Source organism: Cryptomeria japonica, chromosome 9 (genome assembly GCF_030272615.1).
Source record: "Cryptomeria japonica chromosome 9, Sugi_1.0, whole genome shotgun sequence".
In the NCBI taxonomy this organism is placed as follows: domain Eukaryota; kingdom Viridiplantae; phylum Streptophyta; class Pinopsida; order Cupressales; family Cupressaceae; genus Cryptomeria; species Cryptomeria japonica.
Genome location: NC_081413.1, coordinates 615,555,279 through 615,699,457, shown reverse-complemented (window position 1 = coordinate 615,699,457; position 144,179 = coordinate 615,555,279). Strand labels below are relative to the sequence as shown.

Sequence of the window (144,179 nt, the reverse complement as noted above, 5' to 3'; positions counted from 1 at the left end):
GGTGGACGAGGTAGGGGAGGTGATGGATGAGGAGGTGGTGGAGGAGGAAATGATGGAGGAGGAGGAGGTGGGGGTGGTGGATTTGGAGGTGGTGGTGGGTGTTGAGGTGGAGGTGGATGGTTACTGTGGAGAGGGAGAGGCGGGAAACCATTGTGACTATCACAGGGGCCTTTGATGCAAGGAGGAGTCAGATTAGGTGGTAGGGATATGGGGGAGGGAGAGGCACCTATGGATACGGGAGAGGGAGCCACTGGTGTAGGAGAGGGAGCTACAGGTGGAGGAGAGGATCCGATGGGGATGGGAGGAGGATATCTTCAGGATCAAATGATAGTATTTTTGTAGACTCAGCTAGAGGATATGGAGGCAGAGGTTGCAACTAGAGATGTTCAGTTATTTGCACGGGAGTCAGAGTTGTCTGTAGTGTTGCGGGAGAGAGATGATGCGGTGGAGAGATTGATGGAGCTGCAGGAGAGAGTATGAGTTGAGGTAGGAGCACAGGGTCCTACTAGGGAGGTGATGAGGCAGTTCGGATGGGTTCAGGATCCCAATAGATTTTTGTGGTTTTAGGCTCTGGTCTGACCGTACAAGGTATGAACCCTAAAATTGAGGGTTTGTAGGGTTTTCAAAGGCTTGCACCGGTAGTGAGTAGGCAATTTGGGGTTTTTCCATGAAATGGACTCTTCAAGGATCCTCCTTGTTCATACAAGTCTGTCCCAACCCCATGAACTCCTCCAAATTCATAAATGGTGCTTTTTCTTTCTCCTCTGCATTATTCAACACTTCTTCACCTCTTCTCCTCTAACCGGGTTGCTCTTGGACTCGCCTAGGAAGAGGTGTCAGACATGATCAAACACTTGTCCAACACTTGAAATTGTATATTTACACTATACAGAAGGTTTCCAACCATACCCCAACTAGCTGTGATGGCAGCACGTGTGCGATTCATGAGGCAACCATATTTACAAAGAAAAGACTATTTACAAGCCAAAACTGGCTATTTGTGAATCAAATCACTTCAACGGTAGTAAAAACTAATTAAAATGCTTGAAAATGAAAAGCCTACTCTAAAACACACTATTGAATCTCAATCCATCATTGGATTCATGGATTCAATCCATTAAGCTTTCACAAGAATGCAAAATTGACAAAAACAATGTAAAAGTGTAGTCCAAAATCTTGTGTTTTTATTATTGCTTTCAAAATCCAAGTACACCAACCTTGAAAAACATGTAGGAGGGGGTTTATATATTTTTTCAACGTGTGGAATCCTTCCATGGCATTGAGCAATCCCTAAATCCACCACTAACCAATTTCAAGACAAAAGTTGTCATGACAATTTTCAAAAGTTGTCATGACAACTTTTTGCAACTTTTGCAACTTTGTGTTTTTTACACTTTTGATCTCTCCAACCTAAGAGACCTATATCCATTCATCACATATGACATCTTAAATATGTCTAAGGCTTACTTAACCCCCTCTAAGGCTTTTGTCAACTTTTGACACTTTTGACCAACAAAAAGGTCGAAACTACTCAAAACACACTATCTACACAAAAATGCAAACCTAGATAAAATGAACTCCACCTAGACCTACATTTCCAAAATAATCACTCTTGGACCCTCTTGGATTCCTTATTCACCATTGACTTGGCTAAGGTCAGTACAAGCCAAAATTTGCAAAAACAAGGAAATTAGGACCTAGGTGCTCCTGCACAATTCTCCCTAACAAAAAGAGATCATGTCACCTCTTGAGGAATCAGTGCTGGATCAATGCCAAGATTCTGGAACTCTGACTCCATCAACCATGTAGCCTCAACTTCATATGTTTTCTGCCACTTAATGAGGTGCTCCCAATAGGCTTGATGCCTAGTATTCTTAGCAATTTTTGAACTTAACACCTTCTCGGCCTTAGGATTAGGCTTGGCCAGTAACTGAAGGTTATTTATATCATCTGAAACCTCTATAGGACTGAATTCCACACCTTGGACTAGCCCCTTGTATGCTACCAAGTCTTCTATATTAAAAACTGGTGACAAGCCTATGTCACTAGGAAGATCCACCTTGTATGCATTTTCATCATCCTTAGCTAAAATGGCACATGGACCTATCCTCCTCATCTACAACTTGTTTGGCATACCTTTTTGTAGCCTTTCTTTGTTCAAGTGTACCATAACAAGATCCCCCACTTGAAATTGTAGATTTCTCCTCTTTTCGTCAACTTTTTGTTTGATTTTGCTTGTGTTCTCCTTCAAAGCTTGCCTAACTAATTCATGGACCTCCTTCATGGACTGAGCAAAGTCCTCTGCATATCCACTTTTTATTTCTGCACTTCCTAAATCTCTCAACTCAAAAATACCTCTTGGGTGCACTCCATAGACTATTTCAAAAGGGCTCTTTCCAGTAATCCTATTTATGGTGTCATTGTATGCATATTCAGATTGAGCAAGTACTTGATCCCATGTTTTCCCATACTCCTTGATAGGGCACTTCAATAAGTTTCCCAAACTTCTATTTACCACCTCGGTCTGCCCATCTGTTTGAGGATGGTAGGCTGATCCAAAAGAGAGGTTTGTGCCAAGCTTTTGCCATAATGTTTTCCAAAAATGACTCATAAATTTGGAGTCCCTATCTGAAACTATACTCAATGGTAAACCATGTATCCTTACTATTTCCTTAAAGAACAACTGAGCTATGTGGCATTCATCATGAGTGGTCTTACAAGGCACAAAGTGAGCCATTTTGCTAAATCTGTCCACAATGACATAAATATTGTCATATCCTTGCTTAGTCTTTGGCAAACCTACCACAAAATCCATGCTAATGCATTCCAAAGGTCTACTTGGAATGGGAAGAGGTTGATACAAACCAACATTTGTTGAAGTACCCTTAGCTTTTTGATAAACTATGCAAGTCTCCACATACCTCTTCACATCTTAATTCATCCTTGGCCAATAATAGAATCTTTGAACCAATTCTTGAGTCTTATTGACTCAAAAATGGCCACTAAGGCTGCCATTGTGTTTCTTTTGTATTAGATTTTCCCTTATTGAGCCTTTAGGCACACAAAGTTGTCCACCTTTGAACAATAGCCCATTTTGCAAAGTGAAATCTGAGTATTCACTATGGAAATGATTTTGATACTCCTTGCATACTTGGTAGGAACTTGAGAAGTCTTCATCCTCTACATACAAATCTTTAAAACTATCCACACCTATGTTTCTCAACTGAATTTCTTGGACTGTCAAGAGCCTCCTACTTAGTGCATCAGCTACGCAGTTTTGCTGCTCTTTCTTGTGCTTAATGGTTATCTGTGTACACCAAGAAAACTCAATGCTTGGTTATCTGTGTACACCACAAATTCTTTAGGTAGGAGATAGTGTCTCCATTTTCTCAATGCTTGCACCAAAGCATACAACTCAAGATCATAAGAGGAGTATTTCCTCTTGGCATCACTTAGTTTCTCACTATGGAAGGCTACTGGTCTTCCCTCTCGACATAGGACAACACCTACTGCAACATTATTGGCATCACACTCTACAATAAATAGTTTCTCAAAACTAGGCAATTCTAGTATCGGTTGGGTAGCTATTTTCTCCTTCAAGGTTTCAAAACCTTTGTTTGCTGCTTCATTCCACTGAAACTTTATCTTCATACCACCTCTAATGGTTTCTAGCATTGGGGCACGTATTGCACTAAGCTGCCTAATAAACTTCCTATAGTATTGGGCTAATCCATGGAAGCTTCTCACCTCTATTGTTGATCTAGGAGTGGGTTAATTTACAATGGCTTCAACTTTGCTTGGGTCCATCTTGAGGTTTCCTTGAGATAACACAAACACAAGGTAAACTAATTCCTGCTTAACAAACTCACATTTCTCCAAATTCATGGTTAGCTTTTCATCATATAATCTTTGTAAAACATCTTGCAAATGACTCATATGTGCTACTCTATCCTTACTAAAAATGAGAATATCATCAAGATATACTACCACAAATTTACATATGAATTCCTTCATCACCTCATTCATGAGTCTCATGAAGGTGCTTGGAGCATTGGATAAGCCGAATGGCATTACAAGCCACTCATAAAGACCTTCAGTAGTCTTAAATGCAGTCTTCCATTCATCACCCTCCTTAATTCTTATTTGATGATAGCCACTCTTAAGGTCAATCTTAGTAAAGTACTTGGATTCCCCTAAACTATCCATTAGGTCTTCTATTCTAGGAATAGGGAACCTATATCTGATGGTGATCCTATTTACGGCTCTAAAATCTGTACACAATCTCCAAGTACCAAATTTTTTTGGTGCCAACACGGTAGGGATAGCACAAGTGCTAATATTCTCCCTAATTAGGCCTTGGTCTAATAGCTCTTGGATTTGCTTGGTAATTTCAACATTTTGTTGAGGAGTCATTTTATAGGCTGCCTTACTAGGCAAGGATGCCCCGGGAATGAAATCTATTTGATGGCTTATGGTCCTTTTAGGAGGTAAGGTGGCCGGCTGTCCTTCACTTACTATACCCTTGAATTTATTCAATAATTCTTGCACCTCTATTGGTAAATCTTGTTGTTCTTTCTTGTCTTCTTTGGGCTTCATCACAAGTGCAAACCCTATGCCTTCACCTTCCTCAAGTGTCTTCAAGAACTGCTTTTCGGTCACCAAAAGAACATGAGGACCTGTTGCCTTTTTTTCACCTTCCTCAAGGATAGACTGAATCTTGAAAGTGACTCCATCCTTTTTGAATGAATATGCATTCTTGGCTCCATCATGGATAGCTTGTCTATCAAATTTCCATGATCTTCCTAAGAGAAGATGGCATGCATCTATGGGTAGGACATCACATAACACCTTGTCCTTATACCTTCCAATGGTGAAATCCACCAATGCTTGCTCATTAACAAGACCATGTTGTCCTTTGTTTAACCAAGTGACTCTATAGGGGTTGTTGTGAGGTGTCCTCTGTAATTTGAGCTTGCTCACTACCTCTTCTGACACAATATTGTCTGTAGACCCTGAATCAATGATCACTTTGCACACTTTATCCAGAATCTTGCATTTGATCCTAAACAAGGACCTTCTTTGGCTAGGCTCTTCTCTGACCGATTATTTGATCAAAGTTCTCCTTATCATCAAGTTGTCACCTACTTCTAACTCTAAGGCAACTTTTGAAGTCTTGCTTCTTGAAGACTCTTCTTGGAGGTAGCTCACTCTTCTTTCACCACCATGTGATGATATTCCCTTATCCGGACACCTATATGTCGGATGACCAAGTTGGTTACAATGATAACATTTCATTGTTGCAAAGTATGAGGCACCTCTACCTTGGTCACTAGACCTTCCTCTAGAACCACTGTTTGATCCCCTACCTCTATTTAATCCTCCTCTATTGCTGCCACTATCTTGTTGTTCAGTGAGTTTAGACTCTCCTTGTGTTCTTTGTTCAGATCTTCTACCACCAAAGCCTCCTCTATGGCCTCTATTGTCTTTTCCTTTGCCTCTGCCCCTATTTTTTGCTTGAGTCATGTCTCCTTTTCAGTTTTTCCTCCACCTTAAGGGCAAGTTGAAAAGTTTGATGGACTGTTTTTGGGCTCATTAAACTGATTTCCTCTTGGATGTTCCACCGTAGGCCATTTAGGTACCTAGAAACCTTGCGACTCTCCTCTTCTACCACATGAGATCTAAGGCTAAGTTTGTGAAACTCTTCAGTGTAGCTACTGACATCAAGATCCTTCTGCCTTAGGTTTTGCCTCTTCCTATGAATTTGCACTTCATAGTTATCAGGGAGATAGACTTATTTGATTTTAACTAACATCCCTTTCCAAGAAGAGATGGGTGCTTTGCCCATTTTCTTCTCTCATCTTGCACAAACTGCCACCATGTGAGTGCAGGGCCTCTCATCCTGGACTTGGCTACTCTAACTCTTTGGGCTTCCGTTATGCATTCATAGTCAAAGTGATTCTCCATACCTTCTATCCATTCTAGGACCACTTCTGCCTCCATGTTACCAGTGAACAATGGCAATCCTTCCAGTGACTTGCCACTCAAGGCCTTCAATGCCCTCAAGAAAGGTTCTTGCTCTAAGATCGGATCAGGTTCAGGTATCTTGTCTACCTCTGCCACTTCTTTACCCTTTCCTTCTACTCCTTCCACTTTTACATACACTTCTTCTGCCTTGGTCTCAATATCACCAAGCTTGCTTTCCAATCCTTCCATGGCATTGAGCAATCCCTAAATCCACCACTAACCAATTTCAGGACAAAAGTTGTCATGACAACTTTTTGCAACTTTTGCAACTTTGTGTTTTTTACACTTTTGATCTCTCCAACCTAAGAGACCTATACCTAGTCATCACATATGACATCTTAAACATGTCTAAGGCTTACTTAACCCCCTCTAAGGCTTTTGTCAACTTTTGACACTTTTGACCCAAAAAAGGTCAAAACTACCTAAAACACACTATCTACACAAAAATCCAAACCTAGATAAAATGAACTCCACCTAGACCTACATTGCCAAAATACTCACTCTTGGACCCTCCTGGAGTCCTTATTCACCACTAACTTGGCTATGGTTAGTACAAGCCAAAATTTGCAAAAACAAGGAAATTAGGACCTAGGTGCTCTTGCACCAGATTCTCAATATGTTCTTGTTCTATGCTTCGGCTTGACCATTTCCTTGTGGGTAATAGGGAGTGGAAAAGCAGTGTTGGATGTGAAATTTCTCACAGAGCTCACGGACATCCTGATTTTTGAAAGGAAGGTCATTATATGTGATGATGGACATGGCTACACCATACCGGCATATGATGTAATTAAGGATGAATGAGGCGATCTGCTTGCCGGTGACTTGGGTAAGTGGAACAGCTTCGATCCACTTTGTGAAGTATTCGGTGGCGATAATAATGAATTTGTGGCCGTTGGATGAAGATGGATGAATTTTACCCACAAGGTCTAGTCCCCATTGACAAAAGGGCCATGGTATTGTGATTGGTTGCAATTCCTATGCGGGTGCATGTATCAGGTCTCCATGAACTTGGCATTTCTTGTATTTTATGACAAAATAGTAGGAGTTTTTTTCTATGGACGACCAATAGTATCCAGCGCGCATGATCTTCTTTTCTAAGGAAGGACCACTTGAGTGAGTCCCACAAATTCCTTCATGTACCTCTTCCAAGGCCTTTGTTATCTCATCCTATTCCAGACATCGAAGGAGAGTACCATCAAGACTACGTCGGTATAGGGTTTCAACAATGATGGTATATCGAGTGGTTTGGTGAATGAAGGTTTTGCGTTGGTTATTCGATTGGTTAGGAGGAAGTGTGTGATCACAAAGGTAGGTGTAGAACTCACTGTACCATGGAGATTTAGAACTGACAAGGCAACATATCATCTCGGATTCGGGGATATCATAAGCGGGAATCCAAAGTTATTCTACCAAGAACTCGTAGCGTGTGGAATTATGTGGAAGATCTAGGAGAGATGCAATGGTAGCCATAACATTAGCAGCTCAATCCTTATCTCTGGGTATCTTCTCAAAGGTGATAGTCATAAATGATGCCTTTAAACTATCCACCATTTACTTGTATGGCATGAGTTTATCATCCTTGTTCTGATATCCGTCTGTGACTTGTCGGACGACCAGTTGGGAGTCGCCATATATCTGTAACTCTTTCAATTTCTATTGTATGGCTAGTTCAAGTCCTGTGGTCAAGGCCTCATATTTTGCTATGTTGTTTGTACATGGAAAAGTTAGCCTATAAGACTTCGGGATGATGTCCCCTTGAGGTGTGATAAACAAAATGCCTGCCCCCGAGCCATGCCTAGTATATGAACCATCAAAGCATAGTTTCCATGGTTGTGTTGCTATGATCATGAATATCTCTTCATCCAAAAAATTGGAAATAATAGGATGGTCGCCTATGAGAGGTGCATTGGCCAACTGATCTGCAATAACTTGTCCCTTGATAGCATTACGGTCCACATACTTGATGTCAAATTCACTTAGAATCATCACCCATTTGGCCAAGCGGCATGTCAATGCTGCTTTGTTGAGTAAGTACTTTAGTGGATAGATCTTTGCAATGAGTTGTACTTTATGTGTTAATAGAGAGTGCCTCAGTTTAGTGGCTACCAAGATTACTGCTAAGCAAGCTCCCTCAATAGGTGTGTAATTGAGTTCATGGCCGACCAGTGTGCAAGAAATGTAGTATACAACACACTCTTTCCCTTCTGCATTATGTTGAGTCAGCAGTATTCCCAATGTCATATTTGTTGCTAAAATATAGAGCAATAGAGGTCTACTTGGATCTGGTGGGATCAGTAATGATGTATTCATGAGATAGCCCTTAAGCACCTGGAATGCTTGCTGGCGTCTGGCATCCCATTGAAAGCGGATGTTTTTCTGTAATAGGTGTGTAAAGAGGTGACACTTATCTACCAGTTGTGCAATGAATCTTTAGATGGATTGTAGCCTCCCTTGTAATGTCCTTAGTTGACTGATGTTCCTTGGAGGTGGTATGTCCATGATTGCTTTGACCTTTGTCGGGTCAACCTCAATTCCTTTGCTTGAGACAATGTATCCTAGAAGCTTGCTTGAGGTTACTCCCAAGACACATTTCTTTGGGTTGAGGTGAACATGATATTGTTCTAGTCTGTCAAAGATTTTCTCTAATATTTCCAGATGACCTTCCCTTGTTAATGATTTTGCCAATAAGTCATCCACATAATCCTCCATTATGGTATGCATCATATCATGAAAGATGGTGATCATTTCTCTTTGATAGGTCGCCCCTACATTCTTTAGACCAAAAGGCATTACATTCCAATAGTATGTTCCCCATGGACATGTGAAGGTCATCTTATGTTGATCCTCTGGCACGGTCTTTATTTGGTTGTACCTTGAAAAGCCATCCATGAGAGAAAGCATGACATGTCTTGCTGTTAGGTCCATGATCATGTCAATGTTGGGTAGGGGGAATTCATCTTTAGGACATGCCTTGTTTAGATCTCTGAAGTCAACATAGATACGGATGCCCCCATTTGGTTTGCCGAAAGGAACAATGTTGGAGATCCAATATGCATAATCAATTGGTCTAATATAACCAACATCAAGGAGTTTCTTAATTTTTTCTTTGACTAGTACCACAATCTGGGGGTGCATCATGTGAAGCTTCTGTTTGATAGGCTTAGCTCCTTTTGCTACGGTGAGTTGATGCATGACTAAATCAAGATCAAGACCAGGCATGTTTGCATATGACCATGCAAAGTTGATATGACGCTTCTGGAAGAATTCAACAAACTTAGGTTGTTCCTCAGGAGTTAAAAGAGATTATAGATGTATGTGGTGAGGAGTTTCAGGAGTCCCCACGTTGAATTCTTTTGTTTCCTCAATAAGGATTGCTAATCGTTCCTGATTTGTATTAGAGGGGAGAATGTCAAACCTTTCATCTGTAGGCTCCTCAGGGAGGTTTTCACCGTTGGATACGCTCTTTCTTTTTACTTTTTTGGGATCAAACAGGCCACAGTGTGGTTTTCACTTGAAGATCCATGTTTTATCATAATATTTTTGTAGCTGAAAGGTTTGGCATCCGCCTCGAAGTATGTTGCGCTATTAAGTTTAATGGCGAATCCAGCTTTGTGATCCCCACTTGGTATGTTATCCCGTAGTTCCCAAAAGTCAATGATCACCTCATCGTTTTGGAATTGGTCAAGGCATGGGGGATTAGGTTGGTTCCATTCGATGAGTTCAGGATGGATAATGGGCATTACCTCATTGATCAGGTTAAGTTCATAAGATGTGTTAGTGAGGGTTAAGACGGTGTGGTGAAGGTCGTTGATGGTACTCTCCCTGTCAGAATCAGGTGTAGGATGTGACATAGGGTCTGTGGAAGGTGTTTCCGGTTCAGGAACCCAAGAGGTTTTAATCTGTGCTTCTCCGTAAACAAGGATTTCTTTGTGAGGTGGAGATGGTAATGTGTCTTCCTCATCTGAAGTATTGAGTTGTATAGAATCAAATTCCCACTCATGTTAGTCGGTCTCTGAGTCGCTGTCTAGTATCCGATTACTATACCATACCGGGATATCCTTTGAGTTAAACACGACAGGTGTGACCAATTGATGTACCTTTGGAGATGGAATGATTGGTGCTGCGGGGAGGATTATTGGTATTAGTGAATCCGATACTAGGAGTATCAACATTGTTGAATCTATTGCTTCGGATGGAATTATCGGTGTTGTCGATACTGTTGGGGGTTCTGACACTACTAATGGTGTTGTTGATGCGGTTGTTGTTGTTGATGGAGTGGTTGGTTTGATTGGTGGGATGATTGGTGTGGATGGTATTGATGGGATTCTCAACCTTATTGGGATAGCTGGCGCGGTTCTTGGTGTTGTTGATATAATCAAGGGTGGTCTCTTTAGAGTATTAGGTTGATATAGAGGTTTGTCAGGTTTTCCTTTGAATTTGAGCTTAGGAAGAGTCTCCTTTTGAAAGCCTAATCCAGTGCTATCTTTAGGCTTTAATTTCAGTTGCAGCGACTCATGTCATCCTTGCTTGCAAGGTCCCAAAGCACTCTGACCATCATAATCCATTCTTTGCATAATGAGAAGGCCTTTGCCATATTGATATGTGGGAAGCTTAGCTTGTGGGATTTCCATGGTGATAGGGTCTTTATAGATCCTTTCTGCTAAGTCCTCATCTTTGGTCTCTTCTTCTTGACTCTTTCCAAGGATAAAAGGCATCAAAGTGCATGTTGGCTTGACCAGCGGTGCTTGAAGTAACCTTTGAGGCTTACCATGAGTTCTAGGGGAAGTGGGTAGTTGCCCAACACAAAAGAGTTGGCTTAGATTGTACTCCCCAGAACCTTCCTCTGCCATTTTCAACTTTAGCTTCTCTTGCTTGGGTATAGTGGTGTTTGAATTGGAAAGAAAGGCTGGACTTACATATGATGTGGATGGGATAACTTTTCTGTTATTGGGAACGGTAATCTCTGGTTGATGGTTGATATTGTTACAATATGCAAATGGATTTGCATCGCCCAGGACTATAATTTATACACCGTTATGAGGGAACTTGATACATTGGTGATAGGTGGATGGAACGGCTTGCATGGCATGTATCCAAGGTCTTCTAACAACAAATTATATGGTAGAGGAAGGTCTAGAACTTGACATATGATGTGCTTCACTATTGGGCCCACTCAGCTTGGTAACACAACTGCTCCTTTTGAAGAACGCTTTGCATCATCATAGGATTTTATGGTTATCTTTTTGCGGGCGTCTACTTATTCAACTGCATATCCCAATGTTGTTACCAATTGTAATGCACAGATATTTAGGCCTGCTCCATTTTCGATCAAGACTGGCTTGATCCTATGTTGGTTGATAAATCCTTCAATATGGAGTGAGGCGTTATGAGGTTGTTGGAAGGATGTATTGTCACTTTCAGAGAAAGTGAGACATGGTGATGACCTCAGACTACCAACCATAGCTTGAAATTGATCTGTATTTAGATTGGCGGGGACTGACGCTTCTTGGAGAGCTTGATCCAAGATTGTTTTATGAGACGGGGATAGGCACAAAAGATCTAAAATGGATATAAGTGTGGGCATCTTATCTAATTGTTCCACAAGGTTATACTGCTTTGGGATGGAGGTGGTGCCTTATGGAGCTGCTTTAATGGTGATCTTGCTACGACGCATAACAACATTGCAGGTAGGGCTTGGATCTTTGATGGTATTGGTTGCAATTTGTTCATTGGCATCATAGAGGTGATTCACAGTGTAATTATAAGCGGCTCGCGTATAATCATTGGTATCTGTGTTTTGTCTTGAAGGGGAAGGACCCTTTTGATCTTGTGATGGAAGCGGATTCTTGAACATGAGATGATTCATTATTTGAGATTTTTGGGTCATGTCCTTCAATTTAAATCTCTCCTCAGTCAATAAGATCCTGAACAAGATCTTTCAATATATGACAGTTACTTGTTTTATGCCCTTTCCCTTGATGGAATTCACAATGTTCATTATCCCTCCACCATGGAGGTTTGACCTAAAGTTCATAATTAGATGTCTTTGGTAAGGTCACTATATTTGAGGAGACCAATTTAGGTAACATTGTTTCAATAGGTTTCCCTAAGGGAGTGTATGTACGTTTTGGTTTTTATAATTTGGTTGTTGTTGTCTCGGTTGCTCTTGTGGTACATTGCGTCCTTGATTTGGCGGGGGGGGGGGGGGGGGGTAACCATGTTGTTCTTAGGAGGGGAGTTTTGCCCCGCAAATCGGACCATAGGTTGTGCACTCTTGATAGTCCTTGCATCTACAACCCCATCATTGATGATATTTTTGTTTGTATTCCAGAAGTTAGGTTTATCACTGCTGAAGCGCGGGCGAGGGGCATTTTTTGGTTCATTGTATATCTTGATAAGCCCTTTTTTGATGAGGGATCATTCACATTTTAATCCCCGAGTGATCATGTCATTAAAAGACTTTGTGCCTTTCATGTCTAGATGGAATTCCATTTCTTCATTCAAGTTGGAAATAAATATTTCCACTAGCTCTCATTCAGGCAACTGAAGAGAACGTCTGCTAGACATTTGTCGCCATCGTTGCAGGAAAGCTGAAAAGAGCTCCCCTGGTTTTTTCTTGGTGTTACACAGATCTGCCATGGTGACATCACGTTCTATGTTTTGTGAATCATGTGCAATGAATTTTTGGACCAGTTCTTCAAATGTCCTAATGTCTCTTTTTTGTTGGGAAAACCATTGCGTGGTTGTCCCTCCCAAACTTTGAGGAAAGAGGCACATTAGATATGTGTCTTCATATGCCACTTCTAGGAAAGCTGAGTGAAATTCCCTGACATGATCTTGAGGGTCTCCTTTTCCTTGATACTTTTCAAACTTAGGTGTTTCAAACCCTCGTGGAAAAGGTGGCATATGTAGATTCCTATCGAAGGGATAGGGACAAATATCATTAAGTGAAAACTGGGTAGTTTTCACACCACTATGAAGTTGTTGGGCTAGATTCTTGACTTGTTGCCTCAACATGTCAATGTCATTAGGAGGAGGAGGAGGTGGAGGATTTCCTTGATGAAGGTCATATCTGAAGTTATCTCAACCTCTTCCACCCTCATTATGACTATGGTGTTCTGATGCTTGCCCTAATTGTGCAGTATCAAAATCAGAGGGTAGTTTGGCTCCCTCTTGGGCAAGTCTTAAAAAGTGAGCATCAACATTGTTCTTGAGGATTTCATTGAAAAGTTGATTGAAGAGAGGGTTGTGTTGTGCCCTTTCTATTGCTTGAGGAGTGGGAGTACTAGGATTTTCATCATTTGCGTTTCCTCCAAGGGCTTCTTGGAATTCATTGAGATTTTCCTCCTCTTCCTCTTCAATTTCTTGTTGTCTAGTCCTTGATCTGGTTTGAGCCATTTTGTTTGAAAGTTGTTGTTGAATTTTGGTGAAAATGATTATGAGTTGGTGATGGAATGAGAAATAAATTTTTGGTGAAGTGTTTCGCATATGGATCTCTAGCACTAAAGGTTTGATGTTACCAAAGTCCTTCTAAGAATTGCTTGTTGTGTTTGTTGACAATGTTTGATATGATAAGGTATAGAGAGGTCTGAGATGTGTTACAGACCAAGCTATCTAGTAATGAGAGGATGCACTCATAGACTAGTTTTAAGCTGCGTAGAAATGCCTCTTAGGATGAGTTTATCCTAGATGCAGAGACACTCTAAAGAGTGATGTGTTGTTTTGATTCAAGCAATATCTAAAAAGAACTTAGGACAAGACCTCTTTATGCTTCGAGAGTTGAACTGGATTGATGATGTATGAATGTGAGAATGGATGGAATGTTTAAACTTCAATAAAAAATATGTGTTACAGATGGGACAAATTCTTCCTCTTCTCTTTCAGGGGTTGGTGGTTCTTCCCGAGCTATGTTATATGTGATGCAAATGTCTGGAAAGAAGGCAGGATTTATTCTGCCTCCCTTATTTTTATGATAACTCAAAGCTCTATATTGAGTAAAAGCTCTGCGATTCAAAGACTCTTGATCAAACTTGTTGGATTTTCCTTGAAGATATAAATGCATGTGACGTAAGAAGGCTCTATGTGAGACAAAGATTTGTCTATTAAGATAGAAAAATTTCCTTCTTTTGATGAAAGCCTTTGAGCTTAATGGTCTTTTCTTCAAATTGATATGTTGATGAAGATTCTTCCTTCTCAAAATGTGAAGGATGGTCATATAGTGTGATACTTTGTTTTGATTTTTGCCAAATGTTGGTGTTGAAAATTTTGTGTTGGATGAATACTTGTTTTTTAATTGATTTTTGATTTTCTTTGACAAGAAAACAGAGCAAGCACACAAACACAATAATGTTGCCTCAAAAGGCACAAATAAGTGTGGGTCTAAATCAGCCCAATCTTTGAACTCTTTGACCCCTTTTCAAATGTTTTTTGTGTATGTTTTTTTCCAAAAGCCTGAAGTCAGCTCAATTTATCACTGGTCTGACACAAAATGAAGACACTTCAAACACATTTTATCCCTAAGGTCAAATGGTCAGTTGCGATAATTTCAGCCCACATCTTGATATTTCTTCAACTTTGGTACTACATACCTTATGATTCTCGTCGTAGCAGGTAAGGATGTGATATACTAAGTCTTGCACGAGCATAACAAATAGATGATCCCTATGATGGGGGAGTCACCACTTTTATCAAGCTACAAGTAGCCTTTCAAAAAGATATGTTTATACTCAAGGAAATATGTATGGTGAGTATCTTGGGAGCAAAACCATCTATGCTCTTGCACAAAATTTATCACAAATATTCTCAATCAATAGAACGGGTGGGTTTCTACATAAAAAGGTGTCTAGTAATTTTGATGTTTTTGGACATAAGTTCATTCTGCAGTGACTCACTTAAGAGCCTTGTAACTTGTGGTGGGGCCCATTTGTCCTTTCGGCAAGTTATACTGTAGGAACAACTATACCCAAGGCTACAACTTTCGCTCACACTTGATTTCTATAGCGGCTCAAAAGATTTACCATGTGAGGTCGTTCCCAAGAGTGATGTGTCTCTTGGCAGACCTCTCTTAAAAAGATAAAATTTTGAGTGTTACTAACACTTTTCTCTTGCACCTAAGACCACGAAAGCCAAGGGAGAGGATAGTGTGTGTTAGAAGTAGGACCACTCCACAAACTTTTTGCACAAGTGTGCCAATCACCAAAAACACTTGTTCCTTTTAACTGATTTTCATTGCAATGTGATCTAACTATTTGGAGATGTTGCTCCAACCAAAATGGTGTTCTTTTTAACTTCAATGGCAAAATGTTTTGTAATCTAGGAATTGGAAATCCTGGTCAACTGAATTAAGAGCGCGTTTTTCTTGAAATAAATCGATTTGAGAAAAACTTTGACAAATTGGGGATTTTTTTTAACTTGCACAAAATGAAGTGTTGATTGTGAATTTTAGTTTGATGTAAGAAAAAAAATTTACCTTGTTGATTTTAAGCACCAAAAGAAATTGTTCCTAACTTTGCAAAAAAAGATTTTTGTGTGTTTGTTTTTGTGATTATTTTTAACTTTGAACAAGTGTGATTCTTTTGTAGAGCTCCAAACGAAAGATGTGGTTCTTTTTAAAACTCCAAATGAAAGTGTAGTTGATTTTAACCAAAAAGGAAAATGAATTTATTTTATCCCAACTTGAAAGAACAAAGTTAGCAATATGAACAAATTTATTTCCTAAGCTAAAATTGCTAAAAATCCTATTGTAGGGGTTAGTCAAAACCTGCACAAAAGATAATTAGTTAGAAAAATCCGCATGTTTTGGTGGGCTTTTACAAGCCTAAAAATTTTGGTTTTTGGTTACAAGGAATTTTCTTACAACTCTCTATTACAATAACACTACTCTGTGTGAAAACAGAATAGCTATTTAACACAAAAGCGTAACAGTAAAGACAATAGCGCTAAAAGAAATGCGAGTGCACTGAATAAAGAGACAATAGCACTAAAAGAACCACTGTCAAACAAAGTTAGCTCTGTCAAACAGCGAGTCAAACACGTTAATACTAGGAATGATAGCACTATTTTAGGGTCAATAGCGCTAGAAGATAAACGATAGCGCAAGTTTGGGAACAATAGCGCTATTAATGGGAACAATTGTGCTCAAGTATTAAATTGCGAAGGCGCTAAAGCGAGAACAAAAGCGCAAGAGTGCGATCTATGTGTCAATTAAAACATTCAAAAAGTTAGTAGTTGTCAAAATGGTTGCGTGTTCGATTCACGTCGGGTTCACCAAATGATGCTCTGCAAAAAGGATTAGAAAATCTGGCTTGATGGCAACACTCACAAAAACACAAGAAGAAAACATTAGTGTTAGCAACCAAATATTATTCTAGATAGGCATATCAAGAGAGATATTGAGCATGAAATAAAAAGCATACAAACATAGAATAGATAAACTATGCTCCTCCAAATGCTAACCAAGATGCTCATAGTTGCTCCTCCCTTGTTCCTCTCCTCTCCAAGTTCCCAAATGAGTGTAGCTCTCAGTAGTTTTTTGCACTATTTTTTGGATGTCTTATGGAGATTCAAGAGTATAAACTGAATGATCATGAAAATGTAAATGTGAACAAACTAAAATGATATATTAGGTAATTAACTAAGATTAATTTTAGCCCAAAATAACAATGTGAGATGATTGTGCTAAATACTCTCTAAAATTCATTATAAGCTAGATGCATAAAAGTTTTCAAGATCTGGATTATGAAGAAATGGGCTCTATTTATAGGAAAAATGGAGCAATGGATGGCTGAGATTGAGTAATCTCAACAAGGGTCGGGATTGAAGGGCTTAAGATCCATGTGAGGACTTTCAATCCAATCCCAGGAGACAAATGTCAACATGAGATGGGTTGAGAGGAGAGAGAATAAGCATTAAATGCTTGACATGACTTGAGGGTTAATTTTGGAGGTAAGGTTAATGTTGAGTTGAGTGAATAAATTCATTATTCAAGGAATAATGCCTTTATCCAATGGATAAACTCTTGTGCAAGAGTTAGTGAGGATAACCATGGTCAAAGCAATAAATGTTTGAAGAGACCCATGGGTTAAATGAGGGTTGAGTTAGAGGTAAAGTCTCTAACCATGGGAGCAAGTGGATTTAACCATAAATGGTTATGTAAGAGCCATTAATGGTCATGTAAGAGCCATTAGTGGTTTGGAAGACTTTAGAGGTTAGCTTGTTGAACACATAAAGCATTAAATGTTTTTCAAAGACTTTGGAGTCTTTGAGAAGTGACTCCAACTTGCTTAGGAATGTGGCAATAATTAGGGGATGGATTAAGCTAATTAGGAATGGTTAGAAAGTAGTTAGAAGGGTCTAGAAGGGGATTTAGGATTGCAAGTGGATTTGGTGGGTGAGGGAAAATAGGTTTTAAATTAAAATAAAATTAATTTATTTCGACTTGTGGTTGCAACTTGCATTTGTAGGAGAATGCAAGTGGGGGGGATTTTAATGATTTAAATAAATGTTTTATTTATTTATTTAAAAGAGAGAAGTGGATTAAATTAAATAAATAGCATTTATTCATTTAATTGATTGTGAATGTGGTTTAATGAATGAATTAAAATAAATTGAATAATTTATTTAATTAATAGGAGAATGTTTGAAGATGAATTAATTAAATTTTAATTTAATTAACTCTTGGCTAGTGAGTTTATTAATCAAATAAATAGCAAATATTCATTTAATTAAATGGACAGATTTATGTGACTACAGATTGAATTTGAATTTGGAAGAAAATGAAATTAATTTGAAATGAGAGATAAATGAAATTAAATAAATTTGAAAATTTTATTTAATTAAGAGGACATCATTAGCCAATTAAATAATTTTAAAAATTAATTAATTGTGGGACATAGTAGAAATTAAATTAAATTAAATAATTAAGATCATTTAATTAAGTTAATGATTACAATTAATTAAATAATAAGATTATTTAATTAATATTAAAGAGAGAATGGTTAATGATGAAATGACTATGGAATTAGAGGAATAAAGTCAATTTGGAAGAATGAAGATGAAATAATTAAGATTATTTAATTATCATAGAGAATAGTTAGTAAAATTGATGTTCGCAAGCGTGGGACAATTTTAGGTGTCTACATTTTGCCCCTTCTTAAGACAATGTGATTTTGAGCGTTGTTTCAAGGAAGAAATTAAAAGTTCATGCCCCAGTAGCCCAAGGGATGGAGGTAGGATGCCCCCTTGAGAGACTGTTTATGTATTAAAGGAATGAATGATCTCTTGAAAGAAAAAGAAGACTGTTATATGAAAGAGGAAAAATAATGATTAAGGGAAGAATGTTAGTTGAGAGATGATCGATATCAAATGAAAAAAATATTGATTGATCAAAATAAATAGCATGAGATTTATTAAATGATTGATTGACGGATTAATTGATTGATAAGACGATTGAATTGATAGAATGAGAGATCGATTGATTGATCATGTCTGGTTTCAGGAATGACACATCTTGTATAAGACAAGTGATAATTGTAGAAATTGATAATGTTTGAATGATAGGATAAGTTTAATCAGTTTGATTGCTAACTTAATTCATAGTTTGTTTGTTGTTGCATGATTTGTTAAGTGTAATGTGTTTATGTGTTTTTTATTTGTGTCTACTTTCACATTTGTCCTTGTAAGAGACAATTTATTGATGAATTGAAATGAGTGGTATTTTTGGGTTTTTGATTGTTTTTAAAATTTTGAGGTTTTTAGGGTTATTTGAATTTTTTGTGATTTCTTCAAGATGTTGTACAAATGTTTTTGTAATTTTTTGTGGATAGTTTATGATGTTTTTAATTTTTTTTAGGACTTTTTGAAATTTTATAGGTTTTTTTTTAACTCTTTGGACGATAATGGATGGATGATATGAGATGGAGAAAGTACTGAACCATCTTTTTCATTGAATGGTACCCTTCAAAGATGTGTTGCAATGTACTATGGTTATGAAAGTATGCTTAAAGACGTTTAGGGCAATAGATAAGGAGATGAGATGGATGATAAGATGGAAAGGGGTAAGGATTTATGCAAAGGATTAGATAGGAGGGATGGAAGGATGGAAACTAGGTGTTGGAATAATTGTGTATGAGTGGGTGGAAATGTTAGCAAGATCAACATTGGCACACACCTTGAGGGATGGTGGAGTGATGAAGGAAAATCAGATTTTGAATTTTGAGATTTTGATGGAGGAGTGGTTATGGACTTTGGGAAATAAGAAACCAAAGTTGATGAAGGAAATGATGGAGGAATAGATTTGAAAGGTAGGAGATGTTTAGATGGACGATTGGAAGAAGCTTTAGGAATAGCAATTTTGGATGCCAATTTTGATTTTTCTTTGGGATGCAATGCTTTTATGGGAATCCACATTAATTATAATTTTTCTCTTTTTTGTGGTTCTTTGGAACACATTGCTTCTTTGCACAACTATGGAATCCACATGGTTTTGGATTTTTATTTTTTTCTTAATGGGCCTTTGTGGCCTTTTGGATTTTTCTTTTTGCTTTTGGATCAATTTTTTCTTTGTTTCTACTGTCGTTTAGATGGGACATGTTGATCCTTGAATGCATGTGGTTTTTTGGACTAATAGATTTTATGCTTGGCATCCAAATTGCTTCCAAGGGGAAAAGGATTCATGGCTAATTATGAACCAGTATGAAGGTCTTTTGGATGGTTTTATGTAAGTAGATGGTGGGAAGGCGCTCAAAGATGTGTGCCTTTGTTGATCTTGGTTTATTGGAGGGTAAATGGATTGTAAGCTATGGATGGTATGGATAGTGGATCGAGGGATATAAGACTTTGGTTTTGGGATACGAGGACCCAAAATAGATTTGGAGAATGAGGAATGTGCATGTTTGGGTTAAGATGGAGGGATGTGGGATTTAGAAGGGATACCAACATCTTGAGAGTGAGTTATGTAACCCACGCCATAGCAATCAGGTTTTGCTTTGATATTGAGGGGTTCTAAAATGCCTTGGTCATGTAGGCCTAACCCTTTGCCTTGATAATGCATCCTTTGACAAATATTTTTACCAATTGGATATTTATTGTTTTTGAAACAAGACGTGAGTCCATTTTCATGGGTATATGGTATGGAAGAAATGATAGGCTCATGGAGTAAACTGGATTGGATGGAGGAATGAAGGATAATGGAGGATGCGATAGGTGGGATAGCATGGACAAAACTTGCTCCTAAGTGTAGAATGCAAGAGGATTATGGATTACACATGACACTAGTTTGATAGGTTTACATCATAGTACTTGCCCAAGGTGCCTATTTGCCAAGTTTTCACTAGTGGATGAATTATTTCTCTATTTTTTTCTTTATTTTTTCCATTTTTAATTTCTTTTGATATTTTTTTTTAGGATTATGTAAAATACTTGTAGAGGTGTATGTTGTTAACTAGATCTGAAAGTAGTTATCCCTTTGGCATTGCAAGTTGATATGCACCTGACCCATAAGTTGCAATGACCACATAGGGTCCTAGCCAATTTGGCTTAAACTTGTATGGTTTTTCTCTGAGAGATAGAGATAAAGGGCACACCTAAAATTAAGGGCCCAAATAAGTGTGTGATGAGATTCAAATTAATAGAGGACTCGTATTCTTAAACTAATCACAAATTAAATGCATAGAAAGGTCTTATAATGCATAGTAGAATGGGGTACACTAAAATGAGTGCTAGGAGAGTGTGAATCGGATGCCCCAATTAAGATGTACAATTTATGATGCTACATTTAGCTCCCATTTTAGCAGTAATATGACACTATGTGCATACAAAAGCTAAAGTATAGAAAAGTAAAAATTCATATAAAAATGACATTTCCAAAGATATCGAAGAAGCCCCCAATGCAACAGTACTTGCAATACAACGTTAGGAACCACATTCCACAAAACCACTTTTTTATTCAAAATTGAAATCACCTATAATTCTTACTAAGAGTGATAAAATTTGATGGTAGCTATATAGCCCCATTATTTTTGCTTGCTTATTAGGATGTAAAAACAAGGTATCATGTATACCACTTTGAATTATGAAATATAAATGAAAATTTATTTCTGTGAGGTTTTAAATGAAATAAAAAACACTCAAAGACCATTTTGTAAGAGAGATAATTGAATCATTATTCCAATGCAACAAATGACATTCAAATTGGAGTTATCTAGGTCAAGTTATGAAAATATTAGTAAATTATGTTAGATTAGGGTTTTAGATAAACATGTTAGACTTGTATGAATATTGTTGTCATTGATGTCAAACCAATTATCTGGTTTGGACCGAACAACATATGTGGTTCATTGTTGTCAATCCTGTTATCTGGTTTGGTTTGAATGTTGTATCTAGTTGGCATATGCAATTTCTATTTTGAGAAGGTGTTGTGCATTCCGGTATTATTGTGAAGATGTGATGCAATAAGATGGAGTTGATCCGGAAGATCCCTATCTGCGAAATTTTGAATTGTGCTTACAATAGTCCCGGTATCAGCTATTTTGTCCCAATATCAACTATTTTGGTTATATCAGTTGTATCTCTTCATGTCTCATGGTTTGGTATCCTTGGTACGTGTGTAGTCTTTATTTTGGAGTTTTGGAGATGTCATAATAATGGGTCAGTATCTATGGGTTTGGATGACCCTGTCCCATTCTGATAATTAAGGAGTATGCATCGATAAAAGAATTATGCAAAAGGAAGTGTTTAAAGATCTTGCAAAGGCCAAATCGTTTGTCATGTTTATGTTCAAGGCTTTATTGGGTAACGTGTTGTGCTAGGCTGACACATTATCCCAATGTATGAGTCCTCCAACATATATATAGAGAAGCATGTGATGTGTGTTGGAATATGTGTGTGTGTGGAAAATGCTAGGTGTATGTGTGTGCATGAGTGCGTAGCACCAGTGTGAAGTATAAAGTTACAAACAACGAAGGTAGTTGGTGCAGAGTCAAAGTGTAGATAGTATTGCAGTAGTCCTTTACCCAACTTGCTGCAAGTACTTGAGGAAAGTAGTACAAAGATATTTCACTGGATCTGTTGTAAGGTTTGTGTATTGTGATATGAGCTTAATCTTATAATTGTTCTCATACATTCAGAGATGCAATCCTTTTAAGTTCATTCTTACTTGTTGTAGTGAGAATTCCGACAGTAAGCCGATTTTGTATTTTTGCAATGAGCATTCTGGTAGTGAGCCATTCTTGTAATCTGGTAGTGAGCCACCCAACAATGAGCCACCCTTTTGTAAAACATCATATAACTAGTTATATTCTCTTGAGAGTTAACACTCTCTGTGGTTTTTCCCATTTGGGTTTTCCACATATAAATTCCAGTGTTTCTCTTGTGGCTGTGTTTTTATGATTATTCTACATTTGTTATTTTATGTGTGTTGGGCATAATTGATGAGTTTGATATTTCAACAAAAGTTTTAAGTTTGGAGAAAGTTTCAAAATCTATGGGAATACTGATTCACCCTCCCTCTCAGTATTCTGGCTCCTTGAACCAATTCAACAATTGGTATCAGAACTTTGGTCCCTTGTCTGTAAGCCTAACCGCTCGAGGGAGACCCGTGTTGGTTGAATCATGGCACCTATGTGCATGACCGAAGAATTTCAGTTGGATGAAGACTTGAAGATTTGGAAAGTGTTGAATCAAAGAATGGGGAATTGAAAGAAAATGTGAAGGTAGAAAATGAGTGTGTGCAAAAGTTAAGAGAGTAAATCTAAAAATTCAAACTAAGGCATAAGGAGGTTAACAATTAGCCGAAGCGGGTGAAAGAGACCGCTAAAGATTTGATGCAAATTCTTGAGGAGAAGGATAAGTTAGAGGAGACCCTAAAAGAATCAGTCAAGCTAAAGTCTGAGGAATGTGAGAAGCTAGAGAAAGAAGTGAAGAAGTTGAAGATAGAGAATAAGATTCTTGATAGTGGAAAGCTTTTGGAAGACCTGATTAGCATGCAGAAAGCTCATTTGGACATGACCGAACTTGGTTTTCAACCCGGTGAGTGTTTGGATAAGAAGGATAAGGACAAAAGCAAAGTAGTTAAAGTTAAGAAGGAAGCAAAATATGTAGGAAAGACTCAAAATCAAATTACACTATCTATTTGGATGATGTCGTTAATCCAGCATGACTGTGTTTAGAAGTTATCTGATAATCAAAGGTATTTTGCTGACATCACTAATAAGACAGTTCTTGGTGGCAAAACCCTAAACGAAGATTTTTAGCAAGATAAGTATTAGTTTTTTGAATTCATTATTTCATTGTTAATCATTTGTGTTTTATAATATTGTGAACAATAGAAGGATAGCAAAGCAAAACAAGCACGCAATCATGGAAGGAAAAATTATCGTCAGAGAATCTAGCAGCGCGAAATTTCAGGTTTTGGAAAAGGTATTCTTGGATGAATTCAACGTGAAGAAAATCATAAACGTAGAAGCTAGTCTGAGGGATGTTGAGTTGCAAAAATTTAAGGAATTGGAGTGCAAAGGTCTAAATCTATGAACTAGATTCCCTTGGTTCGATGATGCAGAGGATATCAGGGTGATCCTTAGTTGTGTGCAAGATGACAACATCGTGTTGGACAAACTTTATCCAATCATGAAGGAGGTTATCTCAGAGATCACTAGTTTATGCAAAAATGGAGATGTTTCGGCTAAGAAGTCAATTAAGAACCGAGAAGTGGAAACCCTAACTAGTGTAAAGGGTGATTAGTGAGCATTGATCAATGACAACATCATTAATCATGTGGTGAGGTATGTTACCTACGACATTTCTTATGAAATATATTTCAGGAATAGGGAAGGTACCACTTCAACAATTGTAGTGTATATGGCACATATACTTGCAATGAAAAATAAATCATTTGACTTGTGTGAATTGTTGAGAGAATTATTGTTGGAAAATATCAAGATATCAAAAGTGTAGAATTATCCTTTCTGGTTTGGTTCATTGCTTGTATGTTTGATCATGTATCATTTGGGATCCCTTATGGCAAAAGATAATGTTATATGGGAGTCTGGTGTCCTGATTGCAAGGCAAATATTCAGATATTTGAACAATCTAGATAGTAAAGAGGAAGCTTGACGTGCATATTTCAAATCCTTTCTAGAAATGTGGCATGTTGGCCCTATATCCCTTGTTTCCGGTTTTAGAGGTTATTCCTTCAGAAAGAGGAAGAGAAGACAGTTTGTTTCTATGAGTGTTTTGGAGCCAAATAAAAGTAAGAAGGATTTGCATGAGAGAGATATTGTTGTAATTGAGGATTTGGAGTCTCATGTAACTGAAGGAGAGTTGGTTGCAGAAGATAAAGAATCATATGATGAATAAAACTTGCTAGAGTTGGTTGGTAGCTCTAGTGGAATCAAGAAAACTGGGAAGATGTGGCTGACCTCAATTGAGTCAGATAGAATTGAAGAGGTTTTGTTAAATCACTTGATCCAGAACAACATGAGCATTGAGGATATCAGTAATTTGCTTCTGGAATCTCTGAATGAAATTCTTAAGGAGAAGTTATCTGAGCAATCTATTGAGGCTAGAGTATCTGAGGAAAAAGGAATTGATGTGCAAAATCTATTGAATGAATGTGTTGATGCGTAGAAAACTCTATCAGTGTGTATTGAGGAATCGAGAGACTATATTCACAATGCCAACAGTCTCTGAGGGTACTGTATCTCTTAGCCGACAGTTGCAGTAAAGCGCAAAGCCAAAATTGATGCTATTGAAGATGAGTTGAGCACTTTAGGCAAATCTTTTGATTTTTTGGAAGACAAGGATGGTGAGAAGAGGAAAAGAATAAACTCTCTTCAAGTTGAACTCTTATTCTTGCAAAGGCAAAGAGAAGACTTTGTAAATATGTTTTGGAAAGTGAAATAGATTGTTCAGGTAAATTTGTAGCATTTTTCAGCATTTCTTGGCAGTGATGTTGAGTATGAGCAAAACCCATATGCTCTAGACAGTTTATCACATGTTGTTGATCTAATGGTGGAATATAGAATCCTTTCAGTTAGCATTAAATTGGCAATAAATTCTTGGGAAGTTCTTCTTCCAGAACTGAAGAAGAAATACAATCTTATCTTTCTAAAGAAGAGCAGTTGAAGGTTCTATTTGGTTTGGTATTTAGTTTTTGACATTGTGTATATACTCTGTTTATCTTTCTTTTCTTTTTCATCAAAGGCGTCCTTTATCCTTGACATCAAAAGGGGGAGAAAGGAATGTGGACTTTGGATATGTGAATTAAGGAGATGTATGAGTTAGGGGGAATTGAGTTATATGCATATACATTTTGGATATGTTTTGCCATCAATGACAAAGGGGGATATTGTTAGACTTGTGTGAATATTGTTGTCATTAATGTCAAACCAATTATTCAGTTTGGACCGGATAACATATGCAGTTCATTGTTGTCAATCCTGTTATCCGGTTTGGTCCAGATGTTTTATGCAATCAGTATGTGCAGTTTTTGTTTTGAGTAAGTGTTTTGCCTTTTGGTATTGTTGTGAAGATGTGATGCAATAAGATGGAATTGACATAATGGAGTGACTTACAGAAGATCCCTATCTCTGAAATTCTGAATTATGCTAACATTAGTCCTGATAACAGTTGCATGTCCTAGTATCAGCTATTTTGGTTATATCAATTGTATCTCGTCATGTCTCGTGGTTTGGTATCCTTGGTATGTGTGGAGTCTATATTTTGGAGTTTTGGAAATGTCATGATAATTAGTCAGTATCTATGGGTCTAGATGACCCTGTCCCATTCTAGTAATTAAGGTATATGCATCTGTAAAAGAATTATGAAAAAATAAGTGTGTAAAAATCTTGTGGAGGCCGATTTAGTTGTCATGTTTGTGTTCAAGGCTTTATTGGGTAACATGTTGTGCTAGGCCTACACATTATCCCGGTGTATGAGTTCTATGGCATATATATAGAAGCATGTGATGTGTGTTAGAATGTGTGTGTGCGTGTGTGGAAAATACGTGGAGTATGTATGTGTGTGAGTAGGTAGCAGCAGTGTCAAGTATAAAGTTGTGGACAACAAAGGTAATTGGTGCAGAGTCGAAGTGCAGATAGTATTGCAGTATTGCAGTAGCCCTTTACTAGACTTGTTGCAAGTACTTGAGGAAAGTAGTACTGAGATCTTTTACCAGATCTGTTGTAAGGTTTGTGTATTGTAATTTGAGCTTAATCTTAGAACTGATCTCATGCAATCATTTTCAATTCATTCTTACTTTTTGTAGTGAGCATTCCGGTAGTAAGTCGATTTTGTATTTTTGCAATGAACATTTCGATAGGATTCATTCTTGTAATCTGGTGCAGTGAGCCACCCATTTGTAAATTCATTCTTGTAATCTGGTGCAGTGAGCCACCCATTTGTAAAACATCATATAACTAGTTATATTCTCTTGAGAGTTAATACTCTTCATGGTTTTTCCACGTATAAATTCCAATGTTTCTCTTATGGCCATGTTTTTATGATTATTCTACATTTGTTGTTTTATGTGTGTTGAGTATAATTGATGAGTTTGATATTTTGGAAAAACTTTTAAGTTTGGAGAAAGTTTCAGAATATGTGGGAATATTGATTCATCCTCCCCTCTCAATATTCTGATTCCTTCAACCAATTCAACAAAACATACCTTTAAATAGTGAAAAGTATGAAAATAATCAAGAGGGAGGCCACATATATGTTCCTCCCTTAAAATGTTAACATAGCCCTATGTTTATATCTTAAGGTTAAAAGAAAATGTAACAAGGAAAAACACCTTCATCACCAAGGAGATATCTTTTAAGCAACAATGTACAAACACTCCAAGCTAGAAAGAGGACACCACTCTTTTAATAAAGGAAGAGATAGTTGTAAAATACATGTCTAGCAACAAGTGTAAAGGGATCCTTTTTTAGGGATACATGATTAACAAGGAAGGATGAAGAGATCTTTGCCCAAAAATATCTACCCGCAAGAGGAGATCTTTAACAAAAATCATATGTTTACTCAAAAGAAGGGGAAGGAGACCAAGGATACACCTTTCCTATTTCAAGGAATGGGGATACACTTTCAAAACCAAGGAGAATAAATTTTAAAAGGCAAACACTTCTAAAACAAGGAAAAGATCCTCATCAAGGATGTTTTTTTCCAATGAGAGGGATGGGATCCTCGGCAGGGGTATGCACATACACAATATAGAAGAAATCCTTATTAAATATACAATCTCAACAAAAGGTAAAACTGGATCTTGAAGGATGAAAGTATTACGATGAAGGATTGCACACTATCAAAACTAAGGAAGAGGTTCTAATGAAGAATACACACTTCTAAAACAAGGAAGAGATCATCACCATGAATATTTTTTCCAATAAAATGTAGGAGATCCTTAGTAGCAATATGTACCTCCAAAATCAAGAAGAGATCCTTATAAAAGACACAAATTCAACAAAGGGAGAGTAGGTCTGATTGAATAAACTATTCTTGTCCCCTAGTGTAGAGACAATAATAACCAGGCTATTATGTTTCTACCCAAGCATGATTGCACATGAAATTGTACCACCACGAATGACAATGAGCCCCTAATAAGTAAGCTACTAATGCCACATTGTGAGGAGAAACATAATAGCCACCAATCTTATTTAATTACATGGGAAATTGGATGAAGAAGTTGAATACTACATGTTATAATAATGTTACTGTAGACACATAAATCTGTCCACAAATTAAATGAATATTTAATATTTATTTAATACACTAATATTCTTGTATTAATTAAATTTATATTTAATTAATTCACCATTAGCCTCTTCTTCTATCCTAGTTAAATAAATTCAATAAATTTATTTAATTCCCCTCTCTTCTTATTTAAATAAATTAAATATTTATTTAAAAACCCTCATCAAACCCCTATTTAAATAAATCATTATTTATTTAAAAATGCCATCCACTTGCATTCTCCTACAAATGCAAGTTGCACTCTCTATTTTAATTAAATAAAATATTTAATTAAAAGGCCTATTTATACTCACCCACTTGCCAAATCCATTTGCTCACTAATCCCCTTCTAGATTCTTCTAACCCCCTCGTAGATTCTTCTAAGCCCTTCCAAATTAGCCTAATCCCTCTTCTAATCATTTGCACAATCCTAAACCAAAATTAACCCCCAACCCATCATCTCAACCATTTAAGACTCTTACAGAGTCATAAATGCTTCACTTCTCCAACACACTAACCCACATGGGTGTTGACCTTTTAGACGAGGCTTAACCATGGGTAAATTTTGCATGAGAGTTTACCCATTGGATAATAACCTTACCCTTGGATAATAGCTTTATCCAATAACCCAACCCACATGAGGTTACCCTCATGTCTTCTCAGGCATTAAATGCTCATTCCCTCTCCACTCAAGCCATCTCATGTTGACACTTGTCATCATGGGATTGAGTTGAAAACCATCACATGGATCATGAATCATGCAATCTTGGCCCTCCACAAACCAGATCAATTTTGACCATTCAATCTTCTATTTTTCCTATAAATAGAACCCTTCCCCTCAAGCAAAGGAGGAAGCCTTAGAGCATTGTTATTATAGTAAAATTTGCATAAATACTTAGAACTTTCTCATAGCATCACTCTTTGCATTTGCATAGCATATGTGTTCATTTTCAACCATCTTGAATCTCCATTTGGCATCCATGGTTAGTGCTAAAAGATTAGAGCTCTATTCATTTGGAACTTGGAGAGGAGGGAAACAAGGGAGAGATCAAAGACATCATGGAAGCATCTTAGGGAGGCGCTTCTCCTTTCTTGTTATTTGATTAGGCTTCTTTCATGCTTTTTCAATCTCCTTTCATATGTTTTTGGAATGTTTTTTTTGGTTCTTTGTTTTGGTTTTTAGGTTGAAACTAACATACTAACATTGAACTTTTGTTTTTGGCTATTGCCCACATTTCCATGCATCATTTTGGTGAAGCCAACGTGAATCATACACTAAGAAGTTAAAATTTTGGCTAACCTTTTGAAATTTGCAGATATTCACACATAGGTTGCGCTTTAGTGCCTTCGTCACCCAGATTAGCGCCTTTTTCACGCGTTTTAGCGCCCTGTAACTTGTCTTGATGCTTTAGATTTAGCGCTTTTGATATGATTTAGCGCTTGTGTAGCTTTCTATAGTGCTTTTAGGTTAAAATAGCATTTTTGCTCTCTATCTGGCACTTTTTTAACCTGTACCAGTTTAGCACTTTTGTAACAGACAGGGGGCTATTTTCTAACCTCAAGGAAAAAAAAATTAGGCTTTTGAGCCCACCATGTGAACTAACCTTTTGAGGGTTTTTGTTGCAGGTTTTCTAACATTTTGTGTAGGTTTTTGAAGGAGTTACATTAAATCATTTTACTTTTGTTTTGAGATAAACTTTCTTGTTTTTTTTTTCACAAAGGGATTTAAAAGGAATAATTTCTCAATTTTGTGCAACTTAAAACAAACTCCATCTTCTTTTGGTGCTTAAAATGAACCTCACATTTAATTTTTGCTACAAAGGGATTAAAAAGGAAAAATCTTTCAATTTGGTGCAACTTAAAACGAACTCCATCTTCTTTTGGTGCTTAAAACGAACCTCACATTTACTTTTTTCCACAAAGGGATTAAAAAGGAACAATCTTTCAATTTGGTGCAACTTAAAACAAACTCCATCTTCTTTTGGTACTTTCATTCACTTTAGCGATAAAGGATGTTATGTTCTCATCTTCTCCCATCTTCAATGTCTCATACTTTCCTTTCAAACTCTACAACTTATTAGCTTTAACTTGTGCATCTCCTTCATACAAGATCTCTAACTTTTTTCAGATCTCGTGTGCAATCTGAAGTCCCATCACATTAGTCATCTCTGAATCAGTCAAAGCACTCAACAATGCTTCCTTAGCTCTTATTTTATGTTCAGCTTCCTTGATTTCATCAACAATAACCGGTCCATTATGAGGAACATTGTAGACATTCTTTTTAATCTTCCAATAATCTTCTCTAATACACTTCAAGTGAACTTCCATCAGGTCCTTCCATACAGTATAATTATTTCCATCAAATCTAGGACTCTTCTTCTTCAACAAATAGGTTCCCATCTCGGATCTCCTCAAGCAGTCAAGCTTCTACCAAAGGATCTAGCTCTGATACCACTTGTTAGCAACAACAAAGAAGGAAAATTGAGAGGGGGGTGAATCAGTTTTCACTGGATTAAACAATTTAAGCACAATCTCAAATATGATCAACAACAACAAGAATAAAGATAAACACAATAACAACAACACACATAACACCAAGATTTTTGACGTGGAAAACCCGATCAAGGGAAAAACCACGGTGGGAATCCACCCACAATGAGATGATACTCTGCAATAGTATGTGTAAATATTACAATGGGGAATACACATGCATTCAGGAACACTTCCTAGAGCTTGTTGCTCAAAATACAATGACCCAGAAGGCTACAACCCCCAAGGAAGGTTCACTACCTTACAATAATGTTCAGACTACAATCCCGCAAGGATGAACTGCAAAGAATAGGATATGCTAATGCTTGATAGCAGTTTTGATTAAGCTCAATCATCTGCCCTACAACACTCTCTACTCAATACACCACACTAAAGGATGAATTCTCTTATTTGCACATACACCACTCTCTGATAATGCAGACTCAACACCACACACAAATTGCATGATATTACACCCATTCATACAATTCATCAACCTTGACTACAAGGTCGGCCAAACCCTCAACACCTAATTACAAAATTACATCCCACGACACATAAATTAACCACCGAAATAATAAAATGTCAAAGACAACATAGCATAGACCCAAATAAACTCCTCGAACGCGCACCACTACCAGAAATCTCGCCAAGATCAACCACAACACGTTACACAACCAAAAATACCGCATAACACGAAGAATATCACGAAACCCATAAGATCTTCAAGAACACACACAAATGATCAATGCAGACCACCAAAACAAATAGGACATGATTAGGAAACACCAACAAGCATGTTAGAACCATCTGCAATAGCTGCACCAACACCACTTAATCAAATCTTCATTGATCAACACGTTAATACTCAAGAACACTTATTAGTAGCAACTCGGACAAGAAAGATAGCTTGCGAAGCATCAAATCATGAACCATCTGAAATGAAGATACACACGAACATCCCAAACACTCTCTCAAATCCGCAACACAAGATGTAATCATACTGGAGCACAACGAATCAAACACCAAAACACTGCAACACTGAACACTGAAAACCAATCTCCATACCAGAATCCTCAACTTGATCAAGTCACCACATAGCATCATAAAGAATGAAGTATCTCTAGTTGATTTAGCATAACAAATAGATAAACCAACCAAATCAACTCACTACAATCACTAGATCACTAAACAACTCATTGCAACACCAAAACACAAGAATATGTTGGCATCAATGACAACAACATATCCTAGCAACAACGATGTCCAACAACGTGTATACCAAGTCGGCTCAATCATAACTTAAATGCATATACGGACCAAAAAGAATTGTCCATACGCTTCCCACATGTCGGCCAAACATCCTCGAAAACAAAAAAAATCACCAAAATTACTTCACATGATTCACACAATGAATATCCACACGTTACTGCTAATGAACATTGTTCTGGCCAAAAACCTATAAACCAGGCCTTCCAACTTACTCAATAATCACCACCAGAGGCCACAAACCTGCAATAAGGTAGATTACACATCCACAATGCTTCTTCAAGATTTGCAACATAAAGCATTCAACTAAATTGAACCGCCAACCAAAATACTGCATACTACCGGATGTCCTGTTCAAACTCACCAAACCTCACCATAACTCAATTTGTCTTTCAATATGAACAAATTAAGAACTGCGGATGGAATATCTGACATCAATTGCCATCAATGACAATATTTGATCATCTATGCAGTGTCTCTTGCGAATAGAGGGTGGGGTCTTATTTGATCCAAGTGAAATTGGATCGTGCTTTTATTTCTCCAAATTGACTGCTTATGCATTCCTACTCTCTATTTGCTTTGTCAAGCATTGGTTCTAACCATTTTCCTATAGACATTTCAGTGGATCTTTTTTGGAAGGAAAAAAACTATTTTCATTTTGGTTTGAGAAGATAGGGCTAAAGCATCCTAACATCTATGATGGGATTAAGGATTGGTGGAATAGTAATATTGATGGTACCGCTATGTATAGAATTGTTAAAAACGCAATTTTTTAAGTGCAAGGTTAAAAAGTGGAATAAAACTTCCTTTGGTCACATTTTTTAGGAGAAAGAAGTTATCCAAAGGGAATTAAAGGTGATCCAGGGTATATTCAAACAACTGGTTAAATCGATCATATTCAGCTACAAGATAATTCTCTTTTATCTCAAGTCCATAACATCATTTCTAAGGAGGGTGAATTTAGGAAACAAAGGTCTAGAGCAATTTAGTTGCAATGTGGGGATAAGAATACAAGGTTTTTTTTATTTATCTACTCTAAAGCATAGGACCTCTAACCGGATCTCTCATATTATAAAAGATTGTTGTAATGTGGATAAAGATGATGAGATAAGACTAGTGGCTTTGGAATTTTTCTCCAATCTTCTCTGAGATGAAGGTAACTATGATACTAGATGTGAAGATAGTTTCCTCAAGGTTATTTCTAATCTTATTGGGGAAGATTGTAATAGAATGTTGAGTTTAGTCCCTTCTAATGAGGAAATTAAAAAGGCGATTTTTCTTTTGAGGGTAATAAATCTCCTAATCCAAATAGTTTCCCAAAGTTCTTTCTCCAAACTTTATAAGAGATTTTGGCAAAAGATGTTTTTGATGCTATGAAGGAATTATTTGGTTGTAGATCTCTGTTGAAGGAGCTCAATTCTAATTTTATATCGCTTGTGCCTAAGGTGTATGGAGCTAAATTTTTTGATAATTAAGTTCGGACCAATTAGCTTGTGCAACTCCATGTATAAAAAACTTTCTAAGGTCCTAGATCTTGGACTTCAAAATGTTTTGCCTTGTATTATTCTCCTTAGCAAAATGATTTTGTTCCTAATCGGTAGATTATGGATCATATTGCCATCATCCATGAGAATATGCACTCTCTTGGTTCTACAAAGAAAGCATGTTTGTTTCGTAAATTGGACCTTTTGAAAGCTTATGATTGAGTTAGCTAGTGTTGAAAGCTTTTGGGTTTGATTCTAAGGTCCTTGAGATCATCTAACAATTCATCTCTTCAACTAATTTTGCGGTCATCATCAATGGAACCCCTTCTAGTTTTTTTAAGAGCTCTTGAGGTATTTATCAAGGATATCCAATAACTCATTTTGTTTTTTATTATTATGATGGAAGCTTTAAGTAGGTTTATTCAAAAATTGGTAGTTGGTGGTTTTCTTAAAGGCCTATCTCCTTCTTCTAGCTTGATTTGTACTCATCGATAATTTATTGATGATACTCTGATTATGGAAGATTCTTCTATTAGAGAGGTGAGATCCTTGAAGTCAATTTTCAAGATATTAAGCTACATATGGACAAAAGGTTAGCTATGTGAAGAGTTCTATCTTCTTTCTTAATACCCCACAACCTAGACAAAGGAGAATTGTGGATATTCTGGGTTGCACAATTGACGACCTACCGGTTACTTATTTTGTTTTTCCCCTTTGTGGAAATTTGGTTCGTAAATCTTTTTGGAACGGGTTGATTCTATGTTAAATTGGTAGGTTGGAAGGATACGCTTCTTAGCCAACTTGGTAAAGTTAAATTCATTAAATCGTCCCTCCAAAATCTTACAGTGTATGCTATGATTTTGCTTAAGATTCCTCCTAAGTTTGTGGAGAAGATTGAAAACATTCAAAAATATTCTCTTTGGTCTAGAACTAAGGATAAAAAGAGAATTCATCTTTTACCTTGGGAATAGGTTTCTAAGCCCAAAAAGTTTGGTGGTATTGGAATCAGAAGGTTAAAAGAATTCAAATTTCCCCTATTAGCTAAGCAATTGTGAAGGCTATTCTCTAATAATCTGAAATTGAATAAAATTATGCTTAGCAAATATGTTCTTCATCTTCCTAATTTGGGCCAGGTTTTGGAATCTCACTCTCACCTGTGCAATCGATTTTATGGAATTTCATGCTTAAATCAAAATTTGTGATTTCAAAGGGTTTAAGATAGCTTTTTGGAAATAGAAGGTCTATTCGCTTCTGGGATGATTGGTGGATAAGCCAGTCCCCTCTTTCTGAGATTCCTTCTCTTCAACCCTTTAGGGAGATTTGTATTAGGTATTCTGATGAAAGGGTCGGTAATTATTTCCTCAATGGTAGCTAGAAGGATCTTTCTTTAGTTGATCAAGGTCTCCTTGATCTGCAATCTTTGTTGGCTTCTTAGCATATTTCCTACAGTGGATCGTATTGTGTGGGGCCCTTCTCTCTTGGGGTTGTTCTATGTTGTTTTAACATGTTTCTCTCCTGGTGTAGCCTGTTTCTCCCCCTCCTATGTGTGCTTCTATTTGGAATTTCCTAGTTCTCAAAATTAACATTTTCTTTTGGCCTTTCATCCCAAATAAAGTCTTGACTTTGGATAATCTTTGCGAAAGAGGCTTCTCTTTGGCTAATAGATACCACCTTTCTTGTCAAGATTATAAAAGAGATTTTCATCTCTTATTGGGTTATTCTTTTGTGTGGGATGTTTCAACTCATGATCTTGTTAAATGAAATTTAAAATGGATATTCCCTTCCTCTTTAGGGTACCTTGGGGCTCAATGGTATTCCCCTTCTATTAATTTCGCTTTGTCCTTCCTTTGGTTCCTGATTGACCCTCATGTGGCCTGGAGAGTTTGGAAGGAAAGAAACATTGATATTTTTAGAGATCCTAAGATTAACTCTGTTATGGTTTTTTTTCAAAATTTGTAGGGCTATCAAGGAGAATTTCCAAATTGGAGTTTTTTATCTTTTTTCCCAAATGTTGTGGTGGTTGACTATGAATGGCAAATTGTAAAGAATTAGGGATTAGATTATGATATTTTTAAGCCTATCGAGAATCTTAAATCTCCTAGAGATAATGTATCTTTTGGCCTTTCATCCCAAATAAAGTCTTGACTTTGGATAATCTTTGCGAAAGAGGCTTCTCTTTGGCTAATAGATACCACCTTTCTTGTCAAGATTATAAAACTGCTTTTCATCTCTTATTGGGTTATTCTTTTGTGTGGGATGTTTCAACTCATGGTCTTGTTAAATGAAATTTAAAATGGATATTCCCTTCCTCTTTAGGGTACCTTGGGGCTCAATGGTATTCCCCTTCTATTAATTTCGCTTTGTCCTTCCTTTGGTTCCTGATTGACCCTCATGTGGCCTGGGGAGATTGGAAGGAAAGAAATAATGATATTTTTAGAGATCCTAAGATTAAATATGCTATAATTTTTTTCAAAATTTGTAGGGCTATCAAGGAGAATTTCCAAATTGGAGTTTTTTATCTTTTTCCCCAAATGTTGTGGTGGTTGATTATGAATGGCAAATTGTAAAGAATTAGGGATTAGATTATGATATTTTTAAGCCTATCAAGAATCTTAAATCTCCTAGAGACAATGTTGCTTGGTCTATCCCTCCTTTGGGTTGGATCAAACTTAACTTTGATGGGGCAACTAAGGAAAAGTCGAGGCCAAATGATTTTCGGGCAATGTTGAGAGATGAATTTGGTAGGCTTCTATTGATGGTGGCACTTCCCTTGGGAACCCAAACCAATCACTTTGTTGAAGTTGTTGCTTTCCATGGTATCAAACTTTCTCTTTCTCTTGGCTATAGAAAGTGTGGATTGAGGGAAACTCTCTTAATATAATCAATTGTTTGAAGGGGGTTCAGAAGCCTAGTTGGACAATTGAGACTTTGATAAACGATGCTCTAAACCTTATAAGGATTTTTGCTGAAGTTTTTATATCCCATATTTTTAGGGAGGGGAATGTTCTTGTGGATTCTTTTGCTAATATGGATTTGATGAGAGAAGAATTCATTTGGAATAGAGGTGACCCCCTTCCTCCTAATGTTCTAGACATTATAAACTTTGATATTTGTCATGGTTGGTAATAATATGTTCTTTTGGTAAGTATTGTTCATTGGTTTTATGGATTTTTGGTTAGTGGGTTGCATTAATGATGACAAATGGACGTCGTTCCACCTCACTCACTACCAATTCATGATTGCCACATGGATTATGGGCATCTTTCTTGTCTAGTTTCCCTTTCGTAAGCCTTGAAAAAATTACTTTTGGAGAGAAATCAACTATGATTAGGTGGGGTAGGCTTTTGACTGTGCAATTCTAGCTTTGTTTTACTATGGGGGGTGAAAGGAATAGACAAGACCCTATTACTTATGATGATTTCAAGCGTAATGCCAACGTTTGAAGGATTTTGATGAAGAGTGGGGTGTTACTCCTTACTTGGAATGACTCCATGGTACAAAACCAAAAGCTTTTAAGATGTTCTACAAGGGCTAGAAGAACCGAAATATCATTGTATTCGACAAGAGCATTAGTATCACTAAGGAGCTTGTGGCTAAGATAATTGGTCTTCTGATGGATGGGAGGAAGATTTTCTGGGATAGGAAATCCTCTAAAACTATGGAGAACATTTTCCTTAAGGGTAAGGAGGGGAGGAAACTAGTAAAGAAAGCTAATGGAGGTTATCAAGTGAAGTCCCTCAAACCCCTATGGGTTGCTCTAATCAAGGTTCTACTAAGGTTTTTAATGCTTGAAGGTAGATTTACTACTATTTTTTGGTACCATTTTACTCTTTTGAACCATTTCAAACACAAGTAAAAGGTTTATTTTTCCTATTATTTGTTGGCCTTTCTTGAATATGGGATTTAGGAACATAAGAAAAATGATAGAAACCTCATCCTCCATGAGGGTTTAATTGTTTTAATTCTTGAGTATGTCAAGTCCTTTTCGCCTTCCTCCAAAGGAAAAAGTAATGAGCAGGTCCCCCACTTCTCTAAAAATTTATAAGGATACAGATTATGGTTTGGGGAAGGATGTGGGGACAAAGTTTGGGGAAGGGGGTGAAGAGTCTATTGATGATGAATGGGAAACTGAGGCTAGTAACTCATTTGACCATGAGAGAGCGACCAACCCTCCATAGGATGAGAAGGGTAGGTTCACTAAAAGGAAGAGAACAATATCGATTTCACCTAGCTCTAAGGGTCAAGAGTTGGAGGCAGAGGAATCAGTAAGAATGCAGATCCTAGAGCCTATCACTAACCCAATTCAGGAGGAAATTCCTAGAAAAGATATCTCGGGGGATAATAATTCTCCTCCTTCCCCCTGCGAGCTAATTCTGGTAAGGAAGGTCATCCCTTGTTTCCAAGAGACTTGCAAAAATATTATCCCTTTCTCAGCAGTGAGCGTGAAAACTCGTAGGATTTGTTGGGGGTGGCATGTGATGTTGTAATGATTCAGTTTAGAATGTCTAAGTGGCTCTTCCTAGAGATAAACCAAGTCAACATCAATATTCACGCCTTGAAAAGTAAAATTGCAACATTTGAAAAAGGTGATGCAAATGCATGAATGCAAACCGATGAGAAGAGGATGTTGGTAATTTTGGAGAATTTTGTGAAGGATGTTACTCTCACGAAGATTGATTATGAAGGTTGCATTGGTGTGCTTGAGGCAAAAATGAAAAGAAATGATGATAATCTTGCCAACCTTGTCAACTTTAGCTACAAGACGAAAGACGGCAGTGCTGAAGGCATCAAGATGTTGGTAGACAAATGGTAGAAAGTTCGAGTCTCAAAGTCTCCTAAATAGACTTTTATTAATCTTAATAACGTAGATAACAGAAGATGGGTGTTGGATGATAAGGGTCCTTGTGCCCAAACCAAAGTGAATCTCAATAAATCCAAGGAGTAGGTGAATATTGAGCTACAGGATGTTCAAAACCTATCTCAAAACTTGGTTTAGTTTGAGCTTGAAGTTGTTGAGGCTCTAAAAATTATTGGTTAAAGCTTTGTTTGGTCTCTCTTTGTCTTGTCTAGTGGTTCTAGTTTAGTTCTTAGTCTTAAGTTTTTGTTGATGGTTGGCTACTAGTAGGCTATGTTTATCTTTATGGCAATGTTTTGTATATAGGGTTTCAGAGCCCCTTCAAAACCCAATTTTTCCTCAATCAAAAATAATTTTAACAATATGTAATGTAAGAATTATCATTAACCGTATAAATGCAAATGACACTTATTTATAATATTTACAAAGTAGCTACATAAAAATAAATGAAATAAAATGATTAGACTTCAACTTTAACCACAACTACATATATGATGCACAAACTTTATTATAAATTATTTTACCACTAAATATAATATTACAACATGTTGTTTTCAACTAAACCAATGATTAATATGATTACAATTTTTTAATGCTTATCTATCTCACATGACCAGATTCACAATTTAACAATAGCTAACCCAAGCCATAAATAAATGATGCTAAAAAGACCAAAATTTTGAAAATTAGTGTGGGCCTTTGTAAAAAATTGCAAACTCAAAATATGTTTTTTTTTTCCTTTGTTTTGATAAAGTATAGCAAGCCCTATAAACTTTTCCATGGACAAATCCATCTCTCTTTGATTTTGTAGGTGGATGATAGAATTTTTAAAAATAAAAGAGTTGAAGTTGATATTCTCTCTACAACTATTGCAACTTTGAAAATATTTCATTGTGCCAAAAGGTTGTAGCTCAATTGGTTGAACACAATTGGTGAGGATGATGGTATATGATAGAAAATCCATCCACCAAGGGTCAAACCCCTTCCTAACATAATCCATTAGTGCAAGCTGTTCATTTCAAATCACTAAAACTAGACGTTGAATCTGTTGGCATTTTTGATGTTTATGTTGTGATTGTCATTGATGGACACACACTTGTATTGAGATCCCCTTTATATGTATGAGCTCATGCTCAACCGGTATTTGTTCCAACCGGTATGTTGTACTCTAGTCTTTTGACTAGTGGTAATTTTGCAGAATGTGTTTCCCGGTCTGAAGCGGCATGTCGACCCCAAGCGGTTCGCAGATCACAAGCGGTACGAGGAAGCAAAGCAGCACAACACATTCTTACCAGTCTTCATTTTTGTCAAACCGGCAACCGGCATTTTTGTCAAATCGGCAACTGACATTTTTGTCAAACCGGCAACCAACATTTTGTATAAACCGGTAACACTCTGTGATGAGTTACCAACCGGCATTTTTGTCAAATCGGCAACTGACATTTTTGTCAAACCGGCAACCAACATTTTGTATAAACCGGTAACACTCTGTGATGAGTTACCAACCGGCATTTTGTGATGAGTTACCAATCCACTGATTGTTTGACGGTGCTGACACATTGACGGTGATTCTTGTGTCGTGTTACTAAGTATGTCTAGATTCACTGAACCTAGGAAATTGTAATGTAATCCTATTGGACCGACATGAAATCAGATTCCTTTAAAAGGACATCATGTCTAGGGTTTTAAGGTGGTTGAAAGAGCTGCGAATAGGGTTTATGTTGAGCTAGGGTTTAAGGTGGAAGAGTGGAGCGATCTTATTAGAGAAGATCGAGTTGTAACTGAGAGTGAGATAGAGAAGACTGAAGTAATGCTGGAATGCATTAGCTGTGAGCAATACTGGATCTAACCAAGCAGTTTGTGCTAGTAGATAGATCAAACACTTGATGATTACTCACGTCTTTGACAAGTTTGTAGCCCTTAACCGGGTAGGCCTCAAAGCCTTTGTAAAATCCTCTAACAAGGTGGTTCACACATGTGAATCTAAAATCCTCTAAAAAGGTAGTCTTTAATCGGACTTATCTCCTAACAGAGATTGAGATTCCTAGCAGAATCTGTTCTCGTGAAGAACATTGTAAGACCTTAACCGGTCTGGTTTCTATTCTGTAGATAGTGACTTGTGAGTTCCATCTCACCGTGGTTTTTCCCAGTTGGGTTTCCACGTCAAATATCTTGTGTTATGGTTGTATTGCTTTTGTGGGTGAATGGTTTATTCGCATTTTGGTTTGTATGTGTGATAACCGGTTTGATTGTCAGACTGCTTTACCGGTTTATCTCTAGACTGTGTAAGTGTTTTAGTGCAAGGTGTTTTGGCATACTAATTCACCCCCCCCTCTTAGTATTCATCAATTGGTATCAGAACCAACCTTTCGAAATTAGTAATAGTTTTGGCTTTACTTTCTCTCTAAGCGACCAATCTAGTAGTTTATTTAGATTTCTCGTTGATTTCTTATTTTTATTTTCTATTCCCCAAAAGTTCTTATTCACCAATTGTACCTAGATTTTTGCTTTCCAAGTGTAGAAGTTGAGGTTGCAGTATTTTTCTAATGGAGTTTCCATTCTTTAAAAAAACTATCATCAACTTTTAAAACTAAATTTTAGATGAACATACTAGGATTTTGTAAATTTAAATGGCCATAAAAAATGAAAAATAAAAATAAAAATACTTGCTTATGGATTCGGCTAACAATTTTCACGAAGAATTGCAAAAGTACATCAATCTCTTCGAAGTTCATAATTTTCAATTGTTCCACAAGGATGCAATTCCCCCTCCCCCCAAATATCCACATTTTAAGGATGGGGACTTCCACAAGACACAAAGACTTGGGAGGGGATCCCCATGCCATCCCACCACTATTGATCAAAACTTGTGGATGTTTTTGGGATGCTCCTCTCAAGGAGGGGGCATTTTCAAGACGTCTCGTAGCTTGAGGGTGGCTTGGCGTGTTCAGGGCATTCCCAAGACATCTAACAGACTTTGAGGAGAATCCGAACCACCCCCAACACTTCCAAGAGTCCCCATGGCAAGGAAATGAAAAAGTCAATCTTTTTAAAAAATCAAAAAGTTCTTTTTGATCTGTCTGCCACACCCTAATGGTCTATGGGCTCCACCCAAATCCTAAGCATCCACCTAAAACTTTTAAATAGGCATCTAATTTCTAAGCCTCGTTTCGAAATTAGTGAGGACTTGATGTTGCAAAGACAAAGTGATGAAATCATAAAAATGGCATTCACCAAAAAGGTTTGTGTGCTTTTGAAGGCCTTAATTTGCAGTGCTACCCCTTGACCTTGCTAGGGGCTCAAGCCCCAACCTCCACCCACCATTATTGATGTCCAATGTAATCATTGGAATGTTTTTGTTTAGTATTTGATTTGTAATTCTCATACTTACTCATCTTTTTGTAACTAAATTTTCAAATACTTAAGATATTTGTGTTGCTCCCCCTCCTTGGTTAACCCTCTGTCATCCCCAAATTTAGGCCCTTGACCCCATCCCCAAAACCTGTCCTCCATTTGTGGAAAATAGTAATTATCATTGCCCTTGCGACCTTCCACATCTTTTTGTGAATCGTTGCCTCTTTCCCACGCAAAGACAACTCAAGAAAATTTATGACTGCGAAAAAATTCACTCTTATGGCACCACGACATTGCAACAGCTGCTCACTTGACAATTTTTTTTTTAACACATTCCCTCAAACACAATTTTTCTTGGTGTGAGAATATTTTTCATTACTAGCGAGTTTCTGCTCCACGTTATTTGTTGAAAACCTCATTAACCCTACCCACACAACTATTAAAAAACTCCTTCAATCCATGTTTCCAAAAAGAATTTGCAGCGTTTCCTTTTGATGGTGGCACCTTTCAAAACTTCATAATCAGTTTATTTCAGACTTAAAGCCTTCCCACACTCGAACCATTTTTTTTTTCTAGAAAAACAATGAGCACATTCAAACAATAACACAATATAATATTATGAAATATAGATTACAAAGAGATTCATCTCATTATATAGAGTTTGCGGGATGTTACTTAAATTAAATGCACACCACAATACTTAAAATTAAGAATAGCTAACACATCACACACCACTAAAATCACTAAGATGACTATCACAGAAGGTCAGCCTTGTATTCTAGCAAAATCTCTTAAACTATTGTTGCATATGAAACTATGATGTGCACTATCATCCAAAACAAACGAGAGATGTTATTTATAAGTGGTTTCAGACTCTTGCAGATAAACCTTTTCACATAGACCCTAACCCGCAAAAGCTTGATGCCATATTTATTTTTATGTGTCATTAAAACTGCAATATATCTTCCCCTGTCCCCTCAATACATACAAAAGAATAGATTCATGCATGCTGGAATCCTTTTTGACATCAGATGCTCATTCACTACTGATTCCTCATTCCTTAATAGGCACTGACTTCGAGCATGCCTTAATGATGCTCATTCTCATAAAAAGTACCATCTCTGAATATTGGCTCGTTTGCTATACAGAAAACTTAGTTAAATACAATTCATCAAAAAGGAAAAATCTATAAACTACACTACCACCAAATTAATTTAATGTAAGAAATATAATCGACAAGAATACCAAGTCCAGATCATTTAACATGGAAAAAAAACACAGGAACAAATCTGAATAGTTCTCTGTTATAACAATGCTTTTGCAAAGCTCAGAGCAGCTGACGATTATTCTTTGTAATATAGGGAGCATATACATAGACTTAGAGAAACCCCTTTGACTGTCCAGAAGGGAAAACAAAAAGAAATTTACTTGGATTAGATACAAAGCTCAGGCTGTTATCCATTGAGCTCCTTGGATTTCCACGCAGTTTCTTAGTGTTCTTTTGTCAGGAAAAATGTTAGCACAAACAAGACTAAACACAATTATATGCAGTTATCAGTAGAGTTCAAGAGAATATTTTTATGTTTTTCTGGAATTAATCATCACTGCACACTTACAGGTGAAACAGGTTGCACCTGCTCTCCACCAACACTTGAAAATTTAAATGACTTCCTATGCTGTCGCGGAGAAAATGTCTGTCCACAAGAGTCTGATTCAGATTTGTCTACAGGTGTATGATTATCCTTCGCCATCTTCCCCATGGAAGCCTCTTCATTGAAGTTCTGTGTCCCATCCACAGGCGCTGAGGATTTGCTAAGAATAGCTTGAGCATCAGCAATTACAGAAGAATCATCATCCACCGCATATAAAATTTTCTGGATGGCCTCTGCCACCTATGAACACATGCCACCAATTTTTGAACCAGTCAATACTTCATTACAGGAAATAAAAATGGAAAAAGTATAATATATGAACACCTTGACATGAGGTACACAAATGCCACCATTGCCTCATCAATCCTTGATTGATGATAGTTAGGTGCCACCTTTGTTTAGTCAAGGTCACCTCTATCTTAGCCAAAATGAGTTAAAACTAATCTACTAATTGGCAGTTAAACTCTAGAGTCTAGACCTCTTAGTTAAACTGAGTTAATTCACCTCCTGATTGGGAACTCGAGTGGAACTCATGACCTCTTGGAAATGTAATCTCATTGTTTTATGAATTCAAAAAGCTTATATATTTGTGAGCGCTCTTGTGTATTGTATCTTTTTCATATCCTCTAAATTGGAATAGCTGATATTTGCACTCTACATATTCACATTGAATCTTACAAAACCCAAATCCAAGAGGCTTATTTCTGTGAGAATACATATCAATAAAAACTGAAGTTTCCCAACAAGAAGCTATCATTAAGATTTGTTGTTTTCAAAGAAATAACAACTTATTGGTATAGCATGATCAAGGACGACAACTACAAACTTCTCTCCGCTCATCATCCACCTTCAAGGTATGCAACATGATTAATAAAAAATAATCTTGTATAACCTGCATTAAAGATCAATTTTGTTTTTGCAGGTTTTTAAAGACAAATTGCAATTAGGCTTTAGTAGTTTGGCTCTTAATATTGACAATTAACATGCTTTAAAATTTAAGAACCATAGAATCATGGTATACATATTTCTCAAAGGGAATCAATAGTCTTCACATCCAGAGGAATAGTCTTTCCACGGTCCATGAAATTGATAAGAGTGTTTCTGGATGAAACTGTGTAGTGGTTTTTGCATCAAAAACTACTACACAGTTTTATCCAGAAACACATTCCATCAATTTTCATATTGTCAATTTGGATCTCTTAGAAGCAAGAACAGTCTTATGAAAGAATTCATGTCACTTCACAAGGCACATACCAGAAGCTGTTCCACCTCTTCATTTCGAATAAGGATTTCTATATCACGAAGCTTTGAAAAGTAGAAGTCCCTTTCCTTCTCAAGACTTTTCACAGATAGCTTCAACTCTGCTACCTGAAACATCTGAAAACTTCAGCAAGTTTGAAAGTTCAAATATATCTTAAATTTTCAATTCCTTACAGACATTCCCATAAAAAGTAAAACTCCGGACCCATAAATGTGCATTGAAGCCACAGAAACTGGACTATGTAAAGAACTGACTGGTGAATCTTTGCAGCAAAAAGAAATGACAATGCTTATAATCAATCATAAATGAACCCATTTATGTATTATTCCTCGAAGATTTCACATTCTAGTAAGAAATATATTTAAATCAGAATTGCTATCCAATATCTTATCAGTATTTCAAATAAATAGTAAGTTTGCTTGTACTCATATAAATTTGAGCCCAAATTCAATGTACTAGTGTCTTAAATAAACTTAGCACAATTCTAAAAAGTAACATTTATGCACATGCAGGGAGCTTTAAAAATCAATGTACATATTAAAGGAATCCTAGCAGAAAGGAACCTCCTTGATAGCCATACCTGTTCACTCAATGCTTGAATGTGTTCAGTAGAAACATACCCAGGAGGCACTGATACATGCTTCGCTTGTTTGATTCCTACAATTTACAAACACAAAGCAGTATAAAGAATCAAATGATTCCATAAAAACGTTCACTAATACATACCACCACAGAAGAGGACATTTCTTTCTCGGAGAATTATTAGGACTTCTTTCTATTTAAAATATATTGACTAACCACTTGCACCAGTCCCAGAAATATCACGTCGAATGCCTGAAGATGAGCTGGCCACAGCCGACTTTGAGATTCCTCCATTGCCCTTGTTTTGGGATGATGATTGAATTGAAGAATTTCCCTTTCTGTGTACTTCCTTTCCTCCCTTGCCTCTTCTCTCCACAGGATTATAATGGCTAAGAACAAAAACACAAAAATTTTAAGATAACAAATGTCTTCACTAGATGAAAATGCTAATGGGGATTGGCAAAATTAAGATCAAATAAGAACTATTTAATGTTTAAGCATATTCAATACCTATTCATGATTCCACCTGTTACACAGTCACAGTACCGCTTCAACCATTGGAGAAGCTCCAGATTGTCCAATGGACGACCTTTAACAAGTTTGTTAACCTCTATATGCTGCGCAAAATATATTCAAAATATTTCAAATACATGCATCATAAAACATGTCCCAGAATTCTACTATAAAATGACAATAAGATGAACAATAACTTAAAAAACTTAATAAATAGATAATTAATAGCTGACAGCCTGACAAGAAGAAAACTTTACCAAGAAAAACTATTGAAAATATCAATACTTTCCTAAAAGTACATCACACGATACTACATCCAACACTCAAGCTAGAGGATGTGCTCCTCGTCAATTCTCAGAATGTGCAAATCCAAGCATGGGAAAAGGTTAGTCACACAATACTACATCCAACACTCAAGCAAGAGGATCTGCTGCTCGTCAATTCTTAGAATGTGCAGATCCAAGCATGAACAAAGGTTAGCTAAGTATGGCAACAGGTTAGCCAAGCATCAAATCACTCCCATGATTCAATCATAAGTTATCTTGTAAAGTGACAATCGATGATCTTTCAATAATGTACATAACATACAGTATTACTTTTTAGTTTTCAGGCATTACAGACCAGAGTGTAAATCTTAGACTGCAAACATAATCTGCAGAGTGTAAACAATTATTGGTCCTCTTAAAGAGAGTTGAAATGCATCCTTTCTGAATTCTTAGAATGCCTCAAATGCTTGGGATTTCTTTTGACAAGATAGATCTAAGTCATTCTTGAGAAATTATCTATGCCATATAGAAGTGATGAATATTTTGGTCATCTAAGTGAGGTTGGGCATGTGCCCATGAGTAAAACTGCACCATATCCAACTTCTATTTGCTCCCACACTTTTCCTTTGTCAAAGTTCTTTCTCTTGCTTTCCATTCATGCAATCCCCATTAAAAGCATCTACATGCCACTATTTTAAAAAGGAAATGTACCATAGTCAAAGTCAAAATAACATAAGTTTGAGATAAGGATGATTAAGATGCCTATGACATTCTTGGCATAATTGAGCTTTTATGAGAAGATCAGAAAATGGGACATATTCCCTAGAGGACTTGACAATAAGTTTTAAGGACCTAAATCTTCTTCTTATACACCCACAGCTTAATTTTTATTATTTTCTATTATACATTTAGCCTTTTTAAACAACACTCATGTCCTCAAATTGGCTTATTGAGATTAAATTCGTTTTCAACCCCAGTACACATAAAACATCTCCAATATGAACATTTTTACCATTTAGCATCTTAATAGGAGTTTCACTCATTTGACTTGCAATGCAGTATATTGCAAGGTCACTCTTCTTGACCAGTCGTGGTGTGTGTGACCAGACTCCCCTCATCATGCTTTGTCTCAAACAAAACTAAAAAGAGCTAATCTTCTATAGAATTATTCTTCGCAACATAAATTCTTGACTTCTTTGTCATGTCAGTGCACTTCTTCATGCAATTCGTCAAAATGGAACAAATTGAAAAATTGTTGAAAACTCCTGTTTGAACAGAAGACAGGCTGAACCGTGCTTTGAAAGCTGAAAAAGCAAGTGGGATACTCCAGAACTAGATGTCCTCATTTGTAGGATCTGAAAACTCCAATTTGCTGCTTCATTTTATTATTGGAAAGGAAATTGTAGCTGTGAGGAATGCTTTTGAAATTCATAGAAAAAATTGTAGAACTCTAATAGCAGATGTTGACAAAGAGCAAGAAACAAATACATGGTATAATTCACAAAAGAACAAGAAAATGTGAATGTGGTAGAACTGGTCCATCATTTACTAATTTGCCACATTCAACGCATAGAGCTGCTCCAAGCATTTATACAAGCACATATCCCAGCTTACTAAACACTTGTAATTCATGCATGCTAGAGGGTATGGAGATACTTAAGCTACTTATCTAGTGACTAGCTTAACACATTAAGTCAACAAATTCTATAGATAAGTATATAAGTTACAACTAGATCATTGAGACCATACACCAAAATTAACTCTTCATCACCCCTCTTGATACTTGAACGGGACAATATTACAGGCTAAACATATGGATAGATGTCTCTAGATTCTATGCATATATGTAGGTATGGGGAAGATAGTTCCTAGAAGACAAACTCGTGACATAAAACCTCTATGCCTTTTTGAAGCAAGATCTATTGAATCTGCCAGTAGCAATGGTACCGAAGACAAATCTCAAGAAATCAGAGAGAAGATTCTTCAAAAACTTCTTCAGCAATAATGAAACAAGTATTCAAGAGACTTTAAACATCGTCAATGATATCAAAAACATTGATTTAATAGGCCTTCTACCCATGAGAAGTTACTATAATCTCATCAACATATCGGTAGCTTGATGATTAATTTAATTTTTCTAGCACAAGCCAATTTCCATATCAATGCAAGTAGCTCAGAAAGACTTTTAGCAAGAACACTGCCTCCCATGTTCGGCCCTTTCAAGCTGAACTTTGATGGAGCAGATAAAGGTAATTCAATGCCTTTTTCTTTTGGCATTTGAATATCAACTGATAATATAAATGAAGCCAAGGCTCTTGTTGTAGAGTGGCTGTTAGAGATTTCATTAGACCCATCAAGGTGAGGGAGACTATGATTGTTAATAAACAGGATCAAAAAAGTGTCAACTTATAGTTGGCAGATAATAAACTCAAATATTATGCTGGAAACATCACTGACCTCTTCAACTGCATCTCTCTAAAGCATTCATAGGGAGAAACAAAAAATTTGGCTAATTTTCTTGCACATAAAAGGGTTGCTCTTGGCATTAGCAACCAATATACTTGGTATGGGAATAGGTGGAATAACATGGTAGAGCTTAAAAACCCTTTTAAAAAAAAAATTTCCCTTAATAAGTTTTTACCTTTCAACTTTATTTCCCATATTCATTCTCTCTAGCATATTTATTATCTATGTGATGTGAAAAATTGAGAGGCATCTGAATTTTTTCCAAGTATTGTCACTTATATTTCACTGTGGGAGAACTTGAGGATTGTGCATCCAACATCTTCTCGTATGATATGTTCATATGTGTCAAAATTCTCAAGCAACGTGGCAGCCTGCTCCATGGATTGTTGGCTCTTTTTTAATCTATTTTCTTCTTGTATGTTGCTCAGTTCTGATGTGCGGAGCTTGAGACTTTTCATCCGTCATTTTGTTGAAATATTTATATCTTCTCTAGAACTATCTGCTTGCTGTTATGACCCTGTGCTTCTGCATTTGTATGGTGAATTATAAAGGAAAACTCCTATAATGAATATAGAGAAAAATCCCCTCTAGGAGCTCTAGGCATTGTCATAATCTTGCTTTCAACAAAAATGAGGCTTCAAACAAACACATTTGCAAGGAGTTTAATATTTGAGATGCCATTAAGTTATATTATTGAAGAGAATTTCATAATCCTTTGAATCCTTTATGATGAAAGTTCAAAACGCTTCTGTAGTGAGTCCTTTATAGTGAATTTCTCCCACCTTACTAATTCGGCCAATAAAAGTGTCCGGCTGCATCTACAGGCCTCCCCACTTTAATCCATTGTTGTATAATAGTATTTTGATGCAGTTCTGGCAGATTTCTAAGTCCCGATGAACACTTACTATCTAATGCTCCACATCAGATCTTATCTGACAATTCACAAAACTTCCACGAAAAGCAAAAAAGGTTTTCATTGAAAAGCCTTGGCATTGTGACACGTGGCCATAAGGCAATAATAAATTCAAAAGGTGCTGCACATAAGTATCAGCGATCCCCACTTCTTCTATCAATTTCAATCATAAGTTAACTGAGGTCACGTGACTTGATCACAAGCATTCCTAGAAAGGTGAAAGGCAAATATTTCATAAAGGAGCACAGACCATCCAATCTACCACCAACAAATTCATTTGATGGCCTACAAGCCACGCGGCCATTGCAACACATAAATGCTTCTCCTTGCATCCCAGCAACACGATTTTGATACTTGCAGCTTCCCCACATTACCCTAAGTAGGTCTACAACACTAGAATAGCAAAGGCAGGCCAATCACTTACAAAATTCAAAATTTCTAGAAAGACAGCGCCTAGCATTCATAGCCAACAATTATACATCACCAAGTGGGCAAGTTTCATCTACCAATGTCGTAGTAGTGCAGCATTGGGCAGTGGACATCATGAGCCAATCACCAAGGATCCTATAGCCATGTCCAACCACCAAGAAGACCAATTAAGCCATCAAAATTTGTAGAGAGATCTTTTCCTCTATGGGTTTCAATTTTCAAAAGTAAATTGAGCAGAAAATTCATTATGGATTGGGTAGCTTAGATTATAAATAACAGCCTTTGTGCCCATTCAAAGAAAATGACACTTTGTACAACTAAGCTTTTGAGCCTAATATATTGGTTGATTCTTGTGTCCTTTCTCTACTATACAAGAGAGCCTCTATGTATGTCTCTTGAAGAGTATGCATATGACATTGCAATGATAATGAACTTAATAAAAAGGACTTTTGTCCAAAGTAATTCTCAACTTGTCTTTGTTCACCGATGGGTGTTATGTATGTTTTAGAGACTTTATCTATTTGGCATAAGCCTTACGTTTTTCTTTATCTGCTTTCAACAAATCTTTATCCCTTTTCACCCCTCCCCCCTAGCACCATAGTTTTAGGCTCAGCATTAGGATAGATTGGGAGTGAACCTTCCAATCCCAAAGATTGTCTTGCAGGGACCACCCTTGTTGCAAACCCATATTTTTGCCTACAAGGCTTTCCATGTTCCTAATCCTACGTGGCACATTGGCCCTTGAAAAAGGCCTTTAGACTAAGTCAACGGTTTCCATAATCTAGTAACTTAAAGAAGACATGCAAAATTGTTGTATAGAAGAGAAATTTTAAGAAGGCCAAGGAAAAGGGGTCCACAACCCTAAAATCTTGAAGTAAGTTCAAAATTAGGGTTTCAACTAGATGACAAGGCAAGAGCAACTCCCTCTTTCTTTTTCAATACATGTGTTCTTCCCACCCATGGTGCCAGTAATATGAGGCAATGTTCAAATGGCCAATAATTTAAGGGCATACTTGGAAGTCATCAACCTATAAACTAGTGCACAACCTCAACATACATAGTCCCCACATTGGTACCTTGCACACCAACAATACCACTCAAAGATATCCATGTGTCAAACAACTCCAACCTCCAATATTTTGTTGTTCAAAGGCGCAACAAAATCATAATACCAAATTACCCCAACCTGCAAAACCACACATTAGGACTCAAACTAACATTTAGAACTATCACACAAGATGATCTATCATTGTAATAGATTCTCGACATAATCATACAAACATGTATCCTAGCATTCTTTGAATAGTTAAATGAAATAGCTAGCTTGGTTTTTCTAGCATACGCAAATTTTCAGCAAGACTTTATGGGATTCCTCAATCTAACTCTTGTTCTTGCACTATCTTGTATTATTATCATCTATAAATAATAAAAATGCATTTATTCTATATAACTCTCATATAAATGTGTGTTAATCCGTTTCTTAGTTATTTTTGTATCTAAAATATCCATCCCATACTTCTAGAACCTCCCAATTTTGGTTTGTCTCCTTGCCAACACATTATAAGCACACTAGGCGTGAATCATTTTGGTGTCACAAATCTTTCAAGATGGATTCTTTTGAAACTATGCCCCATTTAAAGTACAAGTCAACATTGAAATGTTAAGGTTTTGATGCTAAAATGTCTAACAATTGGTTGTACAATTAGAATCTTAGTTATGTGCTAGTCCCTTCTCTATAGGGAGAAAACTAATTTTGCTACATTGAAGACAATCCCATTAGTTTTAGAAATTTTGTATCTAAATGTTGACCTAGAAAACATTGAGGTTGTCAATAACTAGCCTTGCCCATGAAATCTCATTGAGCTTCAAAGTTTTCTTGGCCTTTTGTGTTAAAACTTGAACCAGAATATAGAAAACTGAAACAAGATGCATAGAATCTATCCTGGGAAAACCCTCCACTTGAGGGTGAAAAACCCAGCCACACAAAATGAATCTTTTATTATGATAGCAAGTATGATACACTAATAAGAAGTCAAGAACTAAATACGATTGTTATCATATAACAACCCACAGTAATCTGAACCTGCTCAAGAGAGCCTGAACCTTCACAGAGAGAAGACTGAAAAATGATGAAGATCGCAGCATAAATGATCTCCAACAAAAGCTCGAACATTACACAGGGTGATTATCAAACAAAAAATGAATGACGGAATGCCTTCAGCTCTACCCATGGCTGCCTTATCACCAACCTTATATAGGAATCCGTCATAACCCGCAACAAGAAAGAGAACAATCAACGCACGAAAAAGACCAGACTCTTCACGTACTCTCCCGAACTAGCCATTACTCTTCCCCACGGGAATGACAAGAGTCACGCATAAAGAAAGAGGTCGGTTGCACCACCGACGCAAGGAGGAAAGGCAACTGACGAACTCCATACAGGAATAGAAATGGCAGCCAGCACAGAATCACTCCACATCAGATAAGAACAGCTGGCAAGGCTTCTTCAGAAAATCTCTCTCGCAGCTATAAATCTTCAACATTTTAAACTTCCATCTAAAAATTTTGTTAGGCTTCTCTCACATCCTATAGCCATTTAACCAAATCTTGCATACAAAGTCAATAGTCCACTAGATGCCTTTGCATCAATGCAAGTTCAACACACTAAAAGCATCGCTCTACAATGTACCCTTGTAGGCCATGCCATATATACAATACTCCTTGAAATTTGAGACCATTGCATCCAACTATGTGCTCATTTATAATGGACATCATATGGAATTTCACTTCTATATCTTTCATATATAGTATGGGCACTCCATCTATGAAACTAAAAATTATCTGATCTTACAAGTCAAGATTACATTTAACCAAAGAAGACCATTATACATTCAAATCATAAGCAATTGTGGTTTATACAAACCAAAAGCATTGGGACTCACCAAGTCCTCACCCAAACTTGCAAATTTCAATCCAAGGAGACCCTAGCAAGTCTATGTCTTTGACTTGTAGAAAATTCAAGGCAACCCAAGCAAGTCTACGTCTTCAACTCATAACTTTGTTACATCCATGCCTAAACTTACAATTCTTTGCAACTTGTGGATCTACAAAGACTAGTGAGTCTTACTGTGAGACTTCAATATGACCTCAGCAAATTTGTGGCTTCAACTCACCAACTCTCATGCCTAGACTCATGGGTGTATAGAGACTCATGAGTCCTGATGTTAGGCTCGACAAGTCTATAAGGATAGTGGCCACACTTAAAAATCATTATAAACAACCCACTTCGATAAATAAAAACACATCAAATGTAAACCTAATAGGCCCCTAAAGACATTAAAACCACATTTCATTTACTCTTGGCCATTTTCACTTGCCCATTTGCTTTCAAATTGTTTTCCGTCTACTTCAATATCATTTTTGTCTTCAAAGGAGCTGAACATTCTTGTACAAGGAACTGATAGGGTTCAATTGATGGTGGATTTGTGCCAAGAGGAGCTGATATATGGCATCAGACTTGAGCTACACATTTCCAGCTTCCAACTTCAAGAATAGAGTCAAGGAAAGTTGAAAGTCTTCAATTTTTGTCTTGTTCTTTCTTCTTTATGTTTTATGGCTAAACTTTTCAGAATTTCAATTTTGTACATTGTCAAATTTAAAACCTAATAAAATAAAAGAAAAAAAATAATTTAAATTCTTGGATTATGTTGTTTTAATTTTTTTTATTGCATCTCGTTTTATCTTTCTTGTCTATTTCTGTAACTTTTTGGTACAAATTTTGTAGCTTTGTTGCTTGCATTTTTTAATTAACCCTTCTTTTCTCTCCATGGTGCAGCGTTTTCAATTCTTAACATATCTAAAACACAAAGGAAAAACCTTGCTTGGAAGCATGGTATGCTGGGCACAAAAAAGGGCAAGTGTTTTGCAAATATTGTGGTGTGAGGTTTCTAGAAGGGAGCATTAATAATCTTGTATATCACCAAGCCACAAAGCTAGAAGTGATGTTTCCTTATGCCCAAATGTTTAGCCTAAGGTTGTGAGAGAGATGACAATACAAATGGAGGACCTTCTTACAAAAGGAGCAAAGATTAAGACAAAACCAAACAATAGGTGCAAGTGCAACTTCAACAACTTCAATGTCTAGAAGTAGAATTGAATTGGGTTCTTCTAGCATTAGGCCTAGAGTTCATATTTTGGGATTGGGTTGTCCCACAAAATACTCATGGTTCCCAACCAACATTGAAAAGCATGAGTTGGAAGTTTAGAACAAAGACACCACATATCATGAGGAAAGCAACGGTATTTTTGGGCTTTTTGTGACATTTCCTTCAGAGCAGCAAGGTAACATGTTTATTATGACTTATTAATTATTATTTTCATATTATTATCAAGGGTTTATAATTTGCACTTTTTTTTTTAAGTTCTGATTTATTTTTTGGTGTTTTAGGTCCCCTTATTGGCAAGCAATGATCGATGAAATTAACATAGCTGATCAGGGATTCAAATCTCCTTCTATTGATGATCTTTGGGGCCCAATTTTGAGACAGAATGTCATGCCCCCAAATCAATAATCTATAATCAGCGAACCCCACCCCTCAGTCAGCAGATCCAGGCAATGAAATTGTCATACGAATGTAAGACATCACAGTTTCATGGAATCGAACTTTATGGTTCAATCCCCTAACTCATATCCGGCTTGCTAAATATTAAGAGGTGGAACAATCTTGCTCATAAACTATTAATTAATTTTAAAAAATAAGTGAATCAGTTCAGATGTGGTTAAACGTGGGTTATGAAAGGGCAGCAGTCAGTTATAGGAAAGTGTCTCTTCACAAACAGCGTGACTGTAGGGAATGGGCATGATCCTCAAGCATGGAAGATGTATAAGAGACCATTCTAACATCCAAGAGGAGGCATCGAAGGATTCAGATAGGATATTTTATATGATATTAAATATTCAGCAGTTCGTCTGGTTACTACAGTTTGGTATGAGTTTTCTGTGCATAGCATAATAAGTGTTGTAACAATTTACATATGTTTCTGCATACTTATGATTAACATTACACTTCTGTTATGATTGCTCATATAAATCACAGTAAATATTAATCTGATTTAATGATACTCTGCATTAATATATTATATGTAGAATGTATTCCTTCATATGCTCTGAATGTTTCCAGCCATGGTAGAGGAAATAAGGATTGCAAGAGGGGTACGGAGATGGTGCACTCTCCTAGGTATGCCACCTCAAGGTGGGGACCAGATAGTCCCATGAGGCCAAGGGGGTACAGAGGGTACTGCCTTTGGGCTTAGGAGAGATGGGCTTCCAGGACACCCTGTTGTAATCTCACACCTCTATCATGGTGGGTCAGCACAAGAAGTCCAATCATAGGGAGAGGGAAATGTTTGGCAAGATGAGGGGGAGCAGGAAGTAGACACCTCACTGGGTAGACCATCTCATATGGATGGCATTGGCCACATGAGGCCAAGAGGGATGGTATATACACTCTTGGGCCTAGGGTATGTTGGGCATAAGTTGAAAAGGAAAATCGCGCATCTCACCAAGATCATGCGAGTTTCACAGAGCAAAAGGTTTAAAAATCGCTCAAAAACCCGCCCAATGCTGAGTTGCAAAGCGTAAGGAAGTCACCCATTTTATAAGGTGTCGAGTTTTAGTGCAAAGTCGCGTGAAGTCGCGCAGTTGCCCTAAAAAGTCCGAGTCATACCAAAATCGCGTAGAGTCTCTCAAAGTGTCGAAGTAGCAAGGGTTAGGCATTCAAAACGACTAAGTTTAAAATCGCACCGTTCACTCCAAAGGCCCGAGTTAAATCAATGAGGAGGAACGTCTAAAAATATAAAGGCAAATCGTGCATTTATATCAAAATGCCCGAATTTCATTCAAAGGCACTTTAACTTAAAGACTCAAAGGCTCAATTCGTGCAAAACCATCATTTAGGCCGAAAATGGAGTAAGAGTATAAATTCGTGCAAAAAGCCCCCATTTAGCCGAAAATGAGACCAAGTTCACAAAGTTACCTCACTGAGCCGAAAACCCAAAAACATTAAGTTCACCAAATGACCAAAAATGATAAAAGTCTAATTCGCCCAAATTCGCTCATAGGCCGAAAATGATGTAAAAAGAAACTCTGTTGTGCTCAATAGGCTTCATATGACCGAAAAATGATAAGGAACCTGAGTTCGCATTTTAAGCTTTTAGGCCAAAAATCATTCAAGAATCAGAATCGCGCAATGTCTTTCTAAAGGCCGAAAATCATTCAAGAGTGAGATTCGTGCAATTAGGTTTATTGAGCCCAAAGCAAGACTAAAAATCGCAAAGTCACTTCATAGGCCGAAAATGAAGTAGAAGGCCAAGGTTCACGCAAATTGAACCAATGAGCCGAAAAGGAAAAGCTTCAACAAGAACCTAAATTCGTGCAAAAGGAGTTATAAAGCCGAAAATTCAATAAGCGAAATATCACAAAAGGGGTCTAACAACCGAAAATGGTTAAAAAGGGGGGGTGTTTTAAATTTAAAACTCTCAAAACATACAAATTGGTCGATTTTCGTCACAAAGGGGGCATTTTAACTTAGGGGTTTAAATCTCGCATTTTGAACTTAAAACCCTAATTTCGCAAGGGGAGATTTTAAATGCAAAAATCTTTCGTCTTTGACAAGACGAGGCTCGATATCGCCCTAAAATTTAATGTTTGTTAAATTAATTTATTTAATTTTTCAAAATGATTAATCCACATGGAATTCATTGTTTGCAGGACGAGGTCGAGAAGACATGATCGCGATCAACGCCAGGAAGTGAGAATGCAGAACGCACCATAGAGCGCAAGACGAAGCACAGAGAAGTGCACCATCACAGACCACAAAGTTGAAATCCACCAACGAGATTGAAGACCAAGAACACAGAATGCTACAAAATATGCATTCTCCGAAATATACTACTGGAAGAACTTCCAGAAAATCAGTTTATAAACTGAGTTGTTTAAATGTAAAAGACTGTCGATGGGCCCCGTTCAAGATATTTTAAAATGAGGGGACACCGATCAGTTATGTTCAACTACCTGATTGACCGAATTAAAGCCAAACAATTGTAGGTAGTTGGAAATGTGGTTGGGGGAATAACTAATAGTAACTAGGCATGGGTTAAAACTACCAAGTTCTAGAAGGCAGATTGCAGCCCTTGGATGCAGTCAATCTTGGCCCTAGGTTTGAATTGTAAAATCTATAAAAGGGAGGATGCCTCTCTTTTAAAGGGTTAGATTTTTAGGGGGAGATTGTTAGATTTTTAGAGTTAGACAATTAGATTGTTAGATTCTGGTTAGATAGTTAGAATTTTTTTTAGAAGGTTAAATTTAGTAGTAGCATAGAAATGCTGCAGAAATTGTTGTAATAGCAGCGAATATCAATATAATGGACATTGATTTGGTGTTTATCATCTTGGTTTTATTCTGTTTGCATGGTTTCTTTCAACAGGTTTAGATAGATTATTTTTGGTGTGCAGGTATTTGATGGATTCAGGTTCATACCATTGGGGATATGCTGATTGTGTATCCCTGTGTATGGTTAGTCCGAGCCATTAAAACTGTGTTTAGTTCAATTGCAGGTGTCTGTTTGAGTTGCGCTTGAATTGGGTGCTTAACCATGCACCCGCAGTCTGAAAATCTTCTAAGTCCCCTTGAAGATTGCACCGTTCATGTGAGGTTGTGAGTTATTCTGGCCAAGCAGGGATTGGTTATGTTGAATCCGTCTACTCGCACACCAGTCTTGTTAATTTTAGGTCTCCTAAACCCTTCTGCTTTGTTTTTATTTCGCAGTTAGAGAATCGCGGCAAACCAATTTGTTGCAAACGTAAGGCCCCTTGTGCTCCTAGCAAAACACATCAACCGTTGAGCTATCCCGCAGTCATGAACTGACATTTGGAACCTTGAGGTTGTCCCCATTGATCAATTAAAAACAGCATTAGGGCTTCCTTATACAAGAGAGGATAGGATACTTAGCAAGTAGATTCTATTATGTGTTGGCCAAATAGAGTTGTAGCAATACGATTTTAGCCACGTCAACAGGGTAGAGAATCCAAGACACCCCATCGAAAGTCATTTTCTCCCATGCTCTCCTATAGTTGAGCCTTCCAAATATATTAAATATTTAGACGCTTTATGATTGAATTGATAATTCTGCCATGAATTTAATGATGCTTAATTATGATAATCTGCTTATTGAATTATCATTGTAAATGGCTTCTAACCTGTTTTGCAGGGCTTTAATCAAATGAAAGGTATTTCTAACTGTTGATGTGTTTTTTGTACACGACCAAACACAGAATAAAATACCTAAAGGTACCTTATCCTCTCTTGAATAAAGCTTCCTCGAATGTTGAAGATCTCACAGAAGGATCAATCGGAGTAGCTCCAAGGTTCTTGTATGTAGGTTCTCTACTTGTGGATAAGCTCTTGCGGTATGATGTGATTTTGCTGGAATCACAAGGGGACTTACATTTGATGACCTGAGCATCTGATTTACTTTGGATATCACTGGAACGTGGGTCTTTACTGATCCTTGATTTTTAAAAAAGGGAAAAAAGGATAAGGGTTGGAGAGGAATCTAATTCTAACACTAAGAATGTAGGAGCATTGGATGACCTTTGATGAAACTCTAACTAAGTCTTGCTTTGACATGCTAGGATCATCTCCGCAAGGTTAGTGCAATCTTCTAAGGAAAGCTTTATGATGTTCAGATCACCGCTACAAGCATAGACACCGTCAGGTTGATGCATATCAATGAAGAAGCAATAATTGAAGTTAAACTTAAGCTAAATGATTCCAGTTGACTACGCAAGGCAAGTTTGCAATCAACAAACCGCTAGTAGTATGGATATACAAATTTCACTATTGATCATACAAATTTCTTCCATTCATCTAATAACATGAAATTAAATTTGAGAAGTATAGAGACCATGCAAATTGTAGAATCAACACATAGAATTCACCATTCCTTCAATGAAGTTTACATGTCTTTTGCAACAATGTCTTGGCAACAATCTTTGCCTTCTCTTTCTGCTCTACTCTAAAATGCTACTAATTATTGACTATTCTCTCTAACTATTTCCTATTCTCTGACTATTAACTATTAACCTCCACAAATGAGGAGCCAGGGATTTATATAGAGAACCCTTTACAGATTGATGGCTCTGATTGACTTAGAATCAATGGCTAGGATTACAGGATAGAAACCCTAATTAGGGTTTGTTATAACAAACTTCCCTAACCAATGAGAAAATTACATTCCAAGAGTGAGGACCAATAGGAAGCAGGGGTAGGTACACTGAAGTTTGTGCCATCACTGTTGAGTTAGGTACACTGAATCTGGACACGCTGAGGTGGAGCAATCCAACTAGAGGAAAAATGACTAGGATGCCACCTTGTCTGACGTCTGTGTCTTGGTTGACCTCTTTTTTGTCTTTTGACACGATGAATGACGTACCTCCTTGACACCCATATGCTTGATGAGGCTTCCTCATTGTCAAGTGTTCTTTCTCTGGTAGCATACCTCGCCTTGAAGTGTCATTCTTCTTTGTCATCATGTGGTTTCTTCATGTGGTAGAATGAGGTCTTGAGGCTAGCTTGCAACTCCTCGAGCACTTGAAGTCTTCCAACGCTTCAAAACACCTTGAGTCCTCCTTTATGCATCTGGGATGTCCTTGATGGTGATGGGCTTAGAATAGCCCGTCCTTGTCCTGGCCTGATTTTCTTCCACCTGCAAAACAAACCAAAAGATGATTAAGTACACATGATATATTTATCTCACCTAGCATTTTCTTCCTTAAATCATCAACAAAAAGGCATTAGAATGAAATTCGCTCAAGATCCTCCCCAAGGACAAGCCCTATAAGAATTTCGCTTTGGACCCTTTAGAAGGGTCAGGATCGAAATTTGCATTTTAGCTCAAATTTCATCATCTCCTTGCCTGGAACTTTTCTTGACCTTTGAATCGCTTTCTCCTGAAGACATCATTGATTTGACCTCCAAAAAGACCAAAAAAGAGGATTTTGCTTTGGACCTTGGCCAAGGACAGGACCTATAAGGAATTTCGCTCTGGACCCTTTGGAAGGGTCAAGAGCGAAATTTGCTATTTTAGGACAAAATCTTCACATTTTGTGACCACAACATGCTCAAATGCATGCCTAAAGATGCCTCTAATCTCAATCAACACCAAGTTTGATGCAAAAATTGGAGCAAAATAGAGTTTTTAAGGATTTAGCTCTGGACCCTTCAGAAGGGTCAAGAGCGAAATTCCTAAATTAGGCTCAAATTCTATCATTTCTTCACTCCAAAATGCCTCCAAGACAAGCATATGCTAGCCTTCTCCCCACCAAAGCCTAGGAATCCACCACTTGACCTTCATCATGAGCAAATTAGGTGAAATTGAGAGTTTCGCTCTGGACCCTTTGGAAGGGTCAGGAGCGAAATTCTTGACTTGCTTGTTTTCCTTCACCAAGGTCTATCCTTTTTGTAGACGTCTAAAAATGGTCAACACTTGTGGAGTCATACTTTAACATTTGCGCATTGTCTTATTTTAGGGTTCTTGCGTCGCATTAACATTTCTTCTATGTTGCGCACTTGGTCTTTATCATTTGCGAGCATCGAGTCCTTATGCATTCCTCATTTTTATCGCTTTCGAATTGGATCTTGTCGATAGCAATCTTCAGTCATGATTTTGGTCAATCTTATCCTATCGCATCATGGTGCGTGCTCATTTATCATCATTTTGGACATCGTCAATCCTAATCGATGATAGAATTAGGGTTTTGTCCTCTTGTCAATCTTTCAATCATCTTTAGCTTGTTAGTAATCATTTGCGATTATCAACTTGTCAATCTCGTCATTTTGCAATCGATTCGTCATCGATCCTTGTCCTTGTCAGCCTTGTCATTTTGCAATCGATTCGTCATCGATCCTTGTCCTTGTCAATCTTGTCATTTTGCGATCGATTCGTCATCAATCCTTGTCCTTTTCAATCATGTCAATTTGGATCGATTAGTCATTGTTCCTTGTCAATTGGCGCCTATCAATTTGATCTCCTTGTCAATCTTGGTCAATTTGTCATTGATTTTTGTCAATCAATCTCAATCATTTATCAACATTGGTCCTTTGTCAATTAGAATCATGATCGAACCTACATTAATTTCTTGTTGTCTTGACCTAATTCCTTGTCCTCTTATTTCTAGGGTTTTATGATTTGTTCATTTAATCCTTTTCTTCTTCTTTGTGGGTTAAATAAATCTATTTATTTAGTCCTAGGTCTCTTTCATGAATTAATTAATGGATGAAAACCTATTAATTAATTCACCTAATTTCTATTTCATCTTTTTCCTCAATTTTCTAATTTGTTAATTTCTCCTAATTCCTAATTTCTATTTCTCCTACTTTCTTTAATTTTTCTAATATTTCCCCTAATTTCATTCCCTCATTTTCTCCTATGTTTATGCTTCCATTTGTTGCAATCATGGAGGCTATTTTCTCTCTTCCCTTTTGTCATGGGAATGGCATTTCAATCTTGTCATAATTTGTCATACATCTTGAATAGCAACTTGTCATAATTTGCCATAATTTGTCATACACCTTGCATAGAAATTGTCATACATTTGTCATAATTTTGCCATTCTTGATTTGAATTTCCTTTCAAATCTCTTCATGCTAATCTTGTCCTCTCTCCAATTTGTCTATAAATTGGATGATTTTTCTTCAATGAAAGAAGAATCAATCACATTTTCAAGTAACCTTATGCTGCGAATTTCATCTCTCAACTACTTGCTTTCCACTTGCATTTTGCACTTGTAGGTGAGATCCACATCAAATTTGAAGGTGAAAGAAGAACAATGGAGCCACATGAAGGAGATATCTGCGTCGGTTTTGCTTCGATTTCATTTGATTTGAATATCTTGTCTTTATGTCTTCATTGATTGGATTAGGATTGCTTTCATAGCAGCTTTAGGTTTTGTGGTTGTCCTAATTGCTATTGTTTTGATGATTTTCAATTTCCTGATCTACACTTTTCACTCTCTATACTTGGACTCTCATCTTTGGATCCCTCTCCCATGCATGCAACACTTGTTTGACCCTCAAAATGGCTAGAAAGGATAATTTTGCTAAAAATCATGGCCAGGGACAAGACCTATTTAAGATTTCGCTTTGGACCCTTTGGAAGGGTTAGGAGCGAAATTCTAGTTTTGAGCACATTTCTTCATTCTTTCAACTCCAAACCACCTCAAAAGGCAAGGACACGTCACTCCACACCTATCTATGCCATAAAAACCAAGGATTTGACCATCTCCAAGGGAAAATAGGTGTCCTTCAAGAATTTCGCTCTGGACCCTTTGGAAGGGTCAGGAGCGAAATTCTAATTTTAGCTCAATTCCTTCACGTTTGGTGATCATAAGCAACTCAAAGCCATGCCTAAGGACATCTTCAATCTTGATTCACACTTGGCTAGACATAAAATTGAGAGGAAAAGGTAGATTTTAGGAATTTCACTCTGGACCCTTTGGAAGGGTCAGGAGCAAACTTCTTGACTAAGGTTGATTTCACACTCCATTGCTTCTCTTTGCCTTCAAGCTTGATCAAACTCACTTCTCCTCACAATAATCAAATCCATCTACCATCCTTTTAGCTCAAAACAAGGTCGTTTTCATCATTTTAGGCAAGATAGGGGGTCAAACAGAGGATTTCGCTCTAGACCCTTTGGAAGCGTCAAGAGCGAAATTCTCCTTTTGGGTTGATTTTTACCACTTCATCGCCTCAAACCTCTTCTCAAAGGCAAATATGCATCAAATCCTCCTCAACCATGCCTCAAAAATCCAAAACTTGGCCATATCAAAGAGCAAAATAGAGGAAAAGTGAATTTCGCTCTGGACCCTTTGGAAGGGTCAGGAGCGAAATTCTCATTTTAGGCTCCTTTTCACCTTTTTCCTCCCTTCTTTGGCGTGGATATAACTTATTAGACCTCTCCTGATCATCCTCCAGTCCAAGTTAGCATTCACTTCAAGGTTTTGTGAAGAAAAAAGGGTCTCATATGAATTTCGCTCTAGACCCTTTGGAAGGGTCAGGAGCGAAATTCTTGTCTTGGTCAAAAATCCTCCATTCTTTCATATTCCATTACTACAAAATGCAAAGACAACATCATTTTCCTTCCAAATACACCCAAGGAACAAGGTTGGTAGTCTAAACAAGGAAGCAAATGAGGCTTATGAAGAATTTCACTATGGACCTTTTGGAAGGGTCAGGAGTGAAATTCACAATCTTGGAGAAAATCCTCACTTTTCAATGCTTTCAATCACTTCCTAAGGCAAGAACATATCAATCTACCCCCACCATGTCCAAGGAACAAGACTTTCATTGCAAACTAGGAAGAAAAAGGTGTCTTCTAAGAATTTCGCTCTAGACCCTTTGGAAGGGTCAGGAGCGAAATTCCTCCTTATGCTCAAATCTTGACTTCATTTTCATATTTCTTCACTCCAAATAAGTGTTTTTCCCTCAATAATGCCTGGGAATGAGTTAGTTCTAAGTTTGGATCAAAGTAGAATGTCCTATAGAGGAATTCGCTCTAGACCCTTTGGAAGGGTCAGGAGCAAAATTTGACATTTTGGTCTCTCCATCAAGATTCATATATGGAATATAACATTCCATATATACTGTCAGGATGTTTGAGAGTGGTTTCAGACCTCCAAGAGTTATAATGCAAAATCTAGTTTTTGGAGGATTCTTCAATTTTCCAAACTTAGTCAAATTTCGTGATCAGGATGACATTCCAAACTTAGCCAAATTTCAGGACATTTGAAGATCAGGATGACATTCCAGACTTCATCACTCACCAATTTGACTTAACTCAGACCTTCAAAGATGATATTCACTCACCAAGCTTCATTGACCTCCTCAAACTCAAACAAGACACAATTAGCAACAAGAGCAAAACTTTGTCCTAAGGAAGACTTTCAAAGATGACCCTAACTTGGAGCATCCACTGACTCACCTTTAGTTAAAACAAAGCCTGCTATCTTAGTGATCCCTCTGGCAACACTCAGCATGCAAAGGCTAATAGACAAAACCCTAAAAGACCTAGAAAAACAAACCCCAGAAAGCAAAAAGTAGGGGTCCCCATTTATATTGGGGCGATGTGTGAATACGTCACAACACTAACCCAGCTTTGTATATTTGAAAATTGAGAATTAGGGCTAAATTAGGGCTTTTCCAATTAGGGTACATTACACAGAAGGTGGATGAAGTATAATCTATCATTAAGGAGGAGCGGGCTATTTTGGTGAAGAAAAATTGTGCTACCATGTCTGATGGAAGGACAAAGAGAAAAAAAAAAGAATGGAACTTTCTAGTTTCTTCTTTTGGGGGCAGAATCTTCTTGTAGTCAATTGATGCTTCAAGGAAGATAAAGCATGTAAATTATTCGTGCGGTGTTTTGAAAGAAGTTATGGTGGAAGTGGAGGTGCAAAATAGTGCAAGTAGTCACCAATAATACAGAAAATTATGTTGTTGCAAATAGACTATTAATTGATAGACACCCGCCATTTTTTGACTATTTGCTTGTCACATTACATTGAATGCTTAAGGACATTAGCAAACAAGATTGGGCAAAACCAATTGGGAGCCAAGACAAAACATTTCCAAATACATTTATAATCATGCTTAGGTAGTTTACAGAAAATAAGGAGTTGACCTAACCTATTGTCACTCGATTTGCAACCTAATTCATCAGCTTGTAATCTTTACTATAAACAAAAGTTTCTTTGAAGTGAATGTTTGTTAGTAACAAGTAGAGCAGATCTTCCTATGCAAACACAACTATTGGGATCAATGTGGTGGATTGGATATTTGATGACACCCATTTTTTGGACTCCAAAAGAGATTGTGGATGCAAGTTTTTTAAGTTTTTTTTGTTTGCTTTTTCTACTTTCCAGTGTTTATAAATTTATTTTTTCCGAATTTGCAACATGATAATTATTTATTTTAAATAATTTAATTGACTTTTAATAGGTGACTAAGGCATTGATTTCTCTCCTTCATATTGTTTATGGAGAAAAACCATCAATGAGGTACATCTATGAGTGAATAGAACAAGCAAAAGAGCATATTAGATAATAGTATGGTGGTGTTGAGGCCAAAAATATGCCAATTTGGGATAATAATTGACCCACTCTAGATAAGCCAATTGTTAAGAAATTAAATTTATATCAGACTGATGCAATTCGTTCAATGTGCAGATTTTCCTTTAAATTCGGAGTATTCAGAATTTAATCCTTCCAAAATATGAATGTCAACAATGATAATGTATCAATGGCAGTGCAGGGGTTTTCTTCAAGTCTGAAATTCGTCGATCAAGGGAGAGAGAGCATTTATTGATTTCTATGTCCTCTCTTGAAATCGGCGAATATATATATATATATATATATATATATATATATATATATATATATATATATATATATATATATATATATATATATATATATATATATATATATATATATATATATATGTTTAGTGGGACATGTTATGAGGGGACATGTCTCCACAATGTGGAGGCATGTCCATTCATAACGTGTCCCTTACATACCAAGGGATGCGAACTTTATTTATGTTAGTTAACTTAACTCTTAACCAATTAAAGTCGTCGATCTGTGCAAAATACATTATCAAGTTCGATTTATCAAATATGAACATATAAGTTCGATCTAATGAATACAATCATGTAAACTTTTATCTTGTTATATACAATGATGCCTTAATGATCATTACACGATACAAGGCAAGAAAAGAATAGAATCTGATCACACACAAATTAATGTAGAGTTTCGATCAGACATAAGGATGACGGCTTGCAAAGTATTCGAAGTGATTATTCTTATAAACACAAGGAAGGAGTATGTGTGTATGTATGTCAGTCCACACATAGTGGACTGACATACATACATACATGCTTATATATGTATAATCAATATTAATGGTCACCCTTATATCTGACTGAAGCTACTATGCATCAACACTCCCTCTTAGCTAGGGAAGATAATCAAGTATGAAGATATCACCTAACTCGTGAAATTGGAGGATGGTTTAAGAACATCAAGTCACATGACATTCTTCACATAAACATCCAGGTTATGGTATGTGCATTGACATCACGTCTCATGATGTCTACCATAACAAGTCATGGCATTTCCATGGATATTACGTCACATAATACCCACCATGATCATCTCATAAGGAGCATAATGATATTCAACTGATATCAAGTCTCATGATATCTATCAATAAGCCCAAGAGATATTAACTATCATGACATGTCCATGAATATCAAGTCACATGATATTAGTCATGATAGTGAACCGATCATTGTAAAGTCGTCACCTTACAATGTCGGATGCAAGTGTTCATTATTTGAAAGATCGTCACCTTCCAATAATGTACACAGGGTAGGCCCATAAGTCATAGAGTCACACATATGACAGAAGAGTTTACACATTAAACATCTTTATTTATATTAATACAAATAGAAATTTAGAGATAATGTCAAATAACTTACATTTCAACCATAATTTCTTCCTGAAGTGTTCAGCTTTCACTCTGGGGAATGGCTTGGTAAATATGTATGTTGTTTGATCACTTGTATTAATATACTCCAACTGGATCACATTCCTTTCTACCATGTCTCTCACATAGTGGTAAGGAATCTCTATATGCTTTGATCTATCATGAAATACTAGATTTACAGACAGTTTGATGCAGCTTTGATTCTCACAATGGATGATAGTAGGCTTTAGAGGCTCTCCAAATAATCCCACAAGCAGTTTTCGGAGCCATACTGCTTCTCTTGCTCCCAAAGATGCTGCAATGTATTCAGCCTCTGTGGAGCTTTGAGCTACTGAAGAATGTTTTCTGCATATCCAAGAAATCATAGCTGATCCCAAACTGACGCAACACCCTGATGTGCTTTCCCAATCAGTCACACTTCCAGCCCAATCAGAATCAGAGTAACCATGTAGATTTAGATCAACATTTTTATATTTGAGTCCTTGTCTAATAGTACCTTGAAGGTACCTCAATATATGCTTAGCAGCAACAAGATGTATCTCTCGAGGTTCACACATAAACTGGCTCAAGGCATTCACTGCATAGCAAATATCCGGTCGAGTGTTAACCAGGTACATCAGTGATCCAATTATCTGTCTGTAAAGAGTAGGGTCTGCAAGTCTAGATTATGTTGCTGCTTCTTTTAGTTTATGTAGCTTGGTTTCCATGGGTGTCGACATTGGTCTACAGTTCCACATTCCAAATCTTTTCAGAATATCAATGGTGTATTTCCCTTGATTTAGAAAAATACCATCTGGTTTCTGCCAAACTTCCAATCCAAGGAAGTAGTGTAGACTGCCCAAGTCTTTCATATCAAATTTTGATGCTAGGTCCTTCTTACATTGAACAATGAGGTGATCTTCTCCTGTAATTAGCAGATCATCAACATATAGAATAAGTATCAACAAATCACCATTAATTACTTTAAAGTAAAGACTTGGATCTGCATCATTCTTGGATAATCCTAGATCCAACAAATAGTTGTCGATCCTCTCAAACCAAGCTCGGGGAGCCTGTTTAAGTCCATATAAAGCTTTCTTCAGTTTGCACACATGTGAAGTTGCATTATGAATCACAAAACCTTCAAGTTGTTCTAGATAGACTTCTTCCTCAATAGTTCCATTTAAGAATGCAGTTTTCACATCCATCTGATGGATCTTCCATCCTTTAGCAGCTGCAATAGCTATGACTGCTCTAACAAAGGTATACCGGGCAACAAGTGCAAATGTCTCTTCATAATCAATACCTTCCTTCTGTGAGAATCCTCTGGCGACAAAACATGCTTTATGTTTCTCTATACTCCATCTGCAGCATGTTTAATTTTGAAAAGCCACTTGGACGAGACAACATATTTCTCTTTTGGTCTAGGAACTATGTCCCAAACATCATTCTTTAGAATGGATTGGTACACTTCTATCATAGCATCCTTCCAGACTTGATGCTTGAGGGCTTCTGCAACACCAGTAGGTTCAGAATTAATGATTTCACTCATTAATGCATCATATGTTAATTTGCGAGGTCTTTTGCTCTCTTTGAATGTTCCTTTGGGTGCTACATGGATTTTTGCTTCTTGTATCATCTTTCTAGCCCAAAGTGGTCTCTTGTGATTATTTTCTGGTTCCTCTTCTTGAGTCTCTAGAGGAATCTGACTTTGATTTGTAGGTTCATTTGGATACTCCCTCTGAAACTCAGGAGCAAGATCTTCTTCCATAGCTTTGTGTGAATCTGGTATTTCTATCTTATTTGATCTCCTGGCCTTTTTAAAGGCAATGTCTTCTTCAAAAATGACATCTTTACTTAGTTCAATTTGTCTTTGTCCAGGTATGTATATTCTATAAGCTTTTGAAGTTTCACTATAGCCTACAAATATTCCTTTTCTCCTAGAAGGTTCTAGTTTCAATCTCTTCTCTTTAGGCACATTAATGTAAACTGGGCACCCGAATATTCTTAAGTGACTAATATCTGGTTTTACACCAATAAAGGCTTCTTCAGGAGTTTTATTTTCCAAGTGAGAGTGAGGACATCTATTTTGAATGTATACGGCTGTATTAGAAGCTTCATCCCAGAATGAGGTCTCTAGGTTTTGATCATAAAGCATTGCTCTAGCTGCCTCTACTATAGTTCTATTTTTCCTCTTAGCAACTCCATTTTGTTGAGGATTATAGGGTACAGTGAACTCCCTCTTAATCCATGCATTTACACAAAACTCTTTAAAGATTTCAGAAGTATATTCTTTCCCATTGTTTGTTCTAAGTATTTTAATTTTCTTCTTGGAAGAATTTTCTGTGAGAGCTTTGAATTCCTTAAACCTTTCAAGGATCTCTTCTGATTCTTTGCACTTGAGAAAGTATATCCAGGTCTTCCTCGAGAAGTCATCAATGAAAATTACATGATACAGAAATCCTCCTATGGAGGTTACAGACATGGGTCCACATAGGTCAGAGTGGACTAATTCTAACACAGCTTTAGTTCTACTCAAACTATTAGGAAAAGTGTCCTTAGTATTTTTCCCCAAGGCACACCCTTTACATGCCCCATGGTGAGTTTGATTTAGTTTAGGTAGTCCGGTTACAAATTTATCCATAGACATTAGGGCACGAAAGTGAATATGGCCTAACCTTCAATGCCAGATCTCATTTGAGTCAGAAGTCTCATGAATGAGGGCTTGATTTGACTCGGTGCAAAGTTTGTAGAGGTGTCCTTATCTTATGCCTATAGTTTGGGCCTTCTTTATGGTTGAGTTCTTCAGCCATGCTAGGACTTTACCCTCCATAAATGTAACTCTGTATCCGTTATCTTCAAGAGCTGATATAGATATTAAATTTCTCTTAATACCTGGCACATATAGTACTCTAGTGAATTGCATAGAGATCCCGGATTTCAATTTGATGGTGTAGGTTCCAACTCCTTTTACCGGATGTGCAAATCATCCCCAATTGTAACCTCTTCATCAGATTCTTCTACCATAGTTTCTAAGTGATCTCGATATCCTGTAATGTGTCTTGATGATCCATTGTCAATTACCCATGTGTTAAGTTTGTTTGAGACTTGGCTGGATAATGCTAAGTAGAAAGCAAATTTCTCAAAATCATGTTCTACATTTGTCTTTCCAATTTTAGCAAATGAGGCTTGTCGTTTTGTTCTGTCAGGACACTTGACCGCATAGTGTCCATATTGATCACACCTAAAACATTGAACTTGCGACGGGTCCTTTCTCTGCTTGGATGAACTTTTTCCATGAGAATTTCTCTTCCTTTTGAAGTTCTTCTTCTTACCTTTATTATGAGAATTTGTGTTGAGGACATGAATATCCTCATCTATAGGTTTTTGTTTCCCTTTTGTTGTTTGTCTTGACTCTTCTTGTAGACAATCAAATCTTAATCGATCAAATTTAGGAAGCTTGGATCTTGCGCTTATTCCTTGGACAAATGATTCCCATGAATTTGGAAGACCGCCTAAGGTTATGAGTGTCAATTCCTTATTATCAATTTCATATCCAACTGTTGATAGCTGGTCCCTTAGTTCAGTGATTCTCATGAAATATGCATTGACAGATTCTCCCTTATTCATGCTTATATTATTAATTTGCCTCTTTAGGGCAAGGATTCTGCCTGTATTATTTATTTCAAATGCACTCTCAAGAGATTTGAACATAAGGTATGCAGTTTCATGTTTTGCTAATATAGGCACAATATGATCCTTGACTGCATCCACTATAAGTTTCATGGCTTTCTCATTGCTTTCAATCCATTGAGTTTTCTCAAGTTCATTTTCAGGTTCGGTTGTCTTTTCTTTTACAAAGGAGTCTAATTTATTCTCCTTTAGAAGCATCATAATTCTGAGCTTCCAAGATATGAAGTTGTTGGCTCCTTCAAGTCGATCTTCAAATCTGATCATGTTTGACATTGTGAAGAATGAGATGTGACTGCAATACTTAATAGATGATAGTCTGATGGCTCAAATTTAATTTGGATCTCCTTTTACCAAAGCTCTGATACCATGTTAAGAAATTAAATTTATATCAGACTGATGCAATTCGTTCAATGTGCAGATTTTCCTTTAAATTCAGAGTATTCAGAATTTAATCCTTCCAAAATATGAATGTCAACAATGATAATGTATCAAGGGCAGTGCAGGGGTTTTCTTCAAGTCTGAAATTCGTCGATCAAGGGAGAGAGAGCATTTATCGATTTCTATGTCCTCCTCTCTTGAAATCGGAGAATATATATATGTTTAGTGGGACATGTTATGAAGGGACATGTCTCCACAATGTGGAGGCATGTCCACTCATAACGTGTCCCTTACATACCAAGGGATGCGAACTTTATTTATGTTAGTTAACTTAACTCTTAACCAATTAAAGTCGTCGATCTGTGCAAAACACATTATCAAGTTCAATTTATCAAATACGAACATATAAGTTCGATCTAATGAATACGATCATGTAAACTTTTATCTTGTTATATACAATGATGCCTTAATGATCATTACACGATACAAGGCAAGAGAAGAATAGGATCTGATCACACACAGATTAATGTAGAGTTTCGATCAGACATAAGGATGACGGCTTGCAAAGTATTCGAAGTGATTATTCTTATAAACACAAAGGAGGAGTATGTGTGTATGTATGTCAGTCCACATAGTGGACTGACATACATACATACATGCTTATATATGTATAATCAATATTAATGGTCACCCTTATATCTGACCGAAGCTACTATGCATCAACACCAACTTCATAGACCACTTCATGCTTGTGCATACTTCCTCAACCCAGCCTTCCAATTTCTTGATAGTTTCAATGAGGAGGTTATGGAAGGCCTCTACAGTTCCATAGAGGCTATGGAACAAAGTCTACAAATGAAGGTGAAGATCATGTCCAAGATTGAGTTCTAGGAGATATCTTTTCACAACACATGTGCAAGATAGCAAGAATTAGTACACCAACTAAAATTTTCATTCATTAAAATTTAAAACATTGATTTAAAATTTAATGATTAACCTTCTTTGTCATTAAATTTTCAACTTCCAGTATTTGAAAATATTAATTATTTCAATTTTATGTGAATCCCAAGGCGAAGGAATTTTTTGAATGGACGAAACCAGATGTAGGTTGGTGAAAATCAACTTTGATGGGGCATCAAGAGGCAACTCGAGACCCTCAGGCGCAGGGTTTGTGGCAAGAGATTAGAATGGCAAGATTCTGGCATTTGGAGTGAAAAGGTAGAAGGAGAGTAAGAATAATGAAGTCGAAATACAAGCGGCTCTATTAGCAGTCAGGATGGCAAACAAATTATCAGTATCGAAAATTACATTTAGAAGACGACTCTCTAATTGTTATTAATGCCAATATCAAGGGTGAATTTCCAGCTTGGATATTATATAAATTTGTCAAAATTATTAGAAAACTTTTAATATCCTTTAAAGAAATTAAAATTTCCCATGTGTTGAGAAACAAAAACTTGGTGGTGGACAAGTTGTCGAAGTGGGCAATGTCATTAATGGAGGAGCAAGCGGATTTTTATTGGGAGGATCTACAAGAGATCCAAATCAATGAACAATGATGGATTGTAACCAACCATCTGTAGAAACCATTATGGAAAGTTGTGCGCACTTAATGCGATGGAAGGGGAGTACATTTTAAAAGGCATCAAGGCCATATTTACTGCACAAATATTAGAAATTGGCATAGGGTGGCGTGCAGCAGGTTGGTGGCAAAGAGTTGCAAGATGGAGGCGAACTTCACCTTGGTTACTCCCAAGCAGCAATTGGCATTCTTGGGCCGTATTTCGGAAAAGAGACTACAAGTATGATGATCAATTGTTTGTACAGATTCTGGACATACTATTTGGGGAATAATTTATGAGGATAAACCATCGATATCGAACTAATATCGATATTGTCTCAATGCTTGTGGTGTGGGGAATGGAGCTGGGAAGTAAGGAGGACACCCAATGGATCCTCAAGGAGTGTGTGGATGACGATTGGACGTATGGGCTGAAACTGATTCTAGAGTGGGCACGTCTAGGTGAAGGTCTTTTGGTATCGAAGGGCGACTAGTTGAAAGTTGGAGAACAAAACTCACCACTCCAACATTTCATTCAGTGGAGCATGTCAAGTAATGTGGATGAAAGGAAAGCGAAAGCTCATATTGGCTGTGAAACTTTGAAAGGGAAAGCCAGTGCAAAGTTGAAGTATGACGATGATGGTGCGGTGAACAAGCGGAAAGGGAGAGCCCAAGCGGAGTTTAAACTTAAAGATTATTGGGTCAATGGACCCCTCAAGGCAAGCAAAATATAGGCTTTACGAATATAACATTTTTTTGTGGTTTTTGTAGTAATTTGAATGATTGTTTTTTCATGTGGGTCTAAATTTTGTTGATACATGTAAATTTTGTATGAAAGGCCGAATACAGTAACAGCATCAAGTTACATATCATGTAAATCTATATAGGAGTATCAATGGAAATGGGGAGATTGTAATGCGCCAAATATCAATATGGTGGTCTGTGTAGGAAAGGTGGTTAGGGTTTGAAGTCTTTTGATAATTATAGTTACAGAATTTTCAAATCTCTGTAAACCTAAATTTTAAAAGTTAATAAAATTACTAAATTACTAATCAAAAACAAAAAAATTATGATTAAAGATAAATGGTGGGACAATTTTGGGACTAAGGTGCCTAATCTTCAAAGAATCATCATCCAAGTTTTGAGCTAGTCATATCGTGTTTTAGGTTGTGAACAATTAGAGTATGTTTGAGCATATACACTCCAAAAAGTGCCACAAGTTGTCAATACAAAGGTTGAATGACTTTGTATTTGTGCATTAGAACTTACACCTCCACCACAAGGGAATTTTAATCACAAAAGAATAATAAGCCCTTGTGGAGTTGGAGCATGATTCCATATTTGAGTGGATCATCTAGAATGGTCCTTTTTTTGGAGGGCATGCATTTGTTGATTAGTTTGATTGTGAGGAAGAGCTTGTAGCCATGGGAGATGAGATTCAAGCTCATGCAGCTAGAGAGAAAGAAGTTGTCCAAGAGAATGATGCTACCTCTTCTACAAATAGAATAGTTTGTAAAATTCCTGACTATGATCGGTTTGCAGAAAGACTTAAGTGCAGGATACACAGACGCATATGATTCAACTCAGCCGGTGGATAATTGGAATACATTAAACAGTTTTGTTGTCTATTACATAGAGTCTCAATGCTGATTAACATAATAATTGCCAACAGGAAACTGAACAATCTTTATTCAATGAAGTTGATATCAATTGATAAAATATTCCATCGAGAAATGGGTTAAGAATTTCTTTTTGGTGCACCTGATGAATACGCTGTGACTGCCAGTTGTTCTTCCACATGGGTGCCAAACGTATTGCAGAATACTGTCAAGAGTCTTCATTCGCCAACAATTAACCATTCATTCACCGATGGTTATTGCAGACGGGGACACCAGAAGTCGCCAACAGTTCTCCCGCACTCAATCCCGCGGGATAATCAGCTTGCACGCCCCAACCTGGAATTCGAAATCATTACGTTTCACGTCGGCTCTGGTGGCACTTCCATTACCTCCCACGAGAACGCGACTTCCCTGCACGGCATTACAACCCTGCGCTACAGCCTTAACGGGTTACGGGGCACAGAAGGAAGAGTGCGCAGTATACACCAAGCCTTCGGTAGTTTGTAACAGTCTCCCGTGTAAGGATCTACACACGCCCGCAACTCATATGAAGACTCACTCCAATAATTGTTCTGTTGCTTCAATCCAACTCGGTTCTTCTCAGAAATCTTGCATCCAATAGGCCAGTGGTTAACTGGCGAAAGGCATCTGAATCAATCCACTGTGCATCTTTCACACTAATAACAAATCATTTTTTTATTCCGCCATACATTCACTACAATGCCATCCTTTTATTCTCAAAAATAAGTTGGTTTATAATTTCTCGTAGGAAACTACTTCAATAGTTAAGAATAATCATGGTGTTTAACACTTTATACACCAAAGCGTTAATAATATTAATTATTTATATTAATCTATAGCTGGGATATTAATATAAAATAATTAATATTGTGTCAAATTTACTTTTCGCAACTTAATTATTAGGGAACATTACAGTTTCCCTGCCCAATGTTGCTTGCCCACAAGCAACTGCAATCCAGGATGCTGAAGAACCTGCTCATTTTCCCAAGTAGCATCATCCAATGGTAAATTCTGCCATTTAATGAGATATTCCCTGATTGTCCTATTCCGCAAATGCCTGTCGCGGGTTTCCAAAATCACTTTGGGTATCATCTCTAATTTCCCTTCCTCATCCAGTGGTGGTAGACTTCCTGAAACTGTCACCTGTTGACCCAAAGCTTTTTTGAGACAAGATACATGGAATACATTATGTATTCTACTTTCTGCAGGTAAATCCAATTCATGTGCCACTGCCCCAACTTTTCGAACCACCGGGTACAACCCATAAAACCGAGGCTTCAATTTCTCAGCCCCACTACGCTTGAGAGATGACTACCTATAGAGTTGTAATCTGAGATACACCAATTCTCCAATTTCAAAACGTCGCTCAACACGCTTCTTATCTGCATAAATTTTCTTAAGCGCTTTCAATAAATTTCCTTAAGCGCTTTCAATATATCTTGGCATTCCTGAAGCACATCACGAGATTTGGGAACATTACTCTGATCAAAAGCAAGATCAATAAAAGATAGTGCATCATACCCATATAATGCTTTGGAAGGAGTCATACCGATAGATATATGATATGTAGTATTATAGCAGTATTCACCCAAATATAACCAACGAGCCCAAGCTTTCTGATGTCCAGATACATAATTACGAAGGTATCCCTCATCCCACTTGTTTACTATTTTTGTCTGTCCATCGGTTTGTGGATGATAATTTGTGTTGTGATTCAACTCTGTACCTGTCAATCTGAATAGTTCCCCCCAAAATATACTCAAAAATCTGCTATCTTGGTCACTGATTAGATTTTTTGGTAAACCATGTAAACGGAACACCTCTCGAAAGAACAGTTATGCGAGTAAACCATGTAAACGGAACACCTCTCGAAAGAACAGTTATGCGAGCTGGACAGCTGTGAATTCTGTAGTGATAGATAAGAAATGCACGAATTTAGTTAGTCTATCAACCACAACAAAAATGCAATCTTTACCTTGAGATCGAAGTAGGTCTGTAATGAAATCCATTGATATACTTTCCCATTTCTATTCTGGTATAGGTAATGGCTGCAATAGACCTGCAAGATAAGTATGCTCTGCTTTATTCTGTTGGCAAGTGATGCATTCTTTGACATAACGAAAGACATCATTTTTTAGTCCCTTCCAAGTGAATCGTTCCCTTATCTGCCAGTAAGTTTTGAAGTATCCGGGGTGCCTTGCTAAAGGAATATCATGCACGGATTGGAGAATTTTCTCTTTCAACTTCGAACCTGGAATCAAGTAAATCATGTCCTTGTAACAGATAACATCATTTACAATCTTATATTTATCATCTTGTATATTACCATCTAGCAAATCACATGCAAAAGAATCCTTAGAATATTCAACTAGTAATAAAGATTTCCAATCCACTGTGACTACAGATCATGCATTTATTTCAGGCCTTCTAGATAACGCATCTGCAACAACATTGTTTTTACCTTTCACATATTCAATTTCAAAATCATAAGCTTGGATCTTACTGATCCATTTTTGCTGCCTATCATTCAAGTCTTTCTGTCCCAAGAAATATCTCAAACTGTTATGGTCAGTTCTTACTACAAATTTGCCACCAACCAAATATTGTCTAACTTTTGCCAATCTTGTTAATGCATGATAGCTTCAGTAAGATAAATGATTGAATGAGAGATAAATGAAGTCTCTCATTCAATCATTTATCCTATCGATAAACTATGATGAAAAACTTCAAGCTATTGTTCCTTCATTTGATGATCATTCTTCATTTGTATATGTTTAATCTACTTAGTTCGATCAATGCTTAACTATCGATAATCATCCTATAGCATAGAATACCGATTAATATCGGTTTACACTATAACGTATGGACCTCGATTAATATCGGTTATCATATTAACTGTGATCATCGATTATTATCGGGCTAACCAATGTATTCCGATTTATATCGGTTGATATATTAAACAGTGAACAATAATGGTTATCGGGTTAGGTATACACCGATTGGTATCGAGTGGCAAGTTAAGTATAACCCGATTGGTATCGGGTTGTTAATTAAAGCATACAACGCTTGGTAATTGCAACGATGAGTCAAAGGGTGTGATCAAGTAATGTCTTGATCGGTCATGTCTAAAAAGACATGACCGGTCAAGGCATTGCCTGATCCTCCCTGCTTGCATATACATATCAATCGGCATTTGTGAGAAGGACATCGAAATCAATAAATGCTCCTCTAACCTGCAATATAAAAGTAGATAATCAGATTTATCATATTAAATAGATAATACATAGTTAGAAGAAAAGATAAACTAGAATATAACTTGCATTTTGAATTGAGAATTGAATAACATTTACATGGTATCAGAGCTATAGTTAAATCGAACCTGAGGGTATTCAATTTTGTGGAAAATTCAAAACAAGCATATATTCAACATCACAATTCTTCTAATGGCTAGCGCTATCAAATTTGAAGATAGACTCGGAGGAGGTGATGACTTCTCAGCATGGAAGTTCAGAATTCAGATGATTCTTGTTAATGCATGATAGCTTCGGTAAGACAAATGATTGAATGAGAGATAAATGAAGTCTCTCATTCAATCACTTATCATATTGATAACTATGATAAAACCTTCAAGGAATTAATTCCTCTTTGATAGCCATTTTACATTTGCATATAAACAACCTATTGATAATCATACTATGTATTTTGTTTATGTTCATCGATCTAATAAATCTTGTATTTAGATGTATATCGATTAACATAAATAATGATAACTAAATGATTAATGAAAAACACCGATTAATATATATCGGGTTGCATATAATATATCAGGATGCATATGATATCAGGTGGCAATATATCAAAGGTCACCGATAGTTATTGGGTGTTAGTCTACACCGATAGTTATCGGTTGTTAAGGCTAACACACCGATAACTATCGGCTGTTAGCATTAAGTGAACACCGATAGACATTGGTTGTAATACTCCTCCCACACCGCTTGGCGTTTACGTTGAACATGCATTTGTTTAGTATAAACAAAGAGGCACGATCAAGTAATGTGACCGATCAAGGCATTGCTTGACCGTGCCCCATTTGTTATATACTTATATTAAGTGGCATTCGTGAGATAGGGCAGAGAAAATATAAAATGCTCCTCACACCTGCCATACAAAAGAATATAGTCAGATTTATCGTATAAATAGACAATACATAGATCAAGAAAATTTATAACTAGAATGTATCTTGCATATTGAATTGAGAATTGAACATCATTTACATGGTATCAGAGCTAGAGTTAAATCGAACCTGAGGCTGTTCAATTTTGTGGAAAATTCAAACAAGCATATATTCAAACATCAAAATTCTTCTAATGGGTAGCGCCATCAGATTTAAAGATCCTATCAGATTTGTTGAAGCAATCAGACAACTCCTCGTCTAGGTCGGAACTTCTCTGAGCATGGTGATTTGGATATCCCGATTGCCTATTCTAATGCAATCTAGATATTAGGGAGATCGACTTTACTCTCAGGGAATCAACTGCAGTTTGCACATTAAAGAGCAAAGTTCTTTGTGGAATCACCAGGGAGCAATTCTATGTGAATCGAACAAGGCAATAAGGAAGGTTACAAGTCAAAGTTTGATGGCGGATATGTGTCTCTAACTGTCCATAAGATCACAGGAGTAACCAATGCACTCTGGATGAACACTTGTTCGCAATGCCTTGTTATCATCAGACAACAACGACTGTATGATTTCCTACCATGAGACAAGATTATCTTGTCAAATGCCTTTCTGTATGAGGATGGGTTCGAACATGCCGCATGAAGAGGTCTATCACATTCATAGAGTAATGAAACATAAATTGATGGATATTATCACGGGCTGTTTTTGCAGAGGCGATGACATAGTACACACACCCCGTGAACAAAGTTACGGATACAGTTGCGCTACAAAGATAATAGAGTATGTAGCGTCAAAATGCGGGAGAGATGATCTTCCATGTTCCAAGCAGACACTGCAAAGTAATGCAAGGTGGAAGAGCAACAACCAAGTCGGAAATTATGATCTTCTAAACAAGCTCCTCATCGTTGTAGCAGGTGGTCATGCTCCTAGTCGGTTGGAAAAGAAGGCAGGACATGTTATATTGGCAATAATGAGTTTATTAGATTGCGGAGCTCGGGTTGGATCATTCTATTTAATAGATAATGCATTGACAACTCTAGATGTTGTAAGGTGTATTGAAGATAATGCTATTATAAAAGTTGTAGGATTTTGCTGGAGGAATGCAATGGAGGAAAACAATTGATAAATACTCCAAACAAATATGAAGATGGAGAAACTTCTCTTCATCTTGTTTTCTCGGCAGGGTCACGCAAAAACGTTTCATTTGCTTTTGAGAAGAGAGCTGAAGTAGACGTTCAAGATGACCGGAAATAGACACCTCTAGACGATGCAATTACATGTAGACAAGATGCAGTCACAAATGTCTTTATGAAACTAGAGCAAATGAACTGGTAGTTCCATCTATTGAACTAGGCATTAAGGTTTACCCTTAATTTTGTTTGGTGCTAGCGCCACAACATTGGAAACTATACTCATATATTTGCCAGTCAGAGAGCGACATGAGAAGCGATGGTCTTACTATAGACAAAACCAATTCGATGCTCTCTTTCCATACACAAGCACAGATTTGCAGAGAAGGGTCTTCATTTGAATGCATGGCTGGGAAGATTATTGAGGAAGATCGATGCCACAGTGATACTGCTGAGTGTCCTGTGCGTGGCATATGGGCTCAACATCTCACAGATCCTAGTTATGTCAGATGAACACAACAACTAAAGGTATGTGTATCAAAGAGCAACCATCAAATGAGATCTAAATCAGGAATGAACAATTGTTGGATTGCGAGGAAGACTAATAAACAAAGAGATAAGTAATCCATGTTTGATTAATGGTCATGAGTTTCATATGTAGTTATTAATTCATGCAATTACATTATGCGTATTATTTGTGAATCAACATTGTCAGTAGGTGTCCGCACACGACAAGCTGCATTTGAATATCTTGTTTCAATTTCTTCAACATACTATGAGAAACTTGCCCCTTACATGCAAGACATCTTTAGAATCACAACAAAAGCAGTTAAAAGTGATGAAGAGCTTGTTGCTCTTTAGGCTATAGAGTTTTGAAGTACTATTTGTGATGAATTCAAGAAGAATATGGAGGGGACTTTAGTGGAGATTCAAAGATTTTGCATTTCCATTCTATAAACAAGTATTTGCCTACAGAAGCGCAACAGTCCATGAGGAAGCAATGTTGACCATAGGGGCCCTTGCTCATGCTACTGGTGGTGAATTTGCTAAGTACATGCCAGAGTTCTATAAGTCATGTTTTGCAGGTGATCTTTTGAGATAAAGAAAGGAAAGACCAAGAAGCATAAGAGATTTCATTCAAGGGAGAAAGAAAGAGATTTCATTCAAGGGAGAAAGAACTCGATGCTTGTAGTCATAGGATTGAGTTGATGGCGGTAAGCATTTATCGAAGAAGAAGAACCCACACAGTTTGTTCTTGCGATCTAGTTCTTCGAAGAGGAGGTCAGATGGTTGATATCAGATTCAGAGAGAGTCTAACATTCCATCAGAAGCAAGGAGGTCAGATGGTTGATATCAGATCCAGAGGGAGTCTAACATTTCATCAGAAGCAACCTTAGACAAGGAGGTCAGAAGGTTGATATCAGGTTCAGAGGGAGCCACACCATCATGAAGATATGCTTAATACACTCTTCTTTGTGAGATAGAAGTTTGAGAAGCAAGCCCTTGTTAATACACTCTTCTCTATGAGATACAAGTTTGAGGAGCAAGCCCTTGTTAATACACTCTTCTCTGTGAGGGAAAAGTTTGAGGTGGAGGCCCTTGTTCCACCCTCTAAGAGTAGCCATGGTGGATGTCATTTCATGACTATATTATAAACAAAGATTCCTCCCTAGCTAAGAGGGAGTGTTGATATTGAAGTGGCCACCCTTGTGAAGAGACATATGGTGTCATTGAGGACCAACCCCTTGCAAAAGGGTGCCTCCCTCAAATATATAGAAGATGCAAACTCATTCTCTAATCCATTCAATTCATGTGAAGAGAAGTTTATATATTAGCTAGAGCAGATTGATCCGGTGAAGAAGGCCAATCAGATTTGTTCTTGTGAAATTTGCCTCAAGGAGTGAAGCAACATATATTGGGCCCGTATCTTGCATTATTGCTAGACATACTTGATATATAAAGAAGACATTTTATGCTGGGTTTTTCTCCCTCAAGTAGGAGGGTTTTCCCTTGGAGATCAAATTGCAGATATTCTAACCAAACCTCTTTCCAGAGTAAAGGTTGATCACTTCAGAAAAGGTTTAGGTATGATAGAAAGGTAATATGCTTTATAATTTGTATTTGCATATCAATAAGATGTTTAATGTGTAAACTTCTTTGTCATGAAAGGACATTTTGGATATTATCCCCTGGGTTCATATCTAAGAGGTGACGATCTCTCAAGATAATGAACACTTGTATGTAGACATTGTAAGGTGACGATCTTATAATGTCCAAACCAGTTATCATGTTGGATCTCTGGTGTGTCATGGATGTACCATGATTGTGTTGCAGTAAAACATTTGTATAAAGTGTTTTGTGCACATACCACAACTTGGATAAGATGAGAATTTAAATCTTTCTCATATGATTATCCTTAAGTATTGCGTGTTTAGGCAATACTGATATCACATGCTTAAGTGATATCTTGTCATCACAAGATTGACGTGATGGACATTTGTATCACGTGTTTAGGTGATACTTCATATCATGTGATTAGGTGATATGATTTTCTAAGATGAGAATTTAAATCTCTCATATGATTATCCTTAAGTATTGCATGTTTAGGCAATACTGATATCACATGCTTAAGTGATATCCTGTCAATCACAAGATTGATGTGACGGACTTCAGTATCACGTGTTTAGGTGATACTTCATACCAAATGATTAGGTGGTATGATTTCCCATGAATGTCTAAAATGATTACTATCAACTGAATTGTGATGCTTGAATATATTGTCTACATTCATCTTACCTAGCTAAGAGGGAGTGTTAATGCATGATAGCTTCGGTAAGATAAATGATTGAATGAGAGATAAATGAAGTCTCTCATTCAATCACTTATCATATCGATAACTATGATAAAACCTTCAAGGAATTAATTCCTCTTTGATAGCCATTTTACATTTGCATATAAACAACCTATTGATAATCATACTATGTATTTTGTTTATGTTCATCGATCTAATAAATCTTGTATTTAGATGTATATCGATTAACATAAATAATGATAACTAAATGATTAATGAAAAACACCGATTAATATATATCGGGTTGCATATAATATATTGGGATGCATATGATATCAGGTGGCAATATATCAAAGGTCACCGATAGTTATCGGTTGTTAAGGCTAACACACCAATAACTATCGGCTGTTAGCATTAAGCGAACACCGATAGACATTGGTTGTAATACTCCTCCCACACCGATTGGCATTTACGTTGAACATGCATTTGTTTAGTATAAACAAAGAGGCACGATCAAGTAATGTGACCGATCAAGGCATTGCTTGACCGTTCCCCATTTGTTATATACTTATATTAAGTGGCATTCGTGAGATAGGACATAGAAAATATAAAATGCTCCTCTCACCTGCCATACAAAAGAATATAATCAGATTTATCGTATAAATAGACAATACATAGATCAAGAAAATTTATAACTAGAATGTATCTTGCATATTGAATTGAGAATTGAACATCATTTACAATTCTAAAAGAAAATAAAGTTGAAGCATTTGTAAAAACTGAAACTGCAAAACCTGAGATTGAACCTGACAAAACAACTTGGAGAGAGGGAAATGAAAAGGCCATCAAAATCATGGTTGATGTGGTGAGAAATAATATTATGCCCATCATAAGGAAACATGAAACGGCCTACAACATGTTCAAAGCACTTGAAGATGCATTTGAGATATCCATGCTAACAAAACCTTGGCTTTAAAAAGAGAAATAAATCACATAGCCATGATCAAAGGAGAATCAGTCAATGCCTACTTCATGCGAATATCAGTCCTAAGGGATGAACTAGCAACTCTTGGATATGAGATCCAAAGCAAAGAGTTAACACTCATTGCTCTAGATGGGTTGCCTATTATATGGGAAACATTCGTCCAAGCCATCAGTGCAAGGGATGAATTTCCAAAATTCGATAGGCTAAAGGCAGACTGTCTCCAAGAAGAATCAAGGTTAAATAAGAAAGGGATCAAGCAAAAGAATATAGATGAAGATCTCCAAGTTCTAAATACAAACTCAAACAAGAAAAGCAAGCAGAAACAATTTAGGAAGAGAAAAGGTCGTCATGGCAAGAACACCTTCAAGAAGGACCTTTCACAGATTCAATGTTACAGATCTGACAAATTTGGGCACTATGTTGTCAAATGTCCAGAAAGAGCCAAACAACAAGCCACATTTGCCAAAATAGGAAAATCTAAAAGGGAAGAAGACCCCGAGAAGTATGTACTCTATTCAGCACTTACAAACCAAGCATCAAACAAAGTTAACTCCTGGGTGATCGACAATGGCTCATCCAGACACATTACAGGATTCAGAGAAGTGTTAGACTCCATGATAGAGGAGAATGATGAGGAAGTGACTATCGGAGATGACTCCACACATCCAGTCAAAGGAGTTGGAACCTGCACCATCAAACTAAAGTCAGGTGTATCATTACAACTTAAAGGAGTACTATATGTCCCAGGCATCAAGAGAAACCTAGTCTCCATATCAGCACTAGAGGATAATGGATACAAAATGACCTTCATGGACAACAGAGTGTTGGCTTGGCCAAAGAATTCATCCATTAAGAAAGCTAAAACTATTGGTCAAAGACAAGGCTACTTGTATGAGCTGTGCACAGAGCCCAACTTAGTCCTAATCCATGAAACTACAAATGCTAATGAAGTCTGGCATAGAAGACTAGGCCACCTGAATTTTAGAGCTTTATCATCAATGGGAAATCTTGTCACAGGCCTACCTAAGTTAAAGCAATATCATTCAAGGGCATGCAAAGGATGTGCCCTAGGTAAAAATACTAAGGGTACTTTTCAAAATAGTACTAGGAAAACAAGTAAAATTTTAGAGTTAGTTCATTCTCATGTATGTGGACCCATGTCCGTACCTTCTTTAGGGGGATTTTTTTATTATGTAATATTTGTTGATGACTACTCTAGAAAAACTTGGATCTACTTTCTAAAGAGTAAAGAATCAGAAGAGATCTTCAATAGGTTTAAAGAATTCAAATCACTAATAGAGAACTACTCAGGAAATTAAATTAAAACCCTAAGAACTGATAATGGGGGGGAATACACATCAGAATTATTTAGAGATTTTTGTAAAAATTCAGGGATTAAGAGGGAGTTAACAATACTTTATAATCCTCAACAAAATGGGGTAGCTGAGAGGAAAAATAGGACAATCGTAGAAGCCGCCAAAGCTATGATTCTTAATCCAAATCTAAATGTCAATCTTTGGGCAGAAGCAACTAGCACTGTTGTATATACTCAAAACAAATGTCCTCACTCCCATCTTGAAGATAAAACCCCTGAGGAAGTCTTTACTAAATCAAAACCACATATCAGCCACCTTAGGATATTAAAATTAGAGCCTTCTGGAAAAAGGGGAATACTTGTAGGATATAGTGAAACCTCCAAGGCCTACAGGATCTATATACTTGGTCAAAAGAATATTGAACTAAGTAGGGATGTGATCTTTGAAGAAGACTTAGCCTTCAAAAGAGCCCAAAGCTCACTAGAACCTGAAGTCTATATCCCTACCCCTAGCATAGATGAAGACCCTGCTCCTAAGTTTCAGAGGGAGAGTCTTGAGGAAAATGAAAATGAAACTCAAAACCCACCTAGAGAAAATTTAAAGAAAAAACCACTATGGGGCACCAAAATTGTAGAAGAAGCTCAGAAGTATGTTGCCCCTTCAAGGACTTTCAGAGAAAGCAAAAGGCCTAACAAATTGACCAACTATGTCGCTCTCCTGAATAATCTCTCAAGAGCAGAACCTACTAATGTATCAGATGCACTTAAACATCAAGTATGGAAGAATGCCATGACTGAAGAATACCAATCCATTATGAAAAATGATGTTTGGGAAATTGTTCCTAGGCCAACTGGCAAATCTGTTGTAAAATGGCTCTTCAAAATCAAGCACGCTGCAGATGGCAGCATTGAGAAACATAAAGCTAGATTTGTAGCCAGAGGGTTTTCTCAAAAGGAAGGAATTGATTATGAGGAAACATTTGCACCTATAGCTAGATACACTTCAGTAAGAGTAGTCTTAGCCATTGCAGCATCAAAGGGATGGAAAGTTCATCAAATGGATGTTAAGACAGCATTTCTTAATGGAGAGATCTCAGAAGAGGTATACCTAGAGCAACCTGAAGGGTTTGAGATTCATGATGCAAAGTCACATGTGTGTAGACTCAAGAAAGCTCTCTATGGACTTAAATAGGCTCCCAGGGCCTGGTATGAAAGAATTGATACCTATCTCTCAAAATTAGGCTTCTCCAAGAATGAAGCAGATCCTAATCTCTACTATAAGCAAAACAAAGGTGATATGCTAATATTAATTTTATATGTTGATGATTTGTTAATCACAGGAAAAGACCACCTCATAGATCAATGTAAGAAAGACCTTGCAAAAGAATTTGATATGAAAGACTTGGGACTCCTTCATTACTTCCTAGGGTTGGAAGTATGGCAGAATACTAATGGCATTATACTAAACTAGGGTAAATATATCTTGGACATTTTGAAGAGATTTGGAATGCTAAACTGCAGACCCATGACCTCTCCAATGGAAACAAACCTTCATAAACTTAGGGAAGCAGCAGCAGAATCACAACCATCAGATCCTACTCTATATAGGCAAATGATTGGGTCTCTGATGTATCTTGTAAATACAAGACCAGATATATGTTATGCAGTTAATGCCTTGAGTCAGTTTATGTGTGAGTCGAAGGAGATCCACCCGATTGCAGTAAAACACATTATGAGATACTTACAAGGTACTCTAAACCTTGGTCTCAAATATGAGAAAGTTGATCTAGACCTACACGGATTTACAGACTCAGATTGGGCTGGAAGTGTGACTGACAGAAAAAGCACTTCAAGGTGTTGCTTTAGTTTAGGCTCAACCATGATATCCTGGATCAGCAGAAAGCAGTCTTCTGTGGCTCAGAGTTCCACCGAAGCTGAATACATTGCAGCTTCCATGGCTGCCCGAGAGGCAGTATGGCTTAGGAAGTTGCTTGTGGGATTGTTTGGAGAGCCTATGAAACCTACTATCATACATTGTGACAATCAGAGCTGCATAAAACTTTCAATAAATCTAGTGTTCCATGACAGATCCAAGCATATTGAGATTCCATACCACTATGTACAAGATATGGTAGACAGGAATGTGATCCAATTAGAATATGTTTGTACAGGAGATCAAACTATAGATATTCTGACCAAACCTCTTTCCAAAGTGAAGGTTGATCACTTCAGAAAAGGTTTAGGTATGATAGAAAGGTAATTTGCTTTGTAATCTGTATTTACATATCAATAAGATGTTTACTGTGTAAACTTCTTTGTCATGATAGGACATTGTAGATTTTATCCCCTGGGTTCATATCTAAGAGGTGACGATCTCTCAAGATAATGAACACTTGTATGTAGACATTATAAGGTGACGATCTTATGATGTCCAAACCATTTATCATGTTGGATCTCTGGTATGTCATGGATGTGCCATGATTGTGTTGTGGTAAAACATTTGTATAAGACATTAGTGCACATACCACAACTTGGATAAGATGAGAATTTAATCATTCTCACATGTTTATCCTTAAGTATTGCATGTTTAGGCAATACTGATATCACATGCTTAGGTGATATCCTGTCATCACAAGATTGATGTGATGAACATTTGTATCACATGTTTAGGTGATACTTCATATCATGTGATTAGATGATATGATTTTCTAAAGAGTCAGATTGTGTAAAGAATACTAACCATCATTTGAATTGTGATGCTTGATATATTGTTTTTCATTTATCTTGCCTAGCTAAGAGGGAGTGTTAATGCATGATAACTTCAGTAAGATAAATGATTGAATGAGAGATAAATGAAGTCTCTCATTCAATCAGTTATCCTATCGATAAACTACGATGAAAAACTTCAAGCTATTGTTCCTTCATTTGATGATCATTCTTCATTTGTATATGTTCAATCTACTTAGTTCGATCGATGCTTAACTATCGATAATCATCCTATAGCATAGAATACCGATTAATATCGGTTTACACTATAACGTATGGACCCCGATTAATATCGGTTATCATATTAATTGTGATCACCGATTATTATCGGGCTAACCAATGTATTCCGATTTATATCGATTGATATATTAAACAGTGAACAATAATGGTTATCGGGTTAGGTATACACCGATTGGTATCGGGTGGCAAGTTAAGTATACCCCGATTGGTATCGGGTTGTTAATTAAAGCATACAACGATTGGTAATTGCAACGATGAGTCAAAGGGTGCGATCAAGTAATGTCTTGATCGGTCATGTCTAAAAGACATGACTAGTCAAGGCATTACTTGATCTTCCCTGCTTGCATATACATATCAATCGGCATTTGTGAGAAGGACATCGAAATCAATAAATGCTCCTCTCACCTGCAATATAAAAGAAGATAATCAGATTTATCATATTAAATAAATAATACATAGTTAAAAGAAAAGATAAACTAGAATATAACTTGCATTTTGAATTGAGAATTGAATAACATTTACAAATGTGTGTATGATTGCCAACATTTCTTTGTCATAGATAGAATACAATCTCTCTAGGTTACTAAGTTTCATACTTTCATAGGCTATAGGATGTTTATTTTGCATTAAAACTGCTCCTATTCCCTCACCAAATGCATCACATTCCAAGACAAAAGGCTGATTAAAATCTGGAAGTGCAAGTACTGGGCAAGAACTCATTACCTCTTTAAGTTTCTCAAAAACTTGTTGTGCTTCCCCAGTCCATCAGAATGCCCCCTTTTTGGTAAGATCTATCAATGGTGCCCCAAGCTATGAAAACCCTCTGACAAACCTCCTGTAATAACTGCATAATCCAAAGAATCTGCATAAATCTGTTAGATTTCGTGGCGGTGGCCAATCCAAAATGGCTCTTATCTTATCCTAATGAACCTGTACACCTGTAGCACTGATCATATGCCCTAAATACAAAAATTTTGTCATTCCAAATTCACATTTAGAAGCCTTTGCATAAAGTGATTGAAATTCCATAATACCAAGAACTATATCAATATGTTTCAAGTGATCTTCCCAGGTTTTGTTGTAGATTAATATATCATCAAAGAAAACTAGCAAAACTTTCCTTAGTTGTTTGTTAAAGATATGATTCATACAAGACTGAAATGTCGCTAGAGCATTTGTTAAACCAAACGGCATAACCAAGAATTCATAATGACCATAACGACAACAAAAAGCAGTTTTATGAATATCTTGATCTCTTAACTTTATTTGATGATATCCTGATCTCAAATCAATTTTAGAAAAATAAACAACACCATGTAATTCATCAATTCGAGGAATTGGATACCTGTTTTTTATTGTCTTCTTGTTAAGAGCACAATAATCAATACACATGCGAAGAGTTCCATCCTTCTTTTTGACCAATACTACTGATGACGCAAAAGGACTAGAACTAGGCCTGATATGCCCCATATCCAACAATTCCTTAATTGCCTTCTCTATTTCATCCCTGAATGTTTTAGGATGTCTGTAAGGAGTTGTGATAACGGGTTTGGCACCTTCTTCTAATTCAATGGTATATTCAAACCCTTTGTCTGGTGGAACTCCTGGGGGTATATCGCTAAAAACTAGATTATGTGAATCTAATACTTTTAACAAATCATCCTGATAATGTTCAGATTCAAACCCTGATACCTTGTTAGAGATTAAACATTGTGATGACCATGCCACATCTCCATGTCCGAAAATAGCCTCCATTCTTTTAGCACTTATGATCCTGGGACCACCGTTAGACATACCACGAAGTACTACTTTCTTATCATCAATCTTAAAAGAAAATTCCAATCTTTTAAAACTTTGAGTGTACTCATCTAATGTTCCATCCATTGAATGCCCAAAACAACATTAGTATCAGCCAAATCAATCACATAAAAATCATCAGTAACAGTATAATTGCCAGGAGTAATACTCAATTTAGGAACTTTATGAGTACTGGACAAATTAGTTCCGCCTGCTACTCTAACATCAAAACCTTCATGTTTCTCAGTTTGCAGTCCTTGTTTTGCCACAAGGGCTGCATCTATAAAGTTATGAGTAGAACCACTATCAAGCATGACAACTACACGCTGTCCATTCAAAACTCCTCTAACTCGGAAAATATTATAATGTGGTGTCCCTGTCATAGAGGCTTACCCCTTCTCCATGTTTAGTACTTGTCTCTGATTCTGTGTTCTGGGGTGTTGGTTCTATGTTAGCTTCAACATTCTCTTCATCGTCACTATCCGACATAACCTCAAGGTAATGAATTTTTCCTTTTCCCAAACATCTATGTCCTGGCTGCCATGATTCTCTACAGCTAAAACATAGTTTTTTCCTTCTGAGTTCTTCCCTCTCTTCTTTATCTAACTTGTTTTTAGGGAAATTATCTTTATTGAAAGGTTGTTTGAAATTTTCAGGTTTAGGTGGTGGTGGTTATCTTTATTGAAAGGTTGTTTGAAATTTCCCTTTTGAAGATGGTTCCAATTCTCTTGCTCTTTTAATAGCCATTTGTAAAGTAGGAGGGTTCAAGGAATTAACCCAACCTTTGAGTGAATCAGACAAATTATCTATGAAAATCACAATTTTGTCTCTCTGAAATTTCAGTTACTAAAACTGCCAATTTTTCAAATTCAGAAATGTATTACTCAACAGTTTCAGATTGCTTAAGCTGAGTTAAATCTTTTAGATGAAGTTCAAGATCTTTAGAATCAAATCTATCAATAAGTTCCTCAGTGAACTCAACATATGTAGTAATCTGATTATGACCCAAAGTTACTTGTCCATGGTGCCACCATTCGTGTGCTACCCCGTCAAGATGTAATGCTGCATATTTGATTGCTTCATCTTCCAACATAGGATTTAACTGAAAGTAGCTGTCTAGTTTCTGCACCCAAGCCCTAGCTGCGGTTTTCCCTGACCCATCAAAGTAAGGGATAGATATCTTACCGATTTTCCTCTGTAATTCACTGTTATTCCCTCGCCGTCCTCTAGGTCTATGTTTCATTCTGACATCCAAGTACTCTCTAAATGTCATTGCTGACCGAAAATCATCCCCTGATAATAACCAATCATGGTGTATCTCATCCTATAATTCTCTAATTGTCGGTTCGTTTTCTGGTTGCACATTCTTAACAGTGAAAGTTGGCATAAAAGGTCTGGATGTTCCTGTTCTTTCCGGCTGATTATTATTGACAGAATGCTCATCTCTACCCCCATTGTTTGCCCCAACATTATGGTGTTGATTATTTCCATTATTTTGATGTTGATTAATAAATTGGGTCATTAAATTAGTCATTTTGTTGACATTGTCCTGCATATCTTGTTGACTTCTGATTAAAGCTGTTATGAGATCCCTATTGTTTTTTGGTTCCCCCATACTGTTTGTTTCAAAAATAATCTCTTCATCAGTTTCAATATGGCTGTCCTCAATTTCAAACTAGTTTGTGCTAAAGGAGAGTTTTGATATCTGTTTTGTCGGACCCTAGTATTCCGAAAATTATAATTTCCCTCGTGCAACTCAGTTGTGCATAGAGTTTTCATGAATTTTCAACTTCAAAAGAAAAACACCCTACAGGTTGGCAAGATTTCTAAGCTCTGATACCACTGTAAAATTCCTGACTAAGATCAGTTTGCAGAAAGACTTAAGTGCAAGATACACAGACGCATATGATTCAACTCAGTCGGTGGATAATTGGAATACATTAAACAGTTTTGTTGTCTATTACACAAAGTCTCAATGCTGATTAACATAATAATTGCCAACAGGAAACTGAACAATCTTTATTCAATGAAGTTGATATCAATTGATAAAATATTCCATCGAGAAATGGGTTAAGAATTTCTTTTTGGTGCACCTAATGAATACGCTGTGACTGTCGGTTGTTCTTCCACGTGGGTGCCAAACGTATTGCAGAATACTGTCAAGAGTTTTCATTCACCAACGATTAACCATTCATTCACCGATGGTTATTGCAGACGGTGACACCGGAAGTCACCAACAGTTCTCCCGCACTCAGTCCTGCGGGATAATCAGCTTGCACGCCCCAACCTGGAATTCAAAATCATTATGTTTCGCGTCGGCTCTGGTGTCACTTCCATTACCTCCCACGAGAACACGACTTCCTTGCACGGCGTTACAACCCTGCACTACACCCTTAACGGGTTACCGGGCACGGAAGACAGAATGCGTTGTATTTACCAAGCGCCCGGTGGTGCACGGAAGGAAGAGTGCGCAGTATACACCAAGCCTCCGATAGTTTGTAATAGTCTCGCGTGTAAGGATCTACACACGCCCGCAACTGATACAAAGACTCGCTCCAATAATTGTTCTGTTGCTTCGATCCAACTCGGTTCTTCTCAAAAATCTTGCATCCAATAGGCCAGTGGTTAACTGGCGAAAGGCATCTGAATCAATCCACTGTGCATCTTTCACATTAATAACAAATCATTTTTTTTATTCCGCCATACGTTCACTGCAATGCCATCCTTTTATTCTCAAAAATAAGTTGGTTTATAATTTCCCATAGGAAACTACTTCAATAGTTAAGAATAATCACAGTGTTTAACACTTTATTCACCAAAGCGTTAATTATATTAATTATTTATATTAATCTATAGCTGGGATATTAATATTGTTTCAAATTTACTTTTCGCAACTTAATTATTAGGGAACATTACATAGTTGTCGTTGCTTCTTAGTCCAGCAACTTGGAGCTAATGTTGAAAACAGTCATTCCTCTCGACCTTGTTGATTTTTCAATGCATCTTTTTGCTAGTTCCGTGAATATGGATTTGAAATCCATAGCTTAAGGTTGTGATTTTTTTCTACTAAAAAGAACTTCAAGTATATCAAAACAAATTTTCTTTTGTATTGGGGTTCAAGTATGAAGTTTATGGCATTTTTTACTTATTTTGTTGTCTAAACATATTTTAGGTAAATCCAATCAATCAGTTTATGTGAGTAATTTTAGTTATTTTAAAATAAGATGCAAAATAATTAGTGTCTCCCTTAAATTTGCTATTTTCAATGTTTTTCAATTTGCCAAGTCTGCACTGAGTTTTGGTGCAGAATTTGAGTCTAAGGAGAAAATGGCTATGTCAAGTCTATGTATCAACTCTATGTACAAATGCCAAGGGCACTCTAAAGACAGTAAGGCATATAAAACTGATGACTTGCTTACAATAGTTCCAACTAGTGATCAAACAAATGCAGGGAAGCATAACAAAGCGACTGATTGTCTTAGTCAACCATCAATCAACACTTCCTATTATGTTAGATACCAAGCTCATGACTATGACAATTGGATTTTTATTGAATTCAACTGACCCATATTTTGTGCCTATCTACAAAAGTGCAAAAGTGCTTTGAAAGATTGACATGTTCCTGACTGCTATGTATCCAACAAGCTTCTCTATCAAAATGGATGCCAATTAATACCAGTAGACATGCCACACATAACTAATTTCCAATGGGATGGATTAGATACACAATTGGACTGCTCAACCAATTCCACCTATATAATGACTCCCAAACAAGAGTTTTAATTACACGCTTGCACATCTCTTGTGCATGTGCAACAATGCAACCATAAGCACACGGAACAAAAAACTACCTTATATTCAACATGTATATAGTAATCCTTCCACAATTCTACTGCACATAGTGTATACCACACATCAAAGATGAAAAACTCTTACTCGGCAATAAATCTTTTGGCCCAAAATTTTAAAAAAAATCAGGACTCGGCAAAAAAATCAGGAAACAATTGGCAATAAATAGGTAAATTTATCGAACATTTAAAAATATCTAATTTCTTAAAAAACACACATATACACTAAATTTATAGAACATAATAACATATTACTGGCTTCCATCATATATAAATCATAGTTTGAATTAATACATATCATATACCAAAAAACACGTCCAATTTCTAAATATTTAGTATTTAGTATTCCCCTTTATATCCTTAGAGAGATGCAATAGCTCTTTCTGGCTTGAAGGCTGAAGCTTCATGTAAATACATGTGCCCATTTTTAAAAGGTAAAATATGGCGATTTACGAAATCTGAAAAATATTATGAAATCAATTTTTCTTTGACATTCTTTGCATACAGATTAAATCGTTTAACTGCACGTTGAGTGGTAAACATAAGACAGGTGCACAAACACTAGAAGTGTAGACAAATACAACTGTAAAAATTGTAAAATAAAATTAAAATTTATATAGGTAAAGTTGTAAACCGTAAAAAGGAATTACATCGAAGAAAATACTTTCAGAAATTTAGACATCGTTGTTGAAAAACTCATAAGGGGATTTCGAATACGTGCCCTACCTTCGGTTTTTACTATCATCCGTGTCTTTTTGCCCTTTCTCCCACGCGAAAATAAACGCATTATGTCACGGGTCAAAGCACATACTGCTAAAAAAAAATTAGGTTTTCAGTTAAAAAAGAAATACGTTTTTTAATGGCAATTTTGAATGCATTAACTCGCAATTTTCCACAATTTATTCTGAAATAATCGGCCCGATTTTTTGCATAAAATCTGCCACAATTTTTTCAACAATTAAATCAGCGTGTGTTTTGACTCATGATAAGTCATGATTCAACATTTTTTTGCCTATATTTTCATCTATGCCACACATATTTTGGGATCCAACCAAGGGTGCTATTTGACATTGCTTGTTGCACATCAACAATTTCTGAGTTTATTGTTCATGCAAATGAAGAAGACAAGGAAGAGCAATTCATGCAATGCAATCAATAGATCCAACACATGTTTTGGGATGCAACCCAGGGTGTTATCAATATTGTGTATCGTAGTCCAACAACATAAGTGCAAGGAGCACCATGATCAACATGGAGCCCCACATCACTCCCATATTGGCAACAATGTTTGGTTTCAATTGCAAAAGGAGCACTTCAAAGGCAATCATTGAAAATATCAAACCACAGCATGGTCCTTACCCCATCTTACAAAGTTACAAACAACTGATGAAAATGCATTCTAGTCTACCTTATTTGGGTACGCATTCATTATTTAACATCAAACTATAAAGCCATATACCACACCTCCATGTGGTTTGCCAAAGTTCATAAATTCATTAGACTTGAATCTAGAGTGCTCGGAACCCATTTCAAAGGATGGATATTGATATCTCAATAGCATGCGCACTCCAAACTTAACGTTACCAACTCTTCAATAGCCCCAAAAAGAATTCCCTCAACTATGGAGTGAAGAAATGAGGACCTTGCTTCTAAAGATGGGACAAATGATCCAGGAACAAAATCAGAAGAGAGAAAAGAACTTATGCCAAAAGAAATCATGTCCCAACCTGCACAATTGTGTACTGGAATCTCAATTATTGTCTAGAGCCACATTAAATATGAACTACCATGCAGCCCCCAGCATAAAAAACCACATGTCAGGAGTTGATATTCAAAACCATTAACAAAAGTCAATCCCTTTTTTAACCAACTCTGGTGTAACTAAACACAACATCATAGCATTATTGAGGCAGTCAGTCAGTCAAACAACTAGCTTATTCATTCTAGCACTTGCAGGAAGCTGCACGGTTCTTTTCAGTATAGGATTGAGAGGTTCTTTTCAGTATAGGATTTCTCAATCTTAATTTTTTTGTATGGCATCGTTTAAAAGTCACAGCGATGTTAATGGAAGAGGATTTCTGTTAAATCCCTTTATCATTTAAATGTGTGAACGCTTCTTGGTTTTTGCTTGTATTCTGTGTGTTCATATGCACTCCATAACTTGAGAACCCTTAATTTTAGAGATGTCTTCTGTTCTAACACATCTTGGGTACAAAAGGTTTAAATTAGTGATATGGTTATGGAAAGCATAGCCTTTGAAAGAGGTAAATATTACATTTCAAAGGAAATACAGTAGTTTTTTCAAATGAAGATATTCACCATGGCACCAATAATTTCTTTCTTGATTATATTATCAAGAAAATTCATGTTTTGGAAAGCAAACAGTATCAGATTGTTTTTGCCCTTGGAATCACTCTTGTTCCTAACCATATTGAGACCAGAAAGGGTGGAGTTTGGAAAGAGCCAAACCAAAAAGATGTTGAATGTTGATGTGAACAATCTCCGGCAGGAAGAGGACGAAGCTTGACTCAGCCTCTTGGATGATGCTATTTTTCATTTCTGGATTATGATTTGCCAGGTTTTGATAATGGTTCTGAGCTCTGTTTTGACCAAAAAATCAATTGATTATGCTATAAGCCATATTTCACGTCTGTATGCTTTAGTCTCTTTTCCTGCACTTCATATCTTTAGTTCATATAACAATTAGAGGTTTAACATTCACTCTCTCCATCAATTTTCCAAGGGTCAAATGTTCAAATCAGTTGTCTTTTGTCACCTTTTTTGGATTAGTTACTCACGCTGTATTCTGTCATTCTTTAATATCCAAAAATGTATCATTTCTAGTGAAGATTCTCTCTAGTGTAACAAGGTTGACAATACAATTCTATCACTTTTATGATCCTCTTCATACTCTCCAGTGTCAACAAAAGAATGCAATTACCAAAATAGTGATCTACTCAATTACAAAAAAAAAATGATTAAAAAGCCATGAAGCAGACGTAGTTTTGAATGCTGAACAAGTGCAAAAAATTGAGTGTCCCGGAATTCCCTACATTCAAAAGATATTAACTCGTTTTCAAGAGCTTGGCATACAAAATGATCCAGTACAGAATGAAATCAATGTAGAAGATGCGACTATTTTTACAAAAATGTACATAAATGGTAAGATATGAAAAGGGAATAAGAAACCTGGCATTCGTGGGTAGCAAAGAAAACTGAAACAAAAAAAGATGCTCAAAAAACAAATATATCTCTTTCTTTTTTTATTTCCTTTTTTCCTCAGATGAAAATGATTAACATATCTCTTTATTTTTTTCTCAGATTAAAAAAGATTAATCTTTAAACAGAAATGCTAATAACTTGAAAAGTAAGGACATAAGAAATTCTTGGAATTTCTATTCTGACATTACTTGCTCTTTATTCTGCATTCGAACCTAATGCCAATAACCTGAAAAGTAAGCAAACAAGAAATTCTTGGAATTTCTATTCTGCCATTGCTTTCTCTTTACTCTGCATTCTCACCTAAAACATAAACTAGAACATGAAACAGATTCTGCTTCAAGAATCAAAAACTATGTCTCCTCGATTTCTATCAGATATTCTTAAAAGATTATGTCCATTATCATTGCATACATATTTGCAGTTCCTAAGAGTAATTTTTTCGGACAAATTGACAATTTAAGATATTTGTCTTCCTTTTGTGCCCACAAAATGAGTCTGTAAGTTAAAATAAGAAACTAAATGCTACACGTACCTTCTCTATTTTTAACTTGGAAAATATTTCTTGCAGTAATTTGTAATTCTGGATCATGTCATATTCTGTCTTTGCTTCGAAATTTACCTGGTCAATACAAGAACACGGAATTCTAAATGCAATGAAAGACTTCTAACCTAACTATAACAGCAGCTTCCAAATATCATTCTAATACGTATGGTCTCCAGAGCACCAGAGTATGAGAAACAAACCTTGTGTATGGGAACCACTCCAGGATGTATCATATCCATCATTTGGCAGTGAACTGCTCCAGAAGCTGCCTGCATTTAATAAGTAATAGATTTCAACGACTAAGGACCTTGAAAATCATGAAATTGAAGTCATCTTACAATCAATAACCGGTCTCCAAAATCAAGTCCATAATTTGTTGTTTCATATTTTAGTTATCGATGCTTTTTGTGGGCCAGAAACTCGTGCAACATACAAGCACAAATGAATTAAATTCCTCCAAAAATATTGAGATCATAGTATGATATAGCAGCAGAATAATAACCAACACCTCTCAATTATAAAAGGCACTCAAGGTTTTCAGTTGAGATTATTTAGTTGTGAAATTTTGTCAAGAGGTTAGGATATTGGTTGAGAGTTTCATAGGTTGTTCAAATGTCAGTTGGGGTTGTTGGAGATTCTTCTCTTCAATTTTGTTCTTAAATTGATTTTTCTAGTGAGGAAGAATTTGCTAAGATGGATCGAATTGGAATGAAATGCACCAATTGCATTTGGAAACTAGATAATTATCCATGTTTTGTAGTGTCCCTATTGGGGATATTCCTGACTTCTACGCCTGCAAACAATATTAATCACTAAACACTGATATTAGAAATATCAAAGATCAAGAAACTATGATAATATTCAAATCAATACATCATAGCATCATTAATATTAGGATCAATACATCACAACACATTCCTCACAGCCAATCACATCATGAATTCCTTGGAAACGCTTGCAAATGGCAATTATCAAGGCTGGTCATCCTTGACTTGCCGAGAGCATGGAAGGTGGGCCACCCTTCCGTCTCTCAGTCCACCTTGGAGGTTTGACGTCCTCCTTGATCAAGCCCAAGAGCATGGAAGGCTGGTCGTCCTTCCAATTCCTGTTCAACTTGATAACAGCATGAAAGGGGGACTATCCTTTCATCTCTCGAGAACTTGGAAGGGATTTTGTCCTTCCCATTTGCAAGACACTTCCACAGATTCAAAACTGATTTCTCAAGGAATTTGCTAGATTATTGCTAAGTAAGTACTCTTGAATAATTAACCAGTTTATTCTCAAATGGCTGCAACAAATTATTTTCTACTGTATATACTTGTTTTAATAATCTGAATTTATTCTTCAATTGATGATCTGAATTCTTTTAATTGCTTGTAGATGAATTTCTGAATTGATTGTCAGATGATCCCCTCCAAATGATTTGTTCTTACCTCTCATATCTTTACATTTGAGGGAGACACACCTCTTCATAATTTCTGCCTTTTAAAAGAGTCACAACCATTCATCTTAATTGCTGGCCTGGAATCTTAATTTAAGTTTTAATTAAATATCCTTTTATACCAGGAAACCGCTGCCCTAGATATTCTTTAATTGACTCCTTAAAGAATTTCTGTTAAATGATATTCTTAGTTTTAAACTTAATCAACCTCCTTAAACGAAACGCTGCCCTCTTATTTCATCCGCCCAGGTTTAAGTTTTAAGTGCTGCAATCTGATTTTTAGCAAGGCTGTGATCTCATATATAGAGGTTGCTGTCTCATAGATTGGCAGCGGTATGACATGTTTTGTCATCTATGCCTATTATGGTGGGGTGGAAACATTGGAGAAATTGTTTGTGCAGTCCTTTTCACCTCCTGTGACTTTTACTATCTTCTTCACCAGCACAGCTTAGGATGCCATGTTGCCTATGACCTGTTGCACAAACTTGCAAGAGGATGGTGGCTTCTTTTCTATGATGTCCCCTTCTAGTTGACATCTGTCAGCTGAGTAGATTAGCCTATCACTGACCCTCGTAGGCTGATGAGGTTGGGTAGAGGGTCCTCCAGAGTTTGATTCACCACCTTCAGAGCAAGCACTCCAGGTCTGGTCTTCGTTTGAGGTCTCCAGGACTCCATTTGAGATACTTTCTATTTTTAGCAGTCTTGCTATTTATAGCCAGTAGGTTGGGCAAGGACAGATTATGGTTTGGCAGTCTCCAGTTCAGACAGCAGGCATTTCTGATGAATACTTAGAGAGATATTAATATTTAATTATTTTTAATTAAATATTAAATGGCGAACTTTAATGTTTTAATGTTTTAAAAAGTCACTTTAAGTTATAACTTAAGTGAGGGTCTATTTCTCATCAGATGGGGCCAATTTTTATATTAAATGGAAGATGATTTATTTTTGACACTTCAATAGTCAAAAATAAATAATAAAAGTTAAAACATCATTAAAGGCCAAGTCGCACCTTTCTTGGGAATCGCGCCAACCCTAAATGGAGAAGATTAAAGAAGATTTTAAGTCTTCTTTTTCATTATGCTAAGTTTTCATATTTTTGTTTGGAGCTCTGAGAAGAGTTTTGGCCTAGGGTTTCAGCAAAAGATTCTTCTACAGTGATCAGAGGTATCGGTACAGGAAAACATGGGATTCTTGTGCAACAGCATCAGAGGTTGTGAAATATCAGCTGATCTTGCTCTTTCAATTGGTTTTATCCAGAAACCAAGATTGGACAGATTGGAAAGGGGTTTATTAATTTTTATGCAAAAGATTGATTGCAGCCGCAAAGTCAGAACAGAGGCAGGAATAAGTGTGTGACAGATGGGGGTTTTGTGCATGTACAGCTTGCTGATCTGCCGTACCTTTCTTCCTTGAAAGGGTACGATTTTTGCTGAGGAGTCATCCAAAAATTCCGAAACAAATGCCAGAAGTTGGTATTTATCAGTTCTTCTCTAGCTTCTTGTCATTTTTATTTGAGTATTAAATAAATGATGAACGGATGTAATGAGGGTTTGATCAGTGTTGTTGAATATAAATTGATTTCCAGCAAATACCATTAGTTGCTTTTTGTGCTTAAGATTGTCAAAATTCTATTTGCTGTCATTATCTGCAAAGAACACACTTGAAACGCAACAGGTTCGGCAAAACGTTAGTTGTCTCAGTTGAGGGCCTTTTGAGGTTCTTACATTTTCCTTCAGTCTTATTTCCTCCATCTATGATGGTCCAACTTGGTCAGACGATCACTAACCAGGATCTCCATTCCAAGTGGCAACACCAACCCCTCCACCGCCTCGTTCTTCTTCCACATTTGAATGCCAACAGTACCAATTGACTACAAATTTCCTTCTCCTTTTTCCACATTGCCATGACAGCCCAAGTCTAGGCCCTCCATCAGCATGAGAGGTTAAAGCCTGATCTAGCTCTGACTAATCATTTCAACAGCTTGCAAAGGCTCATGAACTTCTCCCAAGTTTTCCACATGTCTTTTCTTTGTGTGGCCTGTAATCAGTTCATCAAGCTATTGTAGAGTAACAAGTATAACCCATCCGTAGGAACCTTTTTTACATGTAAACTCTGTTTGAAGAGATACAAAGAAGATTGTCTTCTATTAATGCTTTCCTGATACATACCTTTGTTTGAGATAATATATATGAATGTTCTCAATTTAGTGTTGTCTCCTATGTATGTTTGTAAGTTTCTGAGACAAAGAATTAAGGATTCTAAGTTTCTTCACATACATTTGCTATGTAGAATTGTTGTCTTGTGTTAGTTATTACTTAAGGAGTAATATAAGTCTTTCACAGACAATAGTGGAGTATGTGAATGTTTCACAGGATTTTACATAGGATCTAGATTGTTTGAACCATATTGGTTTCATTATTGTAAGGCAACAGTCAATTTATACAAATCATCAAAGATGTCCTCATCAGGAATGAATATTGGTAGTTAGTAATTGATTTTGTAATTCCTCACATAGGCACCAATCATAATTTGAAGAGCCCCTACCAATCCAATTTACTTCCAAAATGATAAATCCATCAAAGAGTAAGTTATTCAAGAAATCTTATTCAGATTCACACAAGGACAGTAAAGGTACAAGGAATGCGATACTTAATCCCCACAATTCTACAAATTCTTGCCTATTATTGTTAGGAATGAGGTGCCTCAACCTATTATCATGTATTTTTCATTGATTATTTAAATTATTTTGTTGATAATTTGCCTATTTAATTAAATTATATGTGCACCCGATGATGTCATTTATGAGAGTGGCACTTTAAGTTGTCGTCTTACATGTAAAGTGGTATGGGTAACACGGTTCCTATTTTATATGAGGTAGACATCCCACTTTGTACGAGTTGACTGAAGTCATTGTTGATAGATAACTCATGTCAGATTGTTAGTTACTAGTGACAGATTCTATTTCACAGGTGTCAATTTTGGAAATTGTTAAGACATGTGGAGTTGTGCATGTAGGCACATTCCATGCAATGTTTGAGTTTGCATGTATGCATGTGCCTTGCATGCTAAGTGGACACCTTGTATGTGCTGTTTACAATTGGCGGGTTGCAGTTTTGCATCTGCAGGTTGAGATAGGCACCTTGCATGTTCATTTTCAGTCTTGCATGCATGCAGTGAAGAGGATGATGACATGTGGCATTCTTGGTTGTAACATTTTGGAAACATTCAATTTATGCATTGTAAACTCCTATATATTTTACATTTGTATTTTGTAGTTTTATTATGTTGTATTCACAAGTACTGTTATGCTGCCAGAATTACTGCCATGCCCCTCCCACAACACGAACAATCGCACCACCTCTAAAAGTCCATAAAGGAAACCTACGCATAGAAAATTGTCTTATTATATAAGACTTCACAATTTTCTGAAATCAAAATCAAACCCAATCAAACTGAGAAAAAGCAATCTAACCCTGCTTCGGTGCATAGACAACAATCTCCGTATTAATTAAGGCAGACACAGCATGAAGAAAACATGAAGGAAAAATTGCCTTCATGCAAACCTCACAATCTTCCAATTAGGAGGCTATACCAACGATCAGCCATAGAGTTGAGAAATAGCAAGATCGATAAAGATTAGTTAAGGAAAAGTTTAAGTACATAAAAGTGTGATTGGCTAAGAATCAAAAGGTATGAAGACAAAACATAACCGACGCAAGCAATTACCCCTTTGAAAGAGATGTACCTCTTCAAGATAGGAGGAGGTATAAATAACCCAGATCGGTCTCCGAGAAGAGGAGGAAAAAAGGGAGAAAAACACACAAGCATCAGGGGATCTCAAAAACACCATCGCATCACATTTGAGCACCCTCAATCAAGCCAAATAACACACACATCTTTCAAATAGCAGCAAGTCAAATAGCAGCAAAACATTAATCAGTCCAGCAGACCGAATTAATCAGATAGGGTCGGATTCCATTGGGCAGATTATTCAGCAAGAGTATTTCCTCTTAAGAGAGCAGTGATCACAATGGAAATCAGTCCCAGTCATCCCAGCAGAACCAAAAACATTTCAGATTATTAACGTCAGATATATTCTGTGGTATACTTAAGATTTTCTGCCAATCATTGTCTGCATATGTGTACATGTCGTTAATGCATAATAAAGAATATTTAAGTGTATTTTCTGATGATAGAATAAGATATATGTTTGTCTGTCTCAAACCCGCCTTGTAGGAGGGGCTCGAGGTGTAAGCAAAAAGGATGCACTAGGCTGGTAAGAAGCTGTTCTAGAGTGGACCAAGAGGGTCCCTAGAACCAGGTGGCACTTACCCAGAGAGCCAAGCATTCCACTTACGACCCCTGCCCAATCCCACAAGATGGCAAGTGTCTTTAGGAGGATGAGATGTGGATGGGGAAAGCAAATACAAGCCACCAAGGGAGAGGGTTGTGGTAGACAACCCTCTTAGGCTTGGTAAAGAAAAGGGCTTCGGGCGGACCCTCCATGCCCCTTCTCCCAACTTCAATATGTTTACATGTTTATGAATATGAGAAGTTATCTAAATATTGAATCTGCATACGTTATTTCAGTTATGATTGCAGGTTTCGGACCTTGGACTGCACCATTCAAAGATATTTATTTGGAAAGATGACCTCCTAATATTAATAGGTTGCAAATGTGATCTTAGGGCAAATTCTCAGGCAATACAGTAAGGGGACATTACAATTACTCCAGAATCTTGTAGAAGTATGAAGACTCCTACAAGAGCATAGATTTGCAATTGTATTCTAAACTCTATTAACTGATAATACATTTAGGCTATGTTTTTGGAGAGGGGGCTTTTTCTGCCGAAAGGGTTTTCCCCACATATATATTGTGTTATGTGTTATTTTGTGTTGAATATCTGTATATGTTATATTGAATGTGAATCTAAATTTGTAACTAAAAAGGTGTTAGAAGAATTTTGCACTTTCTCCTCTGCATAGATTGGTGTAGCATCTTTCAAACACTGGGCTTCCTTTCAATTATGTGTGAATATTCTTATCTGTTTTACATTGAAATGATTTCATGAAAATTGTGAAATTTCAATGTGTCTTAAAGGGTCACCCACCTAGGTTATGCAAAGCTAAAGTGTGGGAAAGAAAACCTTTTTTCTCATTCGTTGGCTAACCATTCAATATTCTTAATCATGGGGATCTGCAACCTCTTAGAGAATATTGAAAGCAAGTTGGGAACCAACAAACCTCATCCTGCCACTATAGATCATGGCCCAATGCTTGGAATTGTTGTAATTGTCAGAGATATAGTATGTTGCTTAAGATCCACGTTAATATTTTGTTTTCTCTTCCTCCCATGGCTTGGTCATCCCGTCTAGATTGATCCCATACTCTTGTTCTTATAGCTTTGATAACCCAGTAGGCAGTTAAAAAGTTTACTTTTACTAGAAACGTATCTACCACAATTACAGTATTCCGCCAAATTACCATATGACTTGAGGATGAGCAGATATCTTCGCTCCCATGAAAACCTGACAGTCTCCAGCCCTACCTGACGTCAAATAATCATTTTTGCCCCATCGGATTAACAGAGAATTCATTCTGTGACTCTAATATCAGGGAACTGAAATCATGCCAATATCAGGGGATAGCCCTGCATTCTTGATCTGCGAAGTACAGACCAACTGATTATACAAGGGTCAATAACATTAACTACTTTCCTCACCAAATTGCTTGGACATTCTATTGTGGAAATTGACAAGGTCTTTGATATAAATATGGGTATCCTAATTCTATTAGCTTGAGCTTATCCCTTCTTCTGCATTGCTTCTTACCTAAATCTATTAGCTTCTTCATTCGTTGTAACAGGTCTTCACTTGGGCTAATTCAATTCCATTTTTATCCATTATAATGTATTCGAATATGGTTTTATTTCTGCAACTACCAAGGTATTTAATGTAACAATCAGGATCCTTTTTCCATCAGCGGGCATATTTGATGGACATCATATGTGGGTGATTTTGATCTAATAAAGGTTTAAATTGGGAAGCAATGGAATACAAACAAACAAGTAAATCTTGGGTGGGCCATTGAAATCTCTTACTGATTACCAAAGGGCCAATGTCATTAACGACACCCCTTCTTTGCGTTTCTTTGGGCATTCAATGGTTCGGTCGACATATTAGATTGGGCGTTATTTGAATAAATTCTAATCGAGCAACAAATCAGAACTTGGGAAGCAATGGAAGGCAAACAAACAAGTAAAACTTTTGCAAAATTAAAAATCAGATTAGATCTGCCTCCCATTAAATACCCCAAGAATAATTCAAAATCGATAGGCATCAAATCAAAATAGCTAGAAGAAAACAAAGCAGCTGTCACCCATTTCTCTGTTCCATCCTAAGTAGGTGAACTCAAAGTGAAAAAATGACATGCCACAATAATATTGTTAGTAAATAACTTACCTCCTCCACTTTACTGAGATTGAGTTGCAGAGTAGAGTTAATCCATGTCAGAATCTCATTCCTGCCTACAAAATAGGCGCTGTCCATCATTCCTATGTTTGCTGCCATTGTCATCTTCAATGCCCACCTATTCTGATAAGCCTCCGCCAACAACAATGCCTATGTCTATGTGCCACCGACTACTAAGCCCCAATGCAATCTGCAGGATGAGTGAATGAAGATTTTCAGAATTATATGGTAACTATAAGCTTGGCCTACTTAATAAGCATTCAACAGCCCCACTTAAAATGCACTCGCATAGCGGCCGGCCAATGGGTGTGGGGAAAGCAATACGAGGATGAAGAAAAGAGATTCCCTTACACTGGGCTGCATGAAAATCCATCAAATCATCGGACACCGTTATAACCCTTTGCAAGAGTCCAATGGTTTTGGTGTTTTTTGAACAATGGGTAATGCTCTAGTCCATTGGGTAGCTAGCATAGGATAATCTATAAATGCCAGTAGGATAATCTATAAATGCCAGTATAGGCCTTTAAGGGTAATTGCCAATGGCAATGGCAATGGCAATGCTGAACGTGTTAAATTGCCAATGTAGGTCATCAAAGGTAAACATCATGCAAGCTTAGTACAAAATGCAGTGGAGTTGGTAGTGACATAGGATGGGGACCTGGAATCTTGTTTTCAATGCTTAAAAAAAGAGCAAGCCACCCATGAAGACGGCAAGTGGCATCATTTCATTTGGGCAAGCGCCACACATTGTGCTTGGAAGTGACTCTGAGGTAAATCAAGATGCAGCCTTTGACCCCACATCTTTGTTGATAACATCAAGGCTTGCTTTCCATATGAATAAATTAATAAAAAAACTTTTGCGGTGCTCCCGAGATGGTGACACAGTGATTCTTCCCTATGAATTAGTGAAATGGAGAGCAATAACAAGTCTACCTACTATTGATATTGTAATGAGGAATTATTTAGTTTTGTATTTTTTATAAATATATATATTATAAACGATATAAATTTGAGTAATGTAGAATTATTTTTTTTATGTTGTTCTTTTAGTTATTTTCATAGTTTGTATTTTTTTCATGTTTGTTCATATTATCATGTATTTTTCATTTGTCATGTGTCTAGTTATGTATTTATCTTCAAATATCTTATTTTTATCTTGATTCTCATTTTTTGGACATTTGTATACTATAATATTTTTTATTTAATTATACATTTGTTTTGTTATATAAATTATATATTCATATGTGATATAATTTTGATTAATATTTAATATTTTTTATGTTGTTCTTTTAGTTATTTTGACTTTGTTTAGTTGTGTCTTTCTTATGTTTGTTTACATTATCATGTATTTTTCATTTGTCATGTCTAGTGATGTATTTATCTCTATTTTTTTTATTTTCATCTTGATTTTCTCATATTTTGACAAGTCTACAAATAATATTGTATTGGAGAAATTTGTATACTTTAATATGTTTTCATTAAATTTTGCATTTGTTTTGTTATAAGATTATATATTGATATATGATATTTTTTTGAGTAATGTTGAATACTTTTTTAAGGTTGTTCACATTTTCATATTATTAAGTTGTATCTTTCTCATGTTTACTTACATTATCATGTAGTTTTTATTCATTATGTGTATTAATGTATTTATCTCCATATATCTTATTTTTACCTTGATTCTCTCATCTTTTTGTCTTAGTGATTGAAAGATGGTTGTTCACTATTTTGATCACAACTTTTGAACTATAACTCATAATGTATAAATTATGATATGTATCGGAAGAAAAATGTCGAGATCTAGACTAGGTTGCTCTCATAATCTAATGAGTCAAATATGTGCAAGTAGTATTGACCTCATGGACATATATTTGACCTCTAAAAGTTTAAAACTCGATGTCAAATTTTAGTTAACTTCTATCCATTCCATTCCCACCTAGAGTCAACCAAACATGTATCTATACAATTTATTTCTATGTATTTATATTTAAACACATTCAATTGCATCAATTTGATCGTACAAACATTTTCCAACTATAATTTGCATCTAAGTAAGGAACACTTCAATTGATGTTATAAAATCAATATAGATTTACATGTTCATTCTAGGAGCATATGCATATGTGAAAGGTAATTTCATCAACCTTTTACCTAAGTTTTCCTATAATTAACATAAAATAGCATATATCATTTATGTACATGTAAGACATTTTTTGGAGCATGGATCCAAGCCAAAACTATAAACTTAATATTCTTTATCTTCTTATGTTGAGGTTGACAAATCCTTGATTCATGATTACCCTTCTTCCCCTTCTATTGACCCTTAGTGTGTCCCATTGACTTTTGCATGCATCATTAGGATATACCACTTTTCAATTCAGAAACTCCTTTGAATTCATTCATACTTTCACATGACATTCTTTAAGTACTTGTGGAGTAACTACACTATATGTTATCTTGCATGTGATTTGAGCATGCCAAGAAAAAATAACAATGTAAGGATAATGTAGTTTTAGCTATGATATATCTTCTCACTCCTCGCCTATTATTATGCATGATATGGGACATGTTAAGAATGATGGTCTCCCTTTTTTGAACAACCTCATTAGTGAGATTCACTGTCTAATAAAGTGAATTGATGGTCAAGAGAAAACATCTAAAAAATATACTCTCAAAGCAAAATTAGACATTCATTTATAACATGACATTTTGATTAATCCCACTACAAGTGGATTTGTGGCATCTTGGTTCACAAAGTATGATGGTAAAGGTGTTGCATTTTGATAATTGCAATACTTTCAGGTTAAGTGCCTCCCTTATTTTCATGAAGAACAATTACTTGGTAAGGTGTTCCCATCAAGTTTGAATTGTCATGCACTTACATGGATTTATTCATTTCTACATGCTTCTATCCCTTTCTTTGAGGATTTGGATAGCATTTTCATAAACTAATTTCAGTACAATATAGAACCTAAGATATATGCTCTTGATCTTGTGAAATGTAAGCAAGAAAAATATGAGTCAATTAAAGATTGCATGCCATGATTTTAAACATTAACTATTAACATGAGTTATACTAAAGAGGGTGATGAGATACAACACATATTTATGGATGGTTTACTTCCAATCTTTAAGGATAAGGTATATTTCAAGCCTCATAATTCATTGTCATAGTTGTGTGCTACTATAATAAGCAAGAGTATACTTTATCAAATAGCCTTGTTTTATATAAGCATGTTTCTAGCACCTTTTACACTCTAATAAAAAGGACAATGAGGATGTGCATGATTATTATAATGCAACTTCTAGACCAAAACACTTTAGAGAATTCACTACATTAAGGAAGCCTCCACACATGGTACTATAACAACTCTTGAAGTATAATCTTATTATTTTACTTCCAATTAAGACAAGGAATAACTCTAAACTCACGCCACACATGGATAAATATTGTTGTTCCTGTCATCATATACAAAATATTTTATAGAAAAACATATGGCATTTAAAAATAAAGTTTAAGATCTTATAAATAAAGGGGAGACACAAATTAATCGTACTCGTGAACCCATGATCCCTTTAGTTGATGAGATTAATCATATGAAATAAAATATGCACATCAAGAGGTTGGCCCTGTTTACCATAACATTTCTTATGATTAGGCTACACATGAAACAAAAGAGAAATAACCTAATTTATATAACAAGTTGGTGTGAATGGGATATTTTACCTAACTAATTTACCTCTTAAGTCCTTCACACTAGTTTACTTATAAAATTCTTAGGGAATTATCACTTTGTGTCTCAAGTCATAATATTAAGACACGTGTCATAATCTTATATTGTCTTATTTCTCACCTTGGCCTATGTATCTAAGGGGTTTTCGTGGTAATAACAATACATCATATCAAATCATGTTTATATATTTATATTATTTGATATAATAAAAGCATTCTCATATTTGGTCTATCATGTTCTTTCATTGAATTTTCTATATCTTGAATGACTATCTCCATAGTCAAATATTGCATGGTATAGAGAATTCTATACCAACTCTTACATGGTATTAGAACATGTGGGATTACTTCTCGTTATTATTTTTTAGAAATACAGGTTGCATACCTTTATTTCTCTTGAAAATTTTAGTATGTTATTCTCTTGCATCATATGATGGCATAGAGAATTAAAAAATGAGATAGAAATATCAAAATTTGGGGGTTCCTATAACTTCCCTTTCTCAAGCCCAGTTAATTATGGTTTTCCATTAGCTTATTATTGGGTTCATGTAGCTTATTCCGTGGTGGTTGGGGGGCTCTTGTTTTTTGGGTGAGCTCATTACAATTTCTCAGGTTTTAATAGCTATGTGGGTGTCAATTGGTGCAATGCTCTTTGTAGTGTTCTAGGTTTTTATGGGTTTATTCTCCTCAATCCTTAGGTTTTTATCAGTTTATTCTCCTCAATCCTTAGAGACACTACTATATATAGTAAGTGCTCAATTGGGCACCAGTCATTGTCCTTCATCATCAATTATGTTTTGGCATGATCGACTTCCATTTCTAATACCTTGGTGAGTTTTCCATAAGGTGGTTAATATTATTTTAGTATTTGCGTTGAGGTAATAAAAGTGATGTTTAATTATTCACTTTAATGTCTAAATATTTTTAAAAGGTGTTTTTGTTCCCCAAGTTAGACACCTGAGAGTTGTAGGGGATTTAAGTTGTTTCAAAATGTTATGAGAACTTTTTTGAGGGATAATAAAATATATTAATTTTTGAATGCCCTATTTCCCTCCAAACTCTATAAATAGGATTTTTGGATCTCATTTCATTATTTAGAGTTTGCACTCTTAAGGAGATGTTTTCAAAGTGAATAGAGGAGTTCTCCAAGGAGTTGTTGAGGATGGAAACCCTCTTCAATCTTGTTACACATATGAATGTCTTTGTTGTCATTGATGTCAAACTGATGTTTGTCTATGTGGTATAGTTGTTGGTAGTGATCTGGATATGTATTTCGATGTATATATCGTTGTGTCTATGTTGAGTTCCAGAATAAATATTTAGTGGAAGTATGTGGTTCAGCATGCTCATGCTCTCGATGGATTGGGTTCATTTGGTTGGTGGTCTGAATGTCTATTTCTATGAAATTATGTCATAGAATCGATTGTAGATTCACATTGTGTTGATTAGATGATATAAGATGATGATTCAGTGTGTTTCTGGAATTATGGTATTCCTTACCTAGTCTAGAAGTGATTTTGTTATATTTGGTGACTACTCTAGTGAACTATGTTATGATCTGAGATGTATGCTTGTATTGGATATGCTCCAAATGATTGTGAAGATCAAATGTTACTATTCTTAAGGTGTTGTACTTATTTTATGATGGATCTCTTATTTAGTTTTTGGGTTCGAGTTAAGATATTTAGGATTTAACATATTAGTTTGTATTGGCTTATGCATATTGGTCTGAGCGGTTGTGTGCAAATCTTTTTTATCGTGATTGGAAGGTGTGTCGACTTGGTGTGAACTCTCACATATCTTCTTTACTTTCTAAATGATATATTTATAGGTCAATGCTATGTACATGTTACATTTTGCTTTGGTCAACCTAGTAAAGCTTATTTTGAATCCGATTGATATATATTAGGCAAGTCAGTTGTGTTTGGTGGAAGTATGAGTATAATGGATGAAAGGAGTGTGTGATGATGATATGAAGGAAGTGCAGAATTGATCTAAGGTTTGGAAGTTGTGCAAAGCAGACAGACGAGTATAAAATAGTGAACTATTATCTACATTATGACAGGTGCTATTTGTGTATACTATTCAATCTATTATTTTTATTGTATCTGAATAGCAATTTATATCTTACCCTTAAAAAGTGTTCTTCAGTTGAGCAAATCCTCATTTTGAATCTTTCCTAAGGTTGTGTGCCTTAATCTGCAAGTCTGGAGCAGTGAGATCTCTTTTAAGAAGCCTTATTCACTGTAAATAATTATTATATATTGTGAGTTAGACTCTCACTATGGTTTTTCCTAGTTTGGGTTTTCCACGTAAAAAACTCGGTGTTCTTGCGTGGGTATTTTTTATGATCCAGTTGTTTACTTTTATGCAAAAGTGTTTGGATGAATGTTATGGTTCAATTAACTTAATGAGATCAAGGTTTTGCATATGTTGATTCACCCCCCCCCCCTCTCAGCTTCTGGAAGTGTTCAACAATTGGTATCGGAGCTTTGGTTCCTAAAGAGACAGCTTAATCGTTGAGGTAGATCTTAGATTTTGAACACTATATTTGAAGAAGAATTGAATAATATGGATTATATGGATAAGAATGATTGGAATGATGTGGATGGCATTGTTGATATGGAAGGCAAATTGAGATTTGCATTGGCAAACCCTGATGATAGCAAAGAGAAACATAAAAAGGTAGTTGAGAAGATTTCTTTTTGAGAAGTCTATTCGATAAACAAAAGAAGGTCATTGACAAATTTGAAACAAAACTTGATGAGAAGACTAGAGAATATTCAAACTTTGAAGAATAAATTGCCAAACTCAAGGACAAACTAAAAGTTGCAAAGGATCAAATTGATAATGGATTGAAACTCAAAGGTGGCAGTGAAGTGTTGGATGTTGTTTTCAATTCCCAAAAACAAAATAAAGACAAGAGTGGACTTGGATTTGAAGAAGGTAAATGTTCAAAAAAGGATAAATGAAAAGACAATATCAATGAGAACTCTAGCAAAGATCAGAAAAATTTTACTCCAAACTGAAGCTTCAAAAAATCAAAGAACATTCAAAGACCTCATTTTGTTTCCTAGCAAGTATTCATCTTTTAATGGTAACTATTTTACATGCAATAAATTTGGGCATATATTTGGTGAATACATAAATCAAATCAAAAATCAGCTTTTTAATGGAAATTGTCATTATTTTAATAAGTTTGGTCATAAAGCGAGTGCAGAAGTATAATGGACTAGAATAAAGATGGAAAATTGAGTTTCAATAAAGTTGTTAAATCTTTTGATGGAACATGTTATGCTTGCAAGACGTATGGGCACAAAGTTTTTGATTGCAAAATAAACTGGAGATTTGGAAATGGTAGAATAAATGACAATAGAACTCAAAAAGATTCGATATGCTACAATTGTAACAAAATGGGACACATTGCAAAACATTGCAAAAGTAGAACAAAGAAAGTTGATGGTCCTGAAAGGAAGATTGATGTCAATAAAGAAAATGAGAAGATGAAGATGAAATGGGTAAAGAAATCAAATGATAAGGCTAAAGAGAAGAGTGAGGATGGATTCGCACCTTCAGTGGGTGTAGACCCTTCTTCTAATAACTAACTCAAACAAGTGTGTCTAAGAGGGAGAGCTTAATGTATATCTTTTGTTCCCTCTTGGTTTGGTGTTGAGTTGTTCTCAGCATGGCACAAGTGTGAAAGACATTTTTAGTGGATTCTAAGAGAGTTTGATGGTTTGAAACTTTTTTGGTGACTTCAGGTGTACAATGTATCATCATTTTTAGGAAACCCTAAATGATGATTGTATGTATTGCTTGTTCAAAATTCATTTATGCAAATGCGATCGAAGAGTTGTAGAGTGTGAAGTGAAGGAGATAAATCAAAGGTAATTCTCTTGTTTGTGATATTTTCTAATGGATAATTCTAAGATTAACAATGTTAGTAGTGAGGCAAGACCTAGCTTTGAGATTCAATCATTTATTTCAATAATGAATGACCCTATTGGTACATTTTATGTTGTCTCCAACAAAGTGGTGTGTAAAGAATATATTTTCAATTATATTCATGTTTCTTTGGAAGAGTGTGATCACAATAAGCTTAATGATTTTAAGAAGATTCATCTAGTAGATGGCGCACATAGACTTAAGGCAGAGTATGCTAGTTTAGGGCATAAGGGTTTGGATGCTTGGAGTAATTTTTCCATGTTTAATGATGAAGAGATAATTAATATAGTGCTAAGCAAAATTCATGAAGATTGTTTATGGTTGGATCCTAAGAGATATGATTGTTTTATGCTAGATTGGAACTATGCTCGCTTTGAAGTCTATAAAGAATGATGAGGTGAACAAATTGAATGGTGTTGTGTCTGATAAGAGAAACCTTCGGATTGACAACATTGATGACTTGGCAGTGAGATACGTGACTGTGAGAATTTTATATAAGGTGTGTTACAGGAATCGTGAAGGTTTTTCTTCTTCCACGATGATATATGTGGCCTATCAAATGGTGAAAGAAAATGTTGATTATGATTTGTGTGAATTGTTGAGGCGACAATTGTCGAACAATCTCGAATCGACAAAGACTGATTTATACCCCTTCTGGTATGGATCTCTTATTGTGTGCTTGGTATTTTACTTTCTTAATACATTGCTTAAAATAAACAATGTAGTATGGAGAAGAGATGTTTCTATCAGTGCTCAAATCAAATAATATTTAGATAGTTTGGATGATTGTGATGCTAATTGTCACTGATTCTTCATGGATGTTAAAAAAGAGATGATTATGAGGAATCAAATCTCTTTGAAAGTTGTTGAATGGTACAAGAGTTATATTGCTTTCTTAGTTGGCAAGGATAATTATTTCATTGAAGTTGTTATCCCAAGGACTTCATGGGTGACTAAGCCTCCCTATAAAGTATCGGAAGATGAATGCATGAGTATTGTGGAAATAATCCTTACGATGCCAAAAGATGTGAATGAAGAAAGACTTGGAACATATGATGAGATTATGGGTAGAAGTGTTGGAAAGAGACCTGGAAAGTTTGAGAATGTGTTGAAAGGAAAGAGAGCATGAAAATCATCTGGAGAAGCTTTTTCTTCTTCTTCTTTGAAGATGTCAAGAGCTAAACGTGTATCAAATAAGTTTGTATAGGCTATTATTGTTGAAAATGATGAAGGAGAACTAGAGAAGGCAATGTGTAGAAAAGTGTTACAACAAGAAAGATTGTGGTTGCTTCCCATTCTTCTTCGGAGAAAACATCTTTTGATGAAGCCAAAGTGATTGAGATGTTTGGGAGACCATATGGCTTTAAAAGTGTTGGTGAGTTCTATCTGATTACTCCCTCTTATGATCAAGATATCATTGAACAAGCTTGTGTAACGTATTTGCTTAGAAACAATCATGTTCCCATAAATGTTATTGATGTTCTTCCAAAAGTATTGATAGAATTGTTAAGTGAGGATATGGCTATAGTTGTTGGTGATGACGGTGATTCTAGTGAACCTTGTACAGAAGAAAATGAGACAAAGAAAATGACAAAAAGGGCCTAAAGGCACATCATGATCTTAAGTTGAATTTGAATAATTTCATATAAATGATGGATAATACGACACAATTGTATAGGTATTGCTTGAGGTGGAATGTGACCACAAAAAAAAAGAAGATGAAATAGACTCCATTGAGTCTCATCTTATGCAATTAGCCTAGTTGATGCAGGAGGATCCCTGGTTCATGGCAAATTTGCATCAACCAAAAACATTTTCTTTCAGTTTGTTTCCTATTTTGCAATTCAACATTTCTTTCTACGTTTCTTTGCATTTTCTCATCGGATCTTGTGGATCTGGATTTTGTTTGTGGACATGTTCTTCTACCTTATCCTATGTCTGCGGGATGTTTGGATATTTTTCCGGCAAGTTATCGCTTCCGGAATCTGAGACAGTTTTCTAGCTTAGAACACCAGAACCACTTGAACCTATTTACCATTGGTGAATCTTGCGAATCATTTATGTAGCTTGCAGAGGTTTAGTTTGTTATTTCCAACATTCCTTGGCATGTGGTTGACCTTCCCTTGGGTCCACACTTCATTCTATGGATTTTTCGGAGGGATCTCTTTGGTGGAGACCAACCTTGTTGTTTTACATGTTTCATCTTATTCTTCGACATTTGTTTCATCTTGGGCCGATGCAAATCATTATTGATCACATAAATAAATGTAATCAAGCATGTAGTAAGGAGTTATTAGGACATGGAAGAATAATCCTGAGGTTAGGAGGTCCAAAGTTGGCTTGCATTCTTGCTTGAGCTTGAATGTTACATAACACTCATGTTTTATACTCAGGCCTGTGAGACAAATCTATGAGCCCACATGTTGTCGGCAGTTTGCAACTGATTTTAATGAGATAATATAGTTTGTTTATGCATTGTCTCCATCACATTGAGTTGTTTCTGTTGTGTAACTCTTGTTGCACAGTCCAAACTATTCTCTCGATCTAGCTGTTCTCTTTGAGGACTCTCCCACAATGACTGCACCACCAGTCTTTTAACATTTACAAGGATATTAAATGATGAAATGAGATCCAAGGTTCAAGATCTCCATTATAAGTTGTCATTGCAAATAAGGCAGAGAGAAGAATATGTGAAGTTATTTTGTGGAATAAAGGATGCCATGGAATTACGATTGTCTACTTTTCTCATATTATTGACTAATATAGAAAAAGTTGAGTAGAGTGTGGTTAATACTAGTGTCTTTGATGTTGCAATTAATTTGTGTATTGATTGTGAGTGTTAGAGAAGAATTATGTGTGCCACTATTTTTTCATGGAACTCTTCTTTTGTTGGATTGAAGAAACAATACAAGGATATTTGGCCTGGAAATGTTTGATAGGCATTTATGTTTTCCTCCGCTTTCTAGATATTTTTGTTAGGGGGAGTTGCATTTTTTCCTTAATATGATTTCTAGTTTAAGGGGTTTCCCTTTTTCATTATTGTCAAAGGGGGAGAAATATTGATAGGGAGAAATATTGTTGATAGAAGGAAAAATATTTTTGAAGAAATATTTGTTTTGTCATTAATGACAAAAGGGGAGATTGTTGCACACATGAATGTCTTTGTTGTCACTGATGTCAAATTGATGTCTGTCAGTGTGGTTCGGGTATTGGTAGTGATCTGGATATGTATTTCAATTTATATATTGTTGTGTCTATGTTGAGTTCTAGAAGAAATGTTAAATGGAAGTATGTGGTTCTATATGCTCATGTTCTTGATCAATTAGGTGCATATGGTTGGTGGTTTGAATGTCTTTTTCCATGATATTATGCTACAAAATTGGTTGTAGATTCACATTGCATTGATTAGATGATATGGGATGATTATTTAGTGTGTTTTCAAAATTATGGTGTTCCTTACCTGGTTCGGAAGTGGTTTTCTTATCTTTGGTGACTGCTCTAGTGAACTATGTTATGATCTGGAATGTATGCTTGTACCAGATATACTTTAGATGATCATGTAGATCAAATGTTACTGTTCTTAAGGTGTTGTACTTCTTTTATGATGGACAACTTATTTTGATTTTGGGTTTGGGTTAAGACATTTTGGATTTAGCAAATCAATTTGCACCATCTTATGCATATTGGTTCGAGTGGTTACATGCAAAGATTTTTTATGGTGATTGGAAGGTGAGCTAACTTGGTGTGAACCCTCACATGTCTTCTTTACCTTCTAAGTGATATATTTTTGGGTTGATGCTATGTACATGTTACATTTTCCTTTGGATGACCTAGTAAAGCTTATTTTGAATCTGATTGATTTATATTAGGCAAATTGGTTGTGTTTTGTGGATGTATGAGTATGATGGATGAAAAGAGAGTGTGATGATGATACGAAGGAAGTGAGAAATTGATATAAGGTTCAAAAATTGCACAAAGCAAACAAATAAGTATAAAATAGTGAATTGTTATCTATATTTTGACATATGCTATTTTTGTATACAGTTCAATCTATTATTTGTATTGTATCTAAGCAACAATTTGTATCTTGTCGTGAAGAAGCTTTCTTCCATTAAGAAAATTCTCATCTTGTATCTTACCTAAGGTTGTGTACCTTAGTCTGCAAGTCTAACGCAATGAGATCTTTGGTAGAAAGCCTTATTTATTGTAAATAGTTAAAAAATATTGTGAGTTAGACTCTCACCATGGTTTTTCCATGTATAAAATCTTAGTGTTCTTGTGTGGGTTTTTTTACGATCCAGTTGTTTACTTTTGTGGATAAGTGTTTGGATGGATGTTATGGTTCAAGTAACTTAATGGGATCAAGTTTTTGCATATGTTGATTTTGTTAGACAGTTCAGATAATCGGAAGACAACTGAGAAGGGCGGGGGGTGAATCAGTTGTCACAGATTACAGGAACATTCAACAATTAAAACTTTAATACTGGAATAACAGTTAATCCAATTAAGCATAAACAATAATCACAGAATAAAATCCATCCACACAACACCAAGATTTGTACGTGGAAAACCCGGTAAAGGGAAAAACCACGGTGGGAAGCCTACCCACAGTCAAATAATACTTCTACAGTAAGTATGTGAATTACAATTAAGGGGCCTACACTTGCAGGAAGGCCAACAACCTAGAGCACACTGCTCATCACAAAAGGAGCCTCATTGACTACGTATAAATCCAGACAATAATTCAAAGAAGTGCTGAACTGCAAAAGATAGCATCTCCTATGCCTGAGTACAGTTTCGGTTAAGCTCAATATCGGAGGACTAAATCCTCTTACATACACCCAATTCAATCTCCAATGATCGACCAACTCCTCTGCCTGAATGATATTACATTATTCTCATATTAAATTCCTTGACCATGACCTCTTAAATTAACCATGATGATCTACAATGATATCTTACATCTTATTTATACAAACCCTCGACCATAAACAATCAGGTCAGCCATTAGACAATAAGACAGTTACATAATTACAAACCATGTCGGCCTTAGACCAAACTGTAGGATTTTGCCAAGATCAAGGGCATAATGAAAAGCATAAAAAGAGACAATATAATGACAAGAACAAACTATATTCTCATCAATATGCAAATGATCAACTGGATTAACCAATACAATGAATATAGGCCTACTTATATAGGCAAGGCCATATGGATGTATGAGCACACAGATATGACATGTGGCTCAATGAGAAACAAGGGTAGGTAAGAAATACTAGGGGTAGGTAGGAGAAATAATATAATATTCCACAAGAGGTGGATGACCCACCGAATGTGGAGTGTAACAGCAAAATAAGACCACAAAAGGTGGAATTTCTCCTACAAGCTCTATCCCTATGTGCACACTTCCCTAAGTGTCTCAAATCCAAACTACGAAGAGATGCATTATCCTAAGTTAACTTAAGTAAAGTGTAATAATATCCAAAATGAATATTTATTTACACCAACACAAACAAGTAATATCAACACATAAGACATCATGGAAATACATCAATAGGTCCTATCCACACATTACATTAATGTCGGTCCATAACCTAGATCAACCAGGACCAAGTATAGGTCCACACGCTTCAGCAATGATCTTCAACTGCCAAGTCTCAAACATGATTACCAACAACATCCTGAAACTCCATCAAAAGTTGTACCAACACCACTTATGCAATTCATCAAATATATCCATCAAAATCTCTATCGGTGAAACCCTCGCCGAAACCAAAAACCAAGCTTTTAAGTAAGCAGGATAACATCCAATCACCAGACCAAAACCAACTGACCAAATACGAGTATTAGTATCATGAACAAGCCAATTCCATCACCAGACCATACTGGAGCCTACCAGATCATACCGGATCCAAGTTAACCAAAAACCACTTAACCTTCCGGGACCAGAAGGGTGCCAGTAAAGCATCCAAATAGCTAGTGTTGACATCAATGACAAAACATCAATGCAACACATAATTAGTTCCACCAAATGGCCAACAATCTCCCCCTTTGGCATTGATGTCAACACTAGATGTGAAAAACATCTAAGTACCAAGAAATGCCAAACAAGTCTCACCCTGTGGAAGACAATCAACAATCACCTGCATATAGCTCTGAATATCAATAACTCTCCCCCTTTGAACGATATCTATCCCATCAATATCACTCCCCCTTTCTTTTTCTTTTTCACATCCTTATCTCTCCCCCTTTGACATCAATGCCATAAATCTGACAGAAATATCAAAGCCTCTGAATCTCAAAGCTGACTACTCCCCTTGAGCAGCAGCATCCCACATCAATGCCGGAATGAATAGTATCTCTGATAATGCATGTCGGACTGATGCCAAACCGCATCAATCAAGTCTCTACTAGAGGGGCAGAACCCCCCAATATGTCTCTCAGGTACTCAAATGATTCATTGGATAAAGGTTTAGTGAAAATATCTGCAATCTGTTCTTTAGTGTTCACATAAACCAATCTAACTTCATTTGCTTCCATCTTCTCCTTCAAAAAGTTATACTTGATAGATATGTGATTTGTCTTAGAATGAAATATTGGATTCTTTGATATATCAATAGCAGCAAAGTTATCACAATGAATAACTACAAGTGCATCACAATCCACCTTTATATCTTCCAACATTTGCTTCATCCATAAAACTTGTGTACAGTTAGTAGCAACAACAACATACTCAACTTCAGCAGTAGATAGAGAAGTACATGACTGTTTCTTGTTGATCCATGAAACCAACTTCTTTCCAAGAAAGAAAGCTCCACCAGAAGTACTTTTCCAGTCGTCAACATCTCCAGCCCAATCAACATTTGTATATGCACATAAAGTGAATTTATCATCTTTAGGGTACCATGAGCCATATTCTGATGTACCTTGCAAGCATCTAAAAATCCTTTTCACCGCCATCTCATGATTTTCTCTAGGATCACTTTGAAATCTTGAAACAATACAAACAACATTCATAATGTCCGGCCTAGTCTGAGTCAAATAAAGCAGACCACCAATCATAGATTTGTATCTTGTAGGATTTACCAGTGCAAAAGCATCTTTTCTTGTCAATTTCTCACTTGTAACCATAGGTGTACTTACCGGTTTAGAATCTCTCATACCAAATTTCTTCAACAATTCATTAGTATATTTAGTTTGACAGATAAAAATGCCTTTGTTAGTCTGAGTAATCTGCAAACCGAAGAAAAATTTCATCTCACCAATCATAGACATCTCAAATTCTTTCTCCATATTCTTAGAAAAATATATGAATAATTTATCTTCACCTCAAAAAATAATGTCATCAACAAATACTTCAGCAATTAGTATATCATCATCAGTAATTTTATAATATAAACTACTGTCAGCACTGCCCTTAGTAAAACCAAGCTTCAAAAGATATTTGTCCAACCTTGCATACCAAGCTCTAGGTGCTTGTTTCAATCCATATAAAGCTTTCCTTAACCTGCAAACCATATCTGTATCATCTGATAGTGAAAAACCATCAGGTTGCTCAATATAAACCTCCTCACTAAGATCCCCATTCAAAAATGCACATTTAACATCCATTTGATAAACCTTGTAGTTTTTATAAGCAACATAGGCAAGAAATAATCTTATAGCTTCAATCCTAGCTACCGGTGCAAAAGTCTCTCCATAATCAATTCCTTCCTTCTAAGAATATCCTTTGAGAACCAATCTAGCCTTATTCCTTATCATTTTACCATCCTCATTCGATTTATTCCTAAAAACCCATTTAGTTCCAATAACATTTTTATTTTTAGGTCGGGGAACCAAAGTCCATGTGTTATTTTTCTCAATCTGATCTAATTATTCTTCCATAGCCTTCAACCAAAATTCATCTTTACATGCCTCAATTACTGATACTGGTTCAACTTGTGAAATTAAACATACCTCATTAGTTGCCAGTCTTCTTCTTGTCATCACTCCATTGTTCTCATTAATGGTATGATGAAAGAATAAGTATTCGGTAGATTACTAAGAGGGGGTGCGAATCAGTAAACTAAAAAACTGATACAAAGTTCCCAATCTCAAACTCAAACCAACAAAGTAAACTTATCAATAGAATATCATTGTCAATATCAATACTCATAATAATACTCAACATCAACCAGTTAACAGTTAGAACAACTTAACAACAAACAACTTCAATCTTGTAAACATCCAAATGCTTAATCATATATCAACACACTCCATCTCTCAATGCTTCCAGTTATCATGCCTTATCAGAAGTTAATCAACTCAACAAATAAGATCATAACCACAAAAACATTCACCACATAACACAAATGTTTATATGTGGAAAACCCAAATAGGTAAAAACTACGGTGAGATGAGACTCGCAAGATAGCTATCTGAACTCTTCTAAAGTTTGCCCTGTCAGGAGTCAAGCCTGATAAAGCTTTTACAATAAGTCTTGTTAAGAACTGATCCTGTTAGGAATCACCCGGTTAAGGGATTTACAAAATGCCTTGATAAAAATCAAATACCCTGTTAGGAGTAACCTCGGTAGAGGATTCGAGAATCCAAGCTAATGGACCACCTTGTTAGAGGATTTAAGAAGTAACCAAGCTTGTTAGAGCTTACCCGGTTAGGAGATTTCAATTTGTGTGGGGGAAAAAGCGAGACTAGGTTAACATGCCCTAATCCTACCTTTTGACACACATTACGGAATACGAAAGAGCCTAGAGATATCGCACAATTGGCTACTTCTTTTTGTGAAAGAGAGAGCCACAGGATATCTATTAGGATTTCTATTCCCTTGTTGAAATTGTAAGATCAAGTAATGCAAGTTCAAGCCCTAATCCCAAAATGCAAGTATGAACTAATAACAAGATTGCAGAATTGAGATAAACAATGAACAGCTGTAAATACAAGGATGAAATAAGAATGCAGATGTGTACCCGGAGTCAAAATCGGACTGAAAATGTTCGGGACGGGGGCGCGGGCGCCACTGTCCTGAAAACTGCACCGGAAACTGCTGTTCTGCACTCTGGAACACTGTCGGAAAGCTGTCTGCAAACTGTCTGTCCGGAGGACCAGGGTGCCCAGCACCTCTGTCCCAGGGACCAGGGCGCCCAACGCCCCTGTCCTGGCAGGACCAGGGCACCCAGCGCTCCTGTCCCAGTCTTCTGCTCTGCAATTTGATACAGAGTGTTGTCTCGATCTTCTCTCTCTGGATCTGTATCTCGCGGCGTTGTCCGAATCCCGAAACCTGCAATGATATCTGAAAAGGGGTGTATGGGCGGCTATATAGGGTTTTGCCTTAGTCAAACCCCCCCTTCGGTGATTTCCACCTCCACGAATAGCCAAGTTGTTTTGTAAAATGTATTGTGTGTGCAGACCTAGTGTGTGTGCAAGGTCCTAAAATGCAAGAAAGCAAACTAGAGCAACCTAGAAAGTAAACCCTAATTGCTTGTAAATGATAGTGTAAATGCTCTAAATCAAGATGTAATGTGATCTAAAGCATGAATAAATGATGTATTTAAAGCTTATGTAAAGACATGAAAACAACATGAAATCATACCCAACCCTCAAGGGAGGAGTACAAGCCAATCTTTAGTCGGTAATCTCCTATTGTTCTTCAATGTCTTCCAAGCCCTAAGTGGATGAATGAATTTGATATATGCTTGATAGAAGGATGTTGAATGTTGTTGAAGTCTTCAAAGATCTGCTCTTTTTGCTGCATATGAAGTTCCTGAAAACAAAATTCAGATCCCTTCAAATGAGGAAAGAGAGCTTTTATGTATGAAACCCTAGGTCGTAAATTCGTATTTTGGCCGACCTAGAGATTGAATATCCCACCAATTTCTTGGGGTTAAGCTTTATTTTATGATTGGATCGCGCTCCTAAAATTTCGGGAAAAATGTCCAGGACCATGTTGCACTCCGGGCGCCATGGTCCTGACAACTTTTCACCAAATTTTCAGGGCCGTCGGATATGATGATTTTAGAGAAAATCCAGAAGTTACAGGTGATTTCGAGATGTTTTGACCCCGAAACCAAGCCCCCAAGTTCGAAATAGGACTTAATTAGGGTTTTTGATTAAGTGGTGTATTGGAGGAATAAAATGCGAAGGGCGCGCTTTAGTGAAAAGGGCCCAATTTTATGATGTAGAGAATGATGAAATAGGACCTTAGACCTAATTAATTTGATTAATTAAGTGCTTAAGGAGAAATGCAATGCAGAATGTAAAATGCACTAAGGCGGGTGCTAAACTAGGTGTGAAATTGTACCACCCTAGCAAGTGCGTACAATTTACGACGCTACATTTAGCCCCCACTTTAGCGGTCATATGAGTACTACGTGCATATGCAAGCTAAAGTACAGAAAAGTAAACATTATTTGAAAAAGGATATATCCATAAGTTGTCGGACGAAGCCCCCAGCGGCATCTGCAGTACACAGTTAGGAACCGCACCCTACAAAACACACGTTAGATCACAAAATCACCTAATTCTTACTAGGGAAAGTGATGAAATCTGTGAGTAGCTATATGCCCCCCTGTTTCGACTTGCTTATTAGGGAGGTGAAACAGGGTAGCATGTTTACTTGCAACAAATTATGTAAGGGAGTATTGATGAGGGGTGTTCACTAAATAGGCTTCATCAGAGCACTTTTTGGAACATCCCGAGAGTAGGGGAAGGAAAATACGATTCCAACGCAACAAACGGTTCGAAAATCGCATCTCCCAAACTCAAGTTATGATAAAATGAATGACAGAGGAGAATTAGGGTTTCAAAAGTGAAAACAAATGAGAGTATATACTTTGAAAGTGACACATTTGTCACTTTGTTGATTTCAAAATACTATTCAGTGCAGCGGAGCCCACCTAGCCATCATCATGCCTTCACGACGACCGGAGCGTCCCACGAGGATCGAGATCCTGCGCAAGGCCGTGATCGACGACGAGCCACTGGACGAGGTGAGTTGACTGAACGTTTGACTTTTGATTCTTTCGCATTTTGACTTTTTTGTGATCGTATGCTGGCCTTGAAGGCTGACCGAGGCCCACCCAGGGCGCCATGGTCCTTGTGGGGCGCCCTGGTCCCCCCAGGGCGCCATGGTCCCTGACAGGGGCGCCATGGTCCCTTCAGGGTGCCATGGTCCCTGACAGGGCGCCATGGTCCCCTTAGGGCGCCATGGTCCCTGACAGGGCGCCATGGTCCCCAATCAGGGCCTGGCGAGGGGTTACAAGGCTAGCATACAATGTATGATAGTTTGCGTTAGCGTTCTTGATGATCGAGTACTGATTACAGTCATGTTTTGATGTTGCAGGGTCTCCTGTACATGAGAGAGCATACAGCGGGACATATTCTTCGCACTTTGCGAGATCAAATTCCGCGGCTGACTCAGTCAGAGAGAGACACACTATCGATTGTGGGATTGTGGTCTGTGATTCTCATGCCGGCCATTCGATTTCATCCTGCGATGCTGATGGCCTTGATGGAGCGATGGGATCCTGACACATGCACTTTTCACCTTCCAGTAGGAGAGCTGACGGTCACACTCGATGATGTATACCGTATACTTCGTCTTCCTATCAGAGGAGTGACAGTTACATACGCGACCGATCGATCAGCGAAGGACCATCAGAGAGAGCAGGTGTATTGCATAGGGAGAGTCATGCCGAGCGAGACGAGAGGTCGCATCATGGTCAGCTGGCTCTTACATCCTACAGGGGAGGTACCCCTTCTGAGACGCCTTATGATAGCCATCATAGCACTAGCCGTCTGCCCTAATGGGCGAGGGACGCATATGCATGGAGGTCTCACATGGTGTATCAAAGCGATGGAGAGACACAGGAGAGTGTATGCTTGGGGTCGGAGTATGCTTGCACATCTCTATCATGACCTTGAGGAGTATGTATTCGGACAGGGGTTCAGTTTGATGACATGCACACTTCTGCAGGTGTGGATTTTAGAGCACTTCACATACACCAGGCCCGTCAACTTTCTGCTGAGTACAGCGAGCGAGCGACCTAGGGTGTTCGCTTATCCACTTACCAGCGAGTGGAGATTTGGAGATTTGTTATATTGGAGAGTGATTTTTGACAGACTGACAGCCGAGGTGATAGTGTGGAGACCTTACCTACAGATGCACAGATGGGATGGTATGGAGAGACAGTTAGCATGCCTACAGAGGAACCGCCTACTGCGAGGACGATATGCACACATCATAGTCCCTTTCTACTTCGACCGAGTACGGAGGCAGTTCGGGCTAGAGCAGTGTGTTCCAGCCGATGTGCCCATCTATACTCGACACTCACGGGTCCTTCCCAGACCTAGAGCAGTAGCGAGACCGACGGTAGATGACATTGAGACTACAGACTTAGAGGGATCTGATCAGGATGTAGTCACTGACTACTCTGCAGAGCCTGGAGCACAGCGCAGGTACGTCTCATGGTTTATGAGATCATATCCAGGTCCTATCTTTTCACCAGATCATCCGACAGGCTATCCAAGCCCATGGAGACATGGAGACCAAGACGAGGACCAGGGATCCAGGTCAAAGGAGCCAGAGGAGGGAGAGGATCATGAGGAGGCGGGAGATCCTGATCCACCTACAGGCGATCAGTCCAGTGCTGAGGAGGAGGAGGAGGAGGATACAGATAGAGAGGAGGATGAGGGAGATGCAGGTGATGATGCGGATGAGGATGAGGATGACGAGGAGGAGGATAGAGATGATGAGGAGGAATCGGATGCAGCTCCCCACCATTCAGGAAACGATACCATAGCTCTGGATCCACCTCTTATTCCCCAACAGGGGGAACATGAGGCGATATGAAGACTTGTTCCTAGTACCATCCAGCCTACACCCATCGTGCACAGATTATTCAAGCGAGGGGAGCCTAGCGGTGCCCAAGCACAGATGGTACCATATAATGATCCCTACTGGCGTGAGGGAGATCCAGGTATGGTAGTTTTATATTGATTGATTAATGTTTTGATGATATAGAATGGTACTAACAAAAAATATGTTCTACTGCCACAGCTAATGTGCAGGAGTGGCGTTCCCTGATTCAGCAGGCAATGACAGACATTTCCATGATAGCACAGATCCCCAGTTCCTCACAGATTGCCTATAGGCCTCAGGGGAATGCGGGTCGGCATGAGGACTTGTTTTCCCCATTCCGAGTACAGGTAGATATATGGAGGGAGAGAGAGAGAGTCTTATCAGAGGACGTCCAGCGGGCGCAGCAGAGAGAGAGAGTCCTATCAGAGGACCTCCAGCAGGCGCGGCGAGATCTAGCAGCAGCTCAGGCCGAGGCTACCACCTATCGCGCGATCCTTATGGATAGGGATCGTAGGAGTTCCTCTCGGAGTCACTCACGGTCTGTATCGCGCTACACACCCATGGGTCCACCTTCACGGCCAGATCAGGAGGGAGCGTCCAGTCGACACTCTCCAGCCACTAGCCCTAGGGATAGGAGATGATTTTATGATGTAAAAGAGAGGTCACATTTTGGATATACAGTGACCTGTTTTTGTATACGATCCACATATATATATATATATATTGATGTCATGGAAATGGGGACAAGGCAACAACAAAGTTCAATGTTAATAAGTTAGTTTCAACCATAAAAACAAAACAAAGAACTAAAAACCATTCCAAACATATCAAGAGAGATTTCAAAAAGCATGAAAGAAGTTTAACAAAATAAAAGAAAGGAGAAGAGCCTCCCTAAGATGCTTCCATGATGCCTTTTGATGCTTCTCCCTTGTTTCTCTCCTCTCCAAGTCCCAAATGAGTGTAGCTCTCAGCTTTTAGCACTAGCCATGGATGCCATATGGAGATTCAAGATGGTTGAATATGATAAGCAAATACTATGCAAGAGTAGATAGTGATGCTATGAAAAAGCTCTATGCTAATGCCAGTATAACAACAATACTCTAAAATGCTTCCTTTTGCTTGAGGAGAAGGGTTCTATTTATAGAAGAAATGGGGAAATGAAGGGTTAAGATTGAGTGGTTTAATCAAGGGCCAAGTTTGAAAGTTGGGGATCCATGTGCACAATTGGCACCAATAAAATGGTGACAAGTGTCAACATAGGATTGGGTTGAGAGAAGAGGTTGGAGGCATTAAAGGCCTGAGAAGACCTCATGGTTATCTAGAAGGTAAGGGTCAAGTCTAAATTAGGATTGCCCACTGGATTAGGAGTTAATGCAAGGATAAACCTTTGTGCAAATGTTTAAGAGATAATCATGGTCAAAGCATTAATGGCCTGATGAGACCTTTGGGTTGGGTAGAGGTTGAGTCAAAACAAATGTTTTAACCATGTGGGAGGGTTGAATTAACCATTAATGGTTATTGGAGACTTTGGGGATTAAGTGGTTGAAGGTTGAAAGCTTTCAAAGGTTATCCAAGACTTTGAGGGTTTAGTGGTTGAAGGTTGGAAGCTTTCAAAGGTTATCCAAGACTTTGAGACATTTAGTGGTTGAAGGTTGAAAGCCTTTAATGGTTATCAAAGACTTTTAGGCTTTGAGAAGTGACTCCATTTTGCTTAGGAATGTGACAATAATTAGGGGATGGATTAAGTTAATTAGGAAGGGGTTAGAAGAATCTAGAAGGGGATTAGATTTTGCAAGTGGATTTGGTGGGTGAGGGAAAATAGGATTTTAAAAATAAAAATTCATTTATTTCAATAAATGTGTGCAAGTTGTATTTGGATAAATATTCAAATAAATATTAATTTATTTAAATGAGAAAAAGGAAGATAAAGCATTAAAATGCTTGAAAACTTTGAGGGGAACCATTAAAGGCTTGAAGACTTTAAGGAAAACCATTAAAGTCTTAAGAAGACTATAGAAGGAAGCCATCAAGTTTGAAGACTTTAAAGCCATCAAGTTTGAATACTTTAAGGGAAACCATTAAAGGTTTCAAGTGGGTGAGGATAAATAGGATTTTAAATAAATAATTTATTTAAAATAGTTGTGCAACTTGCTTTTGTAGGAAAATACAAGTGGGTGGAGGATAAAGGTGATTTAAATAAATTATTTATTTAAAATAATTGTGCAACTTGCTTTTGTAGGAAAATACAAGTGGGTGGAGGATAAAGGTGATTTAAATAAATGATTTATTTATTTAAATGTGAGAGGTGGGATTTTGGGGGTTTTAAATAAATATTAATTTATTTAAATGTGAGAGAAGATTTAATTAAATAAATATGATTTATTTATTTAATTAATGGTCTGAATTTGGTTAAGTGAATTAAATCAAATAAATTGAATAATTTATTTAATTAATAGGAGAATAGGGTTAAGATGAATTAATTAAATATTAATTTAATTAATTATTAATTGATGGTTAAATAATCAAATAAATACTAAGTATTCATTTAATTAAGTGGACAGATTTATGTGACTACATTTGCCCCTCTTTGAGACGGTGCAGTTTATCGCGTCGTTTCAAAGAAAGAAAAATAGGTGTGAAGAAATGCCCCATAAAATGTAAATTTAATGGGTGGTATGCCCCCTCGAGAGATGGGCCGAATTTTTTTGAAAAAAAATCGGGCGGTCTCTCGAAAAAGGATGAAAAGTGGAGGGGATGTAGAATAGAAGAAATTCGAACTAATGATGAAAGAATGGGAGAAAATGGAGTGAATATGAAGAAACAACAAGCCAGCGAGTACCCTGAGGTCATGCAAGAGATACATAGCAGATGTAGTGTGGGGTTTGGATTGATGCTATACAATTGATCAAAATTGGTTGGACAATCTGGTGCAATCGGTTTAATTGCCCCGGTCAAGTCAAAGCGTGACAGTTGATGTCAGTTGGTCGCTTGGACATGATAAAGTATGAGTAAGTGAATCAAAGTGACCTGATGTGACTTAGACAATTGATGTAATTGCCCGATGAAGTCAAGGTATATGAAGCAAAATACTCGTTGAGACATAGACAATTGATGTAATTGTCCGATGGATTGTGTTTGATTGGTTGATCAATTGATAGTGTGTGCATGTGATGGATGGTTGTGGGGAATCATGGCAGCCCCGTTGAGACTAGGTCATTGTGATAAATGCCTGATGTAGTCTAGGATTACCATAATCGATTACCTGTTGAGACTCGAAGATACTTGATCAGAGTATCTGTTGATAGTCTAGGTGTGTGGGAGTCGATGTATCTGTGTAGATAGAGTAACTGGCTTAATTTTGTGGATGAGTGAGGATGGGAAGCGATGAAGGGATTAGGATGATGTTGATGATCAAGATAGGGAGGGTGAGGGGGGATTTGATGTTAGATAGAAGATATGGAGGACTAGGATCGAGTCATATGGAAGAAGATGAGTAAAATAGAGTATGCATTATTATGACTACGTATGCATGATATGCAGCTATTATGAATGTATGGATGGGTGGAATGCAACGAAATGCAATATATACAAATGAGATGGAATGACGATCCATGGTGCTTTATTTTTCATCATTGAGCTTTAAAATGTTGTAAGAAAATACAAGCAACTTGACATAAAGATTCAAGATGACCAGAGTATTTCTTACATGGATTTTTATATAGCAAGTTAATACAAGCAACTTGATATAATGGATCAAGTTGACCTGAGTATTGCTTGCGGAACAGATAAGGATTATCTCCTTTCATGCATGACTTGGAACGTCCTTCTTGATCTTAGGCTGATCATATCCTGAGACAAGTGCATACCATACTAAGAGATAAAACCTTTATCCAATTTGGATGAGGTAGGAGGAACCAAAGAAAGAGAATTGTACCTGCAAACAAACAATATATACATAAAGAATAAAGAATATGGATCCTTGGTAATGGTTCATGCTCATATGGTCGAGGTATACGCTGTAGTCAGCAAGCCGTAGTGATCTATGATTGTGTTTTTGCCTATGATCACATAGCTTAGTGAACTTCCCACGTAGACACCATTAGTACATGCCCCAGAACTTCATCGGAAATAATGCGCAAACGATACAAAACAATGCTGAAAGATCCCGATACAGATAAACAAATGATTGTACTCATAAATCAACCAAGTATTTGATAGCTTAACATAATTTTCTTGTCAAAGAAAATGTCATCTTGTCTTTGTTTTGATAAGGAAGGATGCATCCTTGTTTAAGACAGTTTGGATTGTTGATGTTGATTGTGTTGGTCGAGTGATAAGTGGTCATTTGTGTGAGTATTTTGTCAATGTTTGTTTTGTATCTGATCGGATGAATATGTACAAGGTGTTGTCATGTTCTTGGGTGATTCTTGATGGTTTTTCGATGTTTTTGGATTTTGTGTAATAGTTTTTGAATGTTTGTGGATTTTGTGAGTCATTTTTGAATGTTTTTGATATTCTGCGAGACATTTTTGAATGTTTTTGTATTTTGCGAGACATTTTTGAATGTTTTTGTATTTTGCGAGACATTTTTGAATGTTTTTGTATTTTGATGATTGCCTGAATGAAGAGCGTAATGACACATAAGACAATGTAGAATCCACTTCCATCAATAGGTTAAGGGTATTGCCCCCAGTTTTTAGACCTGACTATGAAAAGGTGGGATGCTAGACGCATGGAGTACTTTCTTAATGATAGATGAATAACAAGCCATGGCTTTGGATGGATGGATGTATGTATGAAGTAAATGTGATCGCAACAAGTTTGAAAAGATAATGGAGCCATAGCCCTTACGAGTGGCGCCTATTTGCCAGGTTTTCACCATCGCACTTACCCAAGGTGCCACCGGAGTGGTTGTTCACCGTTTGGATGCATGATTTTTCTTTACTTTTTTTGAATGTTTTTGTATTTTCTTTAGGACATTTTCTGAATGTTTTTGATATTTTCTGATATGTAGGGGAGCCTGATGCTCTGTATACCTTAGGTATAAAACCGTTTGAGGTGCATGCTATTGATTGGATCTGCGAGCGGTTCTCCATCTGATGTAGCCAACTGATATGCCCCGGACCCGAATACAGCAGTGACAACATATGGGCCCAACCAGTTTGATTCAAACTTGCCTTGATGTTCTCTGTTTGGTTGGTTGCGAGGATTTTCTCCAAGAACAAGATCACCTACCTCAAATGTACGAGATCTAACTCGGTGATTGTAGCTTCTATTCATGCGCTGCTGATAGGCTTTGAGGTGATTGTATGCAGCTTGTCGCTTCTCATCTAGTAACTCTAAGACTTGAAGATGGGATACTCTGTATGCTTCATCATCGATGAGATTGTGCAATGAAACTCGTAATGATGGTATCTCGACCTCAATAGGTAAGATAGCTTCAGCACCATAGACCAATGAATAAGGAGTTGCACCTGTAGGGGTCCGAATGCTAGTTCGATATGCCCATAGCGCTGGATTCAATTGAACATGCCAATCACGGCCGACATCATTGACTGTCTTCTTTAGGATCCTCAATATGTTTTTATTGGATGCTTCGGCCTGACCATTGCCTTGTGGGTAATAGGGAGTGGAAAAGCAGTGTTGGATATGAAATTTCTCACAAAGCTCACGAACATCCTGATTTTTGAAAGGAAGACCGTTATCTGTGACAATGGACATGGGCACACCATACCGGCAGATGATGTAATTGAGGATGAATGAGGCGATCTGCTTGCCGGTGACTTGGGTAAGTGGAACAGCTTCGATCCACTTGGTGAAATATTCGGTGGCGGTAATAATGAATTTATGGCCATTGGATGAAGATGGATGGATTTTACCCACAAGATCAAGACCCCATTGACAAAAAGGCCATGGTGTTGTGATTGGTTGCAGTTCTTGAGCTGGTGCATGTATTAGGTCGCCATGAACTTGACATTTTTTGCACTTCCTGACAAAGTCGTAGGAATCCTTTTCCATAGATGGCCAATAGTATCCAGCTCGCATGATCTTCTTGGCTAGTGATGGACCACTTGAGTGAGTCCCGCAAATTCCTTCATGTACCTCTTCCAAAGCCTTTGTTATCTCACCTTGTTCTAGACATCGAAGGAGAGTACCATCAAGACCGCGTCGGTATAGGGTTTCGGCAATAATGGTATATCGAGCAGTTTGGCGAATGAAGGTTTTACGTTGGTTATTTGATTGGTTGGGAGGAAGGGTGTGATCGCGGAGATAGGTGTAGAACTCACCGTACCATGGGGATTCAGAACCAACAAGGCAACATATCATTTCAGATTCGGGGATATCATAAGCGGAGATCCAAAGTTGTTCTACCAAGAACTTGTAGCGTGTTGAATTCAGTGGAAGATCTAGTAGAGATGCGATGGTAGCCATAGCGTCAGCAGCTCGATTATGATCTCTTGGTATCTGCTCAAAAGTGATAGTAGTAAATGATGTCTTTAGAGTGTCCACCATTTGCTTATATGGCATGAGTTTATCATCCTTGGTCTGATATTCATCGGTTGCTTGTCGAATGACTAGTTGGGAATCACCATATACTTGCAGTTCTTGTAATTTCCATTGTATGGCTAGCCTGAGTCCTGTGATCAAGGCCTCATACTCTGCTATGTTGTTGGTGCATGGAAATGTGAGCCTGTAAGACTTCGGGATGCTATCACCCTGAGGTGTGATAAACAGAATGCCTGCCCCCGAGCCGTGCCTAGTGTATGAACCATCAAAATATAGTTTCCATGGTTGTGCTGTTGTGATCATGAATATCTCTTCATCTGGAAAATTGGAAATGAGAGGATGATCGCCTATGAGTGGTGCATCGGCCAACTGATCTGCAATAACTTGACCTTTGATAGCTTTACGGTCCACATACTCAATATCAAATTCACTTAGAATCATCACCCATTTGGCTAAGCGACCTGTCAATGCTGCTTTGCTAAGTAAATACTTGAGTGGATCAATCTTTGCAATGAGTTGCACCTTGTGTGTTAACAGATAGTGCCTCAGTTTAGTGGCTGCCAAAATTACTGCTAGGCAAGCTCGCTCAATAGGTGTGTAATTGAGTTCATAGCCCACCAGTGTGCGAGAGATGTAGTAAATAGCACACTCTTTTCCTTCTGCATTATGTTGTGCCAGTAGTACACCCAATGCTGTACTTGTTGCTGAGATATAGAGCAATAATGGTCTACTTGGATCTGGTGGCATCAGCAATGGTGGATTCATGAGATAGTCTTTAAGCGCCTGAAATGCTTGCTGGCATCTGTCATCCCACTGAAAGCGGATGTTCTTGTGTAGCAGGTGTGTGAATGGGTGACACTTATCAGCCAATTGTGCAATGAATCTGCGGATAGATTGAAGCCGTCCTTGTAGTGTTCTTAGCTGACTGATATTCTTTGGAGGTGGCATGTCCATGATTGCTTTAACCTTTGCTGGATCGACCTCAATGCCTTTGCTTGAGACAATGTATCCTAGAAGCTTCCCAGAGGTCACTCCAAAGACACATTTCTTTGGGTTGAGTCGAACATGGTATTGTTCCAGTCTATCAAAGATTTTATCTAAGATGTGAAGATGTCCTTCTCTAGTAAGTGATTTTGCTAGTAAATCATCCACATAATCTTCCATTATAGTATGCATCATGTCATGGAAGATGGTGGTCATTGCTCTTTGATAGGTCGCTCCTGCATTCTTTAGACCAAAAGGCATTACATTCCAGCAGTATGTGCCCCATGGACATGTGAAGGCTGTCTTATGTTGGTCCTCTGGTGCGATCTTTATTTGATTGTATCCTGAAAAGCCATCCATGAGTGAAAGCATGGCATGTCCTGCTGTCAAATCTACTATGATGTCGATATTTGGTAGAGGGAAGTCATCCTTAGGACATGCCTTATTCAGATCTCTGAAGTCTGTACAAATGCGGATGCCCCCTTTTGGTTTGCCAACTGGTACAATGTTGGAGATCCATTCTGCATAATCATTTGGTCTAATGAAACCAACATCCAGGAGTTTCTTGAGTTCTGTTTTGACTAGCACGGCAATCTGAGGATGCATCTTACGAAGCTTCTGCTTGACAGGTTTGGCTCCTTTTGCTACTGTGAGATGATGCATGACTAAATCAGGATCAAGCCCAGGCATGTCTGCATATGACCATGCAAAGTTGATCTGATGCTATTGGAAGAACTCTATAAATTGAGGCTGTTCCTCTGGAGTGAGAAGAGATGCTAGATGTATGATATGAGGATTTTCAGGAGTCCCCACATTGTATTCTTTAGTCTCCTCAATGAGAATCGTCGATCGTTCCTGTTGTGTACTAGCAGGGAGAATGTCAAACCCTTCATCCTCAAGTGCCTCAGAGAGGTTTTCACCGTTGGATACGCTCTTTCTTTTTACTTTTGTTGGATCAAACAGTGCCACAGTGTGGTTTTCATTGGAAGATCCATGTTTTAATGTTATATTTTTACAGCTGAAGGGTTTGGCATCCGCCCCGAAGTATGCTGCGCTATTAAGTTCAATGGCGAATCCAGCTTTGTGATCCCCGCTTGGTAGATTATCCCTTAATTCCAAAAAGTCAATGATAGCCTCATCGTTTTGGAAGAGGTCAAGACATGGGGGATTTGGTTGGTTCCATTCGATGAGTTCAGGGTGGATAATGGGCATTACTTCATCGATTAAGTTAAGTGCGGGAGATGTATCAGTGAGGGTTAAGACAGTGTGGTGAAGGTCGTTGATGGTACTCTCCCTATCAGAATCCGGCGTAGGATGAGACGTAGGGTCTGTGGAAGATGTTTCCAGCTCAGGTACCCAAGTGGTCTTTATCTGTGCTTCTCCGTAAACAGGGATGTCTTTGTGGGGTGGAGGTGGTGATGTGTCTTCCTCATCTGAAGTGTTAAGTTGCACTGAATCGAATTCCCACTCATGTGAGTCGGTCTCTGAATCACTTTCCAGCATCCGATTGCTATACCATACTGGGATGTCGCTGGAGTTGAATACTGCAGGCGTAACTGGTTTATGTACCTTTGAGGTGATCGGTGCTGCAGGAACCGTGATGGGGATAAAAGAATTTGTCACTGGAAGTATTGGTAGTGTTGATTTAGTGGCTTTTGTTGGAACGGCTGGTGCCATAGATGCTACTGCAGGTTCCAATATAGTTGCTGCTATGAATGGTTTTATTGATGTGATGACTGCTGTGGATGGGATTACTGGTTCGATTGGTGGGATGTTTGGTATTGTAGATGGTTGCGGTGGAGTTGTGAGCCTTGATGGGGCAGTGGCAATATTGCTTGATGGTGCTTTGATTATGAAAGGTGTCCTTTTTGCAGTAGGTGGGCAAAATGGTTTGCTGGGTTTACCTTTGAATCTGAGTTTAGGAAGGACTTCTTTTTCAAAGCCTAGGCCTGTATTACCTTTGGGTTTGAACTCTGGCAGCAGTGGTTCTTGTCGTCCTTGTTTGCAGGATTCCAAAGCACTCTGACCATCATACCCCATTCTTTGCATAATGAGGAGGCCTTTACCATACTGTTCCGTGGGAAGCATAACTTGTGGTTGAGCAGTGGTGATGGGATCCTTATAGATCCAGTCCGCTAGGTCCTCATCTTGTGTTTCTTCCTCTTGACTCTTTCCAAGGACGAAAGGCGTCAAAGCACATGCGGGCGTGACTATGGGTTTTTGGAGTAACTACTGTGGTTTACCATGTGTTCTAGGAGAAGTGGGCATTTGTCCCACACAAAAGAGCTGACTCAAGTTATATTCCACGGGACCTTCCTCTGCAACTTTCATCTTAAGCTTTTCTTGCTTGGGTATAGGGGTGTTCGAATTGGCAAGAGAGGCAGGACTTACATATGATGTGGAGGAAATTGCTTCCCTATTATTAGGAACAGTAATCTCTGGTTGATGGCTGATATTATGGCAAAAAGCAAAGGGATTTGCATCACCCAAGATTGTGATCTCTGCACCATTATGTGGGAACTTGATACATTAATGGTAGGTAGATGGAACGACTTGCATGGCATGTATCCAAGGTCTCCCTAATAATAGATTATATGGCAGAGGAAGGTCCAGAACCTGACAAATTATGTGTTTTACCACAGGGCCCACTCGGATTGGTAGCACCACCGCTCCTTTGGATGAACGCTCTGCATCATCATAGGCCTTGATGGTGATCTTCTTGTGAGGATCCATTGATTCTAGTGCATATCCCAATGCTGTGACCAACTGTAGTGTACAAATGTTTAGGCCTGCTCCATTATCTATCAAGACTCGCTTGATCCTATGTTGGTTGATAAAGCCTTCAATGTGTAGTGAAGCGTTATGAGGTTGTTGGAAGGAAGAGTTGTCACTTTCAGAAAAAGTGAGACAAGGTGATGACTTTAGATTTCCAACCATGGCTTGAAATTGGTCTGTGTTCAGGTTTGCAGGGACTGACGCCTCGTGGAGTGCTTGATCCAAGATTGTTTTATGAGATGGCAATAGGCGCAATAGTTCTAAAATGGATATGAGCGCAGGCGTTTTATCTAATTGTTCCACAAGATTATATTGCTTTGGGACGGAGGTGGTGCCCTGTGGAGCTGCCTTGATGGTGACCTTGCCACGACGTGTAACAACATTGCAATTTGAGGTGGGATTTTTGAAGGTTATAGTTGCAATTTGTTCACTGGCATCATACAGGTGATTTACAGTGTAGTTATACGCAGCCTGCGTATAATCAGTGGTATCAGTGCCTCGCCGGGAAGTGGAAGGACCCCTTTGATCTTGTGATGGAAGTGGATCCTTGAACATGAGATGATCATTATTGGTCATTTTTGGGTCATGTCCTTCAATTTCAATTTCTCCTCGATCAATAAGATCCTGAATGAGATCCTTCAATCGGTGACAATTACTTGTCTTGTGTCCTCGTCCTTGATGGAACTCACAGTGTTCAGTATCTCTCCACCATGCTGGTTTGACCTGAGGCTCATAGTTGGATAGTTTAGGTAGAGTGACCAAATTCTGAGAAAGGAGTTGTCGCAACACTGTTTCAATGGGTTCCCCTAAGGGAGTGTATGTGCGTTTTTGTTTTTGTGGACGAGGTCTTGGTTCATCATGAGATGTGATGCGACCTTGATTAGGAGGAACATTTGTGTTATTCTGAGGTGGAGGATTTTGTCCTGCAAACTGAACCACAGGTTGTGCATTTTGGATAGTTCGAGCATCCACAACCCCATCGTTGACGATATTTTTATTCTTGTTCTAGAAGTTTGGTTTATCACTATTGAAGCGCGGGCGAGGACCATCTTTTGGTTCATTAAAGATTTTGATGAGTCCTTTCTTGATGAGTGCCCTTTCACATTTTATACCCTTGGTGATCATATCGTTAAAGGAGTCTGTGTCTTTGACATCCAGGTGAAATTCCATTTCTTCGTTTAAGTTGGAAATGAAAATTTCCACTAGTTCTTGTTCAGGTAACTGAAGAGAACGTCTGCTAGACATTTGGCGCCATCGTTGCAGGAATACTGAGAATAATTCACCTGGTTTTTGTTTGGTGTTGCATAGATCAGCCATGGTGATGTCGCGTTCAATGTTATGAGAGTAATGAGATAGGAACTTCTGGATGAGTTCCTCAAATGTTCTAATGCCACCTGGTAGTCGGGAAAACCATGATGTGGTGGTTCCTCCCAAGCTTTGGGGAAAAAGGCGCATTAGGTATGTGTCCTCATAAGCCACTTCAAGACAAGCGGAATGAAATTCTCGGACATGATCACAGGGATCCCCCTTTCCTCTATATTTTTCAAATTTGGGTGTTTCGAACCCGCGTGGAAAGGGTGGCATATAAAGATTCCTATCAAAAGGATAGGGACAGATGTCGTTAAGTGAGAATTGATTGGTCTTAACACCACTATGAAGTTGTTGGGCGAGATTCTCGACTTGTTGCCGCAACATCTCTATTTCATTTGGAGGAGGAGGTGGTGGGTTACCTCGAGGAATGTTATATCTGATGTGATTTCTACCCCTTTCCTCCTCATGGCGACTTTGTCTTTCTGATGCTTGTCTTAATTGGGCAAGATCAAAGTCCGAGGGGAGTTTGGCTCCTTCTTGAGCAAGTCTTAAGAAGTGAGCATCCGCATTGCTCCTGAGTATTTCGTCAAAAAGTCTATTAAAGAGAGGGTTATGCTGAGCCCTTTCTATTGTTGCAGGAGTGGGAGTACTTGGGTTTTCGTCATCTACACTTCCTCCAAGTGCTTCTTGAAATTCATTGAGATTTTCCTCTTCTTCTTCTTCTCTTTCTATTTCTCGTTGTCTCGACTGTGATCGGGTTTGAGCCATTTTTGTTTGCAAGTTTGTGTTTGAAGTTGATTGAAGATGATGATGAGTTGGTGATGAAATGAAATATTGATGGTTGGTGATTTGTGTTGTATGGGGATCTCTAGCACTTTAAGGTAGATGTAACCGAAATTCCTTCTTTGAATTGCTTGTTTGTTTGATAAGTTTGGATGTGATAAGGTGTAGAGAAATCTGAGATGTGTTATAGATTTTGACTACCTAGCAATGAGAAGATTCACTCATGAACTAGTTTTAACCTGTGTAGATGTGTCTCTTAGGATGAGCTTATCCTAGATGTAGAAACAATCTAAAAAGTGATGTGATGTGTTTGATTTCAAGCAATATCTAAAAGAGAACTTGGGACAAGAACCTCTTAATGTTTTGAGAGTTGGGATGGATTGATGATGAAGTGATGATGTATGAGTGAGATGATGGATGTTTTTATTTTTCAACTTCAATAAAAACTTTGGGTTATAAATGGGACAAACTCTACCTCTTCCCTTTCAGGTGTTGTAGGTATTTCTCGAGCTGTGTTGTAGGTGATACAGATGTTTGGGAAGAAGTTGGGATTAATCTTTCCTCCTTGATTTTTGTGATAACTCAGAGCTCTATATTGCATAAAAGCTCTGCGGTTCAATGATTCTGAATCAAACTCGTTTGTTTTACCTTGAAGGTATAGACGCATGTGATGTAGAAAAACTCTATGTGAGACAAAAATTTGTCTATTGAGATAGAAGAATTTCCTCCTTTTGATCAAAGCCTTTGAGCTTAATGGTCTCCTTTTCAAGTTGGTATTCTGATGACACTTCTTCTTTCGCCAGATGTGAAGAATGGTCATAAATTTTGTCTCTTTGTTGTTTGTACTTTGTTCTTGGTATTTTTGTTTGTTTTTGAGAAATGTTGGATGAATACTTTGTTTTTGGGATTGATTTTTTTTATTTTTCCTTGACAAGAAAACAAAGCAAGCACACAAACACAAGAATGTTGCCTCAAAGGCACAAATGAGTATGGGTCTAGATCAACCCAATTCTTGGACTTGTTTTTGACCCTTCCTTTAGATTTATTTTAAGGTGTAGTTCCAAAGCTTGAAGTCAGCTCAATTTGCACTAGGTCTGTAAAACGAACACACTTCAAACATTTTTTATCCCTAAGGTCAAATGGCCAGTTGTGATAAATTTAGCCCACATCTTGATATTTCTTTGACTTTGGTACTACATACCTTATGAATCCCGCCGTGGCAGGTAAGGATGTGATATACTAAGTCTTGCACGAGCATAACAAATAGATGATCCCTATGATGGGGGAGTCACCACTTTTATCAAGCCACAAGTGACTTTTCAAAGAGCTATGTTTCTACTCAAGGAAATATGTATGGTGAGTATCTTGGGAGCAAAACCATCTATGCTCTTGCACTAAATTATATCTCAAATATCCTCAATCAATAGAACGGGTGGGCTACTACTTAAAGGTGTTTAGTCATGTTCGATATTTTTGGACATAAGTTCATTCTGCAGTGACTCACTTAAGAGCCTTGTAACTGGTGGTGGGGCCCATTTGTCCTTTCGGCCAGTTACACTGTAGGAACAACTATACCCAAGGCTACAGCTTTCGCTCTCACCTAATTTCTATAGCGGCTCGAAGGATTTACCGCTCGAGGTCGTTCCCAAGAGTATCGATCCCTTGGCAGGCCTCTCTTAAAAAGATAAAATTTGAGCATTACTAACACTTTTCTCTTGCACCTAGGACCACGAGAGCCAAGGGAGAGGATAGTGTGTGTTAGAGGTAGGACCACTCGACCAACTCTTTTGCACAAGTGTGCCAAACACAAAATTCACTTGTTCCTTTTAATTTGTCATCGCAATGATTTTCTATCTATTTGGAGATGTTGCTCCAACAATCATGGTGTTCTTTTTAATTTTCAAAGGCAATTGTTGAAGTAAACTAGAATTTGAAAATCCTGGTCAACTTAATGAAAAATACGTTTGCATGAAGTAAAATTGCTTTAAAAATGAAACAAGTTGATTGTGAATTTTATTTGTACCAAAAATGGAAGTGTGGATTGTAAGTTTTATCTTGATGCAAGAAATAAAATTTGCCTTGTTGATTTTAAGCACCAAAAGAATTTGTTCCTAACTTTGCAACAAAAAAATTTGCGTGTTTGTTTTTGTGATTCTTTTTAACTTTGAACAAGTGTGATTCTTTTTTAGAGCTCCAAACGAAAGATATGGTTCTTTTTAAAACTCCAAATGAAAGTGTAGTTGATTTTAACCCAAAAGGAAAATGAATTTATTTTATCCTAACTTGAAAGACAAAGTTAGCAATATGAACAAATTTATTTCCTAAGCTAAAATTGCTAAAAATAATGCTATTGTAGGGGTTAGTTAAAACCTGCACAAAAGATAATTAGTTAGAAAAATCTGCATGTTTTGGTGGGCTTCTACAAGCCTAAAATTTTTGGTTTTCGGTTACAAGGAATTTTCTTACAACTCTTTGTTACAATAGCTCTACTCTGTGTGAAAACAGAAGTGCTATTTAACATGAAAGAGCAACATTATAGACAATAGCGTTAAAGTATCAATTTGCGAAGGTGCTAAATTGAGAAGAAAAATGCAAGAGAATGACCTGTGTGTCAATTAAAACATTCAAAAGTTAGTAGTCTTCAAAATGATTGCTCTTTGATTCACGTCGGGTTCACCAAATGATGTCATGGAAATGGGGACAAGGCAACAACAAAGTTCAATGTTAATAAGTTAGTTTCAACCATAAAAACAAAACAAAGAACTAAAAACCATTCCAAACATATCAAGAGAGATTTCAAAAAGCATGAAAGAAGTTTAACAAAATAAAAGAAAGGAGAAGAGCCTCCTTAAGATGCTTCCATGATGCCTTTTGATGCTTCTCCCTTGTTTCTCTCCTCTCCAAGTCCCAAATGAGTGTAGCTCTCAGCTTTTAGCACTAGCCATGGATGCCATATGGAGATTCAAGATGGTTGAATATGATAAGCAAATACTATGCAAGAGTAGATAGTGATGCTATGAAAAAGCTCTATGCTAATGCCAGTATAACAACAATACTCTAAAATGCTTCCTTTTGCTTGAGGAGAAGGGTTCTATTTATAGAAGAAATGGGGAAATGAAGGGTTAAGATTGAATGGTTTAATCAAGGGCCAAGTTTGAAAGTTGGGGATCCATGTGCACAATTGGCACCAATAAAATGGTGACAAGTGTCAACATAGGATTGGGTTGAGAGAAGAGGTTGGAGGCATTAAAGGCCTGAGAAGACCTCATGGTTATCTAGAAGGTAAGGGTCAAGTCTAAATTAGGATTGCCCACTGGATTAGGAGTTAATGCAAGGATAAACCTTTGTGCAAATGTTTAAGAGATAATCATGGTCAAAGCATTAATGGCCTGATGAGACCTTTGGGTTGGGTAGAGGTTGAGTCAAAACAAATGTTTTAACCATGTGGGAGGGTTGAATTAACCATTAATGGTTATTGGAGACTTTGGGGATTAAGTGGTTGAAGGTTGAAAGCTTTCAAAGGTTATCCAAGACTTTGAGGGTTTAGTGGTTGAAGGTTGGAAGCTTTCAAAGGTTATCCAAGACTTTGAGACATTTAGTGGTTGAAGGTTGAAAGCCTTTAATGGTTATCAAAGACTTTTAGGCTTTGAGAAGTGACTCCATTTTGCTTAGGAATGTGACAATAATTAGGGGATGGATTAAGTTAATTAGGAAGGGGTTAGAAGAATCTAGAAGGGGATTAGATTTTGCAAGTGGATTTGGTGGGTGAGGGAAAATAGGATTTTAAAAATAAAAATTCATTTATTTCAATAAATGTGTGCAAGTTGTATTTGGATAAATATTCAAATAAATATTAATTTATTTAAATGAGAAAAAGGAAGATAAAGCATTAAAATGCTTGAAAACTTTGAGGGGAACCATTAAAGGCTTGAAGATTTTAAGGAAAACCATTAAAGTCTTAAGAAGACTATAGAAGGAAGCCATCAAGTTTGAAGACTTTAAAGCCATCAAGTTTGAATACTTTAAGGGAAACCATTAAAGGTTTCAAGTGGGTGAGGATAAATAGGATTTTAAATAAATAATTTATTTAAAATAGTTGTGCAACTTGCTTTTGTAGGAAAATACAAGTGGGTGGAGGATAAAGGTGATTTAAATAAATTATTTATTTAAAATAATTGTGCAACTTGCTTTTGTAGGAAAATACAAGTGGGTGGAGGATAAAGGTGATTTAAATAAATGATTTATTTATTTAAATGTGAGAGGTGGGATTTTGGGGGTTTTAAATAAATATTAATTTATTTAAATGTGAGAGAAGATTTAATTAAATAAATATGATTTATTTATTTAATTAATGGTCTGAATTTGGTTAAGTGAATTAAATCAAATAAATTGAATAATTTATTTAATTAATAGGAGAATAGGGTTAAGATGAATTAATTAAATATTAATTTAATTAATTATTAATTGATGGTTAAATAATCAAATAAATACTAAGTATTCATTTAATTAAGTGGACAGATTTATGTGACTACATATATATATATATATACACATGCTTCTCTTTGTCTCAAATGTGTTATCTTTAATGCTTAAAACAATGTATATTTTGTTTTGATTAAATCTAATTCATTTGGTAAATGTACATGTATGTTCAGAATTTAATTTCCATGTGATTGATTTCTCAATGCTCCATGATTAAATTGATACATGTGTGACTTAATTAAATATTTAATCAAGTACTACATTGATGATAAGGAAGACATATGCATTAAGTCTAAGAATCATATAACTAATGTGATTTAATTCTGAATTTAAACACAACATGATACGATTCTACTTAACACATAAAGACACTGTATAATATGCTAGCATAATAGGAATGTAAATCTTTTACAATTTACATAAATGAATTCAAGACAAACTATAAAGTAAGAAGACACGCTTGTCAGGAACGAAGCAATATAGATTAAACAACATAACATTTAATTCTATTTTGCTTTAATTAAGAGATACTAACATATTATCCAATGTTGAAGAATTGAAAAAGAAGATAGATGAAGAATGAAGAATTAAGCATAATATCTATGCAAGTGCATAGCATTAATAGGTTCTTTAAGAGGCGTACCGTCTACATCCGCTATTTTGTAAGCACCTGATCCATAATCTTCAATAACGATATATGGTCCAAGCCAATTAGGACTAAATTTTCCCTTTTCTGCAGGTAAGGCATTAACATTGCGCTGATTCTCATAAAGGACTAAGTCGCCTACTGAGAAGGAACGTTGAATGACCTTATCATTATAGCTTCGTTGTAGAGTTTTGTGATACGCTTGAATATGCTCAAGAGCGTTTATGCGCTGTTCATCAAGCATCTCAAGCTGTTGAAGTCGTTGTTCTCTATAAGAGTCATCATCTACTATACCTTTGAGAGAAACCCTAAGTGATGGAATCTCTAATTCTAAGGGCATAATAGCATCAGCACCATAGACAAGATTATAAGGAGTAGTTCCCGTAGCAATTCGTACACTCGTTCGGTAGGCCCAAAGAGCATAGATCAGCTGGTTACTCCAATCCTTACCATGCTTATTCACGGTTTTGCGAAGAATTTGTTCAATTATCTTATTGGATGATTCGACTTGGCCATTTGATTGAGGATAGTAAGGTGTAGAAAATCGATGTTTGATATGATACTTCTCGAGGAATTTCTTCATGTCCTTGTTCTTAAATGATGTCCCATTATCTGAGATTATAGTGGAAGGTATCCCGAATCGAGAAATAATGTTTTCTAGAAGAAATTGACAAATCACTTCAGCAGTAGTAGAGCGAAGGGGAATAGCTTCTACCCACTTTGTAAAGTAATCTGTTGCGGTTATAATGAAGGTGTGTCCTTGGGATGAAGGAGGAGAGATTTTTCCAATAAGATCCAAACCCCATGCGGAGAAAGGCCAAGAAGCTACTTGAGAACGGAGTTCTTGGGCAGGAGCATGAATCAGATTATTGTGTTGTTGACATTGATGACATTTTTTAACAAATGAAAAGGAATCCTTCTGCATAGTTTGCCAATAGTATCCCATACGAAGCAATCTATGAACCAAGGATTTGCCCCCAAAATGCCCCCCACAGGCACCTGAATGTGCCTCTTCAAGAGCAACAGGGATTTCTGACTTGTTAAGACAACGAAGGAGAAGACCATCATAACCCCTTCGGTATAGGACATTATAAAGAATGATATACCTAGCAGACAGCTTGCGGATTCTAGCCCTAGTGTTCCTATTAGCGGAATCAGGAAAGGTACCATCAGTCAAATATCTTACGATATACGAGTACCATTCGTCTGAGTCTACAAAATCACAACATGTTACCCGACTAGAATCATCTACAATAGCTGGAGAAATAAGGTTGTGAATAACGAATTTAAGATCGACCACAGGGTCCTCTAAAGATACCAGAGAAGCCACACATGCCATTGCATCCGCATGTCGATTATCTTTTCGAGGAACGGGTTCCATAGTATAAGAATCAAAATTTTGTAATAAAGAGACAACAAGGTCTTTATATTGTGATAATTTGTCTTGTTTTGCTTGATATATTCCTGTTACTTGTCTTATAATCAATTGCGAATCTCCATAGATATGTATGTGTTTTATATTCAGAGCTAAGGCTGCTTTTATTCCCACTATAAGAGCCTCATACTCAGCAATGTTATTGGTACACAGGAAATTTAGACGATATGATAAAGGAATGGACTTCTTTGTAGGAGAAATCAGAACAACACCTGCCCCCGATCCCGTACGACACTTAGAGCCATCAAAGTATAACTCCCAAGTTTCATCTTTCTCTATAGAAAGAATGAAGTCGTCAGGAAAGGACTCAGGGTTAGGGAAGGAGAAAGGTGAAGGGGCCTCAACTAAGTGATCGGTCAACGCTTGTCCTTTAATTGCTCTTTGTGAAACAAATTTAAGGTCAAATTCTGTTAACATCATAACCCACTTAGCTAGACGTCCTGATAAATCAGTTTTAGAGAAAAGATGCTTCAAAGGATCAAACTTTACCATGACATGGACTTTTGAATTCAAAAGATAATGTCTCAATTTCTGAGTCACAAATACCAAGGCCAAGCATTGTCTTTCTATCGCAGAATATCGGGTCTCATAATCGAGTAAGGTACGACTTATGTAATAAACCGGACATTCCTTACCATCTTTATCATGTTGTGCCAACAATGCTGCGAGAGCATGAGAGGAAGCAGCTGTATACAGAAGGAAGGGTTTAGAAGGTTCGGCAGGTTGAAGAATAGGAGGACTAGCCAAATACACTTTTAAATCTTCAAATGCTTGCTGACAATCCTCATTCCATTGAAAAGTGATGTCCTTTTT

General features: G+C 37.1%; 1 protein-coding gene across 1 annotated transcript; it reads right to left on the bottom strand.

Moving 5' to 3' along the window:
• Positions 1 to 42,524: 42,524 nt before the first annotated feature.
• Positions 42,525 to 104,703, bottom strand: LOC131042841 (microtubule-associated protein RP/EB family member 1A). The gene is made up of 9 exons (XM_057976165.2): positions 104,261 to 104,703; positions 103,901 to 104,099; positions 96,196 to 96,264; positions 95,984 to 96,070; positions 45,244 to 45,350; positions 44,950 to 45,122; positions 44,732 to 44,808; positions 44,145 to 44,258; positions 42,525 to 43,130 (listed from the first exon to the last, which is right to left on the bottom strand). The coding sequence occupies exons 2-9, from the start codon at positions 104,012 to 104,014 to the stop codon at positions 42,840 to 42,842; spliced, it is 1,032 nt and encodes a 343-aa protein (XP_057832148.1). The 5' UTR covers positions 104,015 to 104,099; positions 104,261 to 104,703; the 3' UTR covers positions 42,525 to 42,839.
• Between the last annotated feature and the right edge of the window lie 39,476 nt (positions 104,704 to 144,179).

What these genes read in the sequence shown, in the direction of transcription:
- LOC131042841 (XM_057976165.2), bottom strand. Translation starts at nt 104,014, where the DNA reads ATGACAATGGCAGCAAACATAGGAATGATGGACAGCGCCTATTTTGTA. An exon ending in ACAGGTGGAATCATGAATAG is followed by an intron (nt 45,123 to 45,243) that starts GTATTGAATATG and finishes TTTTGTTCTTAG; the next exon opens with CCATTATAATCCTGTGGAGA. An exon ending in TTCTGGGACTGGTGCAAGTG is followed by an intron (nt 44,809 to 44,949) that starts GTTAGTCAATAT and finishes TGTAAATTGTAG; the next exon opens with GAATCAAACAAGCGAAGCAT.